Source organism: Thunnus maccoyii, chromosome 20 (assembly GCF_910596095.1).
Source record: "Thunnus maccoyii chromosome 20, fThuMac1.1, whole genome shotgun sequence".
In the NCBI taxonomy this organism is placed as follows: Eukaryota; Metazoa; Chordata; class Actinopteri; order Scombriformes; family Scombridae; genus Thunnus; species Thunnus maccoyii.
This window is the reverse complement of record NC_056552.1, coordinates 6,001,461-6,145,639: the sequence shown is the minus strand read 5'-3', so window position 1 is coordinate 6,145,639 and position 144,179 is coordinate 6,001,461. Positions and strand designations below refer to the sequence as shown.

The 144,179-nt window shown below is 39.4% G+C and overlaps 3 protein-coding genes across 7 annotated transcripts; 2 read left to right on the top strand and 1 right to left on the bottom strand.

Annotated features, from left to right (window-relative positions):
* Nucleotides 1-3,507: 3,507 nt before the first annotated feature.
* Nucleotides 3,508-19,706, bottom strand: LOC121886987 (elongation of very long chain fatty acids protein 6-like). The gene is made up of 4 exons (XM_042397474.1): nt 19,396-19,706; nt 12,924-13,055; nt 8,744-8,895; nt 3,508-4,784 (listed from the first exon to the last, which is right to left on the bottom strand). The coding sequence occupies exons 1-4, from the start codon at nt 19,488-19,490 to the stop codon at nt 4,354-4,356; spliced, it is 810 nt and encodes a 269-aa protein (XP_042253408.1). The 5' UTR covers nt 19,491-19,706; the 3' UTR covers nt 3,508-4,353.
* A 38,804-nt stretch (nt 19,707-58,510) lies between these two features.
* On the top strand, nt 58,511-121,994 carry LOC121886676 (PH and SEC7 domain-containing protein 1-like). Of its 5 annotated transcripts, none has more exons than XM_042396871.1 (16): nt 58,511-60,943; nt 62,131-62,248; nt 63,399-63,933; nt 64,269-64,736; nt 71,990-72,184; nt 73,972-74,052; nt 75,315-75,427; nt 76,219-76,277; nt 78,708-78,797; nt 102,426-102,469; nt 110,254-110,447; nt 111,908-111,978; nt 113,549-113,706; nt 116,259-116,403; nt 117,864-118,007; nt 118,145-121,994. In XM_042396871.1, exons 1-16 carry the CDS (start codon nt 58,709-58,711, stop codon nt 118,415-118,417), a joined length of 4,923 nt encoding a protein of 1,640 aa, XP_042252805.1. In that variant the 5' UTR covers nt 58,511-58,708; the 3' UTR covers nt 118,418-121,994. The 5 variants fall into 5 exon arrangements, with proteins under 5 accessions (XP_042252805.1, XP_042252804.1, XP_042252806.1 ...); XM_042396870.1 differs by having other exon boundaries at nt 62,131-62,278; XM_042396874.1 differs by lacking the exons at nt 58,511-60,943; nt 62,131-62,248; nt 63,399-63,933; nt 64,269-64,736 and adding an exon at nt 69,010-69,608.
* Nucleotides 121,995-125,500: 3,506 nt separating this feature from the next.
* LOC121887083 (inhibitor of nuclear factor kappa-B kinase subunit alpha-like) lies at nt 125,501-142,834 on the top strand. The gene is made up of 22 exons (XM_042397638.1): nt 125,501-125,626; nt 126,129-126,247; nt 127,060-127,154; nt 127,653-127,770; nt 128,534-128,603; nt 128,698-128,786; nt 128,873-128,962; nt 129,163-129,287; nt 130,444-130,551; nt 130,766-130,901; nt 131,328-131,522; nt 132,178-132,280; nt 132,502-132,625; nt 133,692-133,843; nt 133,958-134,019; nt 134,128-134,237; nt 135,611-135,660; nt 135,789-135,894; nt 136,122-136,269; nt 137,339-137,475; nt 139,364-139,463; nt 140,360-142,834. Exons 2-22 carry the CDS (start codon nt 126,143-126,145, stop codon nt 140,423-140,425), a joined length of 2,289 nt encoding a protein of 762 aa, XP_042253572.1. The 5' UTR covers nt 125,501-125,626; nt 126,129-126,142; the 3' UTR covers nt 140,426-142,834.
* Nucleotides 142,835-144,179: the final 1,345 nt, after the last annotated feature.

The following is a 144,179-nucleotide window of genomic DNA, read 5'->3' as shown; positions in this document are numbered from 1 at the left end:
TGTAAACAGAATCCACATTCCCGCACATGCTCAGTGGTGTCTCCCTTACACAGAATTACTCCCCAGAGACTGAAAATATGATTTATTAGTCTTTAGAGCCGTTTCTAAACAAACAAACATGACCATGACCTTCGATTCGAAGGAACATGTCCCTAAGTGCAGCAGTGTGATTCACTGATGTGTTTTTAATATTTTACAGCACAGAGAAATAAGATATCTCAGGCTTCAGATACATACGGTTTGACTCTGCACATGAGATTTGTTGATAATAAGAAACATATAAAAAAATCACCAGACTGATCTTGTAACATTTAAGAGGCAAAATGGTGTCATGATCAGTTTGTCAGCAGGTATAAGGAATGTGAAAATGCATGAAAGCATCATTTGGATGGAAAGAAGAACAAATTAAAGCACAATTAAACTGCACATTCTAACACAAACACTGTTACATCTAACATGTACACTTTAGATCTGCTGGAGAATGTTATATATATTAAGAAAATAAATAGATTCTCCTTATTTACAATGGACATCTCCTGTTTTCCCTCTAAGCAGCTCACTGAGCGCATCACAAATGATCACAACAGCCCCGTTATTTTCTATTTCAGCGTATCATTTCACAATCAGCACCTCAGAATATGCGACGCACGTTAACGCAGAAGCATCACTGAATCTCTTGTGTTTTTACAGTCCACATTTTTTTTTTTTTTTTTTTTACTACAATATATAAGTTGAATCAAATTATTGTTCAGTAATTACAAAGTCACCTGATCTACCCCGTGTGTATCTACAGTATTCATTCAAATTATCTGTACAGCACACAAGGAAAGGTTCAACACTACTGGGGAAGAAGAGCAAACACTAAATACATGTGGTGAAGGATGAGTATAATCACGTACATAAAATGAAGAGGGCAACCTGCTCCTTTAACTAAAGTTCAGGGGCCAGATGTATAAACAATGCATACACACAGAAACCATACATGCACCATTTCTGCACATAAAATTGTATTTTTTAAAGCATAAAGTGCTTTAAAGGGCTGCAACTAACGATTCTTTTCATTAACTATTAATCTGTCGATTATTTTCTTGATTACTTGATTAGTTGTTTGGTCTAGAAAAGGGTAAAAAATGTCAATTACAGTGTTAATCTTTCATTTTGATCACTTTTGTGTGCTCAGTTATATTATTTTTACATTATTTACCTGTTTCTGCCCTTTATTTTAACATCTGTTTCAATATAAGTGCTATAACTAGATCATTAATTAACTTCTGATGTTTAACGATGGTTTACAGGTGCTTTGGATGAATTATACATATCATAAATAGCCACAGTCGAGTGTAACGGTCACACAACACGGCGACTACTCCGGTCGCCGCAATCGGTGACACTACGCTCCTCCTCTGCTCTTCTTTTCATTGAGGAGTAATTAAGCGCGTGTTTACGTCTATTTATGGCTAACTATGGGCGTGAAGTCAGGTTTGTACATGTAGGTCACGATAATTGAGATTCATAAAACAGAACTATGTGTAAACACGACAATCTGATGAAAAGAGCGTTAACAGAGTTTCATACATCTGGCCCCAGGCTGTAAATGGCTGACACCACCTTTTAAAACACACTTTAACCATGAAGGTGAGATACAGACTGTGAGTTGCTCATTGTTTTGTTATCAGGTGAAGTGAATAAGGCAAAATGTGCGTACAGTATGTAAACAGGATTTCTACATAAGGACAGAAGGACTAGAGCTTTAAACAGAAATGTTAAACATATTACACAATCCATTTCCTGGAGGCAACTTGCTCTGGGACGGCTTTCAGCTGAGGAATGTGTTCATTACTCAGATAGTATCATTTGAGAAAGTGCTTGTGTGGTTAAAGCAGACACTGAAACTCAACTTCAGAGTTTTTTTGTTTTTTTTTAAATAACACCTGGTGAAAATATATCAGCCACACAGCTCAGCGACATGTGACATGACCACAACTCGCAGCTTATAAATTTGTGTGTAATATGTGTGTGTTTGTGTGGTGGGTGATTGTTAAAAACTAAAAAAATTGAGAAAACATTCAGTTATTTCATTCAGTGCTTTGTGAAGTCTTCGTTCCCTTTTTGGTTATACTACGTTCACTATCCAGTTAGACACAGATGTGATAGGGCTAAAATGTGACGTGACGTTGGGTTGTGTGTTCACAACGTTTCCACAACATAACAGAGAGCAGCTTTTTCAAAAATACTTTCATCCATAAAACACCATTTGGACGTTAATAAGATCCTAAACGTAACTAACTTATGACTTATAACTCCGTTTTGGGGAGCTTTGATAGATCACCTTGTAGTTCATTCTCAGCTACAGGAAAATAGTAGAAATTAAATAATTTTCCAGGACAATACAAGATTTTCCAGGACATTTTTCCATGTGTTTTCCATGACTGGAATAATTGTTCAACTGTTTTCCAGGTTTTCCAGGATGTGTGGGAACCCTGACTACTACTACTACCACAAATACTATTTAAAAAGTTCTAGTTGATGATTTTGGGGAATGCAGTTATTTTCTTTCTTTATGAAAGTGAGATAAGAAGATCGCTATCAGTTTCACATGTGCCGAGCTGGAGACAGGAAGTGGTTAGTGTAGCATAGCGTAAAGACCGGAGGCAGAGGGAGACAGCTAGTCTGACGCTCACTGATTAACATGTATCTTGCTTGATAAACCTGTACAGAAACAGAAATGTAAAAATGACAATTTATGGGTTTGTGGGGCAGTTATGTGCTGGAACTGTTTCTTGGTCGCGTGCAGCTTCCCCAAGTCTTGTCGCCATGTTTGGTAACAATACAGCACCCACTGTATCTGGCATCCAGAGACAGTGCAAAGCAGAACTGAGCGGGTGGATAAACTCTTCTTGTTCATTAAGAAATAGTTCCAAAACTCCCCTTAAAGTTACAGATTGTAGTTTTTACATTTCTGTTCATGTTCTGGTTAAACAAATAAAATAAAATACAGGTGTTGTACAGGAAGTGTTGTAGATGTTTAGCCAGTTTAAATGTTCAGTCTTTATCACAAACTGTATATAAAGATGGATGTAGTGAGGTGTGACATCACCCATTGGTTTGCACTGGAGCCGGTTTAAAGCCCAGAGTTGCAGCTTATGGTCGGCGCCATCTTTTCAATTTGGTGCCAGGACCTTCCAAATAAGGAGTGTATTTCACGCTCTGGAAACACGCCTCGCTACCTTGGACCCAAGCTAACAGTAGCTCACTGGGAACACTGAACGGTGCACGCTTGGGCTAACGTTAGCTACGTTAGCTAAATTGTGCTAACAGGGCAGGTATAGTAACATCAAGTAACATTAAACTTAGTGAAATATTGCGACAATAGTCCGACTCAGTGCGAGTCCCGTAGACGGGGAGAGCAGCAGGTGAGCCAACTGTAAATCACAGCTGTCAATCAACACCCACATGGCAGACATCAAAGCTACTATAAGCCTTCAAATCTCATTAACGGAGCAATAATTATCAAAATGACCACCAGCGCACTTATTAGAGGGTCTGAATTTAGCGATTGAGTCCATAATGACTCGTTGAAAAAACATTATTGACTTGTTATTACTAGAGAGAAGATGACACTAGCTGCATCTAGCTGCCGTCTGTGGAGTTGCACTTTAAGGTTCTTCCACATTGGCTTCAGCCTCAAGTTGTGGTAGTTGTTGCTTGGTCTTTATGCAAAGCTAAACAAAACACGTCCTGATTCAGCGTTTAGTACATGTCTGTACTTTACGCTGAGTCATGACTGATATTGATCTCTTCATCTCACTCCTAAAGAAAGTAAATAAGCATAATTTCCAAAATATTGACCAATGCCCTAACAATGTAAAATTCACAAGTGCTTTTTCTAGTTCAGAGATCTTATGTATACATCAAGGATTCCCTTTTTCATTGAAACATGAAAATTTGTTAACCACCTCTGACAAACATTTGGCCCTCATATGGCTGTTTTTATATACTAGTCATGAGTTTATGCAGCCAAAGCAATAATTTAAATGCAGTGAGAACTATGTTAAAACATTGCATTCCTCCATCTCTTTCTTTAATTATCTTCCTACATACATTACTCCCAACTAATCACAAGATCATATTAAAATGTGCTCTGTCTTTCCTAATGCTGATGTATCATTGACGTATCATTGTTTTGAGCTACAGATGCCTATCAAAAGGTCGAGTGAAAATGTCATAACAAGAGGAGGATGCAGCAAACAGTTAACTAGTGCAGTTGTGACTCACACATTCATGGCCCCTCACTGTTGGTCATTTCTACTTATGGCACACTTTGATGTGAATGCAGAGCCCAGTACAAACATGCTACTCTGCCTTGGATCCTTTGTCCACAGAGGAGCCCTTGAGGTATGTGTTGTAGAAGAACAAGGCAAAAAGGACCAAGTAGCTGAGGTACATTAGAGAACCCCACGCAATGTTGTCCACATAGGACGGACAGCGCACCTCATGCATCCAGTGGTACACTAGGCCCAGCACGGCCAGGCCCATCACCATCTGCATGATCTGGGTGGCCGTGATGATCATGGCGAAGGGACGAGGCACCCGCAGTCCAGCCGCCCGGGCTGCGTAGTAGGTGTACATGAAAGAGTGAACTAAGTAGTTCATGGTCATGAACCAGCCGCCGCCTGCCACCTGGTCCTTGTAGGAGTACCAGGAGTAGAGCAGCACGGTGATGTGGTGGTACCAGTGCAGGAAGATGAGACGCTGCTTCCGGAGGACGATAAACACTGTGTCACCTGGGAGAGACGAGGGAGAGGAAATCGTTCAGTAACACGGCTGGGTTTCTTATCTCGAAGGATAAGGCTGGCGATTTTCTATATTTTTCTTATTGTGAACAAATCTCATGTGCAGAGCCAAACCAACAATGTGTGTGTATTCAAAGCCTGATATATCTTATTCCTCTGTGCCGTAGACCTCTGTTGTTGTCCAAAAACTATTAAAACACGTCAATGAGCCACATTACTGCACTGAGTGACATCATCACAAAGAGTTTTGGACACTTTAGATTGTTTAGAAACGCTCCAAAGACTCATGATAGTGATCACTTTTCAGTCTCCAACAACAGAGGTCTACGACACAGAAGAATAAGATATATCAGGCTTTGGATCAACACACATTATACTTGTAAGTAGGATGAGTTCATCGTTGGTTTGGCTCTGCACAAGGGATTTGCTGACAATAAGAAAAATGTAAAAACACTTTTTTTTTTTACTGACTGAAATAAGAAAAAGCTACCAAAAAGTACCAAAAACTACCAAAAGCTGGCATCAAATATCCGGTCATATTTGTAATCTTGTTTACTTCTTTCATCAGAAAGTTCCTGCTTAAAAATTTTACAAATTTTACACCATTATGTCTAGACAAAGTTCTTAAATGTCTGATTGCGTTTAGATAACATTTGAGAACTTTGGCTTCTTTTGTTCAATAAAAAAATGAAGGTACTGAGAAAAGTATCTTATTGTATCTGCAAAACAATAAAAGTTTAAACTGATACCCTCACATGTACAAAGTACATATTTCTACTTTTATGGGGCTTTAGACTGCATTATCATTCATTTCAAGGACGTTTGTGCCTTTTTGACCCTGTCCTTTATATCTTAACATGAAGATTGTAAAAGCGGAATTTCGCCTTTTTTTACAGCAGACATTTTGACTTGTCATAGTAGGAAAAGCACAACATTAACAATGGCTCCATTCTAGGGCTGCATCTAACAATTATTTTCTCTATTAATAGATTAAACATTTGGTCTATAAATGTCAGATAATGGTGAAAATGCCCTTCACTATTTATTAAAGCCCAAGGTGATGCCATCAAATTTCAGTTATAGTCACATAAGACAAAGAAAAGCAGAAAATCTTTACATTTGTGAAACTGGAACTAGGAAATGTTTGGCGTTCTTGCCTGAAAAATTACTTAGACGTTCAATAAATGATCAAAATAGTTGCAGATTAATTTTCTGTCAATGGCCTCCTCTGTTCCAGTTTCCCGGTGAAGCATCTAAATGGAATTCAACCGTCATTATTACACCTGTTCTTTTCCTCACTGTAACATATCAAAATTCCTATCTGTAATAATGTCATTTCTAAGATCTGAGAACACAGTTTCACCCCTTAAAAGAAGTCTGACAGGTTAAGAAACTCAAGCAGTCAATCGGCTTTTAAACAGAAACCTCCGAGATAGTTAAAACTTGTTTGAGAGAGAAAATTAAGGTGAAATACATCGAAATTTACAGACCGTCTTCCTGGTTTAACTTTGACCTCCTGTATTTACCCACACTGTTTTCTTATGTGATGAGTGACTATTAACAACACTTCTGGGCCGCTCATTTTCTGTGTTACCTCCAAATAAAGTGGTTTTCTTAACCTGAACTGTTGGCTTGTTTACAACCCGTCTGATCGTCTGACTGTGTTGCAGTCATCTCGCCAAATGTTTCCAAATCTCAACCGTTACTCTGGTGAGTGCAATGTTTGCCAAACCTACAAAAATAAGTCCTGATGTAATAAAGTGGAATTATCCGTTAAAAGTCCATCTGCGTAGATAAAAGTAGGTCTACTACAGTTCATATCCTGTCGTAAACGAATGGCCTGATCAGTAGGACGATGAAGACATCCTTCCTGTCTGCAGCTGAGGAAGCATCGCCTGCTTCAATCATGCACTAATGGAGTTTTCTTGCCACTTCAGCATCTGCCTCCATTTCCCAGAGCAATCAGCTCTCTGTCGGACAGAACAGGCTATATTACCCTGCAGACACAGAGATAGCATCCCCACCCTGAGAACCAGCTAAGATAACTGTTTACTGATGGATTTACTGGAAAGTTTAAGTGCTTCAAGGAACATACCTCAAGAGTAAAAAGATTTGGTCGCTCAAGGTTAAAGTTTATGACTGTCTAAGCATGTAAACGTCCTGTAGGTCTCATGTAAGCAGCCTTTTACAGTCTGTGACGTTACTGCTACTCCTTCTGTTTCAGGGAAATCTAATCTACAATGGATTTCAGTTAAAGTCCTTTTAGGTAATTATCTGACATTACCTGGAGGTCTGTTTAAGAATCTCATTTTAAATTGTTCCCAGTAAACATTTAAAAGATGTGTGGATCTTGAGGTTAAGAGTGGGCTAAATGTAGTTGAAAAGTTAATGATATTTTAGACGCTAGGTTATATATAACTGGTGTTTTCACAGCATTTCAATGACCCTATTTCAACATGTATTCAGGCCCTACGTCACACTGGAATATCGCCATTTAAAAGCTGCAGAAACAATGGTTATATTTAGGGACCGAGCTCAAAAGGAAGAGGACTACTGTAAAACCCTATTGTTTGTTTCTTTCTTTCTTTATTATTACGCCACTTCAGACCTAAATTTGACCCCCTAAACATGCTCAAAAACTCACCAAATTTGGCACACACATCAGAGCTGGTGAAAAATTTGATAAAATGTAAAAATTAAACCCCAAAGTGCCAAAATGTGCTCTCTAGCGCCACCTATGTAACTAAAATGGCCACCACGGCCTGTACGAATGTCATAGAGAGATCAAACCAAAACTCAATTATTTGTCTCATCAAGACCTACAAATCATACACTGACACCCCTGACCTAAATCCAACAGGAAGTCCGCAATTAGTCTTTTTAAGACTTTGCCCCAATTTTGGACCCTGAACAAACACTATCTCCTCCACCGAGGACGTTAATGGTATCAGATTCAAACTTTAATAGATGACTTATGACACTAAGCTGAAAAAAGGTTGTTAAAAACTTTGTAATAACTTGAACGGTTTGGATTTTATAAGCCCTGAAAGTTGCAGTGCCACATCACAGCCTACAATGTAAAACAATGGGGAGGCATGAACTTTGTGTCAAACAGAGGCTTCCGATGTCTAAACTATAAGTCTGACCACTTTCAAACCTGTATCAATGGATTCGCCACGAAATTTCCTACTAAAATATGATTTTTAATGTAAGATTTGGCCAAAGTCATGGGATTTATAAGGAGATTTCACAAAAAGCGTACTCTAAAATCCTCCTCTCCAACTGCTCCTGGTGATGTCACTCCCTCAGTGCTGTGAAACATTCCGCAATACACACTCATAAAATCACAGGAGGAGCAAGAAAAGACTTTAAAACTCACACTCTAATATCTCAAAAACAATAAAAGATAGAAAAAACATGTAAATTCAAGATTTGTAGGTCAAAGTCTCGTGACTCATTTAAAGTTCAAATGAAGTCTGTATCTAAAACTATGTGGAAGCAGTAAATGTTCAAGAAGGTGTGGGTTCGCTCACACTCTCCATTTAAATATGTGAGTATTTTTCTGTGTCCAGCTGCAGTTATTTATTGTCTCTACACACCTGACAGTACACATGTCAATCAAATCAATCTTTCAAAATAAAAGCACACCACACTTGTAAGAAATATCCCTCATTTTTAAAAAGCAAAATGATCTGATCCCGACAGGCCAGAGTGCGAGGTCCCGACCAACGCTGCTTGCAGCTTTAACTAAGTTTAACATCTATAAAACGCTCACTTTTCAATCAAATTTAGCTTCATTTTAACCTTGACATCAACACGTCTTTCGAACTTGTCAGTATCACTTCAGCAACTACTGTGTCTGTGTGTAATGCTGCTTTAATGATGACATATGCACACCTTCCCCGGCCAGTACAGACAACTATATCAGGAAAGATTGCAGGAAGCCTTACCCAGCTCGGGTGCCTTGCTAAGAACAAAGGCGTAGGCCCAGAATTTGCTGACGGGGGCGCTGTAGAAACTGTTGTCACACACCGACTGTTTGAAGCCGCTGGTTGTGAGGACGTGCATCATGTACAGTCCGGTCCTGACTGCTCCTATGATACTGCAGAGGGGAAAGACACCATGCAAACACATTAGCATACAAATAACAGTGATGTTATTCATCATTGGTGGAAACAGCAGACCCCACTTTTTGAGCCTCCAAGAATCCTCTTAAAACAGTGTCTACCTTCCTGAACTGAAAACTGAATGTCCAAAATGACTTTATTTCTCAGAGTTAATGTTTGTGCTTCTATGATGCTGCCAATTCACCTGATACCTGTAGTAGAGTGCATAAACTGTGACCATGTTACAAAACTTTGGCCACATTTGAATTCATAGCGAAATAGGTGTTGTTTAATTTAATAAAGTCTCACCTTCCTTAGTTATTCTTGCAATTTAACAGGCTATTTGAAGGTTACTTTGTTGTCAGCAGACAACAGTGTCACCCTGAAGGCTTTTCACAACAGTTTTAATCATCCAATACATTAGTTTTTATCACTCTAGGAAGAACAGTCTCAGTCTGGCATTCTGTTGTGTTAGAGTGGAAATTCACTAATTTTACACTGTCACAGTGTGTTTAAAGGTATGTAAGAATTATGTATTATGTATATATCAGTTTAAAACCTTAGACGTCTATATATTGTGTTACAGAGATATCTACTTAAGCTAGCATGCTAACCAGCTCGTAATACCACTGGTACCTCACCACTGGCAATAGTGAGTCACTGTAGGGTCCAATCTGCCCTAAGCTAACATAGTGTAGCGTAATGTAGCGGACACCCCAACTTTCTGGTGATACGCTGCCCTCATCTGATTTGGAGTGTGGAGTATGAAGTCAACACTTCTTACATATTGTACTTTTAAAAAGTGTTGGGAAGCACTGCTGCTTCGTCACACTACAAGTTTGGGTTTGAAGTTAGAGAGAAGTGAGGTCAGTAGAGCTTTGTATCCCGCTCAAGGCTACATTAGCCGCTACTAGCATAACACACCCGAATCTATGACCAAACTGTTGGTGATGGAGGTGCATTGTGGGTAATGTAGTCTTGAAGAATACATGGAAGAAAAAAGATTATATCTCTGGTTCTGCTGCGTCGTTTATGATCCTTTTTTTAAAAGAAATCTGAAAAAATCTGTCCATCATGAGTCTGATGCTAAATCTGTGGAGCGCTCTTTTAAAGTGTAATAATTCTGTAGGGGCTGAAAATGAAAACATCCCATTTCGTCAGCCTAAAACCTAAACCTTTTTACAGCACACGGCACTGTTTCTCATAAAAACACTGCTGAACCATGGCGGCAGTACATTCCACATGTGCATTGTTCCCGTCTGCAACGAGCCACAAAGACTCAACGTTACTCATCCCTGTAATGGCAATAAAACTCTCTAAGAGCCCTGCGGTCACAGTATACTGTAATCATAGTTTTTATCTGCGCAGCAATCCGAACACACTTGAGAACTTGAGAGGGTGGAAATGACTCATAAGGATTAGCTGCATTCTGCTAAGATTTATATTTTTCAAGAAGTTTACCAATTGATTTTAAGATTTGTTATATTCTAGTTTAGCTCAAAGTTATTATTGTTTTGTATTTTTCATCAGTTTCTATTTTCATTTCATTTTTGTTTTCAATTCAGTTTAGTTTCATTTAGTTTCCCGAGTGGATTTGCTCATTTCAGTTTCATTTTGTCTAGTTTCAGTAATAGTTTTATGGGTTTTTTTTATTATAGTTTGGGGCGTATTTGTCAGGGGAAAGATTTTGTCAGGGGAAAGATTTAAGAAGTTCAGACTATGTTTTACAATAAAAACTTTGTGAAGGCAGTTGACTCACAGTCATGTAGACATCCTGGTCTTAATAAACATGCATCGATGTCTCCTCATGCTTGATGTGTTGACAAATTTGACCAAATTGACAAAAACTAGACATTTTCTGTATATTTTTATTTTATTTGTCAGTTAGTTTTGTAAGTCAACAATATCGTTTCAGTTAGTTTTCCATTTTTTTCTCAAGTCTAGTTTTTATTTTATTTTTAGCTAACTATAATAACCCTGGTTTAGCTAAGACTTCTCTTCGTTGCTCTGCAGAAAACATTCAACTAAAAAACTATGAATGGAGTCGCTGTGTGCAGTTTAAAATGAGAGACTCCCTCCATCATCGTTATTGTCTCGATACGTCCATCAATGATGAATCCAGGAAATATTCTGATTTTCAAATCTGTAAAAACCATTGACTGTATATAAATACAGACAACGCGTCTCCACTTCCTACCGCTATGCAAAAGTGAAGCAAACTTTCTCCTTTCCGGGAGCTGCCATCTTGCTTGAGTGACGTCATTCAGAGCCAGAGTCTGCGCTGTCAATCATGATGTAACACCTCATTTTTATATCATCAAATAGCTTGATAAAAACTAACTTATCAGAAAAACTGAGCATGTGGACAAACATTAGAGTGAGAAGAACTACCTAAAATGACAGAAAGCATCTTTGGGGAAAAATTTATTTGACGTGTACTCTGATTTTTTTAGTTTGGCTCATGTCCCATTCGCTAACATGGAGGGGACGTCCATATTTATATATGTGGCGCCGCTCTATGTGGGCAATTCCTCTCATCCTCACTCTAATACGGATTATGTTCATAACAGTTTCTAATTCACAAGGTCGTGTAAAGTCTGTAGTGCTACAGGAAAGACAGGAAAGAGACCCAGTAACCCGGGACACCCGGTCTTCCAGTATCATGTCCTGTATGCATGACAGCTGAGGGGTGGAGAGGCCAGGTTGTGCCCACTGCTGTGGGATTAAGATTAGAGGGAGGGCTCAACGCTCAGGACAGAAGCCAACTGGGTCACAATCTCTACAAACTCTCCTGGCAGCGATTACATTTCAGGCGCCACATTTGGATTTTTGTGGATCTTTTTTTTTTTTTGTTTGTTTGTTTTGTTTTGCTTTGGACGCAAAAGTAGCAGCTGCTTTAAATATGAAAGTGTGGTTTTCAAATGGTAATTGGATTTCACATAAATTACATAATTCACCAGGGTATTACTGTAATCCAGGTTCTCTCATATAATGACATTTAAATAAAATATAGCCTTCTAATTCAAAAGGGCTTAAGTGAACTCACAGCAATCTATAAAGGCTAAAAAATACATAAATCAGCATCATAGAAGCACATTTTCCCTGAGGTGAGACACACGATGAGTGTTTTAGCTTAGCTTAGATGTAAAGATCTTTTTTTTTCCTATAAGTTGACAGTACACAGCTTCAAATCCAGGGAGGAATGTGTCGATGACATTTGCGTCATCTGACTGGTTTTCTCAGAGTACACGCTCTCTCTCTCTCCCTGAACTCACTCGACCCCGCTGACATCGACCGCTGCGGAAAACGTCATCGAGATTCCGACGGTGCGATATTAATTGTAATTGAGGAAACAATTTTCTCTGAATGGTTTCAACGCTGCAATAACATTACAAGATGGATCGTGCACACAGGAGCATTTTCATAATATCTTAGACGACAGTGAGCTTCAAATTTTGTGCATATAAAGTCTGCTCCATAAAGAAATGACTTACATCTAAGTTACGGTTAAATCTTAGGTAACATTTTCCCGTTTACAGACACAAACTGCTCTCCCCTCAGAGGAATGAGACTAAACTTTGCTTTTCACACCTCCAAATTATTTTGTGCTCCAGTAAACAGGAGAGAGCTGCAGGTCACCTTCACACTGCTGCATCCTTTGTTCTCTTGTTAGACCTTCATACAATAAATGTTTGGTATCTTTGTTTGAAAAATGATTTAAACGATTAATGGGAACCTCTTTCCTGCAGATCCCCCTATAAAGCTTTTTAAAGCAGTATATGAACAGTTAATAAATGGAATAAATGGTTTGTAACACACTATAATGTAGTTATAAGAACCTATTATACAAAATATACATTAATAAACACTTATATCTGCAAACAACTACATTATAGTGCATTATATATAAGATTTACTAAAGGGGGCCTTAAAGTAAAGTGTTTCCAGTTAATAGATTGTCAAAATTGGTGTTGATGAATCTGTTGAAATAATAAATTGATGAATCGTTTCCGCTGTCACTCACCTGAAGATGGCCAGGCTGAGTGACCACAGCACTAGCGGGCGTCGCAGGTTCAGTTTTGGTCTTTCCCTCATGAAGTGCTGACCGCCGAATACGAGCGCAGCATACAGGCCACAGAACATGAACGACTTGCTCCTGTGGAGGAGAAAACACACATCGCAAATACGCTCATAAACACAACAGAATAGACTGATAATTAACAAAATATTTCATGTCATATCAACTCAGGACCTGCAAACAATATGTGTTATTTTTAGCATAGAAGGAATAAACAAAATAATACAAACACCTAAATATAAAATACAGAAAAAACTCACAATATCTTTAATAATACCGTCAGTGTTTATAGACTGTATGGTATTATTATGGTGTATTAAACTAGAATATCGCTTCTCCTTTATTGTAGCCGTTTACTTTGGAGCCGCAATTATTAGTCAATTAATTGATTAACAGAAAATATTCTGATAATTGATAGCAAACAGATTATCTTTGGGGTTTTGGACCGTTTTCGGACAAAATATGACATTTGAAGGCATCGCTTTTAGACACTAGGATATTATAATTATAATTTTTCACTATTTTATGACAATTTAGAGATAATTTACCAAATAATTTAATTAATAATGAAAATAATTATAAGCTGCAGCTCTAGTATGGTCTGATTCATAGTCTCACATGTTCTTTGATCTGATAGTTACTCATTCTTTAAGCAAAACAATTTAATCAACGATTAATTAATCAATAATGAAAACAGCTGCAGCTCTATTATACTTGTGTGTAAAACGTTTACAGCCTCCAGGAAATGAATCAACTAATCAACCTGCTTGATGTTAATCTCAACAACACATCCTTCTAAATCTCAACAGTGCACATCAGCTCCTCTGTGACCTTCGGTTACTTTGCATTATATTGTATTACTATTAATATTTTAACATCTATTGTGCTCTACACTTTTTATTCTATAACATGAAACATTGTCAAAGCACAAATTGCAAATGTAGTACAGCTGCAACAAACAATTATTTCTATTATCAATTAATAAGCAGATTATACGTTTTGTCTATAAAATGTCACAGAAATGCTCGTTACAATTTGTCTTGTTTTGTCTGACTGACATGTTCATTTTACGGTTATATATTGTACCGTAATGTTTCAAATCCTCACATTTGAGAAGCTGAAACCAGCAAATGTTTGGCAGTTTGGCTTCAAAATAAATAACCGACTTATTGTTGAAGCTGTAAATTGCAGCATATAACACCTGCAAACTTGTGGAAATTTTACTGATAAAACTACAACTGAAAACATGTTTACATAGTAAATATATATATATATATATATATATATAGAATACTGGCTATTTGTCTTACAAGTAATCAAATAAAGGATGACAGACGATGACCTCTCCTGTCATCCAGCCTGACGTGTGTGTGTGTGCTGTACTTTGAACTCCATCAGGCTACAAAAAGAGGAAGAGGATGACTTCCCCCTGACAAACAGCCCTGTTAAATCACCCTAAATCACCTCAGTCAGACCCTGACACACAAGATGATGATACAGATGTAGTGCTGTTGCATAAGAATATTACACAATTAGGGTGAACGGACCAGACCATTGCAATTAAAAAACAAATATGACATGATGTGACTGTCTGCAGACCGGAGCTGTTTGTCTAGTTGATGCACCTTGTACAGATGCAACATATTGTTTTCTTTTAACTCTAGATTAAAAAAAACACCTCTTTTATAAAGCTATCATCCGCTCTGGGAACTAGCAGTTTATTTATCCTCGTTTGTAATCATTGCAAGAGATTAAGCAAGAGATTAGTCGTTGACACACTGACCATTTAGAGCGCCACGTCCGAGTGATGAGGCAATTTTAACTGGGCACTGCTCCTGCTCTGGCTTATCGGCAACCACTGATACCATTTCAATTACAGCTGGCACCAAAACATGTGGTGACAGAACAGAAAAGGTCGACTTCTGAGCTCAGGCAGAAACGAGATGAAAGTTAACGCGTGCGTCACGAAACTGCTGCTGCAGCAAAAAGTAAAAATCCTGTCTTTACCTACAGTCAATAAAGAGTCTGTGTTTGAATTACATCTGTGAGGCTGCATGCATGTGTGTGTGTGTCAGAGGTGGTTCGGGAATAGAGCAGATGACTAATCCAGATTGGCACAATACATATTAGACTGAGTAGATGCTGCTGTTGCTGCTGCTTGACCCAGTTAAGGCTACAGGGGCTCCTGATAGCCGATGCCAGTCTGTCCCTGCGAGATGCAGAAAAACCTGCATGAAGCAGCAGATTCTCCTGGTGGGAACTGAAGGTGTTAAATATTTAATAAAGCTGCAGATAATCATTATTTTCCATCCTCAGTTAATCTGTTGGGGTTTTTTTTTTGGATTAAATGAATGATTGTTTAATCTTAAGTGAGTCTCTGTCATTTTTATACTGATGGTGATGATGTCGGATGTTGGTCAAAGTAACAAAACTTGAAGGTGAACGTGTGTAAACATGCTGCCTTCAAGTCAAAAGTCAGGGCTTCAGCCTGCTCTTAACGCAATTTAACCTTTACATCATCCTCATGATGATGTCACAAACAGCCTTTGCTGCTAAGGTTGTTGATAAGGCTGGGGTTAAGGGTCTCGTTCAAGGGCACCTCAGTGGTGGTGATGAGGGAGGGTCCAGCAGCCCACATTTATCCTGCTGGTCCAGGGGGGGGTGGGGGGGGGATTGAACCAGCGACCCCCTCCAGTCACAAGCTCACTTCGCTAACCTTTAGGCCTCCACTGCCCTATATATAAGAAGTCAAATCTGACTACTATAGTTTGTTTAGCCTTCGGAGGCGGAGGAAGCTTCCTGAGGCCGGCCAATCAGAGCGGAGTGGGCTCATCAGGAGATGGGCTGTTACAGACAGAGGCTGAACTGAGGAGGAGGAGCTGCATAAAGGACCAGTTTAACATTAATAAGGAGTTTTTAAACTGTAAATCATGCTTCAGAATAAAAATATAGACCTGGAAATGACAGTTGCTGATTCATTGAACAAATCGTTGCAGCTCCAGGCGAAACATTTAATGCTAGCATTCTTGCACAATAAATTACAATTAACTAACGATGAATCAGAATTACGGTCTGTCGCTCCATTACCATGTTACCCAACAGTGCACTAGTATCAGATTGACACCCGGAGTCCACAGATAGCTGAGTTATCAGTGCATCTCTAATGAAGACCACCTACACTTCTTTAAAATAAAATATAACCTTTGGGGAAATAACATCCTGCCAAAAGGTCATCTGCTAACTAACTTATCTAAATCCTGAAGATGAGGTGTGTCTTTATCAGGGTGGCTTCAGACCTGCAAAGAAATAAAGAAGGAATTTGACTCTGGTGCTCAGTAGCTCTTCCAGGAACGAGAGATATCTGAGTGTGTTTGTGTAAGACTGACGGAGAGCGTCGGGAGAGCTAATGTTGCAGGATAAAAGGTGTGCGACTCATTAATACTGCCTGAAAACAGGAGCTGACGGTCAGAGGATGCCTCCCTCTCTGAGTAACGCAACGCTGGCTCCTCTTTAATTACTCCCACAAACTCTGTCAGTGTGTGTGTCCTCTAAAAGTTGACACTGAATGTCTCGTCTAGAGCTGCAATGAAAACAGTCCATTAATCAATTAGCTGATAGGCAGGAAATTAATTGGCAACTATTTTCACAATCAAGTATTTGCTTTAATCATTTTTAAAGCAAAAAATACCACAAAATTAACTTATTTGAGCTTCTCAAATGTGATGATTTAATGCTTTTCTTTGTTATATATGACAGTAAACTGAGTATATTTTGGTTTTGGACTGTTGGTCAGACGAAAACAAGACATTTGAAGACGTCACCTTTGACTGTGGGAGATAATAACAAGACATTTTTCACCATTTTATGACATTTTATAGATATGATCACTTTTTTTGTCATTGCGTTTTCTTCTGATGTGACGTTACGTGTGTCTGTGTTGCCTTTTGTCTTTGAGAACATCCAGAAACATTTTGTCGACTACTTGTTTACGTCACGTCTACGTTTGGTTCTTGTGTTGTGATGCGTCTTCATGTCAACCAATCAACTCCCGTCCCCGTACTGTTGAATAGTTAATTATCAGTGAAAATACCAAAGATGGAAATAAGTCTGGCAACGTCTGATATGTTGTCAATAAACCTACAATAATCATCCCTAGTCTGATCAGATTCATAATACATATTCATTGATCTGATATTTTATCATTTAAATCTTTATTTTGCCAATTTTAGACTGTAAAGTTCTCGTCCGGCTGTTTGCGTTTAGAGAATATTTAATATTGAAGATGTTCGGTTTCTTTTGTTAAATGAAAAAATAAGAGTGTGTATAGTGTTGTCCTTTTGTTGAACAACAAAAAATGTATCTCATTAATTAACAGTTCTGATAATCAATTAAAAATTTATAAATCATTCACAAAGCAAAAATGTCAAACATTCAGTGTTTCCAGCTTGTCAACAGGGAGGATCTGCTGCTTGTTTGTCTGTTTTACTGTATTTACTGTAAATATGATACTTTTGGCTTTTGGACAGTTTGTCAGACAAAAAAAGGAATTGCAGATGTTTTCTTCTGCTTTTTTTATATATATTAAATGACATTTTATTGACAGAAGCATCAAAAGAGACACCTGAGCTCCCCTATGAGAGGGCCGAGCTCCACCTGAGCCGCTGCTACAATTTCCTTCCTTTATTGCCTAAAAAGTTAATCTAACGAGGTAGATTTATGATTAAAATGTACAAACAATTGTGGAGCTGCAAAAGTAAGTTAATTGTTTTTGTCATCTAAGCAAAAATGCCAAAAAAATGGATGGTTGCAGCTTCTGAAATTTGGGAATTTTATGGTTTTCTTTGTCATACGTGACAGTAAACTGAATGACCATTACCGTGACCTCTACGAAATCATAGCAGGCGTTTTTCACTATTTTCTGAAATTTTATAGACAAAATGATTAATCAAGAAAATAATCTGCAGATTAATTTATAATGAAAATAGGTGCAGCCCTGGATAACTGTAGCGTTTCTTGCGTAAGGATTGTGTCACCTGTGGGGGGGTCTCCTTGATCTCACGTTTTCATTGGTTGCGTCAGAGAGAGAGAAGAAGTTTCAGGTGTATTGGGTAAGTGATAGCAGATAAGGTGAAGGCTCAGTCAAGATGTTTAAGTACTCCAGCTCGAGGTGTGTCTGAATGGCTGAACATCAGACCCTCCTTTTATGGCAACTGAGTGCCTTTACAGCAAAGTTACGCCACTACTCAGCAGAAGGAATGCTGAAGTAGGTCCAAACATTACACACACACACACACACACACACACACACAAAGAAAAAAAAAACACAGCCAAGCTCCCCTGCGATTATTCACTTGTAACTCTTTCAGGTGTCTAGATTTTTTTTTTTATGCTGCTGTGTGCACAAATGTGGAAATTTAAGCTGGTTTGGAGGAGAAATGGGATGCATCTGGCTGGCGTTGCACTTTCTCCTGAGCTTTATGAGTCTTCATTTGACAGCTTAATTCGTTCTGTAACAGCTGTATTAGGTTTCGGTCTCGCACAGCTGAATCAAAGTGAAGCTAAAAGAATGTGGTCTTACTGGGTTTCCCTGGAAGACTGCTGGGTGAGGGATCACTCCCTCTCTCTGCAAGATGTTTTATTGGACACTGACAAAGGTATTTTTTGAGAGCAGTGATTCCACATTTTTGCTTTCTGTTTGTTTCGGTGACATCATTTGTGCTGCACATACTAGGCCACCTCTCTATTTTCATGTTTTAAAACAACAGTCAGGTGCCCGTATGAACAGTGAAAGAGGTTTTCCTCCTGTTCATACTGGCTATTAAAAGATCCCCTTCAAATGTGCTTTCAATGTAAGTGATGCAAAATCCAAAATGTGTCCACACAGTCATTTTGTGCAGAAATGCATTTAAAAGTTGATGTGAAGCTCATATGAGGCTTCAGCAGTCTGAGTTAGTCACATAAAGTGGATATCTGCCACATTTACAGTCTTTTTAGCATCAAATTGAATTGTTATTAAAAGGCTGTTGTTCAGCATGTCTGGCCTATGGGAGCACAGATGAAGTCATGTCGTGCATCCTCAAGGACGTTTGAATAAAAGCGGGTAAAGGGGGGTTTCCCCAGCTTCTTAAGCTGTCTTTGGCTGATTTTAAGTGGGTTTTTTTTAAGTGAGCTGCGACTCATTAGTGTGCATTATAATGTAGGAAGATGTGAGTCATTAAAAAAAAAAAAAACAACAACGTGAGGCAGGCAGACAGACAGACACCGGGTCCGCATGGCGAGCAGCCCTGACAGGACATGCAGTACAGACGGAGCCCCCCACCCACAACTGTCTACCGGAGAGGAGGAGGAGGAGGAGGAGGATATATTTTCTACTTCTTTTCTGGCATTTCTACATGCTAATATTTCCTGCTCTACTCACCAGTTCTCCTGCATCCATTCCAGGGCTCGTCTTTCGTCGAAACGCCGCTCGAAATCGTACTCCGCCAGCGGGGAATTGAGCTCACTCTCGTTCATCTTTCCTCGGATTTTCTTCCTCCGGGTCCCGGACGTTTCTGGAGGGTTTTTTTAAGGTGAGAAGTCGATGTGAACAGGCCCGCTGACAGGCTACAGTCTGACTGCGGCTCGTTTATCCAGCTGATATTAGCTGGATGTCACCGAGAGGATGCGGTGCCAGATGCACTTCCCCACTGTCACTCACTGTGATGTTAGCTTTCAAGCTAGCTAAAATCAAAAAACGCGTTTCCGGTTAGGGCTTTCAACATAAAACCTAAACTTTGAACTCAAAGGAATCAATAGATGAATCGATCAAACTATAGAAACCTGTTTATATGTGAGTAATTATTTATTTCAAAATTTAATTAGATGCACCGTCTCGTTTACGAGGTGGTTGTCAGGCACAAAACATAAAAGTTGCAACATTTAAACAAAACAAAACACATCAATTATAATACTGACAGTACATCACACAATACAACTACACAAAACAATCAACATAGTGACATCAACATGGACATACACATAAGGGCTCTCACACACATCTGATACACGTGTCATCTGTTCAAAGAATGAACGAGAAATAAATGAATAGATCAAATAACATTATGTCAAAGTACTGAGTCTACTTATCAACTAAAATGAGGTTAAATACAATCAAAAACAAGAACAAGTAGATTTAAGGTATACAAATGAAGAAGTCTTGAAGTCATGGAAAGAAGTAAGCGATCAGAGTGAGTTAAGCCAATTATTTCAGTCTCCCAATTTCTTTAACAATTCTAGGCACAATTTTAAAAAAAAGGTTGTGTGAATATGATGATCTGAATGGAACTAAAAGCTGTTTTAGGTCATCGAGATAGAAACGTTGCGATACCAAAGTACCTGTAGTATTAAAAGTAGTATACTGTACACTGTGTATATAGCACTATACCTATATGTACAGTAGGTGATGTCAGGGGGTGGGGTGCATCCCCCTTGTTAGCAAAATGACCAAAATGCATCCCCCTCGTTAACCTGCTGTATTGTAGCGTATATACTATATAGACTAGTGTCACCTTCATGATCAAAGGAACGAGTAATTATGGAAGAGCGAGAGGATCATAGAAACACACTGATGGCTGTACTATTCCTATAATATTCCTTTAATATTTCTATCATCATTCAGTAGCATCTGTGCCACTGAAAATATACCCCCAGACCAAGCCACCTCTGTAACAAAATATTTTAGGGGAGACATGACTACAGATATAGTTTTTACTATAGATGTTTGGTGTAATCTGGGAGTGGAGCAGGTAATATGACTGAGGAAATTAACTTGTACTGACTGCACCATGCTCAGCTGCTACAGTTACAGTTCATTTGAGGTCAAGTTTGTACTGTCAAAACTATGGTGTGTTCTGAAAAATAAGCAAATAAGCAGTAAATGTCCACATCCAGTGAACACCATGTTGAACACTGTCAATATTTCTGAGATTTTACAGACTAATTAAGTACTAATCAAGTACTCAAAAAAAACGAATCATTAAGTAGAGCCCTAAAATTAATTCTGAAAGGTAAACGCACCTATTTCCGGTTTGTCTCGCGCTAAGCACTCCAAGCTTGACTTAGTGAGAGCACGTTCTCTTTCTTGAGCGCGCGGTGATGGTGGCGTATGGGGGGGCGGGGCTTATCTGTGACGTTTTTTCATCTGTTGAGAGCGTTAACACTGCGAGCGTTGACCCGAGCCGCTCCCACACAACGGCGGCTCCAACTAAATGAAGGAGTGAATGTATTAATTGATTCTGTGCAAAACTAGCAATTTGAATTAATTTCATGTGCATCAGAGATTAGTTTTCCTTATATTTTTATGAACTATTTATTCCTCTGTTGATTCACTGTCTGTAGGCTTTTTTTTTTTTTTTTTTTACATTTTAACTAACTTACATACTACTAGACATTTTTTGACAAATTCAGTGTTTTCTTCTCCCTGATGCTTGGCCATTGCTCTATTAGCTCTTTGGTTGTTTAACTGCACACTTTTTAGGTTGAGGCTATTTAACAGCGAGTGAAGGCTCTGCGAATACAGCTTGTGTTTATGTTGTCAGCGTGCCCTTATCATCATGAGAAGTTTATATTTTAAATAACAATATAAACTTTAAAAATGATTGTTTTCTTCACATAAATTAATGAAATGCTGAGATATAGTGTGTATATATATGTTTAAGTTCTCTTACACCCCTTGATTTCAAGAAGGCCTCGCGACCCCCCGTGAAGATTTGGTGACCCCTGGTGATGGGCGGGAACCCCAGGTTGGGAACCAGTGCCAGAGTTTTTCTGGAAGTTCAGGCTGTTCAAAGATCATCAATCACACATTCATTACTATGACACCTGACAGATTTTAATGCTTTATCACACACTAATTATAGTTTGTTTTATTTCATTTGACTTAATCTTTATTTTGTTTCTTGAATCTGTGTTGTTGTGGTGTTTTTGTTTTGTTAATGTGACTGCTGTATGATTTCTGTATGTCAGTAACAAGAATCACGGTTCATTAAACCAATTTGAATTAAAATGATTAATAAACTTTTAAAAAATCCACAGACAAGGATAAATTAATTGAGTTTTTGGGGCACTTAGTGGAAATTGGTGAAGAGGGGTTTCTTTTGAGAAAATATATTTTATCTCAACATAACAAACTTGGTTTTTTTTTTTTTAGATTACAATATCATTATTTTATGATCATGAGTAAACTGTTTGTCTTTGTGATAGGGAGCAGTAGGAAACACTTCCTCTGAGTGCTCTTGAATGCAACCCTTGTCTGTTTGCCAACCCCTCCCTTCCTATCAATCAGGCTGAGGGTAAGACACCTCTTAGCTTTCTGCCTTCCTCTCGCTCCTGACACGTACTCTGATGAAAATATGTGGGCTGATATTTGCATTTTAAAAGCTACCTTGTTTTAGATAGCTAACTGTGATTTATTGTTTTAGCCTAGTGCTCCCCGTGAGTCTTCCTGGCTGTCGACCTTTCCATATCACAGTGATTAGGAGGGCCCAGATAACTTTAAATTGATTTTATTGTGTATGCAGATGGAGGGCTATATTAATTATATGTAATCTTGTTTGTAGTTCCTTTTTATTTCTTTAATTTAGTGGAGCTCAGTGCCGGTCTGCTGGGGAGGCTTCACTGTTAGAAACTTCTGTTATTTTTCCATCAAAATGTCAACAGTATAATCCTGTTATCCTTAAATGCACTACATTACTGTTAATTTGGTTTGGTGAAATGGCTCAGACGAAAGATAACAGTATTTTACACTTTGTGGTATTTTGCATTGCGTTCTGGGAACACAAACAATAATAGAGAGTTGGGACATGTCTGCCTAGACAGTGGAGTATGATTTTTCACCCATTTACATCCAGCAAATCAATAAGTGAGGTCATTTTTGGTTTGCTTGGTAGCATAGTAACCTGACACGCCAGATGGTTTGTCACACAGAACCATCTGGGAAGACTTCTATGGGATCTGTTTGGAAAAAGGGCAGGCACTTACCAGGTGATTGGATGAACCATCTGTCTATCACCATCTTACATTGCGAGGCAGCTGGAGACATAACACTGATTGGCACATAAGCACAAGCACGTAACTTGATGCATGATAAGATGGATTCTCATGATCTCGCGAATCCAACTGCCTTGCAAAGTAAGTAAGCAAAGGCGAAATACATCACATTTCCAATCAGTTTGAATATTGTTATATTATAAGCCCTTCTGTCATGGTAATGATTTGGTATGATGCCATCTGATCACAACATCAAACAAAATAAGCTATATTAGTCGTGTATATTTCTGAGGCCGGTCCAGCCATGCAATTAAAAGTCCAAACATGAAAATCTAATCTTGCTTACAGTTGGCTGTGTTGCATGTTAGCACAGTGCATAGCATTGCTGTCTTACAAACACTATATTGTAGGTTCAATCCCCTCTGGAACCAATGTTAGTCTTTTGTAGAATTTCAATACTATTCAGCTTCCAGCAGTCACACACATTTTTTTTTCATTTAATTAAAACAATGTTTTGTATGTTGTTTTATGATAACAATAAAATTAAATCTATTGTCTGCATGTCGGTAAAAGTGCGTTATATCTTCTACAAATAAAGCTAGTGAATTTGATAAAGCATCCATTGTATTCTCAACTCACTTCATGGGTTCAAGGTTCATTTAAATTGTCATTATACAATGCAGGATTGCACAATGAAATTCAGTTTTAGCCCCTTTTCACACTACACACATAGACAATGTATTTAAATTAGAATATATCAAAACAATACATTTGGCAATAAAATTGAGGAAAGTATATAAAAGTAGCACTAAAAAAGATTAAAAGGAAAAAGTATATAATTATATATTATATGCAAGGAATATACAGTGACATATATACACACACAAATATCATATACTGTATATACACACCCACAAGTATTACTGTGCAAAATATGAAAAATGTTTTAGTTTAAGCTAAAACAGCAAGTAATTATTATTTGCATTATCGATTAATGAAACAATTATTTTCTCAAATAATCGTTTTGTCCAAAAAATTGTGAAAAATGCTCATTACAGTTTCCTAAAGTCCAAGGTGATGTCTTTCTTTGTTTTCATGTTTTAGCTAACAAACAGTCCAAAACAAAAATATATTCAGCTTACTATCATATATGACAAAGAAAAGCACCAAATCCTCATATTTGAGAGGTTGGAAGCAGCAAATGTTTGGTATTATTACTTAAAAATGACAATTAAAATAGTTATTAGTTATTATTAAAATAGTTGCCAATTCATTTACTGTCTATCAATTAATCAAATAATCTTTGCAGCTGTAGCTTAAGCCTTTTATCTTTATGTGTTTTTCTGTAAAACCCACCTACTGCCTTCACACACCTGTGCAACAAAAGGTTCCTTATTTTTACAACTTACTATGCAATCGTGTTGTAAATTATCACTGACTAAACTGAATTTGCTCTTTGATATACTAATCTGTGTTAAAGGGTAACGAGTCACTTACAGTACATTTGTAACAGTTAGGTGTGCAGTTATGTAATATTCCTCACTGTACGTCTGTTATCAAACTGTGTTGTGATGGAGCCGTCAAGGCTGGATTACCAATCAGGCGAACATAACCTGACAAGTCCAAAGTTCACTGTGTTGCAACTGATTTATGATGATGCCATTAACTGTAATATTACTGAGAAATTCATTATAAAGGCCATAAAGTAGATCCTGGTTTATTACCTGAGGTTAAAGTGTAAAAATCTAGATTGAAGACCTTCATTTTTAGCTGATATTGTTATAACTTAATCAGGAAAGTGTCTCATTTACGCATTTACATTGAACTACTCTCCGGAGACTGAAAATGTGATCGCTGTTATCAGACTTTGGAGCCATTTCTGAATAAACTAATGGACAAAAACTCTTCGTAATGACGGAACATGTCACCCAGTGCAGCGGTGTGGCTCAATTATGTGTTTTTAACCATTTTTGGACAACAATGGAGGTCTACGGCACAAAGGAATAAGATATATCAGACTTTGGATACACACAACAGTAGATCAGTTCATTGTTGGTTCGGCTCTGCACGTGAGATTTGTTGACAATAAGTAAAATATCAAAAAATCGGCAGCCATATCCTTTAGATACATCTTGATTATCTTCACAAGGCGAGAAAAGTATTGCACAAACACAAAATACGTGATGTAAAAAAAATATACTATGTCAGGAATCAACATAGCGCCATCTGCTGGACAAAACTGAATACAACTCGAACATGAACGTGACTCTCAGCTCGTAAGTGCCTTGATTTTTACAGCTGCCATGAAAAATACCATTATTTTATGTCTGACTAAGTGCAGCAGCCTTCAGACTGATTGACTCACTGAAACCAGACAACTTAATTACACTTCAGTGTAAAAGTGGAGCAGCCAGTGGGGGGGATAAGAGAGTTCTTGTGAGCCTGCAGGAGGACACGGGAAAATGAAAACAGCACAAATACTGAGAGCCTTTCACCAGCCGTCTGCACACAGCTGCTGCTCTCAGACTCACTGCCCCGCTGCTGCCCTTTGATCCACTTCCACCGACAACACAGTCCCCGTCTCTGCCGCCAGATGGCAGCAGAAAGCCGGATATTGATGGTCTGAGTCCAATGCAGCAGCCAGGTATCCCCAAATGATTTAGGTCATTGGAAAGACCTGATTGACTTCTATTTATTGACTTTTCGTCTGCTTTTAATACAGTCCAACCTCTCTTTTTAGCCAATAAACTGCTGTCTCTTTTTAATCTTGATGTTAGCATTGTTAGGTGGATTGTGGATTTCCTGACATGTAGGCCCCAGAGGGTCGGGGTTAATGGTGCCTCATCACAGCAGTGGCTATCTCCCACTGGAGCACCACAATGATGTGTTCTTTGCCCTTTACTGTACATCCTCTATACCAACGATTGTAGGAGTCAGTATAGTGATAGACACATCCTTTAATTTGCTGATGACACTGTTATCATCAGTCTACTCCAAGATGGAGGAACATCTCATGGGTCTGTCGTTGATGACTTGGTTCACCGGTGTGATGATTATTTTCTGAGGCTGAAAACTACTAAAACAAAAGACATGACCTTTGACTTTAGAAGATCACCCCCACCCTCCCAGACTGTTGTCAAAGGTCAGGGAGTAGATATCGTTGACAGCTACATGTATCTTGGCACAATCATTGACAAGAAACTCAACTTTGATCCGAACACTATGGCGATCTATAAGAAAAGTCAGCAAAGACTATATTTCCTACAGAGGCGTAATGTCTTTGATGTTGACTGTAAATTAATGGTGATCTTTCATTGAGTCAGTTTTAACCTTTTCACCAGGATGCTGGTATGGCAACCTGAGACTGGGCATCATTGTTAAGGTGGTCCAACAAGATCATCGGCTAGCAGCAGTCCTCCTTGTCAGACATCTTTGATCATCAGGTCTTAAGGAAGGCAGGATAGATTTTTAAGGAGCCCAGATCATCCTCTCTTTGAGGAATTTGATCGTCTCCCTTCAGGTCAGAGGTACAGGGTTCTGCACTTATTGCTCGCACTTAGCACCATAGCACTTTATCTTCTATCCAATTCTATACGAAACCCATCTTTTTTTGATTTTATTGTTGTACTGTTATGTGTGTACTGTCATTGTTTATTTGTGCTCTGCTGCAAGCCGAATTTCCCCCAGTGGGACAATAAAGTACTGAACTGAAGTGATGTTGGGGTTTAGGCTTCATGAGGTGGAAGTGAATATTTTTAGTTTACTTCACTGACTTGAACACAAGGACACAAAACAGCAAATAACTCCCTGTACACTGTAAAACATCATATAGGAATTTAGTGGAATCAACTATTTTTTGTCATTAACTTAAATTAGCTATAATCTATGCTTTTAATAATAAAGAATGTATGAAATGACAGTGTGCAGCTCCCCCTCTGCTTTACAGAGCTTTATAGTGAGTTTCAGCTCATTGTTTAGCTGTCTGGCTGCAATATTACTGTTCTGGTTCACTCTCAGTGCTCTCATAGCATCATTTTTGGTGCAAAAGCTCTAAAAAAAAGCCTCTGTGCACTACCTGCTCAGCACCAAACAGCAAACATTCACAGTTAGTGACAAGCTGGTGAACATAGTGGAGCATTTAGCAGCTAAAGAGCCAGATATTTCCCTCAGGAGTTGATAGAGAGTATAAACAGAGCTAAAAGAGAGTGAATATTGGACTTAAATTCACCAGGTGGACAGAAACACGACTCCAGATGAATGATAATGTTGCTCCGTAACAGCTGGATGTGGAAATAAGCAACTGTTTACTAACAAGTTCAATATATCAACTTGAAAGCTGATGATATGTCAGTGTTGTGTTCACTACTTGTTTCTGCTGCCCACAAGTGGCCAAAAAATAATTTAATGTAAGTTTAAATATTTAAGTTTTATTCAATTCAAGTTAATTCAACTTAAAATCTCCAGAGACTCTTATATACATATACATGATGTAAACCTGCTGTGTGTCTTTGATACATGTGAAGAGAAGTCATGATGGTTTCTTTTCATAATAATCAGGTAAAGGTTAGTATTGAGTTCAGTCCCCTGCACACTCTAGTGTAACAGGTTTACTGGAGGCAGCCTCATATATTGTGTCTGATACAAATTGGCTCTAATATCTGCAGCCACAGCTGTAAAATCTTTGTGACAAATAAAAAAAATCAGTCTTCAAACTGAGTAAATATAAATGGAAAGCAGATCTGACTGACATTTATCAACATGACTGAACAGTTGTTGATTCAACTTAATATCTTGAGTATATCTAACTTGCTATTAGGGGTGTGCCTGAATACAAATACATTATTCAGCAAAGCACAAATAATTGTGTTTTTTTACGAATATATGTTTCATACAAAGATTTTTTAAAATATTTGTTAGTTAGAGGTCTGTCTGCTAAGAGGTGATGAATAAAGTTTTAGCTCAGTAGTCAGCGCAGTCGTCTATGATCTGGGAGACTCCAGTTCAAGACCCGATGTGGGGACCTCCTTCATAAGGTAGTTTATTTATGAACACTTATTGTAACACTTTAATTAAACATAATAAAAACAAAAACAGGATTTTTAAGCCTCTTTCCACTTTTATTCGAATACAAATACAAATTATTTCGCTGCCTCAACAAATACAAATACAAATACAAATACTGGGCTTTCTGCACATCCCTGCTTGCTATCTCCACTTGAGTCCACTTGACTGAGTGAGTTTTACATTTTGACAACTCACGAGACAACTTTGAACTAATTGTGTGACTTAAGTTCTGTTAACTCACATTTTTAAGGCAGCAGGGGAACTTATGTTTCACCAGCTTAACCATCTTAAGAAGCTTGTAGAAGGGGAAGGATGGAGAATTTAGGGGGATTTTATGGGGACGTATGATGAAGACAGACAAATGAATGCTTCAAATCTGAATCCTGACATTTGTGGAAGATGCCAGGTACATAACACTACTGAACAGAATTGTAGACATCTCTAAATTATTCATTTTCTCTTGTCTGTGCAGCAGCAAGACTCAAGTCAGAGTTGAGAAAGATCCAAAGGGATTATAGCAGGAAATCATTATGTGTTAATGGACGCAGCTGCTATAATATGTAGCTAAATGTGTTTCAAACCAGTGTACAGTAAATTTGCATCGACACAGTTAAGATAAGCATAAGGTCCATCACTGAGGTCTAAAAGGAAACAAATGAAAGCAGAAAAAAATACCCTCAAAATGATCTCCGCCTTTATTAACATGCAGATCAAAGTAATTTGAGGACGAGTTCATTATCCCACATACAGTAAACAACAGCGAGGATATTAGACTCCAGAGGACAACATGAGGACACTCGTGCACATCTCAAGGTGTCTCAGCGTTGTTTTAATCATACAGGAGTGTATTTATTACCCCTGTGGAAATCATCTCATTAATGCCAGAAATACCTGAACAGATTTGGAAGTTGATGTTGTGCATGTCAAAGATAATATTTAGGTACTCGTATCTTACTTGAATATTTCCATTTTATGCTATTTGATGCCTCTACTCCACCATAGTTTAAAGGGAAATTTTGTACATTTTACTCTCACTATATCTATTTAACAGCTTTAGTTACTTTTCAGATAAATTTGGTATGAAATAATGTATCAGAAACTTATAAATACACTGCATTGTTAAAGATTGAACCAATAGTTTCCAACTTTTTTGGCTCACACGTCACTCAGTTGTTGTGTCTCCTCATTGTGTTTTTCAGGTATTATGAGTTGTCAGCAGATCCACCAAAAAGAGATTTCTCCTCTAAACTGCTCATTTAAATAACTAGTTGAGTCCCAAAGAGGTAAAACTCTCTAATATTTCACATAAAATCAAAGATTAGAGAAAAGTCTAAATTAATACAAATGTTCTTTCCTACCAGAATAATCATCTTACAACCCCTCAGATGTATCTTGTGACCCTTTGAAGAACACTTAAACTTTGGGCGCTATGTGTTCAAAGGACTCACACACAGTTCTTTCTATATTAATGTAAACCTACTCAAATTAAAGCTGAGACTTGACACTTTAATGTATTATTTTATTTCAAATTGAATGTACTGAAGCACAAAGCCTGAAGACCAACAAATGTGTAACTGTCCAAATACTTTACTGTCTGGAATGTATATATGCATGACCGTGTGTCTGCTGTATGCATTGCAGGCTTTTTAAGCAGGTTTCCCTTCTGGGACAATAAAGAATACCATTGTGGTCCAGGTTTGGTCGGGTTTAGGAACAAAAACTACTTGGTTTAAGTTTAAGGAAAGATTCGGAAAAGAAACATGGATGCAAACAGCAGCTTCTTGTGTCAAGGTAACAATGTCCAGAACCTTCTCGGGTAAATATAATCCAAAGAAGAAAAGGTAAATATCGTTAGGATTTCTTTCCAGTACAGTCTCCATTCTGCAGAGTGTTGTTGATTTGGCATAGGACCCTTTTCTTCTCTACTGCCTCTCCAGGAACTTGAACACTGATTGCACCTTCTCTCATTCTTGGAAAAATTGCCTCCTCAATCTCAACAGCTTCAGCTTTGTTTGTTTTGTCCTTTTCTCTCTGGAGCATTTTGGGCAGAGCACCATTGTTTTTAAGATGATTTTTTTTTCCAAATTAAAGAAAAAACCTGAATAAATGAGAAACAGAAATGCAGATGATACATGTGTACATGATGCATCCTATCATGTTCTGTAACATGCATAAAAATAATAAGCAGGTCCAGTTTATCTTGATTTTGGATCAAGATGGCCACAGAAAAAGATCTAAGTGACTCGTTCGCAAAGACAAATGCACATTTTAAAGTTCAGATTATGATCTACAGAGAAAAATATGATATGATCAGATATGTTCCCCTTCACTATATCATACAGTATATATGTGCAAATATGTGCCTGCAGGTGAGCTTGTGACCACTAGGAGTCCAGTTAGGAGGTGCATGAACTGGGATGCTGAATGTGGCAACAGTACAATGTCAGAACACTCAGCTACAATCAAAAAGTCATCAGTATCTTATTACTGGATTATGATTACTGACGCATTAACATGTGAGCAGCATTTTAATGTTGTAGCACGTAGACAGGAAGCAAACTTTAACTAACTTTAAAGCAAAGTAGCACATTTCCATCAAAAGGAGATTCGATGTGCTTCACATAAAAACATATATATACATATGCACACACAAAACATTTAGAGCAACTTTGATCACAATTAAAGAAAACTAATCAAGCACAGGAAAGTTTTCAGTCTGCTTTTAAAATACACTCTTGGGTAGTTTAATCTAAAACGACATAATATTTTATAAGCTGATCATGTGTTGGTCGGGTTTGCTCCAACTCTTTTTTTATTTTTTTTGAATAGAGACTCAAATCTTTTCTGTTTGCCACTGCATTTATTAAACTGAATTTGAAGCTATTTTAATCATATGTTCTCATATATTCCATTGCGCATTATTCTGTTTATTCAATTCTTGCAAATTTTTTATCTTCAGCTTTCTTGAATCCTATTTATATATCTCTGTTATATTATTTCTTTGCATTTCCTGTCTTAATGCCTTTTTATATCTTATATAAAGCACTTTGAACAGCCTCGTAGTTGAAGGCTTGTTACACTGTCCTCGCCTTGTCTTGTTTGATAATCCAACTCTGAGTGACCTTTCTATAACTCGTACCTGCAAGTGATAAACTGCTGCTGAAGAGGAGGCAGAGACTGGGCATGCCCAACCCGGTGGGGAGGGAGAAAAAGAGAGGAGAGGAGAGGAGAGGAGGAGAGGAAGAGGCTGCATGGGAGAGACGAGGACAGAGAGAGGGGAAGAGTTGAGATGTCTGTGAGCTGAGGAGGGCAGTAAAAACCCCCGACGAGACGAGGAGCTGTCCATTTCACAGCATCACGTCTGTTCTCACCTGACGTGAAACAGACACACACACTCTCTCTCTCTCTCACACACACATACACGCATAGCAGGAGCTGTAGGAAGCGGATAAATGTGGACTGCAGTGGCTCTACCAGTTGTTGCCTGCAGCATCTCATCATATCTGGCACCGGGTAGACGATCGCTGCTCCTGCTCCACAGACAACATCACATTTTCTGGTGAGTAGACTGCATCTGTCGGCTGCGTGTTGTAGTGCAGCAGCAGCAGCAGCAGCGACTGGCGCGTTTGCAGCTTTTACTTCATATATAGCGCCGTTTCAGTGCAGCTGCCTCGGATGCATGCAGCAAGTGCAGAATAACTTGAGCCACGTACAGTGAGTGCACTGCATCACTGACACATCCCCCCCGGACCTGTAGGATGCAGAGAGAGAGAGAGAGAGAGAAAGGTCATACACCTCACAAACACCGCTGCCATTGTCGCATCCGTGCGTGTCATTCACATCCAGCGTAGTTGAAGTTTTGCCCTTGACAGGAAAAGTTGGCACCGGAGTGTTTTATCTATAAGGTGAGTGTGGACGTGACGAGATTTCAGAAGTTTGTCTGCACCTGAGCACAAAGACAAACAGGTGAATGCAGCTGCTGTGTTGTTGTTTTTTTTAGCCATATGTTGTGTCAAATGTGTCCTCAAAACGGCAAATATTTAGAATAATGATATTTCATGTTGAGTCAAAGCAGAAAATAGCGATGTCTCACTGCAGCTGTTTTTTTTATTTCATAATTTTATCTGTTTTATCAGTCTAGAGCTGCAACTAAAGATTATTTTAATAATCTGTCGATCATTCTCTCTATTGATCAATGAGTCATTTGGTCCATAAAATGGCCAAAATTGATGAAAAATGTCAATCACTGTTTCTCAGAGCTCAATGTTACGTCCTCAAATGTCTTCTTTTGTCCCATCCGACACTCCATAGCCCAAAGATATTCAGTTTACTGTCATAGAGGACTAAAGAAAACAGAACATATTCACATTTTAGAGGCTGGAAGCAGCTTTATTTTTCTTAAAAATGGCTTAAAACAATTAATTGAATATTCAAAATATTATCAAATTATCAAAATAACTGGTGATTATTTTTCTGTTGATCAACTAATCGTTGCAGCACTCTATGAGTCCAAAGCAGTCAACCAAAAACACAAACTTTTCTATCCATTCATAGACTTTTCTTGAGCTGAATATCTGCAACTATTGTGGTAGCGGATTTATGATTTGATGTTTTAGTGATTTGATGTTTTTTGAAGCAAAAAAGCTTTTCAAATGTTAAGATTTTCTAGTCGTCTTACTGTTCTATTGTAGTAAACTGAACATTTATAGGTTTTGGACTTTTGCTCAGTCAAAACAAAACATTTTTCACAGTTAGTTGACATTTTACAGGCAAATAATGAAAATATGTAAGTTGCAGATCCATTTGTGTTCCCTCGAGATACAGTTGAACATTTCACAGGGTCAAATTTGGCTGTATGCTAATGTATGCTGCTGCTGATAAATTACACTGCAGAAAAAGTCTCCTCTCTGCAGCTCAGCGGGGACAGAGCTGCAGAGACAGTTGAAGACCCTGTCAAATGCCCCCTATATAAGTGTATATATATATATATATATATATATATATATATATATATATATATATATATATATATATATAAGCCTGAGAGCAGATCCATTTACCTCTGCCAAGGGCAGCTGGAAGCATTTTGTCTTCATTTGTTGCAGTTTATGAATTCCCCCATCAGGGGCTCAGTCTAGACTCTGGGTCGGGGGGAATGGATGGATGGAGGGGGGGGGGGGGGTAGAAAAAGACTCTATTCTTCCCACCTTGCCTGAGCAGAGAGGGAAATAAAACACACAGAAACACACATCTACTTCATCACCGTGTGCAGGGCTGCTTGTCAGAGCGTCTCTCTGTGGGATCAGCTGCTCCAGAAGTCTGAATGTTGGTGTTTGTTACACTGCAGATACAGAACTTTGTGTTACTATAAAGGAATAATTCAATGTTTTGGGACATAGTATTTGTTTGTTTGAGAGTTAGATTCAACGATCAACACCTTTGTCATATCTGTCCGTTAAATATGAAGCTACAGCCAGCCAGCTCAGGCTTTACTTAGCTAGCATGTCTTTATATAAAAATTCTCAAAACAGGACTGTATCAGTAGTATCAATTCTTAAGGTACTGATCTGCCCACCGCTAATGTATTAGCCTAAGAATCAGAATGTATCGCCATTTCATTTCAGTTTTATTCAGTCTGACATCATGTTCATGAACGCAATTTCCGTTCATGACACCGATTCCTAACTGGATGCGAATGAGCAAGTGAGCAAACATCAGATTATTTCAGTGTTTCCTGATGAAGATGTTAACCTGCTCCGTGCGTCAGCGAACAAGTTGACCGATGTGTGGCTTGTTCGAATAACCGTTTGCCCTGGCTCTATTTTTGTGAGGTTTCGCACAATTAACCCTATTTTCATTGGTCAAAATCAACACAGACGTCCTTGATGCTTCTGTTTTACCCTCCAGTCAGCAGTCAACATGGATGATGAGAATGTAAGAGTTAAGATAAATTCACTTTTTAGTCCCAAAATTTAAAAAAAACAAACTCTGAGCTCTCTTCCCGCCAGTAAACGGCTCCAGATCAGAGCAGAATCCAGTGTGACTCCAGGTCTTATTCCTCCAGAGCTCCCCGGCGCTCTGTCAGCGAGCAGCGGTCCTCCACACTAGTGGTGAGCCGGAATACAAATACATTATTCGGCAAAGCACAAATAATGGTTTTTTTTTTTTATGAATATTTGTTTCATACAAGTATTTTTAAAAATATTTGTTAGTTAGAGGTCTGTCTGCTGTGAGGCGATGAGTAAAGTTTTAGCTCAGTAGTAAGTGCAGTCGTCTATCATTTGGGAGACTCCGGTTCAAGACCCAGTGTGGGGACCTCCTTCATAAGGTGGTTTATTTATGAACACTTATTGTAACACTTTAATTTTCTAAAATTAAAAACGTAATAAAAACAAAAACAGGATTTTTAAGCCTCTTTCCACTTTTATTCGAATACAAATACAAATAATTTTGCTGCCTAACAAATACAGATACAAATACAAATACTGGGCTTTCTGAACATCCCTACTCCACACACACTCACATTCAGCGCTGCGACATCGCTCGTAGTATATCTGGACAATTTTTCGCACCACATGCGCTATAGTTCGCTCACTCGCTGTATGTTAGGAAGAAGTGTGTGGTTTCTGCAAACCACAGATACATTTAATCTCTACGTTTCAATCGCTTTTTCTCATGTTTAAAATTAAAATTAAATGTCTGTTATCAGTTGAATAATTGTGTTTTATGATGTGACAACGCTGTGGTTGACGTCTGGTTAGGTTTAGGCACAAAAACCACTTGGTTAAGATTAAGGAAATATCGTGGTTTGGGTTAAAATACCCGGTTTTGTCAGTTTAAACGGGAGGTGAACAGTGATCTCTGCTGCTTTGATGGTTTTGCAACTTTGTGCCATGAAATTAACCCTCTAGCCAACCACTCAACCCTCCTCCTGACATGAAAGTCAGCTCATATAGATGTCATCTGAGTTATGTCACTTTCCCTGTGATACATATTATAGAAACGTTGACATGCTACATATTAAACATATTGAGACGTAGAGACTCAACTTATCCGTGGTTTGATTCTGGCGACTGGGCTGACACAAAAGTTATATTAGTTGTTTGGTCTGTAAAATGTCAGAAAATGGTGAAAAATGTCAGTCGCTGTTTCTTAAAGCCCAAGGTTACGTCCTCAAATTTCTTCTTCTGTCCCGATCAACTGTCCAAAACCCAAAGATTTTCAGTTTACAATCACAGAAGACAAAAGAAATCATTTAAGAAGTTGGAATCGGAGAATTTGGCCATTGTTTCTTAAAAAATGACCAAAAATGATTGACCGATTATCAAAATAGTTGGCGATAAATTTTTTTGTGGATTGACCAATTGTTGCAACTCTAGGAAATATAATGATTTAAGTGTTGTTGTCTCTTTTAGTTAAATTAAAACAACCTGTACAGCCACAACGACCTTATCTTATCCACGCTTGTCGTCATTTTTGTGGACAATTTAACCAACGTTATTTTCTTGACTCGGGCACAAGAAGACGACGTCTCCTTTCTTAATCCTGCCTACAAAGCTCCAATTGTTCAGTTGTTTTTCCAACTGGGAAGCAGACATATTTGCTAAAAAAAATAAGAGTGGGCAGTGATTAAGGTCTACAAACGGGCTAGATGTCTGTATGTCGGATTGACAACAATAATCTACAGTTCCTGCTTTCATGGTAATGATGGAGCATGTCACAGCGCAGCAGTGTGGCTCATTGATGTGTTTTTTTAATAGTTTTTGGACAACAACAGAGGTCTTTGGATTAACACACTTGTAAAGAGGATAAATTCATTGTTGGATTTGGTATTTTCATGGAATTTATTGACTAAATATTGGATATCAGCAGCCTCATCCTTTAGTTAGAGGATAAAAGCAGACACAGATGCCTTGATAGCTTGAGTGGTTAGCGCTAATAGTGTTTGGGTTTCCATCAGGTCTTACTGGGAGACTGAGATAGCCAGCCGTGTTTCTATTCTTGTATTGTTAATGTTGCTGAGAAAACTGCATTAGTGACCAGAGTGGTCTTGAATTACAGTTTTTTTCTCCATCCTACGCCTGTTTGTATTTCTTCCTACACTCTCCCACTCTTTGCTCCATCTCACTATAGCCCATGGTTACTGTATCTTTCTTTTGTTCATCTGTTTTTTTGTTGTTCCAAGGAACTATCAGATTTTGCAGGTCCAATTTTAAAGTGTAGCTGCAATGAAAAGCTATATGTTGTATTTTCTGCTCATAATATCAAGCGCTGAAAGCCAAGAATACGTTTCGGAGGTGTGGTAGTGGGAGTATTTAGGAGGTGAGAGTGCTGGCAATGAAAAGGGCCTTTTAGCATTTGGATAGGAGGGAGCTTGTGTGATCATGGTGAGCATTAGCATTTTACAATCCTGCTGTGTTTCCCCATTAATGAGTGGTCGTCTGCTGCTAGCCGCTCCAATCTGTGAGGCTTTTTCTGTATGTTGGCTGCGGTGCAGATGGAGCGCTTTGCAGTGGCCTGGATCCTGTGTGATTAATGAAACACAAATCTGTTGTAGAGGCGCTTTCTCCTTGTTACATGCTGAAAGAAATGCCTTTCCGTTTTGTCATGCTGGTCACTCAGAAACGGTGCAATATGAGAAAGGTGATTCAGGCGTCATTTTTGGCTGTTTGGTAACGTCTCAATGCCAGTAATTGATTTTTCCCCCATGCTTGATAGCCCACAATGCCGTGATAAAGTGTCCACTAGCAAGTGATATCACACTTTATCTGCTTCCAAGGGATGTAACTGAGGAGTAGAGTTGCATAAATCACAAGCTCTTTAATGCACCTCTAAACATTTTGACTCTCTTGATTTGGGTCCAAATAAACACCGCTTTAAAGGAAAATTCAGTTATTTTTATTATTCTCATAATCGTGGCCATTCTGACCATAAGTCATATTAACTTTGCACCCCACACCTTCATTGTAAGATTCAGGAAATATAAACTCAGGCAAAACAAGTATTGATCTGTAATAAGCATTTATTATGTATCATTTCATATAAAGCATGAGATATTACAACATGAGTCTACAGCCATGCTAGCAGCTCTGTAAGGCTATACTGAGGCACAGCGTTGCTTTGAGCTAAATATTAGTTTAGTTGTTTAGTTTAGCAGGTTCTAACATTTTCTACAGTACTTACCACTAAATTCAAAGTACTGATGTGTATGTCATTATTTTGCAGGTATTTGGTAGATGAAAAAGAAAAGGCCCACCAAAGCTAATACAGTTCATCCTCAGGGGGACATGAATGAACCAAACTGAATGGCAATCCAATCCAATAGTTGTTGAGATACTGTATTTCAAAAAGAAGACATTTGAGGATGTTAGTTATGGGTGTTTTTCACCATTTTCTGACATTTTATAGACCACAAATTATCGATATATTGAGAAAATTATTAACAGATTCGTCGATAATGAAAATAATTGTTAGTTGCACCCTTAAAATGATTTATGTAAAACAGTTTTGTTGGAAGGCTGTAGGAGGCTCGCTCTGCTCGCCACAATACACACTGTCTTGTTGGAGTCTTATTTCTAGAGTCTTTACAATGGAGGTGGAGAGTGAAAAGTTAGCACGATACATAGTCAGAATGGCCACAATTATTAGGACAAGACTAGATTGAATTTCTAATAATTAATAAGTTAAATTAGGGCCGCATCCAACAATTTCATAAAATGCCAGTTTCCCATGGTGACATCTTCAAATGTCTTGTACTGTCTGACCAACAGTCTGAAACCCAAAGACATTCAGTTCACAATGATATGAAGCAGAAAATAGCAGAAAATCCTCACATTTTAGAAGCTGAAACCAGCAAAAGTTTCTTAATAATTGACATATTAGTTATCAAAATAGTTGTTGATGAATTGTTTGTCAATCTGCTGATAATTTCACCTCTTATTAAGACATACCATATATTCTTGACTATACATACATGGGGAAAAACAGTTTGGAGTCGAAGATGAATAGAGAAAACCAGAGAGAAAAAGAAGAGATCTAATCTTGATCTTCCACTTGTCACACAGAGGAGTTTATTTTTAAAACCCCATCAATCAATGAGTGCCATTGTTTGTCTCTCTAGGACTCTCAAGTTCACCCGCAAAAGATTGGCTTCGGTCGGTGGACGCAATCAACATAATCTGTTAATTTGATTGTCCTTAACGTTATTTGTCTAAAATAGAACAGCGGTCAAGATGAGGGAGTTGTTGTTTTTCATAAAGGCTGCTGAGAGCTTTCGTCCGCATCTGCCTGAGGAGTGCTGACGCTGCTGTAAGGTAAGAGAGCTGGCTCCGTGGTGTTTGGTGCAGTCTGCAGAGATGGTTTGGCGCCGGTAACTGCCTGTCACTTTCACCTGTTTCACCTCACACACGTCCACATGCTGAGGACAAACTGTGAGAAAACTGTTGGCTTTAGTGATCCGTTGAGCCTGACACACACTTTGAGGAACATATTTGGAATTTTCTCAGAGGAAACGATGATGAATCCCGTCTCGTCATTGCCAAACATCTCCAAACTCTTCAAGGTATTATGAGTAAAAATAAGCTGCTTTAGCTGTAAGTTTGTCTGATCCGTTTTCTGCCTTCTTAGAGGACTGGATTTGCTGATATTGTTACTCAGAGCCAGACGTGATCCTGTGCTCCATGTTTGAGTTTATGAGTGTATTTAGATACATGAGCTGCCTGCTTCAAGGGTCGAGTAGAGGTCAAACGATAGAAATCTGGGGCTATTTTACCTGCTTCAACACACAATGACAGTTTTAGACAACAGTTTGCCTTAGGGCTACAACTAATGATTATTTTAATTATTGATTAATTGCCAATTATTTTGTTGTTTGGTCTATAAAATGTCAGGATGACGTCTTCAAATGTCTTGTTTTGTCAGTTTACTATCATAAAGGACCAAAGACAGAATAAAATATTCACATTTGATAAGCTGGAATTAGGGAATTTGGACATTTTTCTTAAAAATTGACTGAAAACAATGAATCAATTATCAAAATAGTTGGCAATTAATTTAATGTTTGGCAACTAATCATTGCAGCCTTGCAATGATTAATGATTGCCCATCACAATATCTTAAATCTTGTCTGAGAAACTGTCCAAATCTTCCAAATCCAAATATTTGGATAATTGGAATAAAAAGCAGCACAATTGGGAAGCTGGGACTGGGCAACCTTTGGCGGACCTTTTGTCTCCCCCTTCTGGCAGTGAGAGTAATTACACGAATATTTGGAAAGTCTAGAAAAGCTGCATGATTGAAACATTTTATCCTCATTCAAGTTAGTGGAGGGCCAAACCAGAAGTTAGCCGGCTCAGCCGTCAGAAGGATCTGGTTTGCATGCTCTTTGGGTGCTGGGGCTCATGCGCAGTATGTAAGTGATTGGGTAAATCACTACCAGTGCGCCAGCGTTGGAACGGTGCCACAGACACCAGATATAAAAAACTCTGGTATACTGGGAAATACAGAGAGATTTACCAGATGGTGATAGGTTTAATCAGTGTAACGGACGTAAACATTGTGCGCTCCAGCTTTAAACTACGGAAGCCGAGAGCAGCTGTGCGTTATTTTTTAAATGCAGTTAACTCAAGATCATGAGTTAATTCATCTCAAGAAAACAGAAGGCCAATTTCTGAGATAACGAGATAATTTATCACAAGGTTTATCACGGGTGGAGCTCATTCTCACTTGTTAATTCCTGTTTTCTCCTCTCCGTGTCTCCCTCACATGAACAGCTCAACTGTTTAGATCAAGCACAAAAAGCCTTCAGGTGGCTCTTAAGGACGCAGGTTCAAATCTATCATATGTTGGTTCTTATTCCTTCTCTGCACCCCGTCTAACAAAATGAAAACACTTGAAAGGGACTTCTCATGAAACATCCTGTCATACTGTGACCAGGATTTAGTCAACCTGCCATTTGGCCGTGACTCAGATGTTATTAATATAAGTGCTGTTAATAATAACGGATACTCCTTGATCTGACATTTTCAGCCTAAATCAGTTGCTACAGCTTTCAAGGCGCCATCTTCACATGCTGATATGGCACTCCTGATCTCTGATAAACACTATAAGACGGAGGAAGTAAGAATCTGTAAACATTGCATATCCAGTATTTTAGAATTAATCAAGAGTGATTGCTTTCAGTGCTATCTCGAGATAAAATAATTATCTTGTGATCTTGAGATACAGGCATTAAAAAAAAAAATGCAAGCATGGCCGTTCTCGGCTTCCGTATTCAACAATGAATGAGTTATCAAAGTAGTTCATTTTTCTGTTGATTGACTAACTGATTGATCAACTAATTATTTCAGGTTTATTGTGCTTCCAACTTCCAACCCTGTGCACAAAGCCAGTTTGGTGTGGAGGAACTGACCTCAGCCCCATCCAACACGTTTGGGTTGAACTGGAATACTGACTGAACCTTATCACCCAACATCAGTGTTGGACCTCACTAACGCTCTTGTGGCTGAATGGGAGCAAATCCACTGCAGCCAGGTTCCAACATCTGGTGTAAAGCCTGAAACCACAAGAGTGGAGGCTGTTATAGCAGCAGATTAATGTTTTGGAATGACAAGTTCAACAATCACATACTATATGTGTGTAATGTTTGGCTGTCTGCAAACTTTTGGCCATTTAATCTATTTTTTTTAATTTATCTAGAAAATGGGATAAAAGTGTCTTTATCATTTCAAACTCTGAGCCTGTTTCAAAACTTTTCAACTCATTTAAACTTTGATTTGAGGGTCTGTCGTGTTTATGTTGTTTCTCCTTGGAGTCTCTGAAGGCCGGTTTGGATGAGAGGAAAAGGAGAAAGTTATAGTTGTGAAGGCCAGAGTTTGTCACAGGTTGTAAATCTAAGAGGGGTCTGGTATCTCATGGGCAGTCACCCTGACATTAGACATCACAGAGACTGATAGATAGACAGATAAACAGGCCAGTAGACCGACAGACTGACCGAAAGGCAGATCAGAGAGAGAGAGAGTGTGCAGATATACCAACCAATAGGAGGATTAGTGTGTGGGTGTATTTGTGAGTATTTGTGTTTGTGTCTGTTATCTACTCTCAACTCACAGATTATTCAGTTCACAGTGTGTGTTTGTATTAAAGGGAAATTCTGGTGTTTTACACTCTGGGTGTCAATGTCCTATATGTGGGTATTGTATCAATAGGTTAGCATAACAGTGTGCTTTCACTGTCATTGTAGACATTTTATGGCTTTACAACAGAATCCAAAACAAACCTCAAAACTGCCTCCAATGTTCAATTTAGACCACTTAGATGAATCATAATTTGTGCTAGCTAAACAAACAAAACATCTCACATCCAGGTCAAATATGGGTTGAATGCTAAAGTAACCCTGCAATACAGAAATACAGAAAGTGGATTATTAGGCAAATAACTTTAGATTCTTACCAAGGTTCAACCTCAAAATAATCTCTTTTATGGTTATAGTTGGGTTAAAGTTAGGCTGTTTACCCTGCCTGTACTTAGCTCAAAGCAAATTGGTGCCTAATAAACATGTAAGAAAGGGGTCACAAATATTATAATTTTATTTATAAAAAAAAGGGCCTAATAATTTCCTTAAACAGCTGGGCACTGTAGCTTTTAGCAAACATTACAAAAACAGGAGTAAATAGTGCATTTGTTGAGGACTATTTTCAGTGGCGGATTAATACACATTTGGTGCTCTAGTGAGTATTTCCAGCATGAGTCAATGAGTCAACAATGGAGCTTTATAGACAAATAAACTATATCCAACTGTGATTTGTTGACCATAAGAAATCTACATATCTCCAAACTTATCATTTACTGTGTGCGTATTGTCCTAAATGTGCAACAGTCTGTGGCTATGTCTGTATGTTTATGTATAAATCTGTGCATGTGAATGTTTGTGTGAGCCTGTCTTTATCTGAGTCCCTATCTGTTTATGTTTGTGAGTCTGTTTGACCTTTTACCTCCGATTATGTCCATCTGTCTGCGTGCAGGCAGTTTGTGTCTGGGGCTCCTTTCTGTCTCCTCTTTTACCTTTGACCTACACTCTACATTCACGCTGCAGCTGATGGTTATGTAATACTCATTCATTCAGTGAATCTATATTTAAAGAAGGTGGTCATATGAAAGTCATTTACTCTCTTTTACAAATGGGTGACCTGCACATGGCACCAAAAGCAGAAGAATTAGATAAAAAAGCAAATCACACATAGATTTTGGTGGGGGTAAGCAATGGATCAAACAGTGTGTTTATCAGCTGTACACTGTAATAATGCTAACTAGCTACCTAGCAATGCAGCGCTACTTCCAAGGAACAGAAGCATACTAATTAACTACATTATTTTGTTGGGGTTAGATTACAAAAAGTCCCGTTCACAACAAAGACATCACTGTGTTCCACTCCTGGATGCTATGAGAGGTGAACATTAGCAGCTCTGTTTTGCTTTTTATTGGATTTGGGGAAGTTTATACTCCAGGAACCACAGCAACATTACCTCATTTACTTTGCCAAACACATTGGTTAGTTCTTATCCTAAAAGCCTTTTCATAAAAGTGAAAACATACAGTTTGAAAATACAAACAAGTATGAAAGCTAAGCATCCTAACAGGGTTAGGTTCGTATGATACTTATGCTAACTAGCTCTACACCGCCAGGCCACTGTCACTAACACAATATTTTATTAAGACATACATTTAAGACACCTTTACAGGGCTTTTGTTTTAAAACAAGTCAGCTAGAAACATTTTTATTTTTTAAAAGTGATCTGGAAACAGCATTTTTAATCTACTCATGGAGCTAGCATTAGTTTAATTAGCTAGCTAGCTGCAGATGATAAAATCTGCTAGCAACAGTTATCATAGAGCTACGAAGTCCCGTTCCATCTCAAAATCGCAGTCATTTTTCCCACAGACAACGGTATGTGACTCACAGTTTTATCACTTCTAGGGCTCAGATCAGCATGAAACTCTCCCAGTTAAATCATCAGTACAAAAGATGAACAACATACGTTAGAAAATATCTGACTCTTTTGTAAAAAGTCAACGGTACAAGAATTGTGAAGACTGCAAAGATTTCAGGGTAGAAGTTAACTACGACTCCCAATGTGCATGTCAGCAAGAATCAGCCAATCATTTAAGCTTAAAATTCAACTTACTTTAACTTAAAATTCAGTCACATGCACCGATAACAGCAGACAGAAGCTAAAGATTACGGTGTTGAGAAAAATTATTTTACAATATACAGAGTAAATCAGTTATTTTTAATTTCTGGGTCATTTTTGAGTGAATTCAACAACTATTGCGTTTTGTTTTGTTCAACAACTTCAGCGATGAAGCGTTTTGAATACATTAGCTACGATCTGATTCACGCCCATGGCTTCTCCTCTATAGCAACGGTGACGGATTCTCATGGGTATTGTAGTATTTTTAGCTGTCTGCCAAAACTCACAGACAAAACGTGACTTCTCATATTTCTACTCTGTCTGAAATCAATGACACATGTTTCAATTATTACCAAGAATCCTGAGTTGTAAATCTGCCACCGTTATTGTTGTAAACTGTGCAAAACGGAGAGCTTGACAAGGTGGCAGCAACAGTTGCAAGGCTCAGCGAACAGTCAGTTTCTGCTGTCAAGACATCTCGTACCTGACAACATCTCAGTGTTAAGGAACATTTACACATTAATGACAGGAAATTGTTTTGGCCGTGATAAATGACAAAATAGTGGAGAAAATATATGTTTAACACCTAGTTTGGTGTCACATTCAACCAATCATTAAAGCTTAAAACAGGTTTAAGTACTTAACCAGACAGATATTACAGCACGTACCATGATGTGCACTCCTCAGACTGCAATTTATTTTTCCTTGTATGGAGTTGAGGTGGTGACAAAAAAAATACCTGTCTGAGGGAAACTTTTTGTATTTTACTCTCATTTAGTTGGGATAGGGCACTCAAACCAGTTTTGGTCTTTTATGAAGCCTCATTTTGTGATTTAGAACAATAACACAGGAGCGGCTCTAAACCTGTGTCGTTAAAATCTTGCCTAGCGCAGCTTTAACCATAACTTTTCCTTTGATTTGGTCATAAACATGACACTGTGTGTAAATAATTCAGGGGTCAGGTGTAATGTTCTTGAAACAATCCCTATAGCTGTTTGATTCCCTGAATGTGGATGTCAAAATGTTCGCGTGAAGAAAAAATGGAGAGAAAACAAGAGTGGAAAAGTGTTTTTTGTTCATTCGATGCTTCCATGCTTCTCTTGAATATTTCAGTGGAGTGAGAGCCAGTTTTTACCTGCTACTTTCTCTCTGATGTTTTCAAAGCTTATCAGACATTTTTTGGTACATCAAAGCTGGATTTCACACGTGACATTCATTTTAATGAAAGAAACGTTTTTATTGAACATTCGTCATATAGAATAATCATCTAATACATCTTCTCAGGAGCATTAAAGGGAACTATTATGATGTTGTTCTATATGCTCTATTGAATTATTTAAAACATGGAGCAAAACAAACACTGACATTACTGTATATGTACAGTACATACAGCATCTGTCTCCAAATATAGACATTCCTGGTCAAAAGTATGTGGACTTTCCACCCATATGTGATGGATGAACATGTTATTCTAAAGCCATGGGAAATTAATCTGCTGCTTTCACTCCTCTGGGAAGACTTTTCGCTAGTTTTTCGAACCTGGCTGCTCTCATTCAGCCACCAGAACATTAACACTAATGTTGGACAATAACGTCAGTGTTCCAGTTTATCTCTAATGTGTTGGATGGGGCTGCGCAGGCCAGTCAAGACTAGACTATAGTCAACATAGATGTAAGCAATGAAGGATTTAAAATATTCAAACAATCGGCTTTGCAAATTTTTCATGAGGAGAGAAATGGGTTCTGCACGGTTGCTAGACCACAAAGATATACAGAATGTGTTTTGGTGAGTAACACTCAATATAAACATAAAATTTGTTAGTTTACAAGAAAACTCCACAGGGTCCCTTTAAGTACTTTGTGTGGACAGAACTGTGAAAGAAAGTCGTGAAAAAATAGCATCAACAAACAATATGACTTTTTAATAGATATTTAATACAGTTTGTTTTAAACAGAGGGGCTTTTGTTTCTTCTAATTTTCTATCATGCGAGCAGTTATTTTCTATATTAATTGTTGGTCTACATTTCAAGATAATCTCAGGGGGAAGGGCAGACAAGAGAAGAGTTAAATCTAATAAAATAAAAAAAATAACTAGGTTTGGTGTACATTTTAGTCATATTTTATCTTTATCTAGACAGTTCACCTGATTTTTTTCATGTGTGATGTCTTGTATTACACATGTGATATGACTAAAAAACATATATCCCCATATCGGGAATATTATCTGCGTTATTATAAAAATAAAAATATAAATATATAAAAATATCACTTGAAATAGTGTCCTAAATGTGCTTTTTTGTAAGGGGTATTTATTATCACTACTCTTTATTCACGCTGTTTAATATCATCAAATCATAATCTCATCAAATGAGTAATTGCATAATTAAAGCATGACTATATATGTATATATTTTTCCAATTAGTGAATGTTGCACTACCCAATATGTGGATCTGTAACTTAAAAAAAGAGAGAGAGACAAAAAGAAGTCATAACTTAATAAAAATGTAATACATACTGTAAAAACAAATACAGTTATACACAGATATAAATGAACAGATATTTTTTTTAATAATATTTTTGATGACTGTTTGTTCTGTAGTAATCAACTGGAGTTCTTTATCCCCTCATCATTTCATTGAGGGGGGGTGGGAGGAGGGGTTTCACACATGCTTGAGATGTTGCCGCCCTGCAGATCAGACCACATGTCCAGTTTCCATCCACTCACATCTGCCACTTTAATTTTGAACTGTATCCCACTTGGAGAGGGGTACAGATTGTACGAGCGCTTGTTGCCCCCACCCCCCCGTCTTGCACGTTAGCTCCCTCGCAGCACCTCCCATACCAGCTACTAACTGCTCCACACTGACTCAGCATGTATGTGGAAGGCAGAGGGAAGGGAAAGGGGGCAGGGCTAGGTGATGTGAGCGTGCTAATTGGCTGAGTGTGAGCATTGCTGCCGGGGAAGGGAGACTGGCTGGTTTCACTGGTCGGACAGGTCTCCTATGCTCTGCTGGGGAGAAGGAGAAGGAAGGAAGGAAGATGAGAGGGAAGGAAGAAGGGATAACAGAAAGGATGAGACCAGATAAACCATGTGGGAGGTGTAAATCCTGCATGGATGAAGCGGCTGTGAGAGAAGGAGAGGTGAGTGTGAGATTGAGATGAGAGGAGGAGAGGAGAGATTTTTATGTTTGTGTATTTGTGAGTAAAAATGTAGCTGTTAGTGTCTCTGGTGTGTGCTGACAGCACAGGGTCTATCAAGATAAACAGCTACACAGGTAGCTGACAGCTTTGCACGATGATACAGATGATCCAGATGTTACTTGTCATACTGTTCGACCGAAGAAGAGATGACTGATAGACAGGAAGAAAAGTGGGACTCTAAAGTATATCGTGTGTTTGTGTGGGAGGGTGAGACTGTGAGTGTGAAGGCATGAATGAGAGAACATGTGTGAGGATGTGTGAAATGAGGGACTGCATATTTTAGTATAATCATTATGTGTGGGCATGTCAATGCATGCAGTGCCACCCCTGTTCAAGACATGTTCCATGTGATAAGTAATCAGTCAGTTATACCCTCACTCAGCTGCTGTATACTTCACTTATTGTTGTTACTGAATTTCAGCAAAAACATTGTGAAAATATGACCTTATCATGTTCAAGATTCAAGATTTAGTTTGTAATTTTCTTGTGTATTTGCACAACAATATTACTGTTGTCCAAATTAGAGGTGAGATGATTAATCGATGAATTGATAGAAAGATAACATTTACTTGTTGCAGCTTCTCAAATATGAGGATTTTAAACTTTTATAAACTAAATATGTTTGGATTTTTGACAGTTGATCAGACAAAACAAGAAATTTGAAGACGTCACCTTTGGCTGTAAGAAATATAACTACGGTATTAATATAACTATCAATTAATCGATCACGAAAATAAATGTTAGTTGCAGCCCTACAGCAACCAAAATGTACAAATGCATATTTTAAGGGTTTGTAATTCTTAACAGTGGAACATACTTCATTGCTTTCAACCATTTGATGGTTTGATATGTGATCATTTGTGTTATAATGAGAAATATTGATGTAGGAAAATGTTCTTATCTATATCGTGACAATGATTTCAACCATGTGGCCCAACCGGACTGTACTCTCTCTACTTTGTAGGAAAAGTCTTGACTTAATCATTTGGTCTATAAAACCTCAGAAAACAGTTTAAAAAAAAAAAAAAAGAAGTGCATCAGAAATATGTTGAGCCTAAGGTGATGTCATCAAATGTCTTTTGTGCAACCAACAAGCCAAAACCCAAAAATATTCAATTTACTATGATGCAAAAGCAGAAAATTATCAAAATTATCAATTTTGAGAATCTTGAACCATTAACTGTTGTGTGTTTTTGCTTGAAAAATTACATAATCGAATAGTTTTTGATTTTCTGCTGATCGACTAATCAATTAATCGACTAATTGCAACTACTGTTAACTGCAGCTCTAGAAAAGTCTGACTAGTGTAGTGAATATAGTACAAATAAACATGAATAAATAGACACAGTAGTAATAAAGTAATTAGACACATTGCACAATGTTATAATACACAATATTGTTAAAGAAATGAAATAAACAGAAGATCAAATACACTATTAAACCTTTAACACCTCCCCCCCCCCCCTTTCTGGGAGCTGACCTCAGTGACCGTAACGGTGAATTATGTGTTTCTTTACACGCAACTTTTCCTCGTACTCGCAGTCCCTGACATGAGTGCTGGCTTCCCAAGAGCAGAACAGCCGGTGGATAAAGGTTAAACAAAAAGTCAGTCCACTTTATGCATTTTTCATGGAGTCTGTGCTGCTCTTTCCAGTGAATGTGAGTCCTTACACGAAGGTTTCACTCTTCACGTTTGTTTGGATTTAATATTACAGGATTTAATCTTGCATTTTATAATTCAACCCACATAAAGTAATTTTAACGTAGTGCTGAAACGATGCGTGAATTCACTGATTCGTCGATTAACAGTAAATGAATCGTCAGAAAATTTGATAATCGAAAAAATTAAGTCATAAATCAAGCAAAATTGCCAAATACTCTCTGTTAATTATAATAATTTGCTTTTGCTTTTCTGTAAACTGAAGAGGATGTCTCTTTAGATGCAAAATTGCGATAGATATTTGGACTATGTTGGACAATTTTCGCTCAAAAATATGGCGACATCCACACCATTTAGTTATCATTTCATTTTAAATGTTAACTTAAGTTACTCAAACATATCACGACAATGTTACCTTTCATGAGGCAATGGCGTCCTTATTGATTGACTATTGACCTTTAACGGAATCTGTTTTAGGCTTTGGAAATGGAATAACGACAATACTGTTGACACGATCAGGATATGGAGCGTCGTCATACTGTATATCGTGTATTTTGTAATATCGCGTTAATGTACCATACAGGCATCAGAGTGGAAAGATGATGAAGGTTTTCCGTATAGGTTCGTATTTAGCTGTGTTTGGTATACTAAGGGTAACAGACGGTGCTTAGGATCATCAGAAGACAATTAATCAAATAATAATTATTGACAGATGAAGGTATAATGAAAATAATTGTTAGTTGTGCCTCTAGTTTGTCGTTAGCTTCCAGTTTGGAGCCTCATGACAACCTGCTGCCAAACAACCTGCCAAAAATCAAAACACTGTGGCTAATATGGATAAGCTGGTCATCTTGTGTTGAAGCCTGGTCAGTCTTCAAGTTATCTTTGGCTTTTGGTTTATCTTTACCTTTACCGTGGCAGCTGGATTCACAGGATTAAGTGATCACGCGAGAATCCATCTTGTCAGGCTTCAAGTTATGCGCTTGTTTCCGAACTATCGGTGTTTCAGACCGATCTTGTGATCTCAAGAATCCAGCTGCCTCGCAAGGTGAGACAGTGACAGATGGTTCATCCAATTACTTGCCAAGTATTTTGCCCTTTTCCAAACAGTTTCCAAGGACGACTTCTCAGATGGTCCTGTGTAACAAACCATCTGGCGTGTCAGGTTAAGTTTATCTAGAGAGGTGTTTAAAATCTCTCTCTGGTGTTCAGATGGCAGAAAATGGCTCATTTTTATCTGTATCAGCAACACTGAGCTGCTGTCCTCTCTAAAGTCTAGTACATTGACCACTTCAGTAGAATATGATAAGCAGCAGGGACATCAGGGTGAGTACGGTCGCCTGCTGGTAAAACCTGAGTTACTGTCTATGAGATTTTGAAGATGTTACTGATTGGGAATCACTTGTATCTTATATTCTAAGAAAAAACTATTTATTTAGGGTTTTCCTGCAGTGTCTCAATTTTGGTCACATCTCAGTGAGTCTCTGAGGACTTTTGGATTTCATGCATTTAGCAGCAAGGTGATGAGTGCAAGCAGCAAAGAGATCAACAACAATGCAGCTCATTTGAGCAGATTTTTTAAATGGTTACGTATCTTTCTCTGACCATCGTCCCCAATGGCAAGAAATTCTATCTTTTTGTCCATAATGGTGATGCTGTTTGAATCAATATGACTACAGCACTTTTTTAACATAGATGGTTCCACAGAGACAGATGCTTGTAAATGGACTTGTTTGTAACCAAAAATAATTGAATTCTCTTAATTGATCAATTGCTAAACTCTCTGAACAATGATTGTCCAACCATAGTTTACTAACCATAACCAGACACGGCAGGCTTTGGATTTCTCCACATAAATGTTTTTTATGAGGCTGTAGTTAGGCAATACTTGATCATTAAAAACCAAGAACACGAGGAAAGTGTAAGGAATGGATTAAACTGTGTTTTTACGTTAGCAGCCATTAGCATGCCAAGCTAACTGGCTTACCACAGACAGTATTAACTTAGGGTTATTTCCAAAGGCAAGGGATTTAATAAATACACATAGGGGTTACAGGTTAAAATAATACCAGACCTTGACTGGAACATCCATTTTGTGTGAACCAAGATGCTGTTAAGAGTTTAGCAACAGCAGCTAGCGGTCTCAGTCTTTATTTGGTATGGGGAAGTTTACACTTAGTGCCAAAACTTGTGTTGTGTTGTGTTATGTTATGTTATGTTAGCTAACTCATGGGTTTTTCCTCATCATCAAGTCCTTTTCTCTTGTAAAGTGCCACAAACTGTTTGAAAATACAAACATTAAAATGTAAATCTAACCTCTATGTTGTTTGTCTGAATAATCAGTTGCACATTTTTCTGTACTACAATACTACGGCTAACTGGCTTTTGTCTGGGTTATGTAAGCTTTAGCCTCAGTTTTTTAGCATTACATCATGTATGTAGCCATCAAGTGCATTAGGTTCTTGTTTTAAAATGAATATTAAAAAGTCAGCTACAGAGTTTTCAGCTAACTCAGAGTATTAGCTCTTGTCACAGCTGATTAAATCTGCAAGCGAAAGTTGTTATTTCAGCTGACAAAATTTACAGGCGTTAGCTTGAAATGAAAAGCTTGCTTTTGTTTGCTTCTGTGTAAAATCAGCCACCATTTGTTAAAAAAAAAATACTGCATATTTGTAAATCTGCCGCTGTGCAAGAACAGAAAGCTTGACAGGCTTAGTACCAGTAACAGAAGGGCCACAGTTTAGCAAACAGTCAGTTGTTTCAGGAAGGTTAGTAGAGCAAAGAAGAATGTGTTTTATTAATTCAGTCTTTGTGTTTTATGTGTCATTCTTCATTCAGCGTCAAGGTGGTGAGTGGAGGAGTTGAATATGGTACCAAGGTCATGGCCAGTGTGGAGCTGATTGAATGTCTCTCCCCTCCTTTCTCCACCAATAAGCCTCTCTGCATCTTTCTTCTCACACAACTCTGCCCCAACACGCACACACACTTTTTGTGCCTCTGCATGAGTCAGAGGACTCATCTCTTTTGTCTGAATGTGTCTTTGAAGGCAGCGTCAGACGCAAGGAGCGGCAAGCTGGAGAGTTAGACAGCCTTGTATCAAACGCAAACAAACTCACATTTCTAAGACATCTCTGACACTCTTAACTATTTAGTGACGTTTGGTTAATCATGATTCAGTACAGTGGCGAGTGGAAGTTCATCGAGTTTGAGCGTACGGGTGTAACAGTGAGCTCTCGCTCGTTTCTTGGGAATTTGCATGAGTAGGCAGCCATGCCAAATATGATGTAACGTAATATTATACGTAGAGAAATCAATAGTCACTTCGATCGGTGTGAGCGGATGATCGGAAGCTTGGATGGCTCATTTTGCTCTGTGAATGCGGCTGAATATCCCTCGTCACCCATTAACTTCATACAAAGCCCTTTAATTTCTGCAGGCTTTTAATGTGTTACTGCTTTAACTGCACAACCTGTCATGCCGCTGAAAGCATAGCTCCTAGTGCTCAGTGCCAGCAACAAGCAAGCTGAGAGCTAATATTAGCATGAGCCCCCCCCCCCCACCCCACCCACACCCCGTCGTATCCAGGGAGCTAATATTAGAGCTTCACACGCTGGTTGGATGTTAATTACCTGTGTGATTTGACTCGTAAATGGCCAGCTAAAGGACCCGATGGAGTTTATCCATATGTGTGATCCTCTGTGTGTGTCCCTTTGATTGCACTGAGACCCAGAAGGACAACAAGAGGGGATGAGTCTTCAAGGTTGAGCAGCTGCGGCTTTTTGTTTATTCACGTATGTCAGGAGGTGTTTAGACCTTTTCAAAGTTTTATATTTTGTTCTTCGGTTACAGCTGTCAGGCTATCAGATCTGTGATTGTATCTTTGAATAAAAGATCACCAAAAAAAAAACTTCTACTTCTCCATCCAGAATTGGACAAGTGAGCAATGCTGTCTTGGATATTAGAGTGAGTAAAAAATGTTGACATTATAGCACCCCTTAAAGGCCAGACAGAATATCTCTTAAATACAACAATATCACCAACTGCTGCACCACATTTAGGTGTAAAACAAGTTTAGTAGAAATGTTAAAAAAGGAACATAGTGCTGAAGGATCAGTCTATTGCACAATGTATTACTAAAAAAAATAGCGGTTTCCTGCTTCTCAAATGTGTGGATTTGCTACTTTTCTCTGTTTTATATGATTAAAAATGAAATATCTTTGCATTTTGCACTGTTTGTCAGATAAAACAAGCTATTTGTAGATGTCACCTTGTCACCTTGAGCTCTGGAAACTATTTTCTGACATTTTATAGACTAATAAATAAGCAATCGATGAATCCAAAATATAATCAAACACATTTATCCGCAATGAAAATAATCATATGTTGCAGTCGTATACCACAGCACCAGGACTCTTCAGTCATATAATTGTTCAGTGTTTTAGCAAACATGCACTTTTCTGCATTTACATTCTGTACATAATGTTTGTGACTGTTGCCCTGACAGCATTTTGTTGTCTCTTGTTGTTCTTGTATCTATTGTCACTGCTTTCACTAAATGACAGCTGACATAAATGTAAAACTGAACATTTAAGTTATTCACTGTTTTTGGGGGCATCTGTATCAGAAAATAGCATCATCTCTGAGGATGAAAACATTGAACTATTGAAGTAATTTGTTTTAATTCTGTCATAAAATAGCATAACATATAGTACACTTGTCCCACTACTTAGAAAGCCAAGAAAAAACGAAAAACAGCTTTAATCCACCGTGAACATTTCAAGACAAACAGAAACACAAATAACATGTAATTCAAACTAGGTACTGAGCATAAAACTGAAGCATGAAACAGGAAAAAAACACTAAAAGTTATTAAAACAATAATTAATTTCCACAGTGAAAGTATTAAATACATCCACTCTTCTTCTTCTTCTTCTTCTTCTTCTTATTATTATTATTATTATCATAGTATGCTCAGAAACCTGTAAATACTCTGGTGGCCATTAAAGCATTTATACGTCCTGCTGCATTTCACACTTTTGGACAAATGTGTTATGTGTAGGTTGTTATGTTAATAAAAAAACAAACCAAATATTTAACCCTATTAGCAATATTTAACCATTTGAAGGATTTGAAACATTCCTGTTAAACAAAATGTACCATATCATCTTATTTGGTACAATGTAGGAGGGTTTGTTGATGCTGACAGAGCACACATTAATAGAGATTACGAGCGTAGTCGACTCTTGATTGTGTCACGGTCACGCTTTACATTTTCTTGCAACTAACAAAACACATTCAACACGAATTTCTTGAAAATTGAATGCTCTTAAATACACTTAATTTGGATTTTATTGTACTCATTGTATCATCCAGGGTCATTTACACAGAGCGTAAAGGAAGAAAATTCATATTTTTATCACTTGCACAGGAAGCACCCACTACAGTGTCCTAATGGAGTGCAGAGAAGTTCCCTTGTTGATCGAGTTTCTCTAATTCATGTGATTGAAGTGTTATTCTGTAAATCAGGCAGAGCGTGGCAGGTGACGAGTGGTAATGTTCTGTTTCTATTGTTACTCCTGGCACAGTAGTGATAGGGCCACCACAACTGGTGCCAAGTTGGACGAGTATCAAAAAACTGGGCGCTCAACGGTGGCACTGCAGCAAAGGCTAAATTTACAACAACAGTGTAATCTCTTAACATCCAGTTTTGCCATTATATTTCCCCTTAAATAGCTTTAAGGATGTATAAATCCCTTCAGTCCACTCTGTCTTGACAGTGCACTGCATATTCTTGCACCAGCACCTCATTAAAGCGAGTTTACACTGAGATAAAGGGGACATATCATGTACTGTAAGTCATGAAAAGATATTCCAGTAGAGCCCCAGAATATAAATATAGACCTAGAAATGTGCAGGATGCTGTATGTCCCCTTTAAGCATTCAAACGCAATATCAATCCATCAAATGGAATTATTCAAGATGAAGATTGTGCAACATTTTATACACTTTCTTACCAACATAATTGGTATCCTTTGAAACTGTGGGATCTCCACTAGAATTTAAACTATTTGAGTCGTTCGATACAGAATAGATCAATTGCGAAATGTGTTCTTTTTGGGATGTAAGTGATCTGACCCTCTCAAATCTCTGCCATTGCACTTTCTGGCTGGAAAGAAGAGGGTTGCATTAGATCTGCAGTTATCTTCCTGTAACTCTGCACTCCCATCACTCTGGCCGACTGCCAGTCCCGACTCTCTCCTTCACATACATGACTCCCTCATCCTGCTTTCCTTATACTCAGTATCTCCCACAGCCAGCCTTTGTGCTTCCTGCCCTCCATCTATCTCTCTCTATCTCTATCTCTCATGTGCTCTTTCTCTCACCCATCTTCATCTCTCGTGCTCATCAGCTCTTTCCAGGATCAATAACCGGCCAGCGTCGTCTTACAGACTTCCTCTCATGATGAGGACAAAGACGACAAATCATATCTACTAATAATCCCTGTGGATCATATCCCTCCACCAGCTCCGTCACGTGTATGATGGCTACTGTACGTCCACACTAAGCCAGTTAAATCTGACAGTGTTGTCTGTCATCTGGATGTTTTCAGGAGGATCTCCGTCCACACTAAGAGACCAAAACAACAGGAAAACAGTTAATACCTACTGTACAGTGTAGGTTTTGATTTATGTTTTATGCATGTAAGTACTTACAGAGCGACAGTTTCATGTTCTTACCTTTAATTTCACTTTGTTTCATTACTGAATAGGAGACTACTAACATGCAATTGCTGTGTGTGTGTGTGTGTGTGTGTGTGTGTGTGTGCGTGTGTTATTGAAACAGAGTGTTTACTGAGCATGCTTGTCTTCATGATCAATAATCTCCACCAGCAACAGAAACATGATGGAGAGAAAACAAGCAGACTGAACAATCAAAGTTGTGCTGTAGCCTTGATGCGTAGTTACAATTTCGAGGCACATGTCAGCTACACGGTAATAGGCTCTAAATGGTGCATGGACTGCATTTACATAGTTTTGTTATATAAAACTTATATATAAATTTACTCTGCTGAGTCTCAGCTGGTCCTTGTGACCCCTACTGTGTTTCGATACAGCCAAACTTAAAATTAAATTTACTTTTTCTCTTTTTCAGAGAATTGAATAAGCATAAAATAGTGATTTAATCGCTTTATTGTAACCATAGTTACTGTGCCCATCACATTTTGGGGTCATTTCAGTTACTTACTTATTTATCTTGCTTATTAAGCTTTACAATTGGGTAAGATATGTATATTTCTGTAGGAATATTCCACAGTATTATTTTAGACTTTTTTAACTATTATTTTATTTATATTTATAGGTTTATTTATAGGTAAGTTGCTTGTTCATGTCCCCTTACTAGGTGTAATTTCACATCCAGTCCAGTCACAATTTCACAATTTTAAGATCGTGCCAGTGTCTGACACAATGAATATTAAAACAGGTTAATGACACCATCTGTGCTGTGTGAGCGGTTATATTAACATTTAAAATGAGGGCTCACTGAGGGGGCAGACAGAAAGTTAGCCTCTAAACTTTACTGCAACACAGCCCCCCCTTGATGATGTCATTGTTTTCCAAAAGTATAGTTTTCCTCTAAAACCCGTGGCCGGCATTTGCTGATTTTGCACTCTGGAGTTTAATTTTCAGGTGAGAAAAACACTATGAGAGAGAAAGAAAGACTTGTTTCCAAATTTAGCACATAGTGTGGATGCAGTCTTTCTCTACTGGCAGTGAAAATGTACTAATCAGCTCTGTGGCAACGTTCCTTAATGTTGCAGCAAAGGAGCCGTGCTGTCTTCCTCACCTCACACCTTTATAGACAATAGGACCCCATGGAGCCACCAACAACTGGACAAAGCCCTTTTTTGTGAATGGTGTAGCTGTGGGAACAGTAGCTCTGATGTGTGAAAATGACTGAAAGATAGAGTGTGACAAAAGGAGGCAGTAAAAGTTTACTAATTAGACAGAGAAAGAGGGAATTTTATTGCATTTTAACTGAGGGAACTTTGTCCATGCCTTTATCCACAATGAATAGAAAAGGTTTAATTAGACTTCCAATAGTGAATGCAAGGGTCAAAACAGAAAGCAGCATTACAAATGTTGCTTTGACTCCGCTAGGTAAAATAATTGAGATTAATTCGCCAGACTGAAAAGAATGGTGAGATTGAGTTTGGTCTCTTTGAAGTGAGGGCAGACATATCAGTCGGGGTCAAGGAGGGAAAGTTGCTGGCTTAGCGTGCCAAGTCTCTCACAAGTTCTCTTTGTTCTGTCAACTTCAATTTTCGACAAGCACGCTCTCTCCAACCGCTACCATAAGGCAACTCCAATCTGTCGCTGTTGGCAGCAGTCTGGAGTTCACCATCCTCGTCTTTTTTTACACAAGAGCTCTGTTGTCTGTGGCATTATTGGCGTGGAAAGTCGTTCTGCATGAACGATAAACACGATGTTGACAATTGGAAAGAACTTGGTTTAGTTGAATAACTGCCTAAGTATTTAACTCGACAAAGAGGGAAAGTAGCTCAGGCGCCAAACTAAACACAGGATAACAAAGACATTTCTGTGATAAGAGTTTGGTTCTTGGTGGTGATGTGGTTGAGCACCCTGGGTGTTCTCTATCATGTAAGTCATTGCATGTTGGGTCATGTTTCAGTGAATTGTAGGAGGTTTAACTTGAAATAGAAAGGCGAAGAACTGACAGACTGAATAAGCTCATTTGAATATGTTGTGCACACAGGAAGTCATCTGTATTATTGCTGCATTAATGTCACAACGGCTCCTAAAATAAATTCAGATCAGATCAGTGTAATTTGATTTTCCATGACTCATTTCAGCCTGTGTATTCTCTCACAATCAGAAACTCGATTTATTTCTCACTGAATCCTGAACCCTGAAATGTTTCATTCAGAATTTAAATAACAGCAGGTCTTATCAATGGTGAGTCAGAGAGCAGGGGAGGAAGTGAGGGATAATTTCCTGCTTCCTCTCTCAGCAGGATGAGTTCATCTTCTCTGTGACAGCATGTAACAACTACACACCTCACTACAATACGGTGAGGTGTTCATCCCAGAGAAAATGTCAGAGACAATATCTGTACCAAGTGAATGTGTTGTGGTCTACGAACAAAAGTCGTCTATGATTAAACAATTCAATTAATAGTCTGTTTTATTAAAAGACAGAACATTGGGAAAAATGCACATCAGTTTCCTTAAAGCCTATCAGCTGTTCATAAATCCATCACTAGGTTTGTGTGTAAAGTCCTTCCTTAGTATCTAGTTTCAATAAATTAGGTTGCACCATTAAAACTTTAAGACTTTAGTAATGTGTAAATCAATTGTTGAGAAACTTCTGTCAACAACCAACTACTTTTTAAAGCTTGAAAATAAATAAATAATGAACAAATACAATAACGGGGGATTGCATATCATAAATGACAAAAAGAAAACTATTTTAAAAAATGAATGAGATGCTACTGCAGAGGCTATAAATTCACCGTAACAAGCAAGTTGTCAGTGAGATAGTCAGCAGAAATTTTCTATCTAATAAATGATTCACTGTGATGGTCATTAATTAAGGGTTCAGCAACAAAATACATTTTAAAATCCTTCCGTAATGCAGCCTGTGGGAGAACTGAAAACACTCTTCTACCTTAATTTCACCTCTGATTTCCAGCGGCGACTACGCTTCCACTTCCGTCGCTTTAACAGCTCGATGAAGCCAGAAATTATCACAAATTCCAAATCTGAAAAGGGCTTTTGAGTCAATCCCACATGCAACGTCCTGCTGCCATAAATGCTCACAAATGTGTATTAATCCGCAGTATTAATATGCAGTATTTACTCCTGTTTGAGTAACATTTGCTACAGTCCCCAGCTCTATGAGGAAATGACAGTTTGTGGTCTATTTTTTTAAAAAATGTTTGTCTTTATTGGAACTGACAGGACAAGGAAATCACAGAAAGTATTGCAGACGAACACATTGTTGGTTTTTTGGTCTTTTCATAGGATTTGTTGACTATATAAAAAAAATATAGACACCACCACCCACCTTATCCTGTAATATTGGTTTGGTTTCAACAGTGTCAAGAGACAAATGAGAAGAATTCAATCTCATACAATGAAAGAGGAACTAGTAGCACCACTAACTTAGCTTATATGGATCAAAATATATACATATGATATTTATATATATGGAATACCCTGTGTGTATCTAGAGACATTTGAGAATACAAAGGATAACAACTCCTCCTTTCTTTTATTCACAGGTATGAGGAATAGGGAGCTGTTGGAGGTGTCCCATGGGCATGTTTGTCCTCTGGCCCTTCAGCCTGTGTGTCTCTGCTCTGCACACGGACGCTCTGGGAGGGAGAAGAAAGACCGTCTAAAAATAAAGTGACACGCACCACCAGCAGATAAACAACAACTGAACCAACAAATAAAAGAAGAGGAGGACAAAGACAAACATATCCTTGTTTGTGTCTCTTTCACCCTGCCTGACTCCCTCTCTATGCCCCATTTCTGTTTCTCTGTCCTCATTACGTGCTGAGCGGAGGTCATGTCCCAGTCTGGAAAAGTCCTTCATCTGTATGTGGAAGTGAGGCCTGCCCCAGATCAGAGTGGAGGGAAAGGGGAATTTGGAGAAAATAAAGAAGGGGTTGCTCAAGGGCGCTCAGTTCGGGATAGTCCTGCGAAGCTCCTGTCTCAGATAGCGAGCAAGACCGTCCCGAAGACCTCCACAGCTCACCATCTAGTTAAGGACGGCACACATAGCCAGTCTCCGTCTCCGAGCACTGTTAGGTTTCAGCGCCAGCAAGCCAGCGGCTCCCTGTCTCCTTCAGTCACCAAGCGCTGGAGTTCACCCTGTGTTGGAGCCATCCGCTCTCCACCAACGCCATCTTCTGGAAAGATCGCTGTCCCTCACACACCTCCCAACTGCCAGAGGTTTAACAAGGAGGAAGTCAGCGATGGGAAGAGGTCTGTGGTTACGTTCAGCTACATTGAGAAGTCTAATGTGAAGACCTTGGACAGTCCACGCAACTCAATATGTGAGAGAGCGACCAGGGAGGAGAAATCCACCCCCTTACACTATCACAAAAGGCTCACCGACCCAGTTTGGTATGGGAGTCCCAATTCTTCTTGCTGCTCCAGTCCCAAGCTGACTTTCCGATCTCCAGGATCTCCAGGAAGTCACCAGCAGACGTTCTCCCCTGGCCTTCGCCAACCAGCCTTGGACCTCATCGGCAGGGCAGCTACCCAAAGGGCTGTGGAGGAGTTTGGCTCCCCTTTACTGAGGATTAAACTAGCCCATGCACTTGAGCACACCTCATCCTTGCGCTACAACCAACAGCCACGCTGTCAGTCCTGGGCCGGGTCTCCTGTTCAGCGTCAGAACATCTTCGTAAACCCCAAAGATAGGAGCCAGGCTATTTGTGGGCTGCCTCGGAGCCCAGCGTCAGACCAGCTATCGTCCCAGTCCAGGCAATCTCCGCACTCGAGGCCTGGGTCCTGTGTCAAGTCCCAGAGCCCTCTTCACTGGTCAGGGGAGGACAGAGCTGTGGCAGGCAGTCCAGCCACCAAAAGACATGTTCACAGGGCCTGTAACAGGAGTGCTTCACCACAGGGAGCAATCCTCCAACTTGGCAATAATGTCGTCGAGGGCTTGAACCAGTTAAGTGACAGTAAATCTTCCTCTCCAGCTCACAGCCCTGAAGTTGCCCGCAGGCTTGCAGAGGAAGCTACCAAAGTATCTTCTATTTTCACAGAGGCAAGGAGGTCCTCATTGCACAATGCTTTAGATGAGCTTGCAAGCAGCTCAAACTATGGAGAATCTCACAATTCAGCTCCAAATGCACAACATTATAAGCAAGCGCTTAAGATGAACATCCCTTTAAACGACCAGCACACGTCAGTAGCTGACAGTACAGACTCACACCAGCCTGAAAACTCCCTCTTGCAGTCACATTCACATGAATCAAACTCCCATGCTAATTATGACACACACACGGAGGACTACATTCAGAGATCCCAGCATCAGAGCTCAGCGCTACCAGCGGTTCAGAGTTCTCCAGCCCTTCCTTCACGTGTCCTCCGTCCCTCTCATCCTCCCACCGAGCTCAGCTCTCCCATGAGGGACCCCAGGCTATTCCAAGCTGAGCTCCGAGCACCAGAAACCCCCACCCTGCATCGCCGTCAGCCTCCACAGTACACCGGAGACTCCTGGTCCCCCAGCCTGGACAGGAGAGGAGAACTGAGCTCCTTTGAGAGAGGGGACTGCACAGAGCTTGCTCGCAGGCTCTTTATCAATCAAAGTGTTGAGGAGGCACCGGTCAGTTGGACATCTAGGCAGCAGTGGGGGCATTATGTGACGAACAGCCCAAGGCCAAACAGTGACCCTGGATTGGGGTCCAGTGGTAACCAAGCTCCTGATCATCCGTCCAGTCAGCGCCGTCGGCCGCTCAGCCCCTCAGCTCAGCAGAAACGGGCTGAGCAAAGAAGGAGAGAGATCCTGCTTCTGGGACCAGTGGTGTTGGACTCTCCTGAGGAGGATGAGGGCTGTGATGAGGAAGGAGGGGGCAATGAGGTGGAGGGATATGGGGCAGGGCAGCAGCCACGCCTGCAGAGAGTGGAAGATCCTCCCGAGGTGGAGCAGAACGGCGCAATGGGAGGGCCGTCCTCACGGAGCTCCAGTGGGGTGACGGGCAGCTTGGGGGACAGGGACTGTGTGTCCCCAGAGTCCAGTCAGTCCAGCCACCAGAGCAATGAGACTGGGGCCGCCACCTCAGGAATACAGGTGTGTACTGGGTGGACTTTGGAAATGACAAAGCTACAAATTACATTGTTGGTTTTGTACTGAAAAATATGTAATTTCATATAATATAGAGACTTAAGAGTTAAAGAAATAGGAAATAGGAAATACGCCTATTCACTTCCTTGCCCAGAATTAGAAAAAACTGACACCACTTTCATGTCTGTGTGATAAGTATGGAGCTGGAGCCAGGAGGCAGTTAGCCTAGCTTAGCATAAAGACTGGAGGTGGATGGGAACTACTAGCTTAGCTCTCTACTAAGTTCAAAAATCTATCCACCAACACCTCTAAAGCTTACTGATTAACACGATGTATCTTGTTTGTTTAATCTCTACACAAACAGGCAGGTTACGTGCTGAAACTTTCTTTGAACAACCCACATTAGCTTTCCTACTAAAGTCTACTTCTTATCTAACTTACAAACATGAACACACGTCTTGTCTTGCACCTTAGCTTATTGAACGACCCACCGAACAAACATTCACCAGGGAAAAGTGCACCGCTTACGTCAGTTAGCAGGCTAGACAGCTAATTAGCTGCTCAGCTGCAGCACATTAAACAGATGTAATCATACCTGCAAATGTCACTTTGGTCCATTTAGAGGCTGGTGTGATCATTGCTCTGCAGTACCACTGCTAACAACATACTGTCTGCTCATGACTTGTAGCTACAGCACAAGATTGTTTAAATTGTTTCTCGTTGCCATGCCAGAGAAAAAGAGGGCATTGCTGATATTTCCCCTAAATCCTTTTTTCCTCCTTATAACAATAAAAAAATGTTGTCAATTAATCAAAAAAAAACACTGACAATACATATATATATTTAACTGCAAAAGGGATGACATGTAACTCTTCCTAAAACTACTAATGAGTTGGATGAACCAAATGAGATACAATGTGTTAATTAGTAAGCTTTAGAGGTGTTTAAAGATTGATTTTTGAACTGTGGAGAGAGCCAGATAGGCTAGATGTTTCCACCGGCCACCAGTGTTTATGATAAGCTAAACTAATCACCTCCTGGCTCCTGCTCCATACTTAACACACAGACAACAGCCTGATATGGATCTTCTCATCTAATCATTTAATGCTGCACTGCAGAACTGGCCTTGAGTTTGTCTCTGTGTGTGTGTGTGTGTGTGTGTGTGTGTGTGTGTGTGTGTGTGTGTCTTTCAGACGGACAGTGCCTGTGCAGTGCCTGTGCCCTCGCTTCACTGTCAGAGGATCGCACGTGCCAAGTGGGAGTTTTTGTTCGGGACCCCCGCTGAGGAGGCTGCTAGCAGGGGAGAGAAAAGTCAGAGCATGTCCTCTACTATTTCATCCAGTAAACTGCAGATCAGCTTCCTTGTTATTCCAGTGTTGAACTAAAGGCGTTTTTTATTCATTTGCCTTCATTCTTCACAAGGGAATCATTTAGGTGGGATCTAAAGGAGATAGAGAAGCCAGTGGAGTAACACTGCTGCGGGCCAGTATCACTGTATTTTATTTAGGGCAACTTCAGATGTAATATCTCATTCTGTGCCTTTAATAATGGGAATCATTTGAAAATAATCCATGCTAGTGCAGATATGATATCTGAGTTTTGGTACTAATGCCAAAACTTTTTAATTTCCCAAAAGAAGCCAGACTCCAATTTAAATGTGTAAACACAAGCAGCCATGCAAGAACTTTGCCTACTTTAAATGCAGTCTCAAATTGGAAAAATTATTATTTAAACCGGTATTAATAATTTTTTGGGGCGACTTGGGTGTAGCAAAACAAGCTGTAAACACAACAATTACATATTATCACTGCATTATGTTTATATGGAAAACATGTAAACTGCTAAATGCTCCACTATGCTCAACAGCCATCGTTGCCATAATCACTTTATCCACTGTTGATATAAAAATATTGATTGGTGCAGCCTTAAGTCTAAAATCAAACACATAGCAGAACTTTTCTTCGATAAATCATGCTTTCAGTTATCTTGCCTCCATCAGTAGTTGTTTCTAGTTTCTTTATACTGTAAATAGTCGTATTCATGTGACATCACCAGAAATACAAAGGTACTCAAAATATTACAATCATCTTTGTTAAATCCATAAATAAAGGAATGGTGAAGAGTTGACTCGCTGTGTGAGCGTTCTCAAAGTTAGAATAATTTAAGATTTCTGTCAGTGAATATAAGATCAAGAGCAGGTAAACAACATTACCAATCTGACCGGACAACATTTGGAACTTGACAGTTTTCAACCATCAGTGTTACGGACACATTTAGGTCAATAAGAAATAAATATTGAGGTTCAATACTCTGTTTTAGCTCTTAATTGTATTTTATGACACAGCACCATCTATTAGAAGAATCAAATTATCTATATATGTTTCTTTTTTGCAGTTGGAACATATGATATCAAATAGCATATAAGAAATCAAAAAGGTTATTTAACTTTCTCTACCTGCAGATTCTCTGGAAACCTCCACAGCTCCTCCCAGTGGTAACTCTAGTGAGTCTCCCACCCCGACTCCCCCTTGCTCCCTTCCTCTGCTTTCTGCCAATCACGAGGTGCAACATGTGGAGGTAGAATTGGTGACCCCTCCCCCCACCATTATTGGGACATCACCCAAAACTGGCATCATCCGCCGGACGCTGAAGTATTCAGAAACCGACCTGGACGCCGTCCCGCTGCGCTGCTACAGGGAGACAGACATAGACGAGGTGCTGCTGGCTGAGCAGGATGACGCCGACTCTGCATTTGGGAGTAACCGCAGTGTGCAGGGAAACTCAGGGACAGGCAGCAGCCCGCTGGGAGGTTTGGCGTATGGGAGGACAGATGGGGAGGAGGAGGGGAGAAGACGGGGAAGAAGGGGGGAGGAGGAGGAAGAAGAAGATGAGGAGGAAGAGGAAGAAATCGTGAGCTGGGCCAGTGTGAGGATGCAAGGAGACAACAGGAAGCAGAAGTATGCGGCGCAGGAGGAGCTCGGCCACCGTCTGAAGAGGTGAACACACATGTTGAAAACACACACAACCACAGTCATAAACAAGCTTGTAAACGCACACAAGTTCACAGACATTCTGGTGACGCAGAATTTTCCCCTGACCTACATATTTTAACTTAATTTGGATCTCACCCATAACCTACTTTTACAGTAGATCGTAAACAGGTTCGGTGACATTTTTGCATTAATTAGACACAGCCCTCTAACAGTTCAGCAGGCTTATATAGTTTCAGTTTCTTTTTCTCGAACACTTGCTTGGTTAACGTACATTTAAGCTTTTCTTTACAAACACAGCTGTGTTATTGCAGTGTACTGAAACTTCCCTCTCTGTCCAGACCAATGGAAACTTTTTTCGACAACCACCATCCAGCCCTGAAATCCCCCATCTTGGTCTCTGGCCCTCGCTGCGCTGCGGAGGACACCTTCAGCCGCCACTTTGAGAGCATAATGGAGTCCCACCGAGCCAAAGGGACATCATACAACAGCCTGGACAGTGAGGAGATACTAACCTCGAGCACGCAAACTGTCTTGACATTTGACCTCCCCACATTAACTCCTGCCATCCACGGGCCGGTCTGCCAGAGCGCCAGGCAGATCGTCCAGCTCAGCTTCGCCCCGCTGGCACACGATGAGAGGCCCAGTCTCTCTGATTCTATCTTTACCGTGACAGGGGATTCGGACGCCACCAGAGCCCCCTCCAGCGAGAGGCTGAGCAGCGGTTCTGACGACACGCCACCCAGAGGACGAGACTGCACACACCTGGGGAGCAGCTGGTACAGCAACCCGTCTTTCTCATTGCCAAGGTGAGTTAGTGTATCGAGCAGTCACAGTGGAAAAATCACATGTAACTGTGTAAAAGTAACCAAACTTCTGAAAGGTACAAAAATCTGCATTAATTGATTTTCTGGGTACTTGAGGGCATTACATAACTTATAAAGCTTATAAAGCTATTATGGCAAACATGTTAGCAAATAGTTGCCTATTTGCACATCCAGCAGACACAGAGCAACATTAATATTCATTGAAAGTCATGTTTTTGGCCACCTGTAACATATAACAATATTCTCTCCTTATAGATCTGTTTTGGTCTCCACGGACTCCTGAGAAAAATATGTGTCTCTTTAGCTTCTAAATGCTCCTCTATGTTCACCAGCTAGTCGCTAACTTTGTCTGTCTGCCGTTTTGGTGCTGGACAGGTTGTGCACAGTCGGTTTATCAGAGCCTTTTTTTGCTGAAAACAGATGCCTGCTATGTGCCTGCTTTCATTTGTAGTCATTCGATCCATTATTAATATAAAAATATTGATTAGAGCAGCTTTGAATTCAGCATCATAATAAGATCGCTTGCCATACATTATCAATATGGTAGTATTGGGATACTTTGTGTTGTATTACATATATTTAAACACTGAGCTGTTCTGCTTTAAGGCACAAGGTGTTTAAACTCAGTTGTCTATAAAACTCAAAGTCAAATTGAAAGCTTTAGATAATTCTTAATGTAGCAATTGCAGTATTTTATTCCCAGTCTGTAAATTTTAAAAAAGGAGGAAAATATATGAGCAGAATCACCTGTTTGGTCATTTAGATCCCCATTAGCTACTGTATTGTAGCTGCTGCAGTAGCTGCTCTTCTGTGGTCCATATAAACATGTTTACAACCCTTCAAAGACAAAAAAAAAGTGCACATACATAAAATCCATAATCATATTAAGACTCAATAATGCATAACACTACACTAACAGCATGATGACTCTAATCCTATCAAGTATATTACATCCTGAAAAACAAAACAATCATAAATTAAGCTACAATAGTTCTTGTGTAAAATACAATCTCAACTTTTTGTAAAAAAAATATAGTTTATGACTTTCTGAAGTTGTGTTGAAATACAGTTTAACAGGTTCTGTTTTTCATGGTTTTGGCAAGGCCCCTTAATTAAAGTACATTTTAATGCTACAGAAGCAGCACACAATGATATTTTAGACACTATTGTGCTTTCAACTTTATGGCAACCATTTGGTGAAGACCCTTTCCTGTTTCAACATGTCAGTGCCTCCGTGCACAAAGCCAGCTCCATAAAGAAATGGTTTTCTCAGTCTGGTGTGGAAGAACTCGTCCGCACCCTGACCTCAACCCCGTCCAACACCTTTGGGATGAACTCAGACCCAGGCCTTATTACCCAACGTCAGTGCTGGACCTCACTAATGCTCTTGTGGCTGAGTGGGAGCAAATCTCTGCAGCCAGCGTCCAAAATCTGGTGGAAAGCCTGAAACCGGAAAAGTGGAGGCTTTTAAAGCGGCAGATTAATTCCTCTGAGTGTTGGAATTACATCATCATATATCACATCATTATACTGAATATTACAAGGCTCTCGGATAGACTCAAAATTAAATGGGTCTAATATTAAACAGATTCCTTTAAATAAACTGCTCAGAAACTTCATAAGCAGTTACAAGTTGCAGACGCTAATTGAGTATTAATGCAGTTTTGAATTCCTCCCCTGCGAGGTCAGAACCCTGTTAATGGACTGTTGTCAGCCTCCAGCCTCCCAGTCCAGATGAATGAGTGTCTCCGTCTGTGTCATTCTCCTTGTGCAGAGCGGTGCTGCAGTGCTATTCTGGAGCCGAGTAGTTTAGAGTGAAGGTCGCTCGAAGGCTGCCTGTGGTCCCTCTGCTGTCTGCCGTCTGAGTCTGAGTCCATCTGTGCACATTTCGGTGTCTATACGTGTTTGAGTGTGTGCATGTTTGCATTTGTTGGTGGGTTTTTTTGGTGGGTTTGTATGTGACGTGCATGCTCTGTGTGTGTGTGTGTGTGTGTTTGTGTGTGAGGTAAGCATGTTAGACAGAGGCAGATGGCTGCTGCAGCAAAGAGGGACTCACCTTAACTGTCAGAGTCCCACCTGCAATTCAGGAGACTTAATCTCAAATTCAAAATCTTTTGTCCTTGTGTTTTATGCGGTATTCATGCACTATAAAACAGCACCACAATAGCTGTCTCAATCCAGTTTGCACCCTGCAAGATGCTCTATATGAAAGATTCATACGGCGAAGCAGAAATGTGGGACAAGTGTCAGTCAGTCTGTTTATCGCTGCTGCTCAGCTGTGGTGGGAAATGTCTGCTACAGTGCTCACGTGTGACGTGTGACGGTGAGGTAGACCGGCTTTGTGAATGTCACCCTAATTTAGTGTGACAGCACTGCAGAGGTAGACTCACTGCATTGGGTCACCTTGTTGCTCAGACCACTAGATGGCAGAAGAGGACAGCGATAAGCGCTTTTTGAGAAGAGACTTTACTGCAGGTATTTGTGTGTGTCTGTGTGTACTTGTATTACTCACGTTGTGGGGACATAAATCTGTTTACACAATCACACTGCAGGAACTCACCTCCCCTTTGGGGACTTTAAACAAGTCTCCATACTGCCATATTGTATTTCATTACTTTATTTAGGGGTAGGGTTATTAGAGTTTCCAGGAAATGACTGCAAATCAATGCAAGTCAATGTAATGTCCCCTGAAGTGATGGAAACGTGTATGTGTGTGTCTCAAATTTCAGTTGCTTAATGTAAAAATCCTCATGAATGGTTAAAAACACAGCAGCTTTATTATTTTTACATACTGTTCATATTCTGACTCTTCACATCTTCTCATTATTCCCGCATAATTAGTTTCTATACCAAACTTCTGAACCACAAATCTGTTTTTCATTCATAAATATATCATCGGTCATTAATAAGTGAGTGATTGATCCTTAATGAAGCTTTCAGAGAGCAGAGAGTGTATTCTTAAGGTTTTACAATATTTATATATGGAGAAAAAACATTCACAGTTATGGTCCTATTTTACCAAAAACAGGAGAACACAACAGCCAACACAATGAATTATTATTATACTGAATGTGAAGAATGCAACATCATTTTTTTTCCTGGAACACCTGCTATGTACAAAAATGTGTATCAGCTACACACAAATAGTATATTGGTTATAATAATTATAATAATAAAACAGTTGAAATATTCCTATTTTTCTATATTCGAGGTCACATTAGGAAAAGTCATGAAATTTCAGGTTAAAAGAAAGATGTTTAGGGTGTTTTTACTGCTCTGGAATGTAAATATGGTTCAAAATTAAATGTGAACAGAATGTAAGACTTAAAGGACAAGTTCACAATCTTTCAAGTCTTCCTTAAACAACAGTCAGGTGTCCATATGAACACTGAAAGAGGTTTTCCTGGCTGTAATCATTCCTCCTTCCCTATAAAACTCTTATGAGAACCACATCACACTAGAGAGGTAAAGGTGAATGTTTGCTTAGCACTGTTCTTATCACTCTTTCATGTCCAGCCCAACTCTGGCAGCCCTGCAGCGGTGGAATCCAGGAACGAGACAAATATTTCTGAAGGCTTGCCCATACTTTGATAAAAGTTGGAATTTCACTCCCCTGCCCCCCCTCCTCCTCCTCCTCCTCCTCCTCCACCTCCTCCTTCGTTCACATCACCCTTTTCAGATGTTCTGTACCATTACACAGTGGCTCTTTGTGTTGAGCTACCCAGCAGACTGAGAGGGGCTTCAATTATGCAGGGATACCGTTGAAGCAGCGGCTGACACTGGGAATTCTCTCAGGACCTCTCGGCATTGTGCTGCCTCTTGATGAGACAATGCGAACAGGTGGCGCAGCCTGAGCTACAGTGCCGGCTTAATCTTATGATTATGAACTCTCCTGCAGGCCCTGATGAAGTGTATGCTGTAAACAGATGCCACAATGGCCTCAGACGTTTACAAAAGCCCAACTATTCTTTCCTGTGGGCAGTTATGGTTGTTTAGAGGCACACACACACACACAAACACAAACGCTGGATCTCCCTGCGAGTTTAAACCTGACACCTCACATCATTGTTTTCTCTGTAGGTGTGCTAAAAGCTCACACCAAAAACAAGGCAGGCTGGAATTTGGAAAGGATGGACATACTGACTGTGTAATTGGAGATGCAGTGAAAGAGAAAGGGGGAGGAATGAATGGAGAGGAGGAGGAGGGGGGAGGGGGGGGGGGGGGGGGGGGGGGGGATTTCTAGGCGATAGACAAGCCAAGTTTCATGCCATGCTTCGAATCCAAGGTCAGCAGGGGACAGTGAGAGTTTACACAGTGGAACAGGGAGGGAGAAAGAGAGGAGGGAGGAGTGGAAAGAGGGAACAGAAACAACAGCAAACAGACTCAGAGGGGAAAAAGATAGAGACAAGAGGCATTGCAGGACAAACAGCTCTTTTACTTTGGGGGGAAGGAGGCTCGCTGTGAAGATCAGATGACAGCAAACACAGAGGGAGAGTGAGAAAGTGGAGAGAAGGGGGGAGAGAAAAAAAGAAGGGGGTGACCCATGAAGTCTCAGAAAGACTCCAAACCAAGCAGAGGAATGTCAGAGACGGCAGGCCTCTTGGGAGCGACTACAGGTGTACAGCCGCGTTAGCTGGCGCTCTTAGACCCCAGGAAAAAGGGCGGACGGGTGGACTGGACGGTGATGCGGTCAGGTCACGAGCACAGGAGGAGAGGAGGGGTCAGTCGGGCGAGCAGTCTGAGGAGAGGTGCTGGGCAGGGGGCGGCAATGAGGACAACTTCTGTCTTCTGCTGTCATGCTTCACCTGTAGTCGGAGAGGAGAGGTATTTGACGATTAGGCGGTCTTGCCACAGGTAGGATCTCCACCCAGGAACCCGTCTCACCTGTTTGTCATGTATCTCAGAGAGTTTGAATTTCGTGTTTGGCCAGAGGGAAGATTCAAACGCTCTCGTAGGCATCTGAAGCTGTGCTGTGCTTTGTGTCAGCCGGTTCATTTTGATTTCACAATGTTCAGGAATGAAGGGGCCGCAGATTGGCCGAGTAGATTTTATTTGGGAAAACTATGTGATTAATACTCCTGGAAAGTAACCCAAGTACTGTACTTAAGTACAATTTTGAGATACTTGTACTTTACTTGAGTATTTCTACTTTTTGCAACTTTTTACTTCTACTCCACTACATTTATTGAAAGCTTGATACTTTTCAGGTGACACAACGGATAATACAACAAGCTTTTAAAATACAACACATTGTTAAAGATTAAACCAGCGGTTCACAACTGTTCTGGCTTGTGACCTCTTACAAAAATGCAGAGTCTAGCTGGTATGCCTTGTTACATTTCAGATGTCAATGAGTTAACAGTTAATAGCTCCACCAAATAGTGAATCCACTCTGAACCTCTCATATGGTTTCATTTGAATAACCATTCAATGCCGAAAGAAGTAAAATTATCCAATATGCAAAGCAAAAATGCAAAGTCCAAAAAATGAAAACAGATTTGTGTATCAGAACTTTGTTTTTTCTTCTTTCCTCTCCCATTAATCATCTCACAACCCCTTAGATTTATCTGGTGACCCTTTGGAGGGGCCTGACCCCTAGGTTGGAAACCAATGGACTAAACTAGCTAACTGTATATAAAGTAGTTGAAACTAGCTCCACCTCCAGCAGCTACAACAGTAACATGCTGCTCTAACACTGATGCTTCAGTATTAATAATCTAATGATGTCATATATAATAATATATCAGTCAGAGGGACCAAACCACTACTTTTACTGCAATACTTTAACTACATCAAGCTCATAATACTTATGTACTTCTACTTAAGTAGGATTTTTCATGCAGGACTTTTACTTGTAATTAAGTATTTTTATATTACTGTATTGGCACTTTTACCTGAGTAAAGGATCTGAATACCCTGTTTTAAAACTGCAAAGACTTACACTTAAATTTTGTGTTTGCTCTGCTCTCGTCTTCATTTTTCTTGTGTGTACTCTGTGAAAGCAAAGTTGACCCTTGAACCCTTGTCGCTTTCTTTACCAGTCAGCTTGTATTATTAATTACTGTTTGCTCTGGTGTGATTTCACCTGACACGTATACTGAATATAGATGTGTAAGTGTGAGAAGCAAAGTCCTGTGCTGTGGGTTTACTTGGTTTGTTCCTCATGCTGAGAAACCCAATTGCTCGTTCAGGAAGTGTTCTTGCTTCTTGGAATACAACTCTCAGCTGTCGGGCTGTCATTGTTTTCGTTGGCCAGTTGGCAAGACCAGAACGGTCACACAGCTCTGGACGGCAGCGACAACTTTTGAGTATCACGTCGAATCCTAAGTGAATGAACTCGGAGACCTTGTTTCTGTCATTCATATTCCAGCAGAAACCAGAAAAGTAGCTCACTTCTGGCTCAGTGTGACATAACATGCTTAAATTATTATCACAGAATAATTCAGATGTAATAAGTTTTGCACTTCTGAACTGGTTAATGCTTTGAAGGGGCTTAATTAGGAAGTGATAACGAGAGAGCGAGGAAGCCTGCAAGGAAGCCTGCAAAAGGGGAGATTTTGAATCTAGTTATTAAAGTATATAATCATGCCAAATGTGTTAGAATATAAAATGATTGGCATGAGTTCTGTTAAATACAGGCGCTGTTTACTACTGCATATTCGCACTCATTCATTTCTGCTCTTCATTATAATCTCCGACCGCCTTCCATCTCTCCATTCATACGTCTTTGAATCCTCTTTCATCAGCCTTCTCCGTCCACTCACCATTCATCCTTTAACAGATATTTATCTCTCTTTTAAGCTATTTTCTCCTCATCATCAGCTTTTCTTTTTTTCACCTCGCCATTGTGTATTTTACTATTCTTGTCTTAAAACATCGTGTTCAGCAGGAAACTCAGTGGTGCATAAATCAGATATTAGTGTTATTAAATTATTGATATACTTGAGTTATTAGTTTTATTATTATATCATCATCCTTCTTTGTTCCCCCTTTTATCCTTTTCTCTCTGTTCTTTTCAATTATTTACCAACCTCTGTCAATTGAACTCCTCTTCCTCTCCGCGTCCCACTTTTTCGCTCCTGGATCTCTGCACCATAATGTGCTTCATTTCCCATCTTTCCCTTCCTTTCCATATCATTTTCTGTCCATCTGCTTCTCTATTCCTCTGAGTCGCTCACTAATCCTGCCCCTCTCTTCAACCTCTGACACCCCTCCCTCCTTACCCACCCTTCCAGCAGGGAGAAGGCCCGCCTGGCGACAGATTCGGAACTGGACCAGGACCTCAGTGACAGGCTGGGTCTGAGCAGCAGTGACACCCTCACCAATGGCAGTCACCGTGCCGACGTGGCGGCCGCCAAACGTTTGGCCAAACGTCTCTTCAACTTGGATGGCTTCAGGAAGTCTGATGTGGCGCGTCACCTCAGCAAGAAGTGAGCTACTAGAGAGTTATTGTGTTGTGAGGTTATTATGTAGGTGTTGTTATGTGTGCTTTCTATCAGAGCTACCATCCCAAACACCCTAGCAACCACCTATTAACTCCCGGGTAACACCATAGTCTGTGAAGATTCTCAGCCATCCAGGTCAATGTATATCCAACTCAATGCTTTTGAACGTTAACATCATAGCAGCCACCTAGCAACTACATTATGATGCCTAGACAACTGTCCATAAACCCCTAGCAACCACCTATGAAAGTCTTAGCAACGGCCCAAAAAGATTAAACTGGTTATCAGTCACGTGGAAATGCACTAGCACTCACTGCAACCACCCTAGTAACCACCATGAAAACCATATTTACCACCTAGTAACACCTTAGCAACCAACTAGCTGCTACTTTTGAACAACCCAGCAAACACCTACTGAAGCCATAGCAAAAGCCCTGAAAGCCATAGCAACCACTACTATCACCCTAGCAATGCCTTAGCAACCAACTAGCTACCACTTTGAACAGCCCAGCAATCACCTACTGAAGCCCTAGCAATAACCCTGAAAGCCATAGCAACCACTACTATCACCCTAGCAATGCCTTAGCAACCAACTAGCTACCACTTTGAACAGCCCAGCAATCACCTACTGCAGCCCTAGCAATAGCCCTGAAAGCCATAGAAATCACTACTATCACCTTAGCAATGCCTTAGCAACCAACCAGCTACCGTTTTGAACAGCCCAGTAACCACCTACTGAAGCCCTAGCAATAGCCCTGAAAGCCATAGCATCCACTACCCCAGCAACGCCTTAGCAACCAACTACCTACCACATAAGAAACACTTGTAACACCTCAGAAACTATTTAGCATCCATCTGCTACACACCCAACTATTAGCAATGTCTCAAAAGCTAGCAACATATTAGTTACCAGTTGGAAAATGCTAAGTGGTAAGCTAATGTTTACACACAAGCTAGACTGTTGGCACCCACCAAGTAGCAAGCATACATCAAATATCTTAAGAAATGTTGTAATGTTGTTGTAGTTATTTCTACCTGGGTGTCAATTTATCATTGTTTATTCATGAATAACAATTATCTCTACTACTAATACAAGTGCCCTCATTATTTCAACATCTTCCACAAAATATTACAGTATCAATATTAATACTTATTGTACTCCTACTAATCTTAAAGACAAAATATATACTGCAGTACTCCTCTTAACCAGCATTATAAGTACACTAACACTGTACTGTAATTTGCATGTTATTGAAAAAAGAGCCTTTTCTACTGCATCATATGTTTATTTAATGAATGCTAATCTATTAGAGCCATGACACATTCAGTTTCCTGCGCATTTACTGTATTTATTATTAAAGTCACTTTAAATTCTGCCTACGTAAAGTAGTGCTGTGTTTTAGTTGATCTGCATTCTTCCAGTGCTGTGCTGCTCCATCAGCCCATCAGTCCGTCAGCTGCTTGCTCGTGCATGAGAAAGAATTTGGGATTAAAGGGTTTCCTCACTTTCTGACAGATGCACCCTGGGAATCTCCTCTTTTTTCTTGCTTTTTTCTTTTTTTTTCTTTGTGGCCTCCGGTCTACATCTCAAGCTGACTGTGCCAGTGCACACTGACTGACAGCCCAAAGTGAGACCATTCACTGAGCTGAGAAAGCTAGCATTTGAGTGTCTGACTCTTATTCCTATGTTCTTTTTTGTATTACTATATTCCTCCTTATATTATCATCATTACTATATTATAATAATATAATATTTGTGTGACTGTTTACAGTAACGACTTTAGCCGTATGGTGGCAGAAGAATATCTGAGTTTCTTCAACTTCACAGGCCTCGCTCTTGATCAAGCATTGCGGTGAGAACAATAGTATACAATCAACAAAACACTGGACATTTGTCAGTACAAATAATTATACAAATATTAATAGTTTATCAATACATTTGCTCTGCCAGACAATAAACTATTCCCTGCGATCCTGTTGATCACATAAAATGATGCTAGATAATTGCTAAATGTTAAATGAATGTCAGGCAAATAACCACCCGTTGTCTGCATGTTCTTGTATTTTCCCTAAAAAAAACTGTCTTATGATTAAAAAATGAAAGTCCACATGTTTGTAATTGTGACTGTGGACAAAACATCCTGTCTCAGTCCTTCCCTCTGTGTGATGGTTGCTTTGATGAAGTATCAGTTAGATGAAAAGCTGTATTTTTTATATCTTAATACCATCTTTCTTAGTGTAAATGTAATGAATGCTCTCCACTGTTAAACACTGCTCTCTAGAGGGCAGCTTCGGCCTTGCAGTTAGGGTGATGGTTTGTACTGTTTACAGTATACTGTAAGTAATTGTATGCACTCAGTGTATTCAGTGTTTAACAGTGTTAAACTGGGGTATAACTGTGGTAACTTGCTAAAGAACAAGCACTACCTTGTGGTTTTAAATCTTCTTTTCCCCCAGAGTTAGTTAATTATTAGTAAGCAGTGATTGAAGAAGTACTCAGATCCTTTAGTCCAATAAAAGTACCATGACAAATACTAAAGGTTTACTTACAGTAAGTAAAAGTACAGAAGTATTATCAGACGAAATGTTTGTTCTGTAAGTTCACTTTTGTAAATGCATCCTAGTTTATAAATTGATCATATGTTTAGGATATAAAATATTCTAATCTTGCAAAGCTGTCAGATGAATGTGATATAAAATATAAAATTTAAGTACAATATTAAGCTACGAGTAGTTTAAACTCGCATAAAATAAGTGAAATACAAGTTTCTTGTTACTTTCTACCCCTGGCAATTAATTACATGTAAATATATAAAAATAGACATCAGTAGTTTAATTTATGACAACTTCTGTTTGAAATGGCGTAATCTAAACACATATTTTTAAACATTTAATAGGATAAAAGCGGTCATATACAGTACAAGTAATCCTGCATATGTTTTAAATTCTTGATGTATGTAAGCTGATGGTGACACACAGCTATAAATCTGAATAAACCTTCACAATTTTTAAATGTTTACATGTATGGACATGGTACCATAAAGAAAAGAATGTTATTGCTTTTGAAGCAGGTCATGTTCGGATTAAATAACCGTCCTTGTGTCTGTGGCTGCAGGTCTTTCCTCAGGCAGTTTGCCCTCATGGGGGAGACTCAGGAGAGAGAGCGGGTGCTGTCACACTTTTCTAGGCGTTACTTCGACTGCAACCCCAAAGTCATGCCATCCGAGGGTAAGTACTGCAGGGGAGTGTTCTCACTGCCAGAAACAGAAAGTGGACAATATTCCTAAATATTTAATGAACCCATGAACTTTTATTTTTATTTATTTTATTATTTGTCTTTTTTAAATCATTTTGTTTAAAGGTGCAGTGTGTAGAATTTAGTGGCAACTAGCAGAATGGACTTGGCAGAAATGGAAAATAATATTCATTAATATGTTTTAATTAGTGTATAATCACATGAAAATAAGAATTGTTGTGTTTTCGTTACCTTAGAATGAGCCCTTTATATATCTATCTATATATCTACATAGGGAGCAGGTCCTCTTCCACGGAGTCCACCACCATGTTTCTACAGTAGCCCAGAATGGACAAACCAAACACTGGCTCTAGAGAGGGTCTTTTGTGTTTTTCACAAGTTTTGGAGCCACTTTAGCTTCTCCTACATGCTTGGAAGGGGAGAGGGAGGGGTATTCAGTTGGTTGCAATATACAACCTCACTGCTTGATGTGACTAAATCTCAGACACTGGTCCTTTAATCTGTTCTATGGAAAGTATGGCACAGCAATGCTAGTCAGAGCTAATGACTAATGAGTATGCTAACCAGTATGGTTAACTTTTAATACTCTCTACTCCAACTAGCTATATATCCAGGCATGTTTTTAATATGTTAATTTAGTTTAGTGGTGGATAGTAACATTCATTGACATATGTTACATTAAAGTATCTGTAAGTTGACAGCAAACCAAAGCTAGTTTTGTGTCTCAGAGATGATGTTTAACTGGAATGTTTTCATCCTTTAGATGCAGTTCACACTCTGACCTGTGCTGTAATGCTGCTGAACACAGATTTGCATGGTCAAGTAAGTTGTGTGTGATTGTATGTCTGAGTAGGTGAGAAAACGTGTGTGCGCATGTGTGTGTGTGTGTTTGTGTGTGTGTGTGTGTGTGTGTGTGCGTGGATTGTGTACATTAGTGTGTAAAATCTTCCACTGTACTGCAGGTGTTGCAGACAGACAAAAGATAAACAAAGAAAAGAAAAGTTTTAAAAGCTGCTTTCTCCTCAAAGCTTCTTTTGATTAATTCTGGAGATTTTGGGACTGTAAGACTCAGCCTGATCACCAGCTGATCTGGATCTGCAGGTCTGCCTGCTGAGCTTCTTTCACCATCATTAATCTGCTAGTTTTATAGTCAGAGTCTCACTTTGCAAATCTGGGCCACTGGCGGCTGCTCTCTGTGATAGTGCAGCTCTGCAGATGAATGATTAATTAAAGTGGCTGTAGAGGTGACTGGATAAGGGATCGGGTCAGGAAAGTTTCATTAAATGTTAACAGATATACTGTTAGTTTGATCTTCGTTGTGACTGTGATCATCACTACCTTCCTGATCATGATCGTCGTGATGAGAGTAGGAACTGATTGATACATGCTGAGACTTTTTAACAAGATTAGGGCAGATTATTTTTTGATTCATCCATCAGTCATTTCTGAAGTGACAGAAAATTGTGAAAAATGTCCATCATAACATCTCCGAGCCCAATGTGACGCCTTCGATTTGCTTGTTTTGCTCGACCAACATTGTGAAGTTTTACAGTCATTTAAAACACAGAGAAAAGGAGCAAATCAGGAAGTTAATCTACAAGTATTTTGATAATCAATGAATTGTTTTAGTCATTTTTTTCTAACTGAAATGCTAAACACTAATTGTTTTCGGCTTCTTTATTGTGAAGATTTACTGCTTTTCTTTATCATAAAGGGTTGTAAACTGAATATTTTGGGGTTTTTAGACTGTTGGTCAGAAAAAACAAGCAATTTGAAAACATCACGCTGGACTTCAGGAAACTGTGATTAACATTTTTCAGTATTTTCTGACATTTAAAAACCAAAAGATTGATTAAAAAAATAATCTACAGATTAATAGATAATGAAAATAATCATTGCACAGCCTTAGTTATAAATAACGTTATCGAAAATGCTGCAATTGTAATTATAGTTGACTAATCGACTAATTAGGGTAGAGTATCAAGACGATTGTCGAATCTAGTGTCAATACGATATCTGAATGTCAGTACAGCTGTCAAACCAGTACTTTATTATGTACTTAACTTTGACAGTTATTTATGTTTTTCTACAAACTATATTTTCAGTTAACAAAAAAAACTCCTCAAATGTTAAGTGTTATCTAAACACAAGCAGTTGTGCAAGAACTTTGCCTAAAATTAGTCTAAAATTAGTGATTTTGATTTGTTTGATGCCAAGCCCCTACTGACTAATAATTTCATCACTAATCACTTATCATCATCATACCAGCTGTTCTGACAAATTATTCTGTGTTAATCATCGTCATCATCATCCTTTTTTTTTTAATCTGACCTTCAAATCACTCGTCTTTAAATCTTTCCAGTGCTGTGATCATAATATGTGTCAATCTGGAGTGTCTTTAAATAAAAACACCGTGATAGAGGTGAGACTACTTTTTTAGTTCAGCTCAGTTAATTCCAGACTTTCTGATCTTCTCTATCAGCTCTTCTTACACAGGAAATAAGAACTTACAATAGAGAAAGGTGCACACTTTTAAATTAAAGGACAGCTTCACATTTTTTCAAGCCTGTCTTAAAACAACAGTCAGGTGTCCATATGAACAGTCACAGAGGTTTTCCTCGCTGTAATCATTCCTGCTGTTCATACTGGCTAAATGGAGGCCAAAATCCACCGTGTGTCCACACAGTCATTTTGTGCAAAAATGCATTTAGAAGTTGATGTGAAGCTTATATGAGACTTCAGCAGTCTGAGTTAGTCATATCAAGTGGATATCTTGACACATTTACAGTCTTTTTAGCATCAAATTTCCTCTATGTGTTTCCCTGTTGAGCTGTGGTGGAAGTATAGTAACAAAAAGAAGGACTTTGGCACTAAAAAGACTGTAACATTTAAAGATATCTACTTGATTTGACTCATTTGGACAGCTGAAGCTTGAAACTTTTAAATACATTTATGCACAGAAGGAGGACCGCTGATTTTGCCCCCCATCACTTCCATTGTAAGTGCATTATGAAGGGATCTTCTAATGGTCAGTATGAACAGGAGGAATGATTACAGCAAGAAAAACATGTTTCAATGTTCATTTGGGCTCCTGACTGTTGTTTTAAGACACACTTTTTTTGTGAATCTGTCCTTTAATAGAAAAGTAAATAAAAATTAATTGACTGAGTTAATTAAAATAGACCACATCAGGCAGTGTTAAATTAAGAGTGTGTATGAAATGCAGGTGAATTTCTATTTCTCTGTTTTCAGAACATTGGCAAGAGGATGTCGTGCCCACAGTTCATCAGCAACCTGGAAGGACTGAACGATGGCCAAGATTTTGCCAAAGATCTGCTTAAAGTAAGCTACTCTCAAGTCTAAAATAGCATACGTGCGCGCACACACACACACACACACACACACACACACACACACACATGCACATGCTGTCATGCACAGACACACATTCTAAATGAGGGAGAGCAGACTGTGTGTGCCAGCACTGTATTGTCCCTCAGATCTGTGTGACTGAGCTTGGCTGTCTGGCCCGCGCTCACTGCCAGCTGGCATTCACCTCATCTCCAGAGGCCTCCAATCAGAGGCCTGCCTGGGCTTGCCACTTCCTGGTACAGTCCAGCTATAGCGCGGGCTGGGAAAATAATTGTTTTGTGATCTGGAGACAAGAAGAATGAGACATAGAAACCCTCAGGGTATCTGTGAATGACTTCAACGGCATTAGATTAGGCTAGTTTAACCCAGTTGAGTTTGGTTGCGATAGATTGTGAACCATCAGACGGGGTTCAGACAGAGGCCTGGGGCCACATGATGTGGCAAAATAACCCAATCAATGTGGGTTGCCTGTCCATTGGTGCACCTAATGATGATGTCGTTGATTAGTTTTGTCTGCTGAGTGGTCCGTCAACATGCCACAGGGCCCCAGAGTGCAAGTCAACAAGTTGTAATGGGGTATTTATAATGCATGAAGGAGAGAGAGAGAGAGAGGCCACGTCCTTCTGCTGAAATGACGGGAATTAATTCTGAAATGAAAAGCTGTTATTAAGGGCAGATAGTATCCACGCTGAGGCCATGTGACCGCAAGCTAAGCAAGACAGAAAGAGAAACACAGTCCCGCAGACGTGCATTAGCTGTTTTATTAATGCTTGTATAGATCCAGAAACGTCGTCTTTTTAATCATGCCTTCCACTTTGCACAAGCTCACGCTCTTTTATTCCCTTTCTCTCTCCTCGTTCTTACCCTGCAGACAAACACTCTCTTTTCTCTCTTTCTCTCTCATTCCCTTATTCTCTGACTCTGTAAATGTTCTGCCTGCCCGCTCTCACTTGCTCCTTATCTTGCCTCTGTTTAGCTCTGGTGCAGTTTAATCTCTGTCTCTAGACTGTGTCTCGTTGCTACCTTTATCTACACTCTTTCACCTCCACCCTGCTCTGCTCTCTCTTCTTCCTACCCCCCCCCCTCCTAAACTGTCATCTCTTCTCCTTCCTAAAGCTCTCTGTCCTCTCCTCTGGTTTGTGTTGCATCACTAAGTTTGCACAGAAAGTCTATCTTAAAATCTTACAAGATAAAGTTATCTGCTGAAACATTTAAAGAGTTATTTGTCGCTATAATTATTCTTCCTGTGAAAAGATCCCTTCCTGCAAAATCACATTCTTAAGTTCAGCTAAAGCTACAGTAATATGAGGCTTCATTAGTCTGAGTTAGTCAAATCATGTCGCTGTCTTTTTTAGTATAAATCTACTCTCCTTCCAGTGCAGCTCAGCAAGGAAACACTAACGAGGCAATTTTGTACTAAAAATGTCAAACTATCCTTTGAAAACATCTGTAGCGCTGTTCAGTTACAGTGAAAGCAGTCAGATATGTAAAGAGGAAGTTAATCCAGCAAAAATCATCTTTAACAAGTAACAGTTTCAGGTAGCCAAGAGATATTTAATTGTACTGCAGTGTAAGTATGGCTTTGTTTTGTTTATATATTAATTCACACAGAAATGTGTGTGTTTGGGAATTACTGTAATAGTATTCATGTAGTTTAGATTGAGAGTGATGTGTCAGATTATTCAGCATTAACAACCTTGTTTGGTCATTTAGTTACTGGAAGAAGGTTTTTTTTTGTCATTTTAGGTATATTGTATTGTTGTGCTCTTTAAAGTCAATGTTATTTTTGACACTCGACACTGGGCAGCACACTATAACTCTTATGTATGGACATATGATGAACATTTCCAGATCTCTATTTATATTCTTGGGCTCACTTGGAATATATCAACATGATTTACAGTTTAATAAAACTCCTTATTTATCTTATACTGGTCCTTTATGCAGCCCCTCAGTTCAGCCTCCGTCTGAAACAGGCAGTTTTAGCTCCTGTCTCTTTAAGGCCCGCCTCCTGATGAGCCTACTCTGATCTGATTGGTCAGCTTCAGGAGGCTACGTAAACAAACAATAGTAGTAGGTTTTTGCGTCTTTTTCTCATTCTTTACTCGAAATATAAGCTTCTCGAATACATCCATACATGTTCGAGTGCGAATCTGATCTAAAATATGCGAGTGGACAACATGAACAACACATGGAACAATCTTAACAACAAAGACTACAGAACGGAGGCTGTTTTTTGAGAATTAGGGAACGACCTGACGTCAGTTTGATGGGGAAGTAGAGGTAACTTTGCAAACAAAGCGTTCAGAGCACATTGAAGCCCTGGCTTTTGACTTGAAGGTGACATTTTTACATATGTTCACCTCAAGTTTTGGAATGTTGACCATGTTTAACATCCAACATCATAACAGTATATGAACGACAGAAAATCACAAAAAGCATGTAATGTTCCCTGTAAGGCAGGTCAGCTCGTAGAAAATCACAAAATTTCATCACATTGGCTTAAGTACCTTCATGCAATGCCAAGTGATGCGGCCGATGCATGTTGCACTTATAATACAAAAGTGAACGTCATTATTAAACAGTATTTCAATCAAGTGTCAGGTCAGATATGTCAGTCATATTCCATATTACCTTAGTTTGATAGTTTTCATCAAGCTAGTTGGTTCAATTATCTTCACAATGGTCACACCTGGCATTTAGTAGTTGTGAATATTTAGTTCCTGTATTTTTAAAGCTAGTTTTTGTGCCACAATCTGTTCATTTGGTGAAGCATTAATCCCCATTTAGGTTATAACAAGGCCAAGTTTGAACCTTGCTCCAGTACCCTTACCTTTCCTTTACTGTTTTTCTCTCCTCTCTTTTTCTCTGTTATCGCTCCATCATTTCCAACGAAATGACTTATCATTCCTCCCCCCCAGCCATCCCCATATTCCTCATTTCCTCCACTCATTTTCTTGCGTTCCCATTTCCCCTTTCATGTCTGGTATCTGTGTTTGTATATGTTGTAAATACATTAGGAATGAGCCACAGAAATCTCTCATTTTCCCCCCCTGTGCTCATTCAACACACCCATGCATCCAGACTCAGCGCTCGTTTCCTCTGTTACCATTTTGACACAACATCATATCAGACATTTTGCTTCTTTCGCATCTTTCCTTCATTTCTCCACCATCCTTCTCTCCCTCCCTTATCTCAATGTTGAAAGTGGTTTATTTTCATTATCAGTATACAACAAATAATAATATCTTTGTATATTTGCCAGAAAGGTATCATATGTCTTCACTCAAGGTGTGAAAATTGACATCTTGATAGATAGACACATTGATATTTAGAGTAGGGGCTGTGTGATCAGGCCAGAAAATCAAATCTCATTTTTTTTAAAGATATACTATGCAGGATTTGTCGGTTGATGTTTGTAAACAAACAGCATTCAAAGATAGCCCCTCCTCCCTGGCTCAACCGGAGCGAGCTGAGAGCAGAGAGAGAGAGAGAGCAGCTGTGGTCAAGCAAGCTAGAGAGTGAATGAAAGGAGCGAGAGGCGCTGGCAACAACAAAGCTGTGATTCAGATCACGGCAGTTATGTTCTAAAGCACAAATAAACACACCCACACCTCCACACACCTCCGCACAACCCTGCAGGACAGTGCCGCATTGCCAGATTTTGTGTGAATAGAGAGCTTCATCCTGTCTGTTGTTGCCTCTCTGCTCTGCGTGTGTTTAACTCAGCCCCGCCCTCGCTCGAGCAGACACACAGACCTGCAGCTCTTTATGTATCCGTGACACACACAGAGACAGAGAGTAGAGCGGAGCGGAGCAGAGGAGAGAAACGGAGACAGAGATGTAACCTGGTTGCCACGCTACCAGTCCCGACCTCACACCCTGCTGTTATTGGCTGGGGGCTACACACCCACTGCCCAAAGGTTGACGCTGAGAAACACAGCAAAATAATAAGAAAATAAGAAAATACAGGCAGAGGGCAGAGTCTCTGCAGATAAATACACTGTCACACACTTCTAGAGGGTCATGAGTGATGATTGAGAGGGATTATTTTTGTATGAGTCTATACATTGTTTTTCTTAAAATAATAAATCCTGCTCAGTATGCCTTTAAGCTTGGGGTTCATTCACGATTTTATTTATTTATTTATTTTTTGCAGGTTTGAAACATATTTTTTAAGACAAGAATAATAAAAGACCTGCACCACCTGCAAGGTTGTCATCATTACACATAAAAATTCAAGTTATCCCACAAAGGTATTGACTGTCAGTACCAGATGCCTCAGGGGTTAGGGTTAGGGTTAGGGTTAGGGTCAGGTTAGTTTTATGGTTAGGTTAGGTTAGGGTTAGGATTAGGATTAGGGTTAGGGTTATGGTTTGGGTTAGGTTAGGGGTTATGGGCAGAAAGGTCTGTGCACTAAATGATCTCCTGCTGTTTGTCTTTCTTAAGAAAACAGTCTAATATCTGCAAACTGCTAGCTAGCTTTAGCTACCCAGCAGGTTGAGGCGGACTAAGTAGAATCTGCACACTATTCAGTCAACTGTCAGCGCTTCAACTCTCCGAACCAGAGATGATACCTCGTCAGCTAACACAAACCGAGAGCACAGACCAGTGTGCTGTCATTTTCAGTCTGTTCCTCTCGTACATGAGATAGCCAGGGACAGCTAGCCGCCTGGAGTCACTACAGTCCTGTAAACTGCAGAAAGTGAACATGAAATGTAACTAATGATGTCATAGAATCAAAACGGCTAATCTAATATATCATCTACATTACTTTTTGACTAAAATAACCTTTTTGTGCATATTGTAATAACAAATTTTTCACAATTTAGACATTTTACACATCACACACACACACAAAAAAAATGAATCAATCAAATTAATTCGATATATAGCTTGGCCCAATACTTTACAGCGACATTTCAAAAAAAAAAAAAATTAAAAAAAAAATGTTAACCTACTCCTACAAAATGTACAGTATTTGCTAATGCAAAGTATTTGCATATGAATGTAATTTTTAAGAAACAGGGTTGGAAAAAAAAGACAGATCACCTTTTGAAGAATCATAATGTATTTTGGGAACTGTGATCAAATATTGATTCACTATCAGATTGCACAACAGAAGGTTGTGTATGTTTCTGTTTTTATTAGTTAATAATTACTTTGTCATGTGAACAACTATCACAAGAAGTGCCAAATTTTTCACTCCAAATTTACTTGTCACCATTGGGAAAACGTTGACCTCACAAAAAATGATTTACACGCAATTTTAGTTATGAATTAATTATCGTGCTTTTTAACATACTGTCCTTATTTCTATCAACGTTGTTATAAAATAACTAAACAGAGCAGAGTTGTAGAGACTAAATGATGCATTTTATGCAGTTGTTCACATAAACATTTTGGAAACATTTATTAAAATCTTAATCGAATCAAAGCTCCACATGAACGCAGGCTACATTCATCATAAAGCACAGGACAATGTGATTATGTCACAGTGGGCCATATGTTGAAGCTTTACTCTGACGGACAGGAAACACTGGAGTCCTGCTGAACCACTGAGCCCTGTAGCTAAAACAGAAATCAGCTGCCTGGTGGACTGGAAAATAACGAGAGGGGCTTTGCATCCCCATGACACCTCTTACCACCTCCCTTCCTCAGGTAGACTGTTCTCCCTCTTAAGCTTCTTTCTCTCTTTTTTTGTCTTGTTTCCTAGCTTTTTTTTTTTGTTTAATTTATTTTCCTCAATAACTTCTTCAATTGTCACTGATTCTTCTTCTCTCTCAATTATTCCCTCTCTTTCTCACCAGTGCAGCCTCTTTTGATTAAACCCGGTGATATGTTTTCCATTAACACCACAATAGACGAGCAAAATGGAGCAATCTCCTGCACTGAGTGTGTTAAGCTTTGGCTTCACAACCCTCTCTTAAACACTTCCCGGCACACTGCAGTCATAGCCGGAAAGTCTTTTTCTTTCAAGATTTTTTATTGCTTTTTTTTTTACCTTCATAATGACGGGAAATTGAGGAGCTAAATAAGGAGATTATGCGTGAAAAAGGTGATTTAACAGATTTGAAACCAGATGACGACTGTTACATGGTACAGTACATTTGGGCCTGTCTCAACAGAAAGTGGCACAGTTCATTTTCATTTATCATTTTGTCTGTAAAATGTTAGAAAATAGTGAAAAATACCTGTTATAATTTCTTAGCACCCAAGGTAAGGTCCTCAAACGTCAAAGATATTCAGTTTACTGTCATGTATGACACATAAAAGCTTCAAATCTGAGAATCTGCAACCAGCAAATGTTTGGCAAATAATTACTGCTCTCCTATTATATACTATAATTACTGTAGTACAACCATTACCATAATAGTTCACCATTAATTTTCCACAAATGACAAATTGATTAAACTAATCGTTGCCGCTCTAGGGATGTGCCGTCACTACTTTGTGGGGCACAGCTCCCTCCATTTTTTCCTCCTGCATAGTTTACCTTTTTGTTCCTTCAGCACAGTCAAAAAAATTGCAATTGTCTGCAATTCGCTAAAGTGTAATTATACACTAATTCCTTTGAAATTAGTTGATGTCAGCCTGAAATTTTGCAGTTTAACCTGCAATATGTCAGTATTAGTAACCACATTGTGTCACTAATACTGACATATTATCAATTTTAAGTTTATAGGACGAACTTCTTAGCAAACAGTCGCATATTTACACATCCAGCTCTCCTTTCCACTGTATTTTCAGTTTCCACTAACCTCTGAGGGAAACTTGCAGCTCTTCATGCATACAGAACATAGCAGCTGCTTAACACACAGTTATGTTCACTTGCTAGTTGCTAATTTGCAACTCTAACTTGTGTACTGGTAGTTTTTATAGCTTTTTGCTAAAAACAGCTGCCTGCTGCGGACAAAAAAGGGAATGAGAACAGTGGCAGTGAATGTAAAGAGTAAAGTTGCCGTCCAGGAAAAGCAAAACAATGAGCTAAAGGAGGCTAAAATGCTTCGGTTGCATTGTTAAAGTACTAAAGAAAGGGTCGGGGAATCCATTTGGCCGTTGAGAAGTTTTAAGCAACTGACTTTCTAGCCTGAAGTTATAGTTAAATGTTTTTGTTTTGTCCTTAAGCAGAAGAGCATTAATTCTTTATTTTCCATGCTGTATGTTCAACTTTCTTGCAGCCTTTACAGCTGTAGTATCATAGAGTTTTATAATTGGTATAAATATAACATAAAAGATGAATGAAATGTTCCTCAATACAAAAAAAAACAAATGTTAACATTGAAACATGAAGATGACAACATGATTAAACTGACTGGATGGTTGTAAATGTCACTACATCCCACCGGTAACTTGATACTTGATGGAGGTTTTACATGCGCCTGTCCATTCGAGTACTGATGCTTGTTTGTCTCAATCAGTGTTTTCCCATTCTAGGATTCATAACGAGGCCATAAACTATCCTAATGTACTCCAGAGGATATTTCCTCCCCCAGTTACCCCACGCAAGACTATCACTCAACAGAGACGTGACAGGCTGACAGGCTGCTTATACTCTGAGTACAGAAGCCAGTCAACATCAGCAACATGTTCATATCACATATTTGTAATATCAAAGTAGATACTCCTGTCTCTGAAATAACTGACCAGGATAATTATGATTTATTACAAGCAGGGTCTTATTTTCCAGCATTTCCAACATTGTACTCAACAAGTTAACGGTTGAACTACTGTACCGGTTATACACACACTTTTCCTGTTCAATAAGAGATTTATTGGCGTTTCAGATGTTCTCACTTTCAGTTTTACTCCAAATAAAGTGATTTAGATTAGGGAAGTTTTTTTAGCCCCTTAAATAACAAGTAAATGCCGATACTGCGTCCGATTAATTAGATACTTAATTTTACCTAAATGTTGATTAAATCTGACATAACAGAGCTACAGCCACTAAATTTATTAAACCTTATTTTACACACTACTTGATCCAAAAACTGAATGTCCTGGTTCAAAAATATTAAGTTGATAAACGGAAACTACTGATACAGTATAAATGAAACTTTAACTGGGGGAATATGACTCCTGAAATGGACATGACGCTATCAGCGAGAGAGAGAAAATGCATCACTCTGTTGGAGTTGTGGGAACTAAAAAAAACACTGATTGTTACAAACAGTCTTTGGCCCTGTAAAGAAAACACAAATCCAACTATAGCCAAATTCAATTTTAGCCCATTATGTGATCTGTCGCCGCTGACGTTTGTCATATTAAACGGCAAAATTGAAGGCTAATGTTGAAAAACTGCTTGAATGTTTTGTCCTTCTTTTTGTTACTATACTTCCACCTGCAGCTCAACAGGGAAACACTGTCCAAGGAAACACAAAGAGGGAATCTGAGGCTAAAAAGACGGTAAATGTGTCAGATATCCGCTTGATATGACTAACTCAGACTGCTGAAGCCTCATATAAGCTTTACATCAACTTTTAAATGACACACTGTGGATTTTGGACTTCATCACTTCCATTGAAAGCACATTTGAAGGATCTTTTAATAGCCAGTATGAACAGGAGGAATGATCAGTGTTAATACGGACACCTGACTGTTGTTTTAAGACACACTTGAAAAATGCGAGCCTATATTTTAACTAAACTCTGAATTATGTTTGTCCTATCAAGATATTAAGTATGTTTTACTTCTAAATTGTAAATACATGTCAGAAAAAAGGGGTTTTTCTTGTAACATCTCTATAAAATTGAGCTGCAGTGTGAAGTGGAAATCCGTCAACCAAAGACCTACCGTAATTTCTAATTTGTTTTTCCATTTACTTGCTCACTAATTTCTGTCAAAGTTGACAGGACTCCGAATTTGGACAAAATGTTTTCATAACTGATGAGTTTCTCACTGTTTGGTTAATTACCGCAAAGAGAAACGATTATAACTTGTGATCCTGATGCTCCGTTAATAAGCTTTTAAGCCTTCATAACAACTCGATGATCCTTTACTCCTTCATACCAGCCTGCATGACAGACATAGCTGCTGCTGTGTAGCTAACACAGCTCCCTGCAGAACTGGAAGTCCTGGCTGCCGGCCCGAACTAGTGCTTCAGAGGAAAGTTTCTTCCTTTTATTGTGAGGCTTAGAGACACATAGGTTTACACTCCCTCTCACTCTCTCTCTCTCTCTCTCTCTCTCTCTTCTTCGGCACTGCTCGGGGCTTAAAGCTTGAAGTGGAAACTAATGATGCACTGAAGTAGGTTACCAGCCCGCATTAGAGCAAGAGAACGAATTCTGCTGAAATGAAAATGTTGTACAGCTCAATCAGACGCTGAACCGCGCTCTTCAGACAGTAATTAGGTGCACTGATGTTATCGATTACGTAGCAGCGTCGACGGTGAGGGAAAAAAGACGGATGACTTACTTGTTTTTGTAAATGAAGGAGTAGAAATCATTCTTGCATGTCTGAAATCTGCACAGGAGGTGTAGATGCCAGTGCTCGGCGGCTCGACGCCAGCCAGAGCAAAGACAAGCAGGTCAGGTCTGAGGCGTGAGAGGAGGACGTTAAATAGATGTTGCTATTTAGAATTTATTTAACAATATATTCAGTGTGTTCAGAGAGGAAATGTTAACAGTTTTGTTTTTTATTAATACAGTATTGGTGTTGTTATGGAATTTTCCGTCTTTAGGGGTTACAAATTAAATGACAAATTGGGTCAAAACTGAGCCTTGAGGTCACGCTGTATTTCTTAATCTCTCCTGGAGACCTCAGCTGTCTGTGATGTTTTGGTGAAAGCAGAAACCTCTCTGATAAGGAGTATATCAGCATCGCCATGGTAAGCCGAGGCCAGAGAGGACCCTTCTAGACGACACAGAAAGGTGGAACGTGAAGCCAAAATGTGTTGACAATGACCTGAGGCTCAACGCAACGTGACTTAAGATATCACGGGTAAAGTGCAGTCCTTTGTTTAGAAACTAGTGAACCAATTAGACTCATTTTTCATATTGTAGGCCGATCTGCTCGGGTTAAAAGACTCAGACTTTCAGAAGACTGAACGGAAAGAGACAGCGTCCGAGTTACAACAAATTCGCTGTTCGCTGTTTACGATTCTCCTTGATCATCATAAACATCTTCAGCCCTCAGACATCAAAGCCTCCCGTGTGCTTCTCTCCACTGAAGTGTTGAACATCGCTCGGAAATATCCACAACAGGTGTCAAGGTTCAAACTCAAATTACCTGAGCGCCACAGGCCAGGTTCTCTCCTCGGGTGCCCGCTTGAAATAAAATCAGTTTTTAACAATAAATTTCAACTATTTAGACTCGAAAGCGGAGCAACACCTCTGTTCCCGCCCCTCTCTGTTGTGTAAAGTAATTTCGCTCCTGTAAAACTACATTTTCGTCCTTGCAGATGATACAGGAAGCAGTCACATTAAACTCCATGAAAATATAATGAATAGCCCACTTCTCTCAAAACTGTCTGTGCACCAGGTTAAATGTTCCAAAATGAAACTTAATCTGCCTGTTATTTTGTTGATTAGTCGTTTAGCCTGTGCATTGTCAGAAAACAGTAAAAATGCCCGTTATAATCTCCCACAGCTAAGATAGGTGTGTTCAAATGTTTTTTGTTCAACCGACGAAAGTCCAAACTGAAAGATATTCAGTTCACCGTCATATATGACAAAGCAACAAATCTTCACATTTAAGAAGCTGAAATCAGAGAAAAAAGATTGGTCGAATATCTAAATATATAATGAAACTATATACTGTGACCAGTTTTTAAAGTTTTATGTCTTCAGAGCTGAGACTCACAGACAAACCAGGGAAACTGCAAATTATTTAGAGACGGACTAACACAGTGTTGGTTTTGGTCTTTTCATAGGATTCATTGACAGCAACAAAAATATAGAGTATCACCAGCTTTTATCCCTTAAATTATTGGGTTTTTGGCTTTGATTTTGCTTTGTTTGGATATTTACTCTAAAGTAAAAGACACAAATCTAAATGGAAATAAAAGAATTGCTGCTCTGGAGCCTTAGAAATATTCCCCGCTGGTTGGATCTGGCCGGTAGTTAGAGACCCGTGTGTTTAGTGCTCAGTGCTGTTGTGTTTCTTCATTTCACTGCTGAGAGATCAACTGTAAGTAAAACAGTGCAGCTGCCTTTTTCTACTCCGTTAACAAAAATCATAAGGTGCTGCACTGAAGCAGGAACAGGAGAAAAAAAGAAGAAGAAGAATGGAGTCTGCACATGTGTTCGTAATGATCCCAATTGATTTATTTCTTCATATCTTTAATATTTCAATCTAACTGGGCTGATAAATGTAGAAAAATAAGCTTAATATAGATCAAAGAAAGGTCAGTCTTGATATATCCACTTAAATAATTGAATTCTCTCTATTGGAACACATATCCAACACCTGCCGTCCACAGCGGCGAATGCTACATTGATCGGTGATGGAGCGCAAGAAAAGCAGACATCGATTGAGACATAAATCTCACACATTTCTACTCTGAAATGAAACAAAACAAAAACAAGAAATGTGGTACTATTGGAGGGTAAAAGGGGGCTGAGAGAGAGACCGAGTGTGAAAAAGAGACAGCTGCTTAGGTCAGCAGAGACGAGTGGCTGTGGATTCACTCCCCCTCTCCCCGAGCTGTCTGAAGTCTCCATGAGGGACAGAAGGAGAGATTTAGACAGGATGTGAAATATTGAGTGAGAGGGAGGTAGAGAGGGAGGGAGGGAGGGAGTGGGAGACTGACAGCAGACTGGAAAACTGATAGAGGGCATAAGGTATAACACAGAAATGACATTTATTTTGCTTTTTACAGTTTGCTTTTGGTGAGCAGGTGTTCTCTGCTCTTTGTTAGCAGCGGTGACCCAGCTTCATGTGAGTAATTCGGGGTTAAGTGCTTTGCTTGGGGGCAGCTTGATGGTTTTTATGGGACTCCAGCTTCCAGCCACAGGCCCACAAGCTGCTGCTGCTGCTGCTGCTGCTGCTGTTGCTGCCGCCCACGGTTAGTACCCGAGGAAGGATAATTGTCAGGGAAAGACTACAAAGACAGTCGGAGAGGCGGTGACAGAAATGTCGCCTTGATGCAGGTTGTTTGGGTGTTACAGTCAAAGGTTGGCTCCACTCCCCCCCCCTCCACTCCCCTCCTCCAGCTCAATAATGTTCCTTTCTTGTCCCTCCTGATAGAGTCAGAGCTCGCCAACATGTCCATCCTGATGGTGTATGTTTAAAGACAGACGCTGGTCATGAGGGAGGAACTGTTCCCCCTTTTTTTTTTTTTTTTTTTTTTTTTTATGTTTGTTCTTGCTGGGTTTTGCCGCGGGTGTAACAGCAGAGTGTCACAGCACCCTCACGCTTCCTTTAACTTTTGTTTTTAAAACATTTTCGATTTAATAGAGAACATAAGAACATGTAATAGATGTGTGCGAAATAGACCAGCAAAATTACAGAAACACAGCATGGAAACTGATATAATATTCAGCATAAGGGTTATAAAGTACAATTTTATCCAGTGTTTTTCACACTATCATGTGTCAAGGAGTAAGTGCTAGTCCTCCTCTTTAAGACAGCAGATAAAGTGATTTGTAAAAAATGTTCCCACCTTTTCCTCTCAGTCTGCTTGATATACATTTAGGATGACATTTTGAACCTGAGCACTGAATATTTTAGTCTTGATTATAGATCAGTCTTATCAATGTCCTTGGTCTGTGATTGACACAGTCATTACATCTCCGGTCACACTCTTGTAGCCTCAGATTTTTTTCCTCTTCACGCCGTCCCTGTTACTCACTCTAAAGTCAATAATTCTATTTGACAAATTTCTCTCGGGGAAACACCTCATTCATTTGTCTTGTAAGCAAAGGTTCCTGTCAGATGCTCGGTTTTCTCCGTCGTCCTCCTTTCTCTTTCCTGCTTTCACTCTGTCTCTTTACGGCTTTTGTTTATTTTTTGCTGTAATCACCGAGAGGAATTTTGAGATCTGGCTCCACGTCAGTTCTTGTTGTACTCCTTGATAAGACATTTAAACTGTTCCTGCAGAGGTTATGTGTGGTTGCTTTTTAAATTTTGATTCGAGGTGGGGATAGTTTCAGCAAGTGCAGAGAAAATGTGAGGTTTAACCATCATGGTGACTCAGAAATGCTGTAAATCTTTGTGCTGTGATAAGGTAATTTTTGTAGGCTTAATGCTAGATGTGAAGTTTTTTAGAACACATTAAAGTCTGAACAAGCTAATCATCAGAGGCATTTGACCGGAATGAAAGGAAAAGTGCAAATATAGTTGAATAATTTGCTGCGTGTTTGTACAGGTGAGAGGAGAAAGAATCGACAGTGCGTGTTTACAAAGGTGTGAATGACCTGAATTAAAGGAAAAGTTCAACATTGTGGGAATTTTACTCTTATTTGCTTTCTTTCCAAGAGTGAGATGAGATCATTGATATCAAGCACACGGCTACAATCAATAATTTTATATCAACAATGGATCAAATGACTACATGTAATGTGAAAGAATCACCTGACTCTGTGGATTTCCGCTGCTCTAAAGAACATTTTAGCATCTTTCAGCTTATTGTTTTGGTTTTACAGCCTTTAACTTTACTGTTCTGGTTCTGGCAGTGATAGACCTGCTGTACACCACCTGGCCAGCATCCAGCATCCAGCAGAGAGACACAGTTAGCCACTAGCTAGTGATAACAGGCCCTTCCACACCTGAAAGTCCAAACCAAGGTTCATGTTTTGTTACATTATATACATTTAGTTTTGGTTTCACATTGCAATTATGCGAGCTCATTAAAGAACTTTACATGATATACCTACTTCCTGTCGTCATCTCCTACGTGGTCTGTGTCTCTCTATACTTGACGTTGATTGGTTTGTAGATGGGAACGCGTCTGACGTAGGCATGTTGTCAATTGAGCAGGTAGCCTTCTATCACCATTTGAATTAATGGAGAAAGATGAATAAACAGATTAATTTTGTTGCCACTATATTATGTTATTAAACTATAAACACTACGGTTTCTTTGTCTTCAGGTGGCATTGCTCTCCCGTCCTCTCAGTCTTTTCCAGTTGACTTTTTATAACATCGGACCATATTTCAATTAATAACTTGGACTCCTCTTCCTCCCATGTGCTCAACTCTTTTCTTTTTCCGGTTCTGATGATAGCCTGCCGGAACTTCCTGTAATTGGTCTGAAAGTCTGAACCATCCAAATAATGTTTGTTCAGTTTGATCCGGACCAAGACCACCTCTTTTCGTCGGACTAAGGTTCAGCTGTATGATCCAGACCGTGGTCCGGGGGAGGTTTCACTCCTGTAATTTTGGTTCAGATCAAACTGAAAAGTCTGAAAGTCCGGACCAAACAAGGTAAGTGTGAAAGGGTCCGTAGTGGAGCATTTAGCTGCTAAAGAGACGCATATTTTTGTTAGGATTAAAGGTGGAGACCAAAACAGAACTAAAAGTAGAGTTCTTCAGGTGGACAGATACTCAAAAAATGTGAAACTAGGCAGCTATTTGCTAACAAGGTAATCCAGTTAAAATGTGATAATGTTTACAGCTTGTTTCTTGCCTGTCTGACTCTGTCCAAACTCCATAAATACACCTACTGTAACAACAGTTCTAAAACTAGTTAATTAACGGGTTTCCAGGTCGATGAGCACCAGTTTTGGCACCAAACCGGCAGCGTCACGGCACCCAAATGTGCCAAGAAGTAGTTCAATCATGTAACTTCCTCTGCTCCCAGAAATTGCCGTTTTTACAATTCAGTTAGTGTGCTGGTTAAAGAGGACGTATCATGCACATTTTCAGGTCTGTATTTATGTTCTGGGGCTCGACTGGAATATCTTTGTATGATTTACAGTTAAAAACTCCTTATTCATCGTATATTGGCTCTTTATGCAGCCCCTCAGTTCAGCCTCTGTCTGAAACAGGCTGTTTAAGCTCCTGTCTCTTTAAGACCCCCCTTTCGATGAGCCCACTCTGTTCTGATTGATTAGCTCCCAGAATCTTCCTCTGGCTCCGGAAGCTATGTAAACAAACAATAGTAGTTGGATTTTGGCTCTTTTTCTTGTTCTTTACTCAAAATGTCAACTTCTCAAATACATCCATACATGTTGAAGCTGAAATCCGATCCGAAATATATGAGTGGACAAAGCTAACAGCCCATGAAACAACCTTAGCAACAACGTTAACAATGAAGGTTACGGAACAGACGGCATGAACAATCTGACATCATCGTAAGGGTGAAGTAGAGGTAACATTGCAGACAAAGCGTTCAGAGGAGGCTGAAGCTCTGACTTTTGACTTGAAGGCGGCATTTATACATACATTCACCAACAAGATACAACATGTTAAGTGAGCTTTAGAGGTGTTGGTAGTTGTATTTTTAAACTTTGGACAGGGCCCAGCTAGCTGTTTCCCCCATTTCCAGTCTTTATGCTAAGCAAGGCTAAGCTATGCTAACCATGTCCTAAATCCAGCTCCGTAGTAACATACAGACATGAAGCCGACGTCTATTGTCTCATCTCACCCCCTGAAAGCAAATAAGCAAATTTGCCAAAATGCTGACCTATTCCTTTAATTCACACTTTAATAGCAGTGATGCTGTGTCTGACACACCTTTCCATATACACACACTGTGCTGCTGATTCTTCATGTTTCTTTCTCCTCTCACCTTACCAGTCTCTCCGTCAAGACCACTGCTGAATACTAATTGCCATCGAAAGTATATTTTTAAAAAAGTGTGCCTGTGTGTATGTGTGGAAGAGGTATTTGGGAGATTGTGATTTGCTGGTGATGACTGAGAGAAGGAGGGAGGAGGAGAGAGGGAGGGAAGGAGGGAGGGAGGGAGGGAGGTACGCATTGACGAAGCGAGGGAGAGGGAGGCAGCGAGACGGAGAGCACTGTCCCTATCTGCTTCTTTGTCGCTCTGCGATTCAGGCAGCCAGCTCTCCTTTCCTCGCCTCCGCAGCGGCAGCAGCAGCAGCAGCAGCAGAGAGAAGGAAGGAAAGAAAGAAAAGCGCTGAATTGGATGAAAAGATTTGCAACAGATAAATAAATCAGCCATCAACAGAGACAGGGAAGGTATGAAAGACATCAGCGGCAGCAGCAGAAGCAGCAGCAGCAGGAGAGCGACGTTTTTTCCCTCAAACACCCACACCCGCCGAATGTGTGAGGGGAAGAGACTAAAACCGGTGCAAAGAGAGTCTGAGAGAAAATACTGACTGAGAGAAGTGGATCACGGAGAGGGGCGAAGAGGAGTGAACGATGACAGCGGACCGCTACACATGGACAGAAGAGAGCAGGAGGGAGAAGTGAGAGAGAGAGAGAGAAATAATCTGACAATCAGCGTTGTGACTGTAAAACTGATGGTATCCATTTTACAGTGGGAGCAACAGGAACGTTCATTCTTCTTCTGTGCCGAATCTTAGCGTTTCTGCATCCTCATCCGCCTCGTCTTTGTCGTCTTCCCTTCGTCTTTAATTTATTTTGTTTATGTCGTATCTCTCGGGTTGTGACGAAATCGAGGGTGCTCTTTGGAATCCCTGCTCTGAAGTCTGAGGGCAGCCGTCCGTCCCTCCCACCCCTCTGTATCTCCCTCTATTACGTGTGTGTGTGTGTGTGTGTGTGTAGGGGGGGGGGGTTTGTGTGTGTTTGTGTTCATATAAGCATAAAGAGCTTATTGTATGACTGTGTGTGTTTTTTACCTCTTTGTTTCCACATTTTGCACCCAGCTGTTTCATCCTCTGCCAGTGTTTCGTACCATCTGTGAGAGTGTCAGCTTGGTTCCCTCTGTGTATGTGTGTGTGTATGTGAGTGCATGTTTAAGGATTCATCTCTAAGTGTTGTCACTGACGTTCACTAAAAGGTGGCAGCTGGACAGGTGTCACCTTCAGGTAACTTGGCAGAGGTTCATATCCTGTTAAAACCATGTAGAGAGGGTGTGTGTGTGTATGTGTGTGTGTGTCTGTGTTTACCCGCTTCTGGAGAAGTTACAGTTTTATGCATCAGCCTGCAGTTTATTTTCCATTAAACTTTAATAGACGAGCCGAGAAAAAGCGCCGGATTTTATTGCGTTCGTTGTGACCGATTTGCACCTGCAGAAGAAATTCTTCACATAAGGAGACGTCCAGCAAAGGAGTCGCCTCCATGCATGTATAATACATGGCTGTCTTATCAATAATTCAGCGTCAGGTGGGCACCCCGGTGTTGCCTGGTGAGCGTTGATCAAGACATTAAGGAGCGAGACTGTTGGGGTTTGATGCTCGCTGATAGCAGCTGACTGACTGACAGCAGCCTGATGATGTGCTGCTTCCCCCCGCGATCTCTACTGATCGCCAGCTGCTTTCTGTAACAGCTGAATTCACTTCCATCTGTCTGTTGGCACATCAGCCTACTGGACAGAATCCAGATCAAACCAACCTCAAGTCACACTTTGTATCTCTTTGGATGAACTCTTTTAAAAAAAAAAAAATCTGCAGGACTTAAAAATACAGACTGAATCGTTTTTGGCAGATAAAGTCCAACGTTCTGTGCGAACCGTTCACCTTCCTCTCTGACTATGATTGGTGTTAACAGCCTGCACTCGGCAGGGCGCCTACGCTCACGCTCTCTCTGCACTGTGCGCTACGGACGGGACTTCCGGATGATGGACCCATTCCGCTATCCCAGAACACCACGCTCACGTTCGCTCAAACCCCTGGTGTTTCCAGACCTGCTGGGCAAGGCCCAGGACGGACAGAATCACCCACAGGCCAGAAAGAGGAGGAAGGTACTGTAAACTGTCAGCTATTTCCTGTTAATTTTACTTTTATAAGTCACAAAAACGCTGCAGCTTTTCAGTTTGATCATCAAAACCAATCTCCAAAACCTAGAGATGAATCATTTTTCCTACTTTACACATCATAACAAATCATATCTTACCCAACATAACATTAATAATGGTTTATCAATGGTTTATTAATGGTCCTGTAGGGGTTTGTTGTCTAAAAATGTTGTAATGTTTAATACACAACAAACCCTCATTGCAAATTTCTGAAATTCTACTTTTACTGTTTAATTCGCCATCCTATCAGTTTGTATACGTTCACCTCTGGAGTGTGGGGAGGTTGATGAACACATTGGCTCACTGCCCGGCCTGATTGGACGTACATCACAGCTAAACACAGCATATTGTGTGAAGCCACCACTCAAGGCTAGTGGCTCTTTTTTCTTGGCACTTGGTGACGTTGATGAAGCAAGTAGGTGAAGGTGACAAACATCCATCCTCTTCTCAATGAGCCTCGAAACCGAATGGGACTGACTGATGCTCTGGTTTATACTCTGTCTCCATCTACCTTTTTTTTTATTTACTTACATCCCTCTTTAGTCTTCTACCTTAAAACCCACAGAGTCCCCCTGCTGTTGGCGCTGTGTGTTCCCTCAGGATTTACAGTAAGAGGGAGATTTTTTTCTTCTAAATGAAGATGTTCCACTTGCAGTAAATCAGTTGGCTCAGGCACAAATATAGACATACAGTATATGCACAATTATACGTTAACAGAAACTTAATAGAGTTGGGAAAACCATCAGTGTAGTGTATGACAGTGGGTGGTTTATGATCCCTGTGGCATCATTTACTACCTACTATATTTCATAAGTGTTTTAATGTGCTATATTTATTATTTATCATTTCAGCGTGGTTCAAAAACAGAAATATCTGTTGTTCTTCCAAGAGAGCCCTGGAAGTCTGGACTAACTGTCCATTGGAGATATGCTAACTGGATGTTAAAGATGTGGTTACGTTCGTCATTATCTGTCAAACACATCACATCATTGTAACTTGTATATTTTATGCAGGATTGGGAGGAAAATTGGTTGGATACTCAGGTGGAGTTCCTCGTTTGTTTTGCTGCTGTTGCTCTTGTCCTCCCAAGAAAAAACAACGCAACAGGTTGTGATGTCAGTTGCCCAAAAATGACATAAAGTTACATTTGAGTAATAGATGTCATCCAGCAGCCGTTGTAATTATGACCCGGAGCGGTGATGTAGTTCAGATGACGTGTTTATATGTGGACAGATTTCCTCATTTGGAGGGAGAAGGGTGAATGGAGGCATTAACCCATCAGTGGACTTTGCCACAAGAGACCGCTATTCGTTTCCTGTTTCTAATTGCGAGTCAGGACAGTTTCCATATCTAAGATCATCCCCTACCCTTAACCCTGTGGTTTTTATTGTAGCCATGACAACGAAGGACGCCTTACTTTAACCTCATTAATTCTGTTAGGACGCCAGCGTCTGCCAGTTGGCCAACAATCCCTTTCTTACCTCACTACATCACTTCTCTTCCGTAAACATGGACACATGTGGTATCGCTGTAATCAGGAAGACCTTGTGTTTACAAAAATAACATCAGTTTAAATGTTTTCATAATGTAGTTCGCACCAGAGATGCCTAAACATGTCATCTCTTTTGGGACTTTGGGAGGTTTCCTTTCTGGCAAGAACTTGTTTATGTTTATGTTTATTTATAGTCACTGTGGTTCAGCAGCCATTTTCATCTGGGTATGTCATTTTAGGCATTTTTACTCAAAATAGTGAGTGGAAGAGGTTGTTTCCCTAACTTTAACAAAGTGATCATTTTAACTCAAACTAACTTTCCCTGAACCTAACCAGACCTTCACCACAGCGTTGTCACATCATAAAACATCATTATTTTTTAACAATGATGTGTAACAGTTTTGGAAAGCACAGACAAATGATGTCCTGCTGATTACTGCCGATAGAGGCGACAGATTAGAAAACGCTCCTATGCGTCGTTCTGGAGTCACATGGTGCTTTATTGTAATCATGCTCAGATAACAGGAGTACGTGTAAATTCAGTGTAATATTGAGCACTTTAATTAACGAAAATATAAAAATCAAAAAATAAAATTTGAAGCTTAAAGGAAATGGTAATGTGGACCAATATTAGAACCGTCATTATTAGTGACTAGAGCTCAAACGATTAGTTGATTAATTCATCGACTGAAAAGAAAAATTGCAACTATTAACAACAGTTAAATTATTTTCATTTTTGAAGCACAAACATTCACTAGTTCCATCTTCTAAATTTGCTGCTTTTGTGGGTATTTGCTGCTTTTCTTTGCATTTTGTGATGTAAACTGAGTATCTTTGGGTTTTGAACTGTTGGTTGGTCTAAACAAGCAATTTGATAATGTCACTTTTGGGCATTTTTCACTATTTTCGGACATTTATTGCCCAAATGATGAATCTATGAATCCAGAAAGCAATAACACATTGCAGTCCTACAATATTCCAGTAGGTCTAAGACTTATATGTCCTGGATTGTCTCCATCTCTGGTTGTACTGTTGGGAAATGCCCTCTAGCCAACACTCTTGAGTTCTTTTTACTACCCGAGTTTTTCAAAATTCAGCAGTTTTTCTGCATTTGCATGCGATGAACGTCTGCAGGCAGAATCTGTGGCTGTTGTGGCAGATCAGTGCACTTTTTACAGCAACAAATTCACTTTTAATATTTGATGTTGACTAGATTTCTGCTACAGAAGCAGTTTGTCTTCTACTTTGAAAACGGCCAACTCTGGCATCCTGGAGAACTCAGCTGTTTTTCTGTCTGTCATGATTATTAAAATGTATGAACACATTTAGTTTGAAACATAGTGTGAATGCTAAAGATTTTAAAGTGGAGTGCAGGGAAACCAGAACTAAATCTGTAATGGTCTTGGCTGGCTGGTTATTAATATTCATGAGTATTCATGATTAGGCCAAGTTTCAAAGAAAACTCTGGAAATGAACCTGATTAGGCACAACGAATCAAACTCATTATAAATCCAATTTAATTTGACTAGAAGTCACAATGCAACACAATGATATTCATAATAGGTTGGAAGCCCTAAAACAGCAGAATTCAAGTGAAGACCATTAGCAGCAGTTCTTTAATCAAAGGAGTGTAATGGAAAATGATCGATTTCAGCTGAGTATGAGGTTTCTTCCCCCTCATGGTTAGAGGGAATGTATGGTTTCGGTCTACGAGGAATACAGAGGTGAACGAGGTGGTGATGAACTGCCTGTAAGTGTCCTCTCCATCACCTCAGCTGTCACAGCTGTCTGTCAGAGGCATCCACTGTGTCTTAAACACTGCAGTCTGATGGCTTCATGCTGTCCTCTCTCCCCCTGCTCCTCCGCTGCAGACTGGCTGTGAAACCAAGTGGCTATATCACATTCAACCGGCGCAGGCTAATGTCACCAGGGGCTGTTGAATGAGAAGTGTCTAAAGGTCTCGACTGTCACTACAGATTTTGAGCGAGTTGAAGCCAAATGTGCCGTGTCTCTGAAGCTTTTCACAGCAGAGACGCAGCTCCCTCATTAAAATCCTGTTTTATTATCCCATGCTGTGTTCTTATTTTTCTGTAGGTTTCATTTTTTTTATCAGCGGGTTGATTATGATGATAATGAAAAGAGTGTTTCGCCTGAGAGTGGAAACAGTGACCCAAAAAAGGATGAAAAGTGGTATAAAAGAGCGAGAGTGAAGTTAAAAAACATAAACATAACCCAAATAAAGTTTTTAGAAATTAGCATAAGCATACTTGAAGACTACATTCAATACATCTGTAGGGATATGGCTAACTTGTTGGTGATGCTACAGTTAAAATACCCATGTGGACAGGCAGTAGAGCTGCAACAATTAGTCGATTAATCAGTTAGTTGAATCTGCAACAATTTAAATAATCATTTTGAGTAATTTCTTAAGAAAAAATACCAAAATTCTCTTATTCCAGCTTCTTAAATGTCAATATTTTCTCATTTCTTTAGTCTTCTATGATAGTTAACAGATGGGCGAATTCACAAAAGGATTGCACGGCTTTTGCAGCCGCTAAACCTGCACAAATAAGACAAAAATAAACTGTTTAATTCACAAAGCATCTTTTGCTATTTGCACGTATTTAAATTAGGTAATATGCATATATTTAGTGCAAAATTAGCCCCTTTCTATGCAAATGAGCTTCATTGTAAAAACCAGTTCACAAAGACCAGTTGGCTAATAGTCACATGCTGTCAGAGTGAAATTATTAATGTCTTCAGAGGGTTGGTGGTAACTGAACCGCACCAACAGCACTGACAGACTGAGATATTAAATCCCAAACATGTTTCTCTCTGTCACATTTAATGCCTTGCCTGAAGTTTTGAGGAGTCCGTCTGCACCTCGGTGGTCGGGGTTTTCTCTTTTACTCTGCCTTCGTCCTGCCAGCTGTGATAACTTTTGTGAATCGGACCTTGAGAGTTGAGTTCATGGCGCTAGCAGTGGCCACAATCTATTCTTTGTGAATTCACCCCTGAGTTTCTTGGGGTGTGGACTGTTGGTCAGGACAAAAGAAGATATTTTAGGTTGCACATTGGACTTTGGGAAACAGTGATTGACATTTTTCACCATTTTCTGACATTTTACAGACCAAACAACTAATTGAGAAAATACTCAACAGATTAACCGATAATGAAAATAATCCTTAGTTGCAGCCCTTGTTGGGAGATATAAGTTTATCAACCGTCAAAGAGTTTTTAATGCCGTTTATACTGAGGTAGCTTTGCCTTTTACAGTAATACAATATCACTGGTTGTATCAGATATTGAGCAGCACTGCTTTATGGAAATACTGGATTTTTATATGACATTTGCCGTGATTCACCAGATATATTCAAATTGATGGATTAGCCAAAAACTGATAAAAAAAAATAAAAAAAACTGCCTGGTTATTTTATCCATAAACAGTTTATCAATTGATTTTGTAGAGAATGTATGATATCATGAAGTATATCGCTATCGTAATTTGAAATGATACATAGCATTTTAGAGGATTTCTTTCAACTCCTCGACGCAACTAATGATCAGTTTAATCCTAATTTATTTTTTTGATCATTTGATTATTTGGTAAAATGTCAGAATATGTGAATATGTGGAACGCTGATCATGATTTCTTGGAACCCACCTTGAAGTCTTCAGATTGCTTGTTTTGTCCGACCTTCAGTTCATGACACAAAGATTTCATTTTTCTGTCATTTACAGAGACATAAAACTAAGAAATGCAGCAAATCCGATCTGATTATCAAAACTGTATGCAATAGATTTTCTAGATGTGTGTTTTCGTCATGTTACAGTTTCTATTCTTTTCTATTTTGTATCATGTTCTTGTTCCTAAACTCTAAATTAATTTTGCCGGTCGATGTGTTTACGTCAAAGTCTAAATTATTAATTGGCTGATTGATTTGCTCGTCTATCCATCGACAGGCCGGGTGCTTGGGGGGATAATGGCTTTGTAACTGATAGACTGACGGTTGACTGATCGGATGATTGATGGATTGTTTGACAAAGAAAATTAGTTAAGCTCAAGCAAAGGGCAGTTTGAGCGGCGTGAAAAAAGGATGATATTTCTCTGAGTACAATTTATTGAATGAAGCCAGTTTTGCTTACTGTGCAGCTTTCACAGAAAAAAACACAATATACCTTCCCAACCTGTCAAATATGATCAAATCTGCAATTGAACTCACTTGAACCAGTGTGCTATTTGTCATATTTATCTGAAAATGTGATATTCTGGTTTTTCTCTGCAGGCTCTCTACAACTCAATCAAGAATCAGAAGCTTCAATGGACACTGTGAGTAATTTTACAAAGACTTCAGGTTGATATTATTCACCTTAAACTCTTATTTTTGTCATTTTCTCCTCCTCTGTGACTCTGTTTCTGTCCCTCTCTTTGTCTATTATTAACTCAAACACGCTCACCCTACATAGACACACACACACACACACACACACACACACACATTGTCCTGAAGGGCAGGAAACAATAAGGGATTATTGATTAACTTGTTAGCATCCTCATTAATGACGTGAGTGTTGTCTGGCATGTGAAGGAAACATTAGTGTGTCAAGGGTTGCTATTCTGGATCACAGTTTCAGAGTGCCTCGGAGATGCCAATTAAGTCACTAGCTTTCCAAGCTTTGTTGCCATAGTTACGGCACCATGGATACGACTCCATAGCTACCGCATTGCTCTTTCCTCCTTGTATTCTCTCAGCAGCAAACACACACACACTAACAGATGGACATACTGTACATATACAAAGGAAATATATTTGTATGCATGTATGTGTAAATGATGGTTTTTGTATATATGAACATGAAAAGCAAGAAAAGGAGAATGACTAATAGAGAGAGAGAGAAAGAGAGAGAAAGGCAACTCTGTTTAAATGGCTCTTTACCTGCATCCTGTACAAAGGTGTGACCACAGCCTCCCACTACATTTCCAAAAATAGCAGCAGCAGCGCTCCCGAAGCAGCCGAATAAAAGTGGTCAGAGGAGCAGATCCAGGAGGAGATCCACAGAGAGGCAGGCAATCCAGTTCAAACATCTCCACTGACATATAGACAGCTATTTAAACACTGCCACCGCATGAGAGGCCACGCGGGGGAATTAAACAAAAAAAAGATGTCATTTTTAGACCTGTAAACACTTTGCCATCAAGCATAGGAGAATCCACCTCCAAACAAAAAAAAGAATTACAGATTAAAAGATTAAATGGATTCAGCACCGCAGCAGTCTGTTGTTTTTTTCAGGGGGTTTTGGCAGCACATGTTCACATTTAATATTTTATCCGGCCAAGATCGTTGAAATAGAGCAGAATAGATTCAGTCTGTGGTTGAGTTCTGTTTTGAAAACCCCTTATTTGGATGGAAGCAGAGAACAGTGTCACTTTTTTGCCACCGCTTTCACACCCCACTTGCTTAGTTGATGCATATTTCATCACGCAGGGGACATTGCAGGAGTTCACAACACAGAGACTAACTGCCTGCGACAGATAAACTTCACTCCTGCAGTAATTCTGATGCTGAAAATGCTGCTTCTGTTTGTCCTAACGCATGTCTTATTATCGCAGTTTCTATTCTGCTCTGTTTTATTCTATATATAGGTCTCCCCATCATTGATTTACTCATTTACTCCCAGATTGAGGCTTAAAAAAACACACAAACAGTGTGGTCAGAGGCCTGTGATAGAGGTGTGATTTTCAGACACTAAAACAAACTGCTTGCTGTGATCATATGAATACAAACTGTGGATGTGAAATATGGTGTGTACATCTCATTTACAGGTGTGTGTGTGTGTGTGTGTTTGTGTTTGTGTGGGTGCACGGTGCGTGCAACACAATGCAAAAACATGGCGATGGATGTTATTTCACACCCCCACAGAGATAGACGGTGCAGTTGGATGCACCCACATGTTCTTCACTCGCACACACACACACACACACAGATACAACACAGACATATACAGTACACACACACACACACACACATGCTTCCTCATTCAGGAGCGGGGGTGGAGAGCAGAGGGAGGGAGAGGTGGTGGGCATCGAAAGAGAGACGCAACAAGTCAGAGATACAGGAAGAGATACAGATATCTGGGTAGAACAAGGTGAAAATGGCAGGAAAATCATTTCAGAAAAGGATATGAGGAGCGTGTCTTAGAGGAGGAGGAGGAGGCCTGCTGTACTGTAGATGAGCGAGAGAGACAGACGAGACCCATCTGCTCTGTTATTCCTTTTATTCTGCTAATCCCCTTTTTTTTCTTCCTCCCTCAATGGCTCTAATCATCCTGTCTTGCTATTGTCTGCCGTCGCCACCTCTCACCTGCAGGAGGAGAGCAGAGTGTTCTCCATCCATTCGCATCATTGGGCTGCAACTGACGTTTTTTTTTTCACCATTACCAATGTTTTCATTTCATAAATAAATTATTTGGAGGTTAAAATGTCCTAAAACTATGAAAAGAAAAGCCCAGTGACGTCTTCACAATGCTGGTTTTGTCCGACCAACAGTCAAAAACACAAATATTAAATTTTTTATGTCTCTTGCAGTGAAATAAAACTGAGAAAAGTAGCTGCGACTATCGATTGTTTTCACTGCCAAATAATCTTACGATTATTTTCTCGATTAATCAATTAGTTGTTTGGTCTATAAAACACCAGAAAACTGTGAAAAATGTTGATGACTGATTCCCAAATCACAAGATGACGTCTTCAAATGTCTTTCCTTAAAAAAGACTCGTTGCAGCTCCAGAGAAAAGAAGCAAATCCCCACAGTTGAGAAACTGAAACCAGCAAGTGTTTGATATTTTGTAGCGATGTGTATTGTGAGTATTGTCAATCTTTAAAAACAGAATACAAATCCATATTCTCTTTTACTTACACTGTTTATAATACACTTTCATATATGTAATATCATATAATATCATGTAATAAATAATAATAATGTTTAATGTACAGCACTACTTAAAAAACACAGTAAAAGGAGTATGGACAGGTAGACAGATAGTAAACAAATAGCAATAAAACAGTAATAAAATAAATTGTTTCATTTGCAGAGACAGAAAACTGAGAAAAGAAGCAAATCCTCACATTTGAGGAACTGGAAACCAGCAAATGTTTGATGTTTTTGCTTGAAAAATAACGATTAACTGATTATCAAAATTGTTTGCAGTAAATATTGTCTATCAGTTGACTAGCGGAATAAACAACTAACTATTAACGAACCACTGCAGCATAAAAACACGTGTTTAAAGCCAATTTTAATGACATAAAACAGATAGAAAACTGAGAAAAGTAACTAATTGTCACATCTTAGAAGCTTGAATCAGAAAATCTTTTTCTTTTTTCTTGATAAATTACTATTTATTTTCTGTCAATCAACTAACTGACAAACCATTTCAGTCACTTTATGACTTTAAACAGCACATATACTTGAAATCTATATGTTAGATTACAAATTAGTTCAAAAATACTATAAATACTGTATATATGAATAGAAATAGGAAATCTATTTTTAATAAACCCTTATCTGAATGGTATGAATATCAAAAAGGAATAAAAGCCATGTATAAGAGAGTGTATTGACAGATTAATGTCTTCTTTCTCCTGACTGTGTTTAGAGTGTTTTTTGATACAGTGACACAGATAATGTGTTTCTATTGACTACTGATGCAGCAACATCAGCACAAAGAACCCAGCATGCACCTCTTCCATGTGGCCAACCTGTTTACCGTTAACCTGCCGCCTCTTCACATCGCTTCAACATCCTTTCCTTTCTTTGCCTGTATTTCTATTTCCTTTATTTACTTCTCCGTTTTCTTTTCTTTCTTTCTCGTCTTTCTTTATTTCCTCAACTTTCTTTTTCTCGTTCCATTTCCTTTTCCTTTTCTTTCTTGTCATTTTCCAGCTCGTTCTCTTCAATCTGTGCACAAATAACACGACTTAACACTTTTCAAATTGCATGCAGGTGATGCGTCAATCCTTCCCAGAGAAATGACGTTATATAATACGACTTTCTCTCCTTTTATAAGGTGATTTTTGGCTTATTAGGAGGAGGCGGGTTGGGTGGATGGAGAGGAGGAGAGCACTGCTCAAGACCACCAAGTGGACATTTTTACTGTCATATGCAGCATTTTTGATGTTTTTATTTCATTTTAGTGTTTTAGTGTCATTTTATTAACCTAAACTATGATCTTTTCTAACCCTGATCAAGTGGTTTTTGTGCCTAAACTTAACTAACGGCGTTAAATTACATGCAAAAAGGTTAAAAATGCAGTGCTAAATTGGCGTTCAGTGTTATTTGTACACAGATTGTAAGTTGGTTTGCAGCTTCTTTCCTTTCTTTTCCTCTCCTCCTCTCTCTTTTCCTTTCCTTCCATTTTTCTGCTCCCTTCCTTTCCTGCCTTTTCTTCTCTTTTCCTGTCTTTTATTTTCTGTCTTTCCTTTGTTTTCTTTTCTGCTGTTTCTTCCTCTGTTTTCTCTCATTTCAGTTCCTTTCCATCTCTCCTCTTTCTTGTAATCGTCTTTCTTTCCTTTTCTTTCTCTACTTTCATTTTTCTACCTTTCTTTTCTCTCGTTCCGTTTCATTTCCTTCCCTCTTCTTTCTTGTCATTTTCTTTCTTCTTCCGTACTTTTCTTTTGTTTCCTTTCCTTCACCTTTCTTCACATTTCATTTTCTTTCCCTTCCTTTCTTTTCTTCTCTTTTCATTGTCATTTCTTTTTCTTTCCTTTCTTTCTCATCTTTCTTGTCTCTCTTTTCTCTCATTTCACTTCCTTTACTTTTCTTTCCTGTAATCATATTTCTTTTCTTCTTCTTTTCTTTCTTTTAATATTCTTTCCTTTATTTTCCTTATTTCTTATCCTTTCCTTGTCTTTTCTCTATGTTCTCCCTCTATGTTCATTTCCTTTCCAGTCCTTTCATTTCCCTTTCTTTTCTTTTATTTCCTCTCCTCTCTTTTACTTTGTCCTTTTTTACTCTCCTTTCCTTTTCTTTCTTTTTCTATCCTTTCTTCTATTCCCGTCTTTTCTTTTTCTTTTCTTTCCTTTTTTCTGTATTTTCCTTTCCTTTCCTCTCCTCTCCTCTCTTCGCTTCCTGTTTCCTTTCCTTTCTCGCTCATATGATTGTTGATGACGTTCTGCCATCTGAGAAGGATCAGCTTTGTCTTTGTTTCTCCTCCTCTTTCACCCCCCCTCCATCACCGCCCCCTCTGTCTCTGTCTCCTCACTTCTCTCCATCCAACCCCCCCCCTCCTCCCTCACCGCCTCCCCGCCTCCCTCTTCCTCTTCTCTCCAGCTCCTCTCGACTTTGTCTCTGTGTAGAAGGGATTCAGGCAGGCCGGCAGTTACCAGGCAACAGGCTACATGCTCATTGGCTCCGTCTCTGCCTCTCTGTCTCTCTCTGGCTCCTGCATGGGGGTTAACTGCTGTTATGTACTGTTGGTTACTCATTGCGGGGTCTCGGGGGGGTTCAGCATCCAGCCATTTTTTTTCTATTTTCGGGCTGAACTTTTTGCATGGGTGCTGCCTGGTGAGGTAACAAGTGGAATCGCCACGTTTCCTCAATAAGCAGATGCAGAGACATTTGCTGTTGTAGCCTAAAGCATCGTATCATCTGCTAATGTGACAAATCCCTTTAAAAACACTAAAAGGACGCACAGGTTGCATTGTACGGGATTATTTAGAAGAGAATGGGATTATCACTGCTGTAGCGATGTGTATTGTGAGTGTTGTCAATCTTTAAAAACAGAGTAGAAATCTTTATTCTCTTTCACCATTTATAATATACTTTTATACATATATAATAATAATAATGATGTTTGGACAGCACGACTCAAAAACAGAGAGTAAGGAATATGGATAGATAAAGAAAAAACATTGAAAACTGGCAATAAAATATATTAAAAATAGAAAAAGCAGCTAGAAGTCAAGATTACAAGATAAATGCAAATTACGAGGGTCAATAAATAGAAAGTAAAACTAGATTTATCTTCTTCTAAACAGCAATATAAGTATACTCGTCACTTTTTTGGAAAGAAAGTTAGAAAAGAAAAGTCTAAAGAGACAAATATACACATATACAGACTTCACATGAGAGCAGTTAGCAAGAAAAAAAGCTGCAGTTGAAGGCAGCCGGAGCTCATCAGAATCCTCATTAACAAAGATGGCTCCTCAAGGCCCGTCTCTAACGAGCGATGTGCAGCCTGCACAGAAACTTCGACTCCAGCAGCCGCACCTGAAAACTTGGTTTAATAAAGAAAGTAGTCTGGTAAACTATATTACAGCCTCAGACATACCTGGGCTCCAGTTTCAAACATTAGGTGAGCTGCTTTGATACTATTTTTTTTATTAGATGTACAGAATTATTTTGGTTTATTACAACATTTTTGTAGTTTTTACTGCGATTCCTATCAATTATGGTGAGATTATGCTGTCAGATGATCAGACAGGTTGTAATAAAAGCCAATAATTAATCCAGATTATCTAAACCACTTCATATGAAGGTCAAACTGAATGTAAACACTCTCAAATAAATCTGGCTAATCTGGAGTTTGTTTATAACCTCTTTGATCGACTGACTTCTCGTTCAGATTTCTCTACTACGGTATGTTATTATTACAGATACAGTAGGAATTACAGCCACAACTGTGAGAAAAACATCCAAGTTGTAATAAATCTTTCAAGTTTAGGAGTTAACCTTTAATATAAAGCATTTAACTGCAGCGGTTCATGTAAGCAGTTTACAAAAAAAGCATTGGATTAAAGATCAAGAAACACAAAGAAGCACTTTCCTAATAATTTACATAATAAGCAGCGTATTATTTCACCACCGGAGAGATGATTACTCTGCAGTTCGGTCTGCAGCGTCGCTGCCTCAGAGTGTTATAAGAGTCAGAGGCTGAAGGAAAAAGGAAAAACAACAAATCAAAATAGAAAGTAAATAAATATTTAAAGAACTATGACATCAAACTATAGTCCATCAAAAAAAAAAGGAAAATAAAGTAACAGTACCGCTCAAGCACAACAGGTGAACAGTGTACAATTTAGTCCAGCTATACAACAATATCACTATACAGTTTGCAGAATTATAATAATAAGAAAGTTCATTTATACAACATTTATCAAAATGACCCATTTCAAAGTGGTGCACAAGAGGTGCAAACATAAATCAATAAAACAAATGTAGTGAACAGCAAAAAAAAAAAATTAAAATAAATTTTACCAGGAAAAAATATGATTACAAACAGCAGCAATAATTTATAACAGAATCTTAAAAAAAAATTATCTGCTGAGTCTCACCACCAGGTCCACTTAATCTTTGATGAGCATTTTTAAAGGCTTCTCCATCATGTTGCCTTTAAAGTGACTGATATTTACTGTTCTAGAAGGTATATTTTATCACCATTCATCCTTGTAGCTGCTAATTTGAGATTTTAATTGGAAATTGATTGAAGGAGCCTCCCTTCTCTCCCTCTCTTGATGCAAAACCTTAATTTTTTTTGCGAGGAGGACTTTTCTTTCCCACTTCTATGCAGCTTCTTGTGAGCATCAAGAGGAGGAAGAAGTAGCAGTGATGTGTCTGCATCACTGAGAGGAGCTGCCCCCCCTTCCCCTCCCCTCCCCCGGGTAAAGATGCCCCTGTTTTTCACCTCGGAGCTGGAGAACAAGATAGATGGTGTCACTCTTTTACTGTGGTACTTTTTGATCAAGGAGAGTGGACTGTTTCTCAGGAGAGCAGGAGCAGAGCACAGAGAGAGGAAAAACACACAATTAAAGCTTTGAAGACGGCTTCATTCACTCAGGTTTCCCCCAGATACACGATGCTTTGTAAACGTCTTGTGCAACAAAAGCTCTGCCAAGACACAAGCGGCGGACGGCGATATTACTCATGTGTGCTGCATGAAATAAGTTCCACAGAAAGTGTGTGAGATCTCTGGACCCGCTGTGTAACAAGCTCAGAGTGTGTGGCAAACGGACAGGATGAATGATGATGTGTTTGTTCGCGTCGCGCTAATGAGACATGACACATAAGTGTTGCTCACCATGGAATCTGTTTTGTTTTTTTTTGTTTGTCTCCATAGCGACGAGGAAGAGCTGCGGAAGTCGTTTTCGGAGCTCGGGGACAGCCTGTGTGACTCCAACACCTCCAGATCGATGAAGCGGGAGGGCAGCAGTGAGAAGCCCCTGTCGGAGGAGGTCGAGCCCTCTGGAATGCTGCTGTACAAGAACGGGTTCCTGGTCCGCAAAGTCCACGCTGACTCGGACGGCAAGAGAAGTACGCTTCAGACGCTCTGATTTACAGTTTCCATCTTGAGTTTCAAAGTTCATTCTTGACGTTGGATGGCTTAAAGTCTTAAAAAAGCATTGAATTCAGTTCCCTTAAAAGCCTTAGAAGGTATAAAAACATCTTAAATTCTAAATACAAAGGTATTCTTGCTCCTGTAGACAGTAACATTAGTTGTAACCTTCTTTTGGATGTGTTTGCCGGCTGTTGAGAGACATTACACACTGATAACCTGCAAGGGAGACTGGTGCAACAGTGGATTGTGCTCCATCAGACCTGTCACTACTGCTAGCTACAGTCGCTAGGAAGCTCATCATGTCATAAAGAGCAAGTGTCAGTTTTAGCAAAAGTGTAGTTGTAATTGGTTAATCCATCTATCAGTTTTCTGCATCTTTTCCAGGTCCAGGTCACGTTAATTGATTCATTATTATACTAAGAATTATTGTTATATGCAGCTGGGAAGTACTGACAAAAATGTGATAAAAAGGTCAATAAATTAATGTACTTATAAATAAGTGGAGGCCTTATTGTCCCTTTATGGTTTTCCATCATTTTTGACCAGTGTGACCATGAAAAAGGTATTAAATTGAATTCTATGTGGTATTAAAAAGGTCTTAATAAGTAACCCTACGTTGGAAACAGCAGTTGGCAAAACAATATCACCTCAAGGTCCATTTAGTAGCTTTTTTGGAGCTTTCGATCACATGACATGAGCACATAGGTGGATAGGTGCAAAAAGGTAGTTTTCTAGTGCACACGAGAAGTTTAGAAGTCATGTGGTGTTAGTATGACGTAGAGAAGCCTGCAGAGTTTAATCAAAACAAGGTTTTGGCCGTGTGATCACATGTTACATAATGAAGTATCATGTTAATACGAAAATAGAGCATCAAGTCAGTAATAGACTGATCTAAGATGTGCCATGATGTTGTGATCTATATCTCCAAATAAACCCTCAACTTTTTCCGTGCCTCTTAGACTTTGTGCAGTGGTTTAATTCACAAGAAAGTTGGATTTAATTAAGTGGAACAAGAGTCTAAACTTAAGTTTTGCAGACTAAATGGCCTTGTAATTTGGATTATGATAAAACAGCGTGTTGACTGTTTTATCATAATCCATAGAGGACACAGTAAATTAAAGTAGATATAATAATATGGTGCTGCGTTGCTCTGTTTATTTTTTGTGTGTTATATTTTCCTTTATTTCCTTTGTATTTATTTGTACCTTTATTTTACCAATTCATGTCTTTTATATTGTTTTTAACAACGATTTGGGGGAAGATCGACTGCATAAGCTTTTAGTTTCTTGACCTTATGTGTCTGCATCTATTATCTATTTATATGCTTTTTGTGCAAAATTACATTTTTAAGAAACTAAACAGCTGAGTGCATGATATAGTATGTATATATCCGTAACTACGGGCGTTATGTTTACATTTTTTCTTCTCCTCACAGCACCAAGAGGAAAGAGAGGGTGGAAGACCTTCTACGCCATCCTGAAAGGATTAATTCTCTATCTGCAAAAAGTAAGTCACTCACATCACTACAGAGTGTATTTATGTATGTACACTCACCAATAAAAGAAGGTCTGAGAAGCCGAATGAAAAGCAATTTGTAACAGCTACTGCTTGATATTCATTATTCAACCTTTTCAATAACAGGTGACTACATCTCCATAAACGTTCAGTTTTACTTTCACGCTTACAACAAATTTACAACAGAAGGTGAATCTTTATCTCCATGGTGGATATCACTTTAGAAAAAAAAGTTCTTTACTGTAATGTTACCTGCGTACACTGAATCCCCTTTAATGCTTTATTTTAATGAATTATGAAGGACAAAAATATAACTTCACAGTGACGACTCATAAAGGAAGTGACTTTTTGGAGCCCATTTCCTGTTTTCATGTCTAAAAAGTGTTATGACACAATGTCCAGGCCAGCTAGTCAGGCTCTGGCACTGTGCAGAGGAGCCATAAGGAGCGATGGGTCTGGCTTTGGTGTGGGGGGGAGGAGGGGGGCAGACTGCCAGCATAACAGGACTCTGTTGCCCCAACCTCCTCCTGAATGGAGACAAAAATACATCAACCACTCAGGGAGCTTTTAGACACACACTTTGTTCTCCAAGTCTGTGCATCGAACCTCAAAACTTTTTCGGGCTGAAATGTGTCCAAAGAGTCACATATAAAACTGTTAAATACTAAAAGTTGACATTGAAAGTTTAGTTATTCTTTAATCAGTCAGTTTCTAAATTATGTCAAAATGTCTCCAACTTTAGCCTATTGGCCACATGTTAGGCTGCTTGTGTTTAGACAGCATTTAAAACAGCTATAATCAATATTTTTCTTAATACAGTGTATGAAATGACAGTGTGTAATGTGTTGGTCATGGGTCGTAGTACCTACAGAGAATTATCAGTGACTCTGCAGCTCTCTTCGGCTTTATAGTGAGGTTCAGCTCATTGTTTAGTTATACAGCTGCAATTTTGCTCTCAGCACTCTCATAGGGTCGTTTTGGGCCACAGCAGGCAGCTATTTTCCCACTGTACACTACCTGCTCAGCACCAGTGCTGAAAATGGCAAAAAATTACACTATGAGAACAACAAGAGTGAACCAAAGAGTTGAGAGGAGCTCCAGAAACAGGTGGTAATTCTCTTTAGGTTTGGCACTATTAGCAACACCTGTGATCCATTCTGAGTATAAAAATATTGATTATAGTCGCTCAAAATGAGAAAACAGAACGTACATTTTGGGAGCAGTATCGAAACTCAGGTATCATTTCGGCGCTTGCATCAAAAAAATTCAAATGATACTCAGCGCTAATGTTGCTAGTCAAGCAGCAGAGACTCCTCTGTTTTCAAAATGAAATAAGTTGTTTTAATTGCATTTAAGCATTTCAAATCATTTTGATGGATAGAAGGACTCGGCCTCCGCTTTCCCACCTGCGCTCTAATTATCAGTAGTTTTTAATAGGCGTAGCTGCTGTACTAATGTTTGTGTGCAGCTCTTTCCCCTCTCAACACCAACTTTACTAAGTGTTAATATCCTCTTGGTGTTAATCATAACATTCATTTCCTATTTGTAATTGTCACGCCAGGGAGAATACAGGCCTGATAAGCAGCTATCTGATGAGGACCTGAAGAACGCCGTGTCCATCCATCACGCTCTGGCCATGAAAGCTTCAGACTACAGCAAGAGGCCCAACGTCTTCTACCTGCGAACCGCTGACTGGAGGGTTTATCTCTTCCAGGCACCGTGAGTCCACCGTTCTGCCCATTTTATGCTGCTCACTGGACCAAAATTATTTAAACCTCAATCACACCAGCAGAGACCTTAACCCTGGTCTGATCTTGACTTTGCAAGGTCAATGTTTGAGCCTTGTTAGTTTTTCTGACCTGTAGTCTCTGTCCAAACTATAATATATGGCCAAAAGTATGTGGGCAGCCCTGTACTTATCCACATTTTTGCACTTTTTGATCTAAAGCTGTTCTTCGTGGTTTGGGGTTTTCAATTTTCAAGTATGTCTTAAATCAATAGAAAGGTGCCCATATGAACATTGAAATAGATTTGCTCCCTTCAATCATTCCTCCTGTTCATACAAGCCTTATAAAGATCCCTTCTTTAAGCGATTTCAGTGTAAGTAATGGAGCACAAAATCCACAGTCCTTGTTCTGTGCAAAAATGTATTCAAATATTTATCTAAAGTTAATATGAGACTTCAGCAGTCTGAGTTAGTCAGGTCAAGTGGGGATCTTCCGAAGTTATCATCGCTCAAAATTCCACAGTGTTTCTATGCTGAGCTGCACAAAGAGGGAACTTTGTACTAAAAATACCATCATGTTGCAAGATAATCACTTGGTTTGGTGAACTCTGACTGCCAAAGCTTCATATTAAATTCAGATAAACTATTAAATACATTTTTGCACAATACAAAGACTGTAGATTTTGCCCCCCAATCACTTACATTGAAATTGCCTCTAACGGTCAGTATGAACAGGAGGAACAATTACAGCCAGCAAAACCTGTTTCAGTGTTCATTTGGGCTCCTGACTATTGTTTTAAGACAGCTTGAAAAATTGTGAACCCATCCTTTAAGGAAATATTAAGGAGTAGGTTGATATTTTAGACAATAGTGTGCCTCCAACTTTGTGCTTTTTAAACCAAGTGGCAACTACCACGTCTTGAGGCTGAAGTACCTCAAAGTGCAAACATTGGCTGCTAGATGCTCCAACTGACTCCCATTCAAAAAGTGTCAACTTCTCTCTAGAAATACCAAGTCAATCATTTTTTTTTAACGAGTCATTATGGTCTCAATCTTTAAATTCGGGCCCTCATATAAATGTGCTTGTGGTCATTTTGGAAATAATTGCTCCATTAATAAGATTTGAAGACTTTTAGTAGCTTTGCTGTTTGATGCAGGAAGTGAATACTGCACAGATCTAAGTGTGCAGAAATCTATTTCATCAGGTAGCTTTGATGTCTGCCGTGTGGGTGTTGATTGACAGCTGTGATTGACAGTTGGCTCCCCGGCTCCAGGGCTGAGTCAGACTATTGTCGCAATATTTCATTAAGTTTAATATTACTTGATTATAATACTTACACTGTTTGCACAATTTAGCCCAAGTGACTAACGTTTGGTCCAAGGTAGCAGGGCTTATTTCCAGAGCATGAAAGGCAAAACGCTGCACTCCTTATGTTGAAGGTCCTCCCTCCATCTGGGCTTCAAACCAGCTCCAATGCAAACCAGTGGGTGACGTCACATCTTGCTATGTCCATCTTTATATACAGTCTATGGGTTGAAACAAGACAGAGCTATCCTCGAATTGCTGCAAAGAAATGATTTCCCAATTTGCTGTGTAAGAACTTTCCTGGTCTGCACAGAGCCCTGACCTCAACCCCATCAAACACCACTGGGATGAACTGGAACAGCAACTGTCTTATCACCCAACATCAATTTTGGACCTCACTGATGCTCTTGTGACTGAATGGGAGCAAATCCCTGCAGCCAAATTTGGTGGAAAGTCTTCCCAGAAGAGTAGCAGCAGCAGATAAACGCTCATAGTTTTAGAATAAGATGTTGAACAATCACATACAGCTGTAATGTTCAGTGTCCGCATACTTGTAGCGTAGCGTAGCTATGGCTGATTAATCACAGCGGAGCATCCAACCTCAGCTAACAGCATGCCGATCCAGCTGCGCACGTGTTTCCACGGCGTGCAGAACACATGCTGTGAGTGCACGGATCAATGATATATAAACATGTTGAGCAGGATGTATGTAATGAACGTTGAGAGCAAGGTGAAGGTGTGTACGTGTGTGTTAGCTGTATCCAGGAAGTGGCACATGAGTGGCCACATGTTTCAGCCCCCAGGAGGACAGGCTCTGTGCTCCAGTTGCAGCTTGCATTTGTCCCAGATACTGTACCCCTCTCTCCGTCTCTCTCCTCTTTTTTTTCCTTCTCCTTTCCGTCTCTCGATCTCTTTCTCTCTCTCTGGTTCTCCCTGAGGATTTAAGCAAGGCTGTCTGATTCAATCTGATATTTCTCATGGGTCCCTAATGGGTCCGTTAGTGTAAAACAGGCCCTTTTCTCTCATGCATTAATTGGCTCCAAAATAATTTCTTTGTCAACAGCAAGGCTGCATTCACTGATAATTATCCCTTTGATGTTGTATGTGCTGATGTTGCACGCAGCAGCATGGAGAGGAACTGATGGTGTGGGTTTGCAGCTACTGTGTGTGTTTTGGGGTTTGTTTGAAATGTATCTGTGTATTGTTTATGCATGTGTGGGCGTGTATTATCCATCACAGGAACGCGGAGCAGATGCAGTCTTGGATCACGCGGATCAACACAGTGGCCGCCATGTTCTCAGCTCCTCCCTTCCCAGCAGCCATCGGCTCCCAGAAGAAGTTCAGCCGGCCGCTGCTGCCGGGAACGATGTCCAAACTGTCGGAGGTATCATAACGTCACAGATATTTTCTCAGCCGAGGTCGACCTGAGACGAGTCTGAGTCCAGTGTGGAATTCATCAGAGAAAAACCGATGCATATCTTTCAAAAATAAAAACGATCTGTACTCCGCAGCCATTTCCAAAAGATGTTTACGCATCATTTTTCATAACATAGTGGCAGAGTTATTAAAATTAAATTTTCATGAGTAAACACTCCGCCAACGCCGATGCAATACATCACTAGTGGCCACTAGTGGATATGATTGCAGGCATTTCATTCCTCATTTTGATCTGTTGTGAAATGTGGTTGGAAATGCATTTTGGGGTGAAGAGTTTGTTTGTTTTGTTCACCACAAGACACAAATTGAATAAATTACATCAGTTAATAGCTCAATAACAATCAGTAATAGCAATCATAGCTTCAGCACCATGTTGCCGCCACCATAAGTAAAAAAATGTGTGTTTTTCATCATAAAAAACTGTTCTAACAAGATATTTTCTCATTATAACAGGATTAATGATAACAATTTAGTTGCCTGTTTTTAGGTGCACAGAGTGAAAAATAATGGATTATAATTTAAAGGTTAGTTTTAGTTTTTGTTGAAGCTGCGTCAGAGCTGTGTTGATTCAACCTTGAGGTTATTTTGGAGGCTGTAGCTTGTGATGCTGTTGAACTGTATTACGAAATACTGCAAAGTGTTTCTAACCTCATTCATAACCCTCACTGATATAAATAGGGTGGACGAAATATCGGAAACACCTCACAGTACTGTGTGTCTTCAGCGAAACACTGACATTATAACCTCTGTGAAAGTAGGAGTTTGTACAGGGCTGTTTTATCAGACGGCATTAGTGTTACGTGGATCTTATAAACTTGCCCAATGTGTCATTATAACATGAAGGGATCTTGTTATTACTAAAATAAGATCTCACTATAATGTTATAAAATGTTGTAGCATCAATACACGACATACCACCATGTATTCAATACAACAGAAACCAAAATAATATTCAACACTGGCTACAGTGGAACATAGGATACATTACTCTACAACATCAATATTATATGTAGTCAGGGTTGTAAGTAATGGACTCAAACACACGACTGCGAGGCAGGAAAGATAAATCAAAACAAAATATACTCTGTCCATAATCCAAATAGTTTGTCAATCCAAACAGGCAAACAAAGCATTAGAGGCAAGGCAGAAAAAAAGGCAAATGGTCATAAGAAGGAGGCAGAAACAGGTGGCAGGAAGGCTGATGTAATGGCTGAATAGACAGTAGAGAACTGAGGGACAGTGGACGTACTGTGTATATCCTGGAGAACTGAGAGCAGGTGTGCAGGTGGATGTGGGAGTCACTAGTGCTCTGGGATAAAAAACATCTTAAAAAATGTAAATTAAAGTAGGCTGGTGTTCATTGCTTCCTTCGTCTCCCCTTCATGATATTTGTCTTGACTCTTACAGGAGGAGCAGGTCAGATCCCACGAAGCTCGATTCAGAACCCTCTCCACTGAACTGGCTGAGCTACGCTCTTACCCTCCTGACCGCAAGGTCAAAGGCCGCGAGCTGGAAGAGTACCGCCAGCGAGACGAGTATCTGGAGTTTGAGGTGAGGGAGAGAAATAAATGGGAAAGGCAGTCAAGCGTTAAATCATTATTACAGTGCTGCGGCTCTCTCGATTGTCAAGTCCTGAATGTCTTCTTTTCTCTGTCTGTCTCTGTCTTACACACACACATCTTTTATAGAAAACGCGGTACGCCACTTACACCATGCTGCTGCGGGCTAAAATCCGGAGCGGTGAGGAGGACCTGTCTGTGTTTGAGTCCCTGCTGCTGGAGGACAACGGGCTGCAGAGGGCCCACTCCAGCCCCACGCTGCAGGACAGCAGCCAGGCCAGTCAGATCAGTCAGGCCAGCAGCACCAGGGACGGAGGCAACAGCAGCAAAGCCAGCGGCTGCAGCAGCAAGCCTAGACAGGAAGGCCAGAGACACAGCTACCGACAGGCCGTCAAGAAGTGAGACGGGGCGGGGGCGCCGGGAGCGGCACGGCGTTGCACTGCCAGCGGCAGGCTGTCTCCCTGCATAGGTTTTTATTTGATATCCAGAAGGGTTTGGAGCTCTGCTTGAAGGGGGAGCAGGCGTGAGGCTGTACCCCACACCCTCCCCCGACCATGATGCCCTACCCGGCACCCCGATCTTCTCATCAATAGAGGAGGTGCAGATCCTGTGACTGGCATAGTGGCTGGGCAACACCAGCAAGGATGTTGGTGCAGGAGGTGGGAGGAACGGTTGGGAGGTCACAGATCTGCAGAGACGAGGTGTCTTAGAGAACGTACGCTGGGTGCGGCAGCAGACTGAACTGAGCAGTGAGATAAAGAGGGTGCTGATAGATTGAACAAGGCACCCATCCAGCATCCTTTCCTCTTCTCCCCCTTTTATTCTTTCAAGGCACCTCTCCGGCCAAGTTCTCCCACCTTTTTTCTTGACCATTCACTCAGTTCCGGGACCAAACACGTTTACACATTTAAACATCACATTTTAGACGACTGACGGTTTGATTTCAGTTGAATCGCTACCACCACTCTGATTTGAAGTACTGTAAAAGTGACTGGACTCGTACAACATCACCAGGTCTTATGGAGCCATTACGTTCCAGCTCCTTTTGTTGCCACATCACCGCGGTGTGTTCACATTCCATTACAGGAGTCGGACATTACAGCTTTTTAGCTCCTGTGCATATTTCGCTGAAGGTGGTATCAAGTCGAATCAGTGCACAAGACATAATAAAGAAGTGTTGAGGGTGCGGCTGCAGTATACAACACACGTGTGAGGACAGGAGACGCTGCAGCTCGTCTCCTCTTTTCTCTAGTCGCCGGTGGCCGGTCAGAGGCAACAAGATCAGTAGAAGTTCACAGCGTTCCTGATATGCAGCGACATAACTGCATCTCATCAAGAGAGAGGTCTTTTTTTTGCTGTACTTGAACAGGTGATCTCTTACCCGGTTGCTTTCGCTTCTGTCCCGTGGTGTGCTTCTGTTCTCTTTCTACTTCTTGGCCGAATGTTGTTTTTTCTCCAGTGATCCGCATGCCTGCATCCAGCACAGCGCTTCTTTTAGGCCTTTTACTACTTTGAGGGCAAGACCGAGAGCAGCGAAGTTGCTCTCTGAGGTCATTTAGTCCCTTTTTCCTCATGCCAGTGCCATATCCCAACGTGTGTAATCTCTGTCTGTACTTACAGCCTCTCATTTATAAGCCCTATTTTAACACTCACCAGGCAGACCCTGAATGTTCTTGTTTTTTCAATATTTTTACAGTATTTTACAGTTGTTTGTTGATGTTGAACCTATTCCTCCTGTGTACGTCAAGTGTATGATGAAATATGATATTGAAAATGTAAAAGGAAATATGTTATCCATACTCTTTGTAAACATCCAGGATATGTTGTATATAAAGCACCATCTGCTTATATTGTAGGATATATGACAGTATATTTACAATATATTCAACACACTGTTGTGAAGATGCATTATTAGGAACACAGTCACACAAAGATGACATTTTCTTCTTGTGCGTCCCTAAAAGCGCTACATGATAATCATGTGTTGCTTTGTTTTTGTTTTGTTTTTTTCTTACATGGTGGTAATAATTCAGCACAATATGAGTATTATAGTAAAGCCTATGTACCTATCAAAGATTAGTAAGTGATCACAGGGTGTTTGTGAGAGGATTACGCCAAGCAGTAGTGAAAAAAAAAAGATAATTCATGTCAGGATTAGAAGTCAGGAAGTATTCCAAAGACAACGCATGGTTCACTATGACCTAATAGCATGATTTTAATGGGATCAGGGTAGTGTTGTCGCAGATGCATGAAAACGGTGAGGAATGTAGGAAAAAGGGAAGACAGTGTGTTAAAGAGACTCCTCATTTAGGAAGGCGAGGAGGACTGGTCTAAATACAGAACCATATAATGTTTGATATGATTTTGGTAGCCATATACACCTCATAGCATTGTTGATGTATAGCCATTTTCTACTCAGGCTTTTAAAATGACACCTTGAGCAGCTGCAGTGCCAGCGTCCAACCAGCAGGGAGAGCTGTCAACATTCACTTAATGTTCTTTCAGCCATAATCACACCTGCTGCACCCTGCAGTGAATATGCATGGCATCTCACTTTCACTTGAAGTCTGGTACTGCAGGGCTACGAGACAGGACCTGTTTGTATTAACTATGGATGTCAAGTCTGTGTATGTGTGTGTTTAGAGTGTGTGCACGTACATTTCTGTCTTGTTCTGTCGGGTTGGTGAGCGTCGGGCAGCGTGCGCGTGCGGTGACTGCGCTTGCTGGAAGCACAGGAGCTTGTTTCAAATGGCTGTAGAGGACGACCCAGCCAGTTTCATGATGATGTTTGATGTCACGTCAGCAGCTTTCATCCAGCAGCGTCTGTGTTGTTAGATTGAATTTGTGCAGTTTCTAGAACAGATGATTGAATATTCAGGCTTGAGCATCACATCCTGCCTCTCAATCATGTCCCTGTTTGTAATTTAGAGTTGAAACAAGTAGTTGATTAATCAATTAGTCAATCTATCAGCATCATCAGTCTATTTTCAAGCAAAAATGACAAAACATTCTTCAGTTTCAGCTTCTCAGTTATTAGTATTTCCCTGTTTTCTTTGACATATGTGAAAGTAAAACTGAGTATCTTCTGGTTTTGGACTCTTTGTCAGACAAACGATGCAATTCATAGACGTCGAATTAGCGTTTAGGAAATTTATTACTGCAGTTTTTCACTATTTTCTGACATTTTATGGACCAAACGATTAATCAGCAGTTTATTTTAATCCACATCTCATCGTTTTTTTGTTTACGTCATCTGCTCTCTCCGTCTCTGTCTCTTCTTTCATCTCAGTTTATTTATGACTTATACTAAGTTTACTGTACGTGCACAGTGTTGCCATAACTGACATCTTGTATCTCTTACCAGTTATGTACCAGTTGACATTACAGTATTTATTGATAGTGTCTGACTCTGCTGTTTACAATATGGGCTAAACTGTCAAAGAGCAGCCAGTCTCATGTCGAGTGCCATTCATGATCTACTGAGGGAGAAAGAAGGAGAATTAAATCAGAAAATGCCAATTTTGATTCATTCTTGAAGATTCAGTTACGTAAGATAAATATTGATATTACATAAATATGAAAGCACATCTCAGTATTTATCCTGGAAACTCTCATGTTCCTTTTTGGCCAAAAATAACCTATTTGTTGGCACTTTCAGTCTTAAATGTACACATGCAAAGAGAAGATTGATTTTAGCCCTTAAATACTCTTCAGGTCAAATTTGACCCATTTTTAGATTTGAGAGCAGTAAAAACACATCTAACACATTTATTTTAGCCTGAAATCTGACAACTTTTCCCAAACGTGACCCAGAATATGCAAAAATATCTAAACCTTTTCTTTATTTCTATGCAGCTGATAAACATATTTATACATTGAGAGTGTTCAGGGTTAAATTGGATCCATATTTATTCAAAAAATTAAAAAAAGAAAAAAACACCAATCAAAAATGACAGCTGTTTTCCTGTTTTAGGTCACACGGGACGATAATGTGATTGTTTTTTCTCCATAATCAAATAGTGTAAAACCTAAATAATAGACTCTCTCTGCTCTCTGAAAGCTTTATTAAGGATTAATTGCTCATTTATTAATGACTGATGAGGTATTTATGATTAAAATGATTGATTTGTAGCTCATAAATTTGATATAACGTCTGATTATGAGGGGATACTGTGAAGGGTTAGCATATAAACAGTATGTAAGAGTTAAGACAGGATGTTGGATCATTTGACTTTCATCCAGCTGTATCATAACCAACAAACGAGTGCAATAATCCTACTGCGTATTATGTGTATTCTAAGAGCAAACTCTCTGCACACTCCATACAGTGTGGGTGGATGAAGTGTGAAAGCGCGGCGGTTCTTTAGAGCCTCCACCTTGACAAAGTCTCCCAAGGCCCCGCTCTCTTTCCTCTCTCCTCTCCTCTTCCTCCTCCTCCTCCTCCTCCTCCTCTCTCTTCATGTGTTGTCACCACTCAGTTACATCAAAGAGCAGCTGCAGGATCTCCATGGCACTGGTTAGCATGGAAATGACTGGTTCCCCTGGTGACGGCTCTGTGATGCTCAAGTGAAAGTCACCCTGTTGTACTGCACTCACACAGTACACACAACACCTCTGTTAAAGCAGCAGTGCATGCCTGCAGCCGTTTTTTTTTTTTTTTTTTTTTAGGTGAGCTGTCCTTTAAACGTGCACACTTGTTTTCATTTCTGCCGATCACAGCCTCATCTCTGAATGTGACGTGTAAATAAAGCATGAGATATTAATGGCCTGCTTTCATTTATATTACAGTTAGAGCATTAAATGAAGGGTTAATATATAAGCTAGGTCAAACATTTTTTGTTCTTGTCCTTGAGCTCATGGTCTTTTTTTTTTCTTTTTCTATCTATGTGAATGAAGGAAATGGCTATATTTAATGCTGTTGTATGCCGTTGTGTTTTAGAGAATCGAGCCAGCTCACACAAAATCTTTTTACATGTTAGAGAGGTCTGATCTGATCCATCTCAGTGTTTTTTAGACCGGTGCAGGTAAGGCAATGTTCATTTTATGCTATTACATAACAGTGAGCTACATGTGTCACTGCCTTGTTAAAACTCACCAAGGAAATGTTGTTTGTGAACTTCTCATTTCGGGGAGACATAGAAGATATAAAATAAAAAGTGTTTTGAAAGGTTAATTGTGTCTGAGCGTCATTGTGTTGAATGGAAAGAAATGAAGCTTTATTCTGCTTTATATTTCGTTTCAGAGATTTATTGTACTTTAAGCTCTGTTGCATTTATGTGAAAGCTGTTATTTTGCAGATTAAAAAATATATAATTAGCATATAAATGTTATTATTGATATACAGTAAATTAAATTTTCCAACAGTGTATAAAATAGTTCCAATAGATCCATTAATATCATCTATAACATGAGCCATTCTGCTGCATGAGTACTTGTAGATACTTTCAGTACATTTTTACATTATAATATTTACATACTTTACATTTCTAATGCAAGACGTGCTTATAATGGTGTTTATATATTGTGATATTACTATTTTTACTATTTATATTTATTTATACTATATAATCCTGAAAGATAGTTTTTAAAGATCCACTCCAGACATGTTTTAAGATGTATAAAAATGCTCTACTATGAAAATTCTATTAAAATTCTTCTTTCTAATATGGTTTTTACACACAAAAAAGTGAAATCATCTTGTTGAAATCCTTAAAATTACATCTATTTCCTCATTGAAAAACCCAGAAGCTCTGAATCTGTAAATATTTTTAACTTCAGAAGTTTAACAGCCGAACACAAAATGTTTCTTACATCACCGTAAAGTCCGTTCTCGGTGTGCGTGCGGTTTAGGCTTCACATTTCCGTATCACACTTATGTGAGCTGCATAGTGCAATTACCAAACTAGTTATGATGTCATTAATTATGTCTGTCCGTGTTTTAAACTGAGGTTTAAGGTGAGCACAGAGGAACTTTCCCCCTTCAGCAGATGAACGTGAGAACAACCTTAAGATGTCAAACTTTCATTCCGCACGGTAAAGGTCAAACATTCAAGTGATGTAATAAAAAAGAAAAACAAATTTCTGAGTGGATGGGGACTTATTCAGGGCTCCTTAAAGTGAGAATATACCTCTAGGAGGATGTGAACTTCTTCTGTAGGCTTCATTAAGTAATTACCATTCACATAAATGGATCCATCATGCAGTGAACAGTATAGGTCATACTCCACCAGTGATGGAAGAAGAGTTCAGGTCATTTATGTAAGTCTACAGAGTCCTGAAGATGATTTTTTAAAAATCTCTTTTGGGAATTGGATTAATTACACATTTGTTAGAGAATTTGCACCACAAAAGTTTGATGTCAACAAACAATAGTCCTGCATTAAAGAGGCCCTGGTCTAATTTGAAGACCTTTATTATATTGTATTTTAGTCTATATAACACTCACTTGGTAGATATTCATAAATACACTCTTATGTTGGGGGTTTGATTCGGGCCCAACAGCATTTTTTTTGCATTGGAGCAGAAAAATGAAAAATATAATGATTTAGAAGATAATCATTGTGTTTGAACATTGATTTTTATTCTGTCAAATATTTTTGGCTTATGAGCAAAAGTGCATTTAGGTCTACTTAATGGTGGCCCTTTTTTCATTTAATGGATAGGTTCCTAATTATTCAAGTGTGTCTTAAAATAACAGTCAGGTGTCCATATTAACAGTGACAGAGGTTTTCCTCGCTGTAATCATTCCTCCTGTTCATTCTGGATATTAAAAGATCCTTCAAATGTGCTTTCAGTGTAAGTGATGGAGGCCAAAATCCACAGTGTGTCCACACAGTCATTTAAAGGTTGATGTGAAGCTTATATTCAGCTTCAGCAGTCTGAGTTAGTCATATCAAGTGGATATCTGACACATTTACAGTCTTTTTAGCATCAAATTCCCTCTTTGTGTTTCCTTGGACAGTGTTTCCCAGTTGAACAGTTGAAGTATAGTAACAAAAAGAGGAACTTTGTCACTAAAAAGACTGTTATGTTGAAAGATATCTACTTTCATTCATTTGGACGGTTGAAGCTTCATATTAGTTTCAGATGAACTTCACAAGGAAACACATTGCACAAAAGGAGGACTGGGGATTTTGTCCTCCAACACTTACATTGTAATCATGAACAGGAATGAGGAATGATTACGGCAAGAGTAACCTGTTTCGATGTCCATTTGGGAACCTGACTAACTGTTTTAACAGACTTTAATAGACTTATAAAAGACAAACAACATAAATAAAAATATACATGTACGCCACAACCTCCACTCTACCTGCTAAGTAATGGAAATCATTAAAAGTCTGTTATAAATAGCAATATCATGATTATAACTTATGTTGTGATATTTATTGTTTTATTTCGCTGTTTGACATGTTTGGTGTCATTGAACGCAGCGCTTTGTGTGTGTGTCCGTGAACGCGCCACCGTTTCATTTTCAAGAAACACAGCCGGGGTTTCTGGTGACGTCACGCAGGAAAGTACACATTCTCACGGTGCTGCATTGACCCGAAAACAACAAGACAGGACGATTCCTAACGAAAACGGCCCATGACATCTTCATAGGAGCCCCAAGTAAGTCTCAAAACGCGTTTTACCAGCACTTCATCGCAAAAAATGCGTCGAAACGTCACGTAACTGGTGTCGAATACTTCATTTCCTAATGCTAGAAAGCTAGTGAATGGCCCCGTCTATTTCCTGGGGGCACATAGGGTTTTGTAAGTAGCTGTTCGCCAGTTAGCCAACAGAAATAATTTGTTTTTCTTTAGTAGACCTTTCAGACTCGTTACTCTTACTGAAATGTGTCGTGTTGGAGGAAGCAGATTACTTATCGTCACAAATCTGACAAACGTTCACATGCAAATATCGTATTAAATATAGCATTAGCCTGGCAGTTGCTCCAGGATGTAATCACGCTCCTGTGCATTGTAGCTGTATTTAACTGGTTTAAAACACAAACAGCGCAGTCACTTTGTGTCCACAATTTTTTAAAAAAAAAAAACCCAATGCTATTAAATACAGCTGTGTCGGTTATCTGTAGCTGTCATCTAAACGTTATTTCCACACTTTGGTCCAGGTTGCGGTATAACAATGGAGAAACCTCCCTTCAGGCAGAGCCAGAGCTGCGGAGACTGGGAGCTGAAGGAGCGGCTGGGCATGGGCGGCTTTGCCCATGTTTACCTCTACCAGCATCATGTGAGTGTGGAGCCATGTAGCCCTGTTAATGCACACATGTAACCCTGTTACTGCACACATGTAGCCCTGTTACTGTCACACATGTAACCCTGTTACTGCACACGTTACCTTATTTAGAGAAGAAGAAGGGCAGTGGTGGAAAGTTACTGGGTACATTTACTCAGGTATTTGTACTTTACTTGAGTATGTCCATTTGATATTACTTTATACTTCCACTCCACCACATTTCAGAGGGAAATATTGTACTTTCTACTCCACTACATTTATTTGACAGCTTTACTTACTTTTCAGATGAAGATTTGACACAATGGATAATATAACAAGCTTTTAAAATACAACACATTGTTAAAGATGAAACCAATGGTTTCCAACCTTTTTGGCTTTTGATGTCTTACAAAAAGCCGTGTGTAGTCTAGTAGTCTAGAGTCTGTAGTCTTTTACTGCAATACTTTAACGACATCAAGCTCATAATACTTATGTACTTTTACTGTAGTAGGACTTTTCATGCAGGACTTTTACTTGTAATGGAGTATTTTAAATTGCTGTATTTGTACTTTTACTTAAGTAAAGGCTCTGAGTACTTCTTCCACCACTGAAGAAAGGTACACCTTGCATATTAACTATCATAATAACTATATCATTACATATCCTACATCAATTTACTTTTTGGAATTAATAAAGTACTTCAACTAGCCGTCTATTCCGACATTTGACAAGAAGAAATGTAGGAAATAGCGTCTCCAAAACAACATACACTGCTATTGTTTTGATGTTATCATATAATAATGGAGTTTCTGTTCTCTGTTCTGTAGGAAACAAATGAAAAACTAGCTGTGAAAATGTGCCGTCTCGAGCTGACACCAAGAAATAAGGACAGATGGAGCAGAGAGATCCAGATCATGAAGAAGTTTGTATTCATTTTGACCTATTTTCTTCCTGCGGGGACAGTTTGTTTTTACAGCACATTGATTTAAAGACAGTATTAGAGCTGCAACGATGAATCAATTAATTGTTTAGTTGCCAACTAGTTTGATAATCGATTAATCGTCATTTTATAAGGAAAAAAGTCAACATTTTCTGATTCCAGCTTCTCAAATATGAATATTTTCAGGGACTTTTTTTAGTCTTTTATGACAGTAAACTGAATATATGTGGGTTGTGGACTGTTGGTCGGGACAAAAGAAGACATTTGAGGACGTCAACAATCGACGTCAATAATTGACAGATTAACTGATAGTAAAAACAATCATTAGTTGCAGCCCGAGACATGATACAGTGATGTCATGATATTAGAAGTTGTTACGTGAAGAGAAACTACAGACATTTAGTTAGATGAAATATAACCAGCAGAAACTAGATGCAATATTGCAACAGTGGATTAAAATCTTCCTTCTCTCTCACTCAGGTTGAACAATATCAATGTTGTGACAGCCCGAGAAGTCCCGGACGAGATGAGGCACATAGCCTTAAACGACCTTCCGCTGCTGGCCATGGAGTACTGCTCCAGGGGAGACCTGAGGAAGGTGAGGGAGGCTTTAATTTACATCAGTCTGAAACACTCATCTCATAGTCAGGACCGAGTATTAAACTTCAAAACTTTGTTGATACAGACTGAAATGAGTATTCAAGTCAAGTACCGAAAGTTGGCACTGACTGTCTGATCGGACAGAGATAGTGTTTAGTTCCCGGTTATGTTTTAACCAAATGTCTTGTACTTCTAGTTGTGTTTAGACAACATTTAACTTTTGAGTACTTTGGCCTATTTTGAGTTTTGTAGAAAAACAAGATGCTGGTATGACGAGAGTCTTCTCAACATGCGTCATATGAAGCAGCTGTTAGCAGAGACTCCAGTCTGCAGTGGAGTGTCCTGCAATTCAGTGTTAAACCTTACAATTACACTGAATTATATTAAATAATTAATTATCAATCAGAAGTTAAGTTTCACTTTCATGTCTCTTCTGTCCACATGCATGTTGCCCCTGCGTGCTTTCGCTTTCTCTCTTTCCCCCTTTTATGTCTTGTTTTTTCTTTCTTCTTACTTTCCCCTCGTTCTCTCTATTTGAGGTCAAAAGATGTGCAAACGATAAAGCTGCAGCACTTTCTGTTTGTCGTACAGAATATACACCGTTACAGTATATATATATATAATCATCCCACGACTGTGCAATAAATATAATAGATTTTTTATGTGGCGAGTGGCTTATTTGTCCATTTCAGTGTCACCTAATCCTTCATGTGATGTAGATTCACTGTGGATGTGATATTATTTCATTGTCTGGGTTGCAGATGCTGAGTAAACCTGAAAACTGTTGCGGATTGAAAGAGAGCGAAGTGCTTTCCTTACTCAATGACGTCGGTATGTCCAGCGTTTTACTGTGTGCAGCTTCTTCATTCAGACTTTTCTTTTATAGCGTCGTCCTTCGGTCACACAATGTGTTTTTGTGCTCTAGGATCTGGTATCCAGTATCTGCATGAAAACAAGATCATACACAGAGACCTGAAACCTGAAAACATCGTGCTGCAAGATATTAACGGAAAGGTAAACTGCCTCATTTTGATTTTACGGCCGCTCTGTTCGTGCATCTTGAAGAAGAACCCGTCTTATATTTACTTATTCTTGTACAGCTGGTTCACAAAATTATCGACTTGGGCTACGCTAAAGACTTGGACCAGGGCAGTCTGTGTACCTCCTTTGTTGGCACGCTCCAGTACCTGGTAAGCACTCAAACAAACAAGTAATTATTCCTTCATCCTCAGATGCACCTAGCTTTATATAATTCTTCTTCCTGCTGTCACAGATGATATAAATCATAACTGTGTTGGTCTGTAACTGAAAAACAGGTATAAAATAATAAAAAAAAATGTTGTTATTATGATCAAAGATATGATGTTGTGATGCATTTTATTCTCTTTAGGCACCTGAGTTATTTGAGAATAAACCATACACTGTTACTGTGGACTACTGGAGCTTTGGCACGATGATATTTGAATGCAGTTGTGGTTTCCGTCCCTTCCTGCACAACCTGCAACCTGTGCAATGGTAAGTTGACCTCATATCATTCATTACTGTATATATGAGCAGGCTGTTTATACTGTGCATAATCCTTACTGTATATATATAAAGTAACTTATCACTTCTTTTAACCATTCTTATTTATTTCAGCACTACTTGCACTTTGTATCCTCTTTGTATGCCGTTGTCCACTAGTTGTTTCTATGTTTATGTTTACATAATAATGGTGTGTTTATGTTTAATTATCTTCGCTCATCTTGTCGTCCTTGTGTATCTTTTTGAAGATTGTTGTGCACTTTGAGAGCCACTAAACTGAAGTCAAATTCCTTGTATTTGTAAACATACTTGGCTGATAAAACTGATTGTGATAAGCAAAACATTTAGACTTGTAAATTATGCACATTTAGGGATTTATTTCACCAGATAGTCATCATTTGCTGGATAAAAGCATGTTTGATACTTAAGTTAGCTCTCATAAATCAAGTTAGCTCTCATAAATCAAGTCCTTGTCAATCTTCTGTATAGTTTAAGTGTTTCTGGTCTTTTGTGTTTGTGTTTCACTTATAAGCGGATCCATTATACAGCAGTGAAAAGCAGTAAGAGTAGATTCACTCCCACACACCTGCAAGATTTCTTCCATGAAGTCAAGGAACAAATGACTGTTGAAAAATTACACCAATGGCACTGAATCTCTAGAGTTGTTTTCTGCATTTACATCAGATAAAAGAGAGTTTGGTATGCAGGCAGACCGCTGCAGTGAAAACGTCTGAAGGCAACAGGCAGAATTTAAAAACTTCAACTTTGTAATAATGATGAGAAGAAAAATACAGCCGCATGTTTGCTTTTGTTCGCAAAGTCCAAACAACTTAAGAATCAGTTTTTTATTGACACAAAGTAAAACATTTTCCATTATTTCACAAGGAGCATGTTTGGATGACTAGACTAGTTGTATTTACAGGGGCTTGTGTTATTTATGCATAATATCTTATCTACAAGTGGCTTGGAACAACAAGAGACTGCATCTTCTTGCCAACAAGTTCATTTTGAAGAAATGTTTGCTTTTTTTTTCTGTGAAGCTACTTTATCATTTTATGCTCTACATTCGCAATATTTCAAGTTTTATAATGAAGTCATTTTAAGATGTGAAACTATCCATCGTTACGCCGTTTCTTCCTCTCTACAGGGCCAGCAAAGTGCGGAATAAAGGTCCCAAAGACATCATGGCTGTAGAGGAACTGAACGGAGAAGTCAGGTTCTCCACACATCTCCCCTACCCCAACAACCTCAGCAGGTTAGGACCCTCTGACTGCTAAAATCATCAAAGATATGGCAGCTGTTCTATAAATATGATGACTTCAAACTGTATTCTAACTCTTCTCTATGGACAAGGACAAGCCTTTTAACTTGTGCTGTAGTGATTAAAATGAAAGGCAGAATAGATTCGAGCATTTGCACAGTGGTTGCTTCCTCTCCTTGAGTGCATGTTTAATTTTTTTATGATACAGGACACTGTTGGAGCCAATGGAAGCGCTGCTTCAGCTGATGTTAAAGTGGGATCCTGTCCAGAGAGGCGGCAAAGTCAACACAGACACCAAGAAGCCGCTGTGCTTTGAAGTGCTGGAGCAGATCCTGAGTATGAAGGTGAGTAACTGGCAGCACTTTGATCAGTGTTTTTGAGCCTGCTGTATGTGGGTCAGCAGTGATCATCAACACATTTCTCTTCTCTGATGGTCTTCATCTCTAAAATGCTGTGAAAATGTGGATGGTCATCATGAGAGCTGGGTAGTGTTTGAAAAATAGGTACTGCAGATATGATACCTGAGTTTCAGTAGTGATACAAAAACATGTTTTACCATTTAACAAATGAAGTTGAAGTCCTCAAATGTTAAATGTTGTCTAAACAAAAAAAGGTAGAAAACCATTTGATATAATGGTTTAAAACTATCCGATCAGAAGGCGAGTAAACGAGAGTAGGAACAGTTTTCTTGATACGTGATACACAACATTTCTGTAAACTGATTAGAGGAGATGTTGCGACATTTAAATGTTTTGCCTCTGTGTCTTCAGGTCGTCCACATCCTGAACATGACCACAGCGCAGGTTCACTCCTTCCAGCTGACGCCAGACGAGAGTCTCCACAGTCTGCAGAAACGCATTGAGGCCGAGACCAAGATCGACGTGGTGAACCAGGAGCTGCTGCAGGAGACGGGAGTGTCTCTGGACCCCAGGAAGCCCGCCGCACAGTGTGTCCTAGAAGGAGTGGTAGGTTGACTCTCGTGCAGCTCGGATGTCAGCGTCGCTCCTGTGCAACAACAGAGGTAGAAATTAAAGACGAAAAAAGGAAATACAGTCATTTTCAAACACTGTAATTTCCTTTCTAAACTCCTTATTGAATGCTTGGCAAGTTGGTCAAGTTGCACACAAGAGGTTCAGTCAGGTTATATTTCACCTGGCACAGATCCTAGCAGGACATTTCAAAAACACTCCTTCAGCTTTGAGTGAAACTTTGAAACTGATCTGTTGGTGTTAAGAACCTTAAACCGAGGGGTTTAAGAGACTGGCCATGTATTGGCAACGTCCCGCAACTGGAGAGATTTTTGGCATTTTGTCATCCTCCAACTCTCATGTCCTGTTGGACTGTCTGCTGTTTGCTGTCTCTGATAAAGGTGAAAATGGCAAAAAAAACACCTTCATTATGTTTAAGTCTCCCATTGGAACTATTACAAAGATAGGAACACGTGCAAAAGACTTGATCTCAGTGCTAAAAAACCAAAATGATACAGTAAAGGCTCCGTTTGCAGGTGTTATGATTCGTACCAGACTCGCTGTACGTGCGTTTAGAGACTTTGTATCACTCAGCGTTGCTCTTGTGAGCTACAGGTGTGTTGAAGTGGTGATTTTCTTCTGTCCCGTGTAGAGAGGCTGGGATAGCTACATTGTCTACCTGTTTGACAAGAGCATCACCAAGTACTCCGGCCCCTTCAGTGCCAGACATCTTCCTGATAAAGTCAACACTATTGGTGAGTTTATGTCAAGTTCTGTCTGCTGATGATACTGTTAAATGTAACATATTTTAATATGTTAACCAGCTCACAGGATTCATTAGTTTCTACAGATTCTTCATCCCTCTTCTTCTCGTCTCAATTAGCTTTACTGGTATAAAAACTATCAATTATCGTCCGCTCCTTGAAAACCCCGATCCATAGTGCACCTGTCATGGTGTCTTGTTTTAACTTTGCAGTGCAAGAGGCCAAAACGCAGCTGCCCCTGGTGGTGCTGAAGAAGGTTTGGGGTGAAGCAGTGAGCTACATCTGTGGCCTGAAGGAGGACTACAGCAGGCTTTTCCAGGGACAGAGAGCTGCTATGTGAGTTACATGACATGATCTGTCATTTCCTTAACCACAAATCATGAGGTATAGTCTTACTCAAATGAAAGGTCTGAGGTCTTCAACACAAAAATATCAGTTTTATTTCTGTTTACAAATGTGACTGGTGTAAACAAACTCTTAACAGCATCAGAAAACTTTGAGTTGTAGTTGTTGTCGGATGTTAGTCCATTTATTAAAAGGCCTGTCAAAGTTTAATCTTGTTTATGAGGCAGGGCTGCACCTTTGTTTACATTTTATCGCTGATTGTGCCTTAAATAAACAACTCAACTCGACAGTTTAACCCGACTGAGTCCAAGCCGCCAAACGATGTTAATAATCTGCCTGAATGTAAGGGATGATAGGTAAACCTGTCACTCAGACCAGAAATAACACAGGAAGTCTCATGACCACAAAACCACATTTCATTACTGTTGAAGAACCTTTCTGTGCAGGAAATCATAGAGGCAGAATCTAAAATGTTGTTTACTCCAGGTGTGCCGGAGCATATGCTGGTTTACCCTGATGAGAACAGATAGAGTACAGTCACAGAGAGCTCTACATGCTAGTTATGCAAGTATGTAAGATAAGATAAGAAGGTTGATATCTTCCATGTAGGATATAAGTTCACTGAGATAACTGGCATAACTCAGGACACCAGCGACTCCACGTTCAAGGAGACTTTTTTTTCGTCCACAGTACAATAAAATCCTCGACAATTATCGCAACATTTAAAACGTTTGATTGAATGTTGTGAGTTATAACTCTCATCTGGTTCTTGCAAAGTATTTGAACATGTAATCCTGTAGAGAAGAGGCCATCGTGACTTGGAGAAAGCTTTCTGTGTTTTCTTTATTAGTTTTTGGAGGGTGTGGCAGCCAGTGACACACTGTCACTGGCAGCTTCAGATGCTCCAAACAGCTTCCTGTCTACAGAAAGTTGTGCACATTGTGTTCAGTGGGGAAACCGGACAAATCAGAGGATTGAACCATGGTCTCTGCTGTGATGTTGATTTTGAGCCTTCAGACCTATCTTCTAAGTTTTTGTCTCCTCCTTCGCCCTCCAGGTTGAGCCTCCTGCGCTACAACACCAACCTGACCCGATGTAAAAACAGCATGTTCGGCTTCTCACAGCAGCTGAAAGCCAAGCTGGACTTCTTCAAGAGCAGCATCCAGTACGACCTGGAGAAGTACAGCGATCAAATGCACTATGGCATATGTGAGTTTATTGGCAGCTGTTTTGATTTGATTCTTACCCTCATACTAATAAAGAAAGTTTACATCTGGTAATATTTCTATAGTTTGTTTTGATGAGTTGTCTGTTCGTCCAAAGCCTCTGAAAAGATGCTGAAGGCCTGGCAGGAGAACGAGGAACGAGCTGCTGCTTTTGCACAGGTAACGCAACGTTTTAAAAACATTTTCTTCAACTTTTCTGTAACGTATCTCAGCACAAATCCTCATGGCGTTCGTCCTTGTGTGTGTGATTCCCGGTTCGTCCTGCAGGTGGCGGAGGTGAGCCATCTGGATGATGAGATCATGGCTCTGCATTCTGAGATAGTGGAGCTTCAGAGGAGCCCTTACGCCCGTCGCCAAGGAGACAAGATGGAACAGCTGTGAGTGTTAATTGGGGGTCTGACCTGAGGAGATGCTACACCACAACATGACATCTATATTTATTATTTATCAACAGTCTTCTTTCTTACGTTTTGTTGATTGAAAGGCACAATTAATGGTTACGCTCACTGTAGCTGAAGCCTGCAGGTTCTTGTGTTGGTTTGTCAGCATGTAATAAACCATATTACAGCTGCAACAATTACTTGATTAATCGATTTATTACCAGCTATGAAATTAATCAACAACTATTTTGATAATCGATTAAGAAGAAAATGTCTAAATTCTCTGATTCCAGCTTCTCAAATGTGAATATTTTCTGGTATATTTAGTCTTTATTTAGACAGTAAACTGAATATTTTTGGTTTTTATGGACAAAACAAGACATTTAAGGACGTCACGTCGGTCTGTGGGAAACAGTGATCAACATTTTTCATCATTTTCTGACGTTTTATGAACCAAACTACATAATAATGAGTACAGATGTTTTCTCTGGCGGCATGACATAAAAATAACAATATCGTTTAGTTTTCCATTCATTACTCCAACACTTTGGTCTAGAGTGAGATATCTTGACGTATTAGTAACCATTTTTGATCAGACTGCTGATCGTTTGTACTTTCTTTATTAATAATGATCCGCTGCTCAGACCTTCATCAGACAAAAAAAATTTGATCAAATCAGAATGATTTTTATCAGATGAAGGTGCATCAGGTTAAAAACATCAAGAGAAAAGTCATCAATAATGTGGATTCTTTAGTTTCTTCTCAGTCAGGAGGTTTTGCACCAGTTGATTAGACTTCATGCATTTTTTTTTTTTTTTTTTTACATGTAATTTCCTGATGGAACACATTTATTTAGAGATTAGGTTGTTTTCAGACCTGCATTATTGAGTCGGGTTGAACTGGACTCTGTTTAGTATGTCGCCTTCTTGATATTTAGGCCAATAGGAGCTCCTTCAGGACCTTCTTCCTGTGTTTATTTTCTCACTCTTCCCCCGCGACACATCTGATTATCGACAGGAGTGATGTGATTCGGTTCACTTGAAATTCTTGAAACCGAACCAGGAGGGAAATGTTGATCAACTCCTCCGGTGATTCGGACCGAACTAGAGGAGAGTAGAGGAGCTCGGGTACAAATCTGGAACAGCACATCATGCTAGACGGGGGTTAAAAAACAAACCGTCCTCTTTTCTGCAGTGAATGTCTTAAAGCGTTTAAAACATGCTGCCTTAGTTATTTTAAAGACCACAAAAGAAACAGCTGTCAGTCTTCATTTGAGTTTTCCTGGTATTTGCTGTCACGGCGCATCAGCAGCGGCTTTAAAATTCAGTCTGGTAAATATTTAAATCTGAAAAAATGTTATTGCATTGCAGAGAAGAAAAGGCGATCGAGCTCTACAAGCAACTGAAGATGAAATGCAAAAGTAAGAAACACTTATTTATTCATCACTTATTGTCAGTCAAAATGTTATGTTAGGATGATCTTACTTCTCCTCAAACTGAGACGTTTGTTCTGTGGTTTATATGATGCTTTTTTTTTTTTTTTTTCCAGCACCTGAACCAGATGTGAGCAGCGACAGCTCCGAGATGGTGAAAGCCATCATTCAGACAGTCCAGAACCAAGACAAGGTCCTCAAAGATCTGTACACCCACCTCAGGTAAAACTCCTCAAACACATTCAGAGGGTTTTATTTTACTCAGAATATCAGACGAGTAGATTTACTTTGAACATCAGTTTCTCCTCTATGATTTCCTCCACTTTTTATCTTACTAGTATTCATTTAGTGTATTCTATGATTATAAAACAACCCGTTTGGTTCTTCGGGGAGCCACAATGCTTCTACTGTATGTTAAAATCTGGCCCCGTCTGGTCTCGTCCCAACAGTAAGATCCTGATCAGCAAACAGAAGATCATTGACTTGTTTCCACGAATTGAGAAAACTCTGGAGAGCATCAAGGATGCTGACAACACGGTCATGCAGATGCAGATCAAGAGACAGAGAGAGTTCTGGCATTTACTGAAGATCGCCTGTGTAAGTGATTCTACACATTTTTTATTTTTAACCAGGTCGGAGTTCAGTTTTGTTTTTTCATTTCCGCTGCTCAGAATCTACATTTTGTCCAAGTGGGGCCCACAGTTAGAGATGTGCTGTTTAACTGTTTTTACAATATACTGCGGTGAAAAATGCTGACGGTATCAATACCGCCAACCGTTTTCAGATGACATCGTGAACACAGAGCAGCTCCTGCCTTCATTATTAGCAGAAGGCACTTTCTGTCAGTCGAACAGGTGCAGAATAACCACAGCGCAGAGAACGAGGCTCCTGTCGAGCTCCAGCTACTCGGGTCAAACATTAATTCCATCAAAGAAAATGAATGAATGGATGCGTAGAATCTAATAAACACTGAGCTGCATTTAAAGTATTTTCCAGTCAGCTGTCTTTTGTTTACAGTGTTTAAACTGTTGCTAATGTTATTCCTTATGCAGAGTTCAACAAAGCCGCAACATACAGACCATTTAACTATACTTTAGCGCTAATAGCAGGATTTCAGGAAGCGCGATTATCTTGATAATACAGTTAACTGTGATATTTTTAGCGACCGTAATCGTAGCGTGAAACTTTGATACCAGCACATCTCTACCAACAGCTTCAGACTGTGAAAGCTCTGGAAAGCTCGAGCTTATAAGTCAGTCCTGTGTGTCAGCGTTTTCTCTCCAGCTGTGGTTCTTTCTGTTCTTTGTTACCTCCTCAGACTTGGCCGCTCTAAGTTACCAAAAACATCAGCGGACAGCGGGAGGGTGTGCTGGGTGCATTCCTTTTGTGGGAGAAAGACGGCATGTTTATTCTGGAGAAATGAGATCTGGAGCACACAGTTAGAGTGAAGAGCTTTTCATATCAGGGTTCTCACATCTGATGAAGATGTGCTTTATGTTGAAATGTTACCGGCTGAACTTACTAACAGCTCTTACTGAAACTGTTTACTCCAGATCTCCTGTCCAGATCTTGTCTCAGCCTGTTGAGGCCAATTAAAGTTTCATTCTAACAACATGTTATTTCTGTACGTATCGTTATGATTTTTCTCCATTTTTCTGTCCTTCAGGCTCAGAACTCGACACGGAACTCGATAGCAGCGAGTCCGGAGTCTTCCAACCTGCTGCAGGTTTCTCAGTGGTCACAGTCGGCACAACCTGTCAGCTCCCCGCATCCTCTCACCTCCCTACCCGGGCCAAACGACAGGTGACTGATTGATTAATGGATTCATTCATTCATTCATTTATTCATTCATGGGGTGACTTATGTTGTCGATCTTATTTAAACCTGATGGTCACTTGGGGGCAGCAGGAACAAGTAGTGAAACACACGCTGACATATCATCACCTTTTAAGTTGATATGTTGAACATGTTAGCAAACAGTTGTTTATTTCCACATCCAGCAGTTACGGAGCAACATTATCATTCATATGGAGTCGTGTTTCTGTCCACCTGGTGAATGAAACTCCAATATTCACTCTCTTTCAGCTCTGTTTTTACTCTCTACCAACACCTGAGGGAAATATCTGGCTCTTCAGCTGCTAAATGCTCCGCTAAGTTCACCAGCTAGTCTACAGCTAACTGTGTCTGTTTGCTGTTTGGTGCTTAGCAAGTAGCGTACAGAAGGTTTTTAGAGCACTTGCGCCAAAAACGACAGACACTATGAGAGCGCTGGGAGTGAAGCAAAACAGTAAAGTTGCAGCCGGACAGATAAACGATGAGCTATAAAGCTCCTTAAAGCCGAGGGGAGCTGCAGAGTCACTGATAATTCCCTTTAGGTTCATCACTAAGAGTTACAACCAACACATTACACACTGTCAGACTGTCAGACACTGTACATTGTTATTATGAAAAATATCAATTACATAGCTGTTTAAAAGTGAGGTATAATTAATATTTCTATGTCAACAATGGGTCAAATGACTGTCTGTAAAAGTGAATGGTGTCTCTAATAGTGATGACAGAATTATCACCAGACTCTGAAGTTTCCCTCCGGCTTTACAGAGTATTTCAGTTTCTCTTAGTTCATTGTGTTGACATCTTTACTGTTTTCGTTCAGTCTCAAGGCTCTCATTGTTATTTTCGGACACAGCAGGCAACTGTTTTCAGAGAAAAAGCTCTATGAACCCAGTGTACACAACCTGCTCGGCACCAAACAACACACAGAGACAGTTAGCAACTAAAATAAAACTTTATAGATCCCCAGAAGGGAAATTCACATGTTACAGCAGTGCAAGATACAAGCAAACAGACAAGAGCTAGGAGTGATAAACATAAACAAAACAAAGGGTCAAAGGGTAGACAAGCTGGTGAACATAGTGGAACATTTAGCAGCTAAACACCAAAGCTAAAAGAGAGTGAATATTGGACTTATATTCACCAGGTGGACAGAAACACGACTCCACATGAATGATAAATAAGGGTAAATAAGCAACTGTTTGCCAACAAGTTCAACATATAAACTTAAAAGTTTACGTCTTATGTTTAGAGTTTGTTTCCGCTGCACCCAGGAAACCAAAAAAATCAGTTAACGCTGATTTAAACCTTCCACATATACTGTAGTTGAATTTAACCTAAAACTATTTGTCGAGTATTGATTACACACAGATGACCTCTGTTCAACTCATAACAAGTTATCTAACCAGCAGCCTTCCACGGATGATTTAAGTGTGTCGGTTATTTTGTTTTCTGCTGTATTTGTACTTAATTAGATTTAAACTTATAGTGATTTGATTAGTTTGTTTGTTTTCTGTTGGTCAGTGTAAATAAATCTTGTGATTCATTGTTGACTGGTGCGTTGTTCATGTTCATAAAATATGAAAAAAAAACCTCATGTAGCCACAATGAACATCCATACCTCTTCCATAACCGCTACAAAGAACCTTTTTTGTGTTTGTTCTGAATATTAGTTGGGAACAGCTGTTGACCTTCAGTGTAATATATTCATGCTACAGTCATGTGTACTGTAAACACTTGTATACATGGTTGGCATCACTCTGTAGCCAGTAACATACTAAACACATCGTACGTATGATGGACGTCTCGTGTGATGAAACGGAGGCTAACGGGCTCGACGTGTGTTCGCTTCCTGCAGTGATGCTGCTCCGCGTCTGCTGCAGGAGAACCAGAAGTACCTCAGTCAGCTGACCAGTCTGATGCAGGAGGCGGCGGACGATCAGGCCAAAAGCATAGTGGTGAGTTCACTGCCTTTTTAATCTGTGCTGTTTCACTTCTCCTGGAAGGTTTTTTTTTTTTTTTTGCAAAACAAACAGCTGTCAAGTTAGATTTAAATTTTAAATCTTCAAATGCAAGTTGGGTTTCCCTTCGGAGAAACTGGAAAATGGTTTAAATGTCAGTTTTCCACCAATGTCATCAAGTTACCTTCATAGTTTTTTGGGGTTTTTTGCCAAACACATGATTTTTTTTGGCTGTCCACACCATTAACATGCATGAGGAGGGCAAAATATTAGGAACACTTCTCAATATAATGCACTGGAGTACACCACCACCACCCACTATGACTTTAATTATAATCATAAAGGCAGAATTATCACTTTTCTTATAATTAGTGCCTTTACATGCACTTAAAGTGACCTGGTTACTCAGAAAAACCAGGTTACATGGGTTATCAGGAAAGGCGCTGACGTGCACTATAGTAACCTGGTTCCTGTGAAACGGTGTGCACATGCAGCAGATCAGTAACCAGAGTCCTCTCTTAACCACCAACCTTACTGTGGACGTGTGGCTCACTGAAGATGCTCCTTCCTTCCTTCCTTACTTCTTCTTTATTTTGTTTGTGGTGTGTGTGTCATAGCAGCTTGACAGCACAGTCAGAGACACACATGCAGACAGAAAGTCTCACATCACAAAAGTGTCCGAATATAACAAATGACCAAATGTTCAGTGGTGGAAATTTACTTATTCAGATTTCGAAACGCTTCTTTGTGTTAGTTTCACTTCTAGTCTGAGTGAAAATGACTGAAACTCCCGGGAAGAACCTGCAATAACCTGTTTCAGATGATATTTCTGCTGAATTCTGCTTTGTCATCTCAACTCTTTAACAACTCGGTTTTCCTTCCCTTTTTTCAAGGACCAAGACTGGAGCTGGACGAAATACGAAACCCTAACGACAAAATTAAAAAAGCGAAATGCGTAAGCGGTGTCGCGTCCTCCGTCCCTCCGCCTGTGCTCCGAGTAACACTAAGGACTGTGAAGCTGTTAACAGAGTGAGTGCAGCGGCGTAAACGTTGTACAGTTGTACATGGACTATGGATATTCTCTTTAAAAAAAAAAAAAAAAATAAGAAAGAAAAAAAAAGATGGCGTTTTACACACATGCTCAGTGGTGTTTGTCCGCTCCCATCGTCTCACATGGTGGAAAGTTTGAGAATATTCTTGTTTTTTTTGTTTTTTTTTATAAGAGAAAACAATGAAGCTGTGTCACTCTACTTTTTCCTCTTTTGCTGCACAACAATAATCATCATAATTCATAAAAAGAAAACACACAAATGATGCTGATTTCTACTGTTACTGCAAAAATCAAGCAAACTGTAGCACCAGACTTTCGGAGGTTTGGATCCATCACATGGGAGAATATCGGACAGAAACATGGGAACTCGTTCAACCTCGTGACATACAAGGAAAACACAGGAAGTGGTTCGGGGGGTGGGGAGGGGAAAGAGGGGAAGGAGGGGGAGGCAGAGGAGGAAATTACAATCAAGCAAATAGCACTTTGATACTCCCATGTATCCTTTCTGTAAAGAGTTGTTCCAGGCTGCCAGAACTGTCACAAAATTTACAGTCATGACGAGACAGAAACTCATGTTCAATTTGATATATTTTACTATAATCATTCTGGGGTTTAGATTATATGTAAATGTTGATTTGATTTTTTTTTTTTTTTAATAAAGTGTTATATATATCATAGACAGAAGTCTTAGTGATGATATATCATAATAAATGTGACAGAAGTGGCTGGCCATTATGTTTATACCATGTTGATACTATGCGTCTGTCTTTTTAATTGTCCTGTAGATACAATGAGGTTCTGTTGGCTCATTTACGTGCACATACTATTCACTGGATGGTTTCTGCTGCGTTCAAGTCACACGGAGAGCTGAAATGATTAGTCACTAAATCAATAGACAGTAAATTAGTTGTTTCAGTCAAACAGTCTCTCATTCCAGCTTCTCCAGTGTGACCATCTGTCACTTTTCTGTGTCTGATACGACAGGAAATGGAATATTTTTGCACTTTGGATTTCTGCTTAGAGCGATTTTTAGATGTCACCTTCAGCTCTGGGAATTATAAAAGGTGTGTGTCACTATTTTCTGATATCTGCCAAAAAAAAAAGATTCAATTAATCAAGAAAACAATCAGCAAATTAATCAGTAATGAAAATAATCATTAGTTGCTGCCCTGATGAAATGAAAGTTAATTAACAGTTTCCCAGTTGTAAATAATGTGACCTGCCAAGGGACTGCAAATGAAAGATTATGTTTAAGCTAACTCTGCTGAAATACATCAAATGTCAACATTTATGTTCAGTGTTGTACACGATCCCTTATAAACAAACAAATAAATACAATAAAATTCATAATTACATCTGGGAAGTTCAGGTTTTACAGAAAAGCTCCGATTTATCCGACATGATGCTTAAACAAAAACAAACATTAATGTCTTCAGTCATTTAAAGTAATTTAACTGACATTTCATGCATGTAGCGTTCATTGTGTGTTTTAACCCTCACATGACTCTGCAGTCATAAACAGTCTTGAGTTGTCTGAACGCTCGTAAATAAGACTGCCAATGACTTTATCATTGATTGATCTGGTGATTATTTTGTTAATTATCTGGTTAATTGTTTTGCCTATAAAAAGTCAGAAAATAGTGAAAAACGTCTGTTTACATTTCCCAGAGCATCTTTTAACCAAACATCAGCCTAAAAGCTGAATATATTCAATTTAAAATTATTAAAAGAAAAACAGAAAAGCAGAAAATCTTGACACGTGAGAAGCTGTAACCAGAGAATATTTAGCATTTTTGCCTGAAGAAATAACTCGATTTAGAGCTGAAACAATTAATCGATTATCGTAAGAGTGAGTTTTCAACATGAGAATCTACCATTGACCCATCACTGTATGACGTGAACGCAGCATTATACATGAAGTGTGACATGACCTGGTTTGTGTAAAACATCTCGGCATCATCGACCAGCGACTGACAGAGAAACGAGAAGATGTGAGAGCAGAGATGCTCGCAGGAGAGTAAACGGTTGAATGTACTGCAGTTACACCGTCGTGTGTTTACTGTATCGTCACGCGGTTACTTCGGGCCAGAGAGAAATTAAACTTCTGAGTTGTATTTATGAAGTTGAAGTGCAATGGAATATATATATATATTTTTTTGTATTTAATTAACTCGATATGTCAGTTTTTCTTTCCTTTTGAGTATTTGTTTCCATCTTATGGTTTAAACTCGTCTCTGAATGTTTAATTTTTAGCAATTACATTGTATAAAGATCCAATGTTTGCCTGGTAATAAAATAAAAATGACTTTGGCATGAATCTGCTGTTGATGGTTTTGCAGTCGGTTTGCCGTTCTGGTGAATTTTGGGTCGTTTGATCCGGTTTTAAACCACATGACCCAGTGTTCGGTTCAGTCTCATCAGCGGAAATTTAGCCAAAACAGACTCAAGCAACAGAAAACAATAAAAACCTGACCCAGACTGGATTTTTGAGGCCGATGTTGATATTTGTTTACAGAAGCACATTTTTCCTCTAAATATCTGTCTTTTTCAAATAATAGTGATTAATTGTGTTGTGGAGGGAATTTTACAGTGTAAAAATAAACCCATCAGTGTTTTCTCATGGACACACTATGTAATGGTCGAAGTATTCAGATTCTTTATTGAAGTAAAATCACCAACACATATTTAAAATTACATCATTGCATCACTAAATCTTGCATTCACAATTCTAATTAAAAGTACAAAAGTATCAAAAGTAAAAAATACGTGTTCTGCAGACAAATGGCACCTGTTGTGTTAGTCTAATAATATCATATTATACTGTTAGTGATACTAATACTGATTCATCGATGTGTAATGTGTTGCTGTTGTAGCTGCCGGAGGTGGAGCTAGTTCTCACTTCCTTTGGTTCCCAACAGGGAAGGGTCGGACCCCTTCAAAGGGTCATAAGATAAATCTGAGAAGTTGAGAGATGATTCATGGGAAAGAAAAGACCCAAAAAAAAAAAGTTCTGCAATGAAAATAATTTTCTTTTCTATAACCTTTTTAGGAAACATTGGATAATATTATCATGTTGGTTTTCAAATAGGTATTTAAATGAAACCGTCTGAGAGTTTAAAGGACGGGTTTAACAACAGTCAGGAGCCCAAATGAACATGAATCATTCTTCCTGTTCATACTGACCATTAGAAGATCCTTCATAATGCACTTACAATGTAAATGATGTGAGACACAAATCCACAGTCCTCCTTCTGTGCAAAAAATGTATATAAAAGTTTATCTGAAGCTAATATGAAGCTTCAGCGTCCAAATGAGTCAAATCAAGTAGATATCTTTCAACGTTACAGTCTTTTTAGTGATAAAGTTCCTCTTTTTGTTACTATACTTCCACTGCAGCTCAACAGGGAAACACTGTCCGAGGAAACACAAAGAGGGAATTTGATGCTAAAAAGACTGTAAATGTGTCAGATATCCACTTGACATGACTAACTCAGACTGATGAAGCCTCATATAAGCTTCACATCAACTTTAAGTGACTGTGTGAACACACAGTGGATTTTGGCCTCCATCACTAACATTGAAAGCACATTTGAAGGATCTTTTAACAGCCAGTGTGAACAAGAGGAATGATTACAGCGAGGAAAACCTCTTTCACTGTTCAT

Bases quoted from the DNA above. Each gene is read 5' to 3' on its own strand.
- LOC121887083 (XM_042397638.1), top strand. From the start codon at position 126,143: ATGGAGAAACCTCCCTTCAGGCAGAGCCAGAGCTGCGGAGACTGGGAG. The intron at 130,552-130,765 runs GTTAGGACCCTC...TTTATGATACAG, and splicing joins TACCCCAACAACCTCAGCAG to GACACTGTTGGAGCCAATGG. The intron at 136,270-137,338 runs GTAAGTGATTCT...TCTGTCCTTCAG, and splicing joins ATTTACTGAAGATCGCCTGT to GCTCAGAACTCGACACGGAA.
- LOC121886676 (XM_042396870.1), top strand. From the start codon at position 58,709: ATGTCCCAGTCTGGAAAAGTCCTTCATCTGTATGTGGAAGTGAGGCCT. The intron at 76,278-78,707 runs GTAAGTTGTGTG...CTCTGTTTTCAG, and splicing joins ACACAGATTTGCATGGTCAA to AACATTGGCAAGAGGATGTC. The intron at 111,979-113,548 runs GTAAGTCACTCA...TTGTCACGCCAG, and splicing joins TAATTCTCTATCTGCAAAAA to GGAGAATACAGGCCTGATAA.
- LOC121886987 (XM_042397474.1), bottom strand. From the start codon at position 19,490: ATGAACGAGAGTGAGCTCAATTCCCCGCTGGCGGAGTACGATTTCGAG. The intron at 13,056-19,395 runs GTGAGTAGAGCA...TCTCCTCCACAG, and splicing joins GAATGGATGCAGGAGAACTG to GAGCAAGTCGTTCATGTTCT. The intron at 4,785-8,743 runs GTAAGGCTTCCT...CGTCTCTCCCAG, and splicing joins TAGCAAGGCACCCGAGCTGG to GTGACACAGTGTTTATCGTC.